This window comes from Cetorhinus maximus, chromosome 13, assembly GCF_964194155.1.
Source record: "Cetorhinus maximus chromosome 13, sCetMax3.hap1.1, whole genome shotgun sequence".
NCBI lineage: Eukaryota > Metazoa > Chordata > Chondrichthyes > Lamniformes > Cetorhinidae > Cetorhinus > Cetorhinus maximus.
The window spans coordinates 101,033,613-101,177,791 of NC_135891.1; the positions used below are offsets into that span (position 1 = coordinate 101,033,613).

A 144,179-nucleotide genomic window follows, 5' to 3' on the forward strand; every position below is an offset into this window, starting at 1 on the left:
AATTTAATCCATTACTCACTAATTCAGCTGAAATTGTGGAAAGAATATGCAGCTGCAAATTTACTGAGATACAATGCAACGTAATATATGGAGCTGATAATCTCAGTTCATGCTGATGGCTGAAACCTCACATGATGACACAGCAGACTGAGAAATTATAATCACACCAGCAACATGAACTCAGTGCAAAACACATATTTGAACATTACAATATTAAAATATGTATGGCAGTCCAGTTTATACCTAAACAGTGACTGCCCTTCAAAAGTACTCCTTTGGCTTTAAAATGCTTTGAGATGTCTGATGGTTGTGAAAAGTGCTATATAAGTGTCTTTCTTTCTTTTTGGGCTTAACACAATAATGTGAATCTTTGTATTTGATGCTTTAGACATGCTGTAGTTTGACATCCTGCAAAAAGTCATATTGCCATATGTTCTGGACCAAATTTCACTGTAGCAGGGCATCTAATAGCATCTGCTGTTAGTTAGATTTGCCCTCACACTTTCAATTTTAAATTTTTTTGCGTAGCAAGTTGCTGAATAGGCTGATAGTGGCACAGCGAAGGAAACAAAGGGCGGAATTTAATCTAGCACATTGCAGTGGCAAACATGGCGGCCAGGCCCCACTTGATCGTGGGAGAGGTTGCGCATCAGTCTCCAGGTTGCGCATCAGTCTCCTGGTGGTTCATAGGTAGGATACTGTGTAAACAATGCAACACTGGAATCCAGGTACAAGGTGGAAGGCAGGACTAGGCCAGGTTGAAGGATGGTCTTTGGGATCAATTAAGTCAGAGGCAGGAAGAGGCCCTTGCGGAAAACTTGCCCACTCATGGAAGGATATCAATTAGGCTGTTACCATGCCATCAAAAGGGTACTTAAGACTCGAAATGACAAACTTAACTTTCTGTGATGGGTTCAGTTTCTGTCTCTGCAAATACAGCAACATTCACACCATTCAATGCATAGGAATGGAGAAGCAGTGAAATACTGACTCCACAAAGCCAACAGAGGAGTGGTGCAAATCCAACAACTTTTAGATGTCCGGATTTAACTGCACATCTGCCCTGCACCTGCTGTACTATTTCTGCATGAATTACAGCGAGCACCATTAGCCTTACCATTATTTTGACATTATTATGACCCATTGTAACCTCCACTGTTCCAAAATGTGCTGCACTTAAACAGTACATTCATTGCATGAAACACTGAGGCCTTTCAATGAGCTACATAGTTGCAAGTATGTCGGACGGACATCACAGAGTGATTGCAGACGAGCTACAGTGGATGTGTGAGGATGGTGCAAGACAGACGAACGTGACATACCATACGGCAGGTCTCCTGGTAGTGGTAGCTACAAGCAGCAGCAGCAACTTTGAACATTGCAAAAGATTAATCTAGGCCTGAGGCTTGACCTGAGAGCCTTGGGCCACGAAATGGCTTCAAATACTGGCAATACATCCCTGGAAACCCAATCAGTCTATTTGTATATTTCTTATTTGATGACCAGGCCTTTACTGAATTTCCTTGGCTTGGAAGTTATAAAGCACACTAAGTGTTGTTTCCTCAATGGGCAGATAAATCCTAAATCAGAACACCAAGATCTGCCAGTATCTTGGAAAGTAACAAATTAATGGGATCACTCATTGAAATTTTGTATGTGGCCCAAGGCTCCATATTACACGATGATACATGAGGACAAACACTTGGACATCCCTATGATTTAAAAAAAGCACAGAACTTAAATCCTAAAGAACTTGTCTCAAAGAAAGGGACTCAATTGGCAGCAGCAGAAAATGATTTTATAATATCAGTCATTTATTTAACAGAACACTTGTACTCAACTGGAGTATGCAACTTTAAAGTGTAATATCTAATTATACTTTATTTTCTTACACAGAGAAAAGGGAGTAGAAATTATGATAGGCACTATTTGCATATAGATTGTTACCCATGATAAAATACAGCAGAGAAATTTGGTAAAATTACATTCAGTGTTTGTACAAAAACTGCAGAGTTCAAAATTTCTACTCATGGATCTTGCACATTCCTCATAGTTTTGTCACAGTGATAGTCTACTTCCAGACAAAATACACACTTCATTCGAACACATCTCCAATCTATATCTGATATGGATTTAATAACATTTGCGAAAGGTTATTTATTTAATGTTTACAGTAAAATCATTTATGAATGGTTTATTTCAAAACACATTGAATATAAAAATATCAAAAATACAATATATGCAAATATAGCTTCTGTGTAACAAATTCTAATGGCATTATTTAAAAAATAACATGAAGTGTTCAGATTATCGTTCTTTCTTATACACCATATAAAGGTCAATAACAAAGCATCTCCCAGTCTGCACATTGTCGATCTTGCAGGCTCAAATAGTTCTGAGCATGTTAGGAATGGAGGGGAGAAGAGATCAGAATCAATTTGATTTCAAAGACAGGTTCCATGTGCAACCGGATAGGAATTTTGTGAATTCTGAAACACATGCAATGATCTGGATTTGAGGATGGAGGGTGTTTAAGTTGGTTAAATGATTGAGACCTGTAGTGACCGAATCACGCAGAGGCACTTTGGTTCTGGCAATTAAAGGTGGGTCCCTTCCTAACTCCTGAACTTGCTCTACTCAAATGAGAGAGAGGTCATTTTCCTTGCCTGGTAACTAAGAGGTAGCACCATTGATTAAGGCTGACTGCCTGCTGGAGGCTATATGATTCTCTTTGGAACACATGAGGTTCGTGCAGGCTGTAGGACAATGAAGCCCTGGGAACATTACAAAACTATCCAGAGTATTGTTTGCTTTTGTTTTCCTCTGTTAACCTTGGGTTCAATAATAATAAAAAAGCTGATTTGGATTTAACATTAATGTGAATCCATCATTGAAGCTTCTGAATGTAGTGTTTGAGGGTTATAAATCACCGGAGACTACATGCTCGAACTTAGACTCATCATTTAATCTGTGATTCCTTCTGGAAAGGCTATCTCCTGGAACTCCAAACACATCATTTTAACCATGTAATAATTGGCAAAATAATTACCATGCTGTCTACTAGTGGTGCTGAATTGAACTTGAGGCTCAAAGTAACTGTAAATGGTCCTATTTGGGTTACTGAAACTCCTGATACAAAGGTAGGCAATGCATGTGCAAACAGCCATGCTGAACATCAATTTTTGCTGACACCACAGTGACAAAGATAGAGCCAATCTGAATAAAATATAAATTATTAACAATCAAATGATGGGAGGGACATTGGGAAGGTATGAATCCCTGACTTGTGCCAGTCTAATGCACATTTATATCTGATTATACTCGAGACGTAGCAGGAACTGAGTGCCTGATATTTGGTACGCTAGGGGGAAAGCAATCATCTAAGTGTGTAGGTGTCATATTCAACCTTTAGGCTAGGATTTTCTGAGCCCGCCCAATGCTGGGATCTTCCGTTCCAGCCAAAAGTCAATGGACTTCTGGCTGGCCCAGCGCTTCCCTGTTGGCAGGGCTGGAAAATCCCAGCCTTAGTGTTTTAGTGCAGTGCTGTCCAATCTATTTACCACTGGCCATGTGTGGGATGCAAACAGGGCTAAATGAATCCTTAATTAACAAATAAAAAATGAGTAATCGACACTACCATTAACCGTGTGATCTCAATATTCATATGCATGTGTACTTGAACATTTTTGCATGTTTTTAGGTAAAAAGCTACGAAAGCACAATGTGTGAGTGTTTACTGATCATTGTGTGTGCTTTATTTCCTTGGTTACTGATTATTGGTCACCTGGTAAAATGGAGTGCCAGTCAAATGAAAACACTGAACTGTAGTGCCATGGAAACACCAGAAACACCGAACGGAGAGGGGGATTGACATTGTGATCAGCTCGACCAGTCGGAATAACTGCTCCAGGCCTGAATAAAGCAAGACTTATCAACAACCAGTGACTCCAATGGGCAAACCATGGCAAAGGGCAAACAGCATCCAATTGCACTCTGGATGGAGAGCAGGGATATGTCCAGCACATCTCGTTGTGTGAGTCAAAATTTCTAGTAATCTCTCTCATGAAGTCCAAGTACCATTTGCAGTGGCCAGACAAAAACCTAGAAGCTGTACTAAGATGTGTGGGGTCTAGTCAATTCATGTCAGAGTTCCAAACTTTGGTGAAAGAAGAAGACGGCAGAATCCGGCACCGAATGATAATAGCTGTTTGGTGAATAAATAAAGATATGAAATGCCTGTATTGAATGTAAGGAGCTTATTAGTCCATGTGGCTTAATTGTTGTCACCATGGCAAGATGTGTAGTTAGTCAGTGATTTCTACAGGACAACACTCTGAGTAAGGAATAGGCCTGTTCCTTATATTTTATGTCTAACAGTGTTATGAATGTTGCGTTACTGGAATTTAATAGGTTATATGTGTTTTGATGCTCTAGTGAAGGTTAAACTCTAGTGAGGGTTAAATACTTAGGGAGCAATTTTAACTTAACCCGCCCATCATGATGTGGGGATGTTCAATGGAGATCAGGTTCAATGTTGGTTTTACACCCACCCAATTTTTTTCCTTATTGAAGCTGGTGAAGTGCAATATTAGGTTGGGTGTAAAAGCAAGCAGTCCACCCGACCCGGCCATTGTCCTTATTGGCGGGTTAAGTGCTGATCAGATTAAACTAACAGTTTACTTTGGGTTATTTATCCAACCTCAAGCATTTAATAAGAGTGGGTGGACATGTGTGATCACTGCTGGTGCAACAGCAAATTATGATGGCCATCTCTCTTCCTGGTGGTCTAGTGGTATAAGCTCACTTTCTTTATGTGGAAACTTGAATGGGCTTTGGCTGTCAGAAACCAAAAATAAGAAATCCAATCACGGATCCCTTAATTGCACCACAGAACAAATTTTTTAAAAATCAACAGTGCAAAGAAAATACCTTAACTAAATTTAAATAGACTGAAATAACAGAATGTATTATGCACAGGCCCTAACAAAAGGAGGAACGGCACTCTATGCATTCAAGTTGCAGGGACAAAGCTAACTCTTAACGTGGGCTGAGTACAGTCTTCAGGTGATCGGAATCCTTCAGGATCTTGGTATTTTGGATATTTACTAGAATGGTTCACGAAACAGTGTCAGAACGTTTCCAGCATCTTAGTAAATGCCTGAGCTGAAGTGTGTGATGACTTCAGAATCTTTCCTGCACCACATCGTTTTCCCCTTCGGACATACTTTTACAGGCATTGCTGTTTGTATTTGTTCCTGAAGCAGGCCTTTTCTTCCGGATACTTGCTCCTGAGGTAATGAGGTCAGCGTAGCCTTTGTCCTGCGAAAAGGCATAGGCCGAACGGCGTTGTGTTGAATCTCTGTTGAAATGGTTGGCCTTGCTGTTTGAAATTGGCTGACTTTTGTTTAGATCTTCATAAGTTGCCTGGAAATAATCAAAGAGGCTAACACTTAGTGAAAGAGTTTGCAATCCCTCTCATGTATCCATTTAGCTCATACTGCATAAATCTTAACTCATTGAAGGCCATCCCTTATCCACCGCTACAGTTGATTTACATTACAGGCAGAATCCTCTTGTGAAGCACTGACATCCTCTGTAGGGCTGCGGATAATGTCTTTAAGACACAAAGGGGTAATTTTCAGCTTCACTGCAGGGGGACTAACCTGGAGAGGTGGATCATCAGTGTTAATGTCTTCTGGTTCTGGGGCTTCATCGAGACTTACAGCTCTCCATACGACTGGTGGACTGTTGCATTGTCGCTTGGCAACTGACTGGAGTGCAGCAGTAAATGTGACACCCTGGATGTACATTCCCTTAGGAATTAGTTCCTATTTCTTTACGAATAGTATAACAGGCAGCCTGTTGCAAAACCACCAAACTGGTTTGCCAGGTTACCACCAAAGCACAGACTATGTGGAACCTTCTTCTTTGCTTTTTCTCTTCCATATAAGATCAAGCTGTGACGTTTATCTAACAATATAACCATTAGATCTCGAGGTTTGTTGCGATTCCACTGGGGGTTATCTTTGACTGGGAAACCTCACAGTGAAGTCACCGTGCAACAGCAAGATTGCAGCTCAGGGAATCTTTTTGAAAACCATGCAAAGGTCTTTTTTTTAAAAACAACAGACTTATTGCAATAGAGCACTCAGCAACGTTTGCATGTTTTCTTCATTTTTACTCTCATGGATTCCATTTCACAGGCAGCTAATGGTTCGGCGATACCGTGATGTACACTCTTTCGCGCATGGCCCGCCTGTGTAAAATGGGGGCGTGTAGCCGACTGCAGGAGGCGATTGGCTCTCCGCCCGTCCCCGCCCGCCAAAGGAAAAATTCTCCCCAAAGAGTAATAGAATAATCGATCCCCTCAAAAAGCAGTGGATCCTGGTTCAACTGAACCTTTCAAGACTGAGATCACTAGCTTTTTATCAGGCAAGGGTGTCGATGGATGTGCACTAAAGGTAGAGGCACAATTAGCCATGATCTAACTGAATGGTGGAACAGACTCGAGTGGCTGAACGGCCTATTCCTGTCCTATATTCCTATTTACTGACTTGGCAGGTAATGGCTTTGGGATTAGTTCTCCTGTTTCTTGCCTCAGATCCCAACAGGATTGCTCAGTGGGACATTTGCCCATACAACAGCTAGTGCACATCAGCAAGCAGATGAATTAAAAGTGAGCCTCATTTTAAAGCAGCTTTTGACCATTTACTGTTGCCATGGGAAACCTGGCACCTTCCTCAAGGCGAGGACTGGGTGATTCAGGAGGCAAATACTTTCACACCTACCCCCAGATCCAGGTGCCTGCCTGAGAAGGCGCTGCAATCAAGCAGCATCCTGCCCCCCTGCCCCCACCCAACAACCTTCCCCAAAGGCCTTCTTCTGCCCCACCCACAGCACCACCAGGCCCCAGTCTCTATCCCCCGAACCTAGCCCCAAATTTAACCACACCCACCCCCCAAAATCAGGTCCCAACCCTCCCACCTCTGGGGCTTCTTGATCCCTCTCCCCCCATCTGCCCCTTCAGGTCCATATTCCCCCACCCCACCCCCCACAAGGTAATCAAGCAAGGAACGGATCAGTGAGTGGCATTGCTAACGTGCTATGGAGATGTGGGTGAATCCCGAGTTATGGGTTTCCCTAGACTTTCTGACCACCTCCCCTCCCCGCTGCCTTACCCAACCTCCCTATGCGTCAGGTCAATGAAAATTTTACCCAGCTGCTTCTCTCTCCATGGATGCTGCCGAACCTGCTGAGTATTTTCAGCATTTTCTGTTTTCATTTCAGATTTCCAGCATCTGCAGTGTGTCGCTTTTGGAAAATAAAGTGATGTTTTTCATTGTTAAGTTTTGGAACTGGCTTCTGTATCTATGCTACTTCTGACCTCGACCCCACCTTCCCACCAAGGCTGCTGTCACTAAAGCTGCAAGGGGATGTATGGGACCAGTGTCTCCAATTTATACCTTCTCTTTGGAGAAGATTAGCTTCAATTGATATCTTCAGCCATTGTGAGGGAAATAATAGGAATAAAATTCGCTTATCCACATTCAAAAAATGAAAATGTTTTGTGGCATTTTGATGAAGCGTTACTGTCACTTATTTTCTTTTTAAGTATAAATAAATACCAGATGCTCTGAACAGGAACAAACTAATTCAAAGCAGTGTACTTACTCTTCCTGCACCTTTGGATCTAAAGAATTCCCAAATTAAGCGAGTTGCAATGGAAGGGATAACATTTACAGCAACCGTCAGTAGGATGGTCAGCCAGGCATAAGGCTGTCTAAAAGTGTTTAATGCTGCTCCTGTAAAATAAAAAGCAAAAACATTAAGCACTCAAAATTCTGACACTAATCATTATTGGGGCAGATATGAACAACCTTAATGGATTGTGGAACAGCACAAATTTAACGAAGTACACTGCTTGGTCGAATGCCTCCTCCTATCACTGGCACATTGTGACTGCAGTGTTTACTACCTAGAGGGTGCACTGTAGGAATTTAATCAGGGGCTCCTTCACCAGTACCTTCCAAACATGTAGCCCTCTCTCTGCCTGGAAGGCCGAGGGAAGCAGGTGCATGGGAGCATCAGCACCACCAAGTCACAAAACATCCTGATTGTTCCTTCATCATTGCTCAGTTAAAATCATGGAAACTCCCCATCTAACAGCATCGGCAGCACAGCTTCACCAGAGTGGCTCAAGAGAAAGATCCACCTTCTCAGGGCAGCTAAGGATGGGCAATAAATATCAACGTTCTCAACAGTGCCCCCATCCTGAGAATGAAAAGACAAAGGGAAGTAGGTCTGAATTTTCCTCCTGGAATCCACTATTTTCCAGGTGGTCACATAGCAGTGCTCCCAAGAAAATTTGGGATTCTTTGCCCCTGGAAATTACCCCCTAATAGTTTTCTCCCGCCGCTAATGACACCCACTCTGCTCTGTCACATGTAAATGAGATGTAGGACTGGCTGACCGGCAAGTAATGTCCACCCACTGAGTCCCAAGCCAATGAAAGGATTCGCCAGAGGAAGTTCAGCTCATTCTAAGCGGCATCATTTAGAGGTTTCCGCTGTTTTCCATCATGTCCTACGAGTGGCCCCCAGCAGCAGAAAACAACAGTTTTCTTCCCGGTTCCCTTGGTGCAGTACAGACTCCACTGGGAGCCCATTATCAGATTGTAACTGACCTTAATCCCTAAAATGGACCCAGGTCACAGCGAGGTCAGGCTACTCCCCACTGCACACCCATTTCCAATGGGAAGAGGAGATTCCAGGCCTTGGTAACGCACCAACCATCAGTGGGAAACAATTTGGTTGGAGCTCTTAAAAGCAATGTTAAAGCAGAAGTACTTATTTGATGTTAAATTATTCACTGGGCAAATTAAGGAACATGGAGGAGCATTGAGCCTATCAATCTTGCTCCTTGCAATAATCAACTGATTCTATCCTGGATTTTCCATCACCTGTGTTTTGTGTTAAAAACTTCCCGATTTTATCTCCCACCTGTGTCCCAAATTAACGCTCCAAAACTCCCCTAAAACACAGGAAACATTATGGCCCATGGAATACTTAATATCTCAGCCTCCAATCAACAGTCTTATTCCCAACTGAGTGAAATAGCGATGAGAAGATGTAACAGATACACACGTGCGCGCACACACGGGGCTTGATTTTCAATCCTCAATTCTGGATCCTGAAACAGCGCCACATCTGTGTGATTGACACAACACGATTTTGAAATGCAGACGCCCTGATTGTGCCGGAGGTGAGTTTAGCACCTGATTAGTGGCACCAGGCACTGCCAGGAGACAGGAACTGACTCCAGAGTGCAATGCTCAAAGGCAGGTGGCAGCCATTGCAGAATGGAGTAGGCAGGAGATGAGAGGGCCAGCAGCCCCGGTGCAAACAAATGGCTAAACGGTCAGTGAAAAGGTACCAGACACGCTCTGTATGAATAACCTCCCTTTTTCCCATAACTGTACTTCAGCAGAAACATCACCTGATAGCTCCAAGCATTGCTCACAACAGCTGTACACTAACATGTACCAAGCTGTTCGCTTTTCCAGACCTGCGATTTGAAAATTACCTTCTGGCCCTCCCCAACCCATTAACAAACTGTTCAAGGAATTTAAGAGGCAATCAATTGGAGAGAAGAGGGTTACTGGCTCCCTCCAGCCCCCGGCCCTGAAAACAGCAGATGCATTCTGGAGGCATAAGACTGACGTGCCATCCGGGGGTGTTATTTTCGAAGTGTGCCCGCACCCTAAACCTCACCCTCACGAGTGAATAGAAATCAAGCCCACAGAAACGCATACATGTGCCTGCAAACCAGCTAAGGTCAACTGAGACAGAAATAAAAATAGCTGGAAAAACTCAGCAGGTCTGACAGCATCTGCGGAGAGGAACACAGTTAACGTTTCGAGTCCGTATGACTCTTCAACAGATCTTAGTTCTGTTGAAGAGTCATTCGGACTCGAAACGTTAACTGTGTTCCTCTCCGCAGATGCTGTCAGACCTGCTGAGTTTTTCCAGCTATTTTTATTTTTGTTTTGGATTTCCAGCATCCGCAGTTTTTTTGCTTTTATCTAAGATCAACTGAGTATTGGCCAGGAGTCAAACCTGGAAGCTTCACTATTTGAACAGCCCAGTTTTTTCAATGAATCACTGAGGGAGCAAATCTTTTTAGAATATTCAACTGAAAAGAATATATCTGCTAAAGAATCGTGGCTCAACTGCTTCACACTGTGACGGTCGGCATCTTCTTTGAGCCCATCTTTCCAATTATACGAGCATTCATTTTTTGATTAAATATAAGTTTCAAGGTCAGGAGGACAAACAAAATACGTGATCTCCTTCACTTTTTGTAACGTTTTGCTATAGATTTAAAAAAGTTTAATAAGACGCCAGGGAACATACATTTTAAGAAAGATGCAGGCTGCAATTTGGGCTTAGAACAGAAACCTCCTTGGAGTCCGAGATACTAGAAGACATCTCAGAGCTAAGAAAATATTCACTTCAACACCCCAGAATTTGGTGAAAAACCTGCAGTAAAGGTGCAAATTTGTATTATATCGGCTAATCTTAAATTCAGTTGCAAATTAGCATTGACCAAGCCGCTAAATATAATTCATTTGTCCTCTGTTAAGTGTACGTATCAAAACAGATAAATTACTTTCTTACCTTGGAATTGGAACATATCTGGTTTCCGTTGAGTCAAGAAAGTACTTTGGGTTGCAAAGGTGATGCAAAAGTATAGTCCAAGGCTGATGATGATGGAGAAAACATTGGGAACTGTCCAGTATGAAATCTCCAACATAACCTGTTCAGAGAATAAACTATTACCTAGAATTCTTCCAGACAGATACAACTATTTAGTGATTAAGGAAGTAGGAACTGCCTCTATTTCTTAACACTTTTTAATACTTCCATTCAGACAAATTGAACATTTGAAAAAATACTACACTCTAGATGTACTACAGAATTATTTGGCACCTAAATTCAATCAAAGCAGCAGCAATTGGCTCCCGGAGATATCCTTCACCTCCAACGTGCAACAAAATAGCAAGAAAAGGAGTCTCGTAATCACTCAGAACCCCCAGAACTGGAACCAGACAGAATCGTTCGATCACCACACTTCAATAGAGACACATCCACTGCTGAAAACAGTGATTCTCAAACACTTTTGGTTGAAGGGCCCCTTTGCAAATGGATTAGTAATCACAGACCCCCATCTATGTTATAACACCATATAACACTTATAATATAGAAGTGTGGCATGTATCAAGAGTTCCATATTGCTTTTCTGAAAACTGGTATTTTCTTACAGATATCAGTGAAATGAGTGTGCCCGCTTCTCACTGCAGAGGCTGCCTCTCCTTGGTGTGATGATTGTCAATGATGCTCATAACTCACTCGATATAAAAGCCAACATTTGTTGTTTTTCAGGAAGAAGAGGATGGAATTGCAAAATGTGATCCCCCAACACACCTGTAAAAATTCCATGTATTTAGAAAGAGAGTTTGATTTAGTCAGTCTGGAGAACAATGGCCCTGCAGAGCACTGGGAGACTGACTAAAGGATGGGCTGAGGCTAGTTTGACAGCTTTGTGCATCTCCTTGGCTGACAGTGCAATGTAAGAGGCTGCAGACTCTGTTAACATTTGCCATTCACTCCGAGTGGGTCTTTAACTAATTGTCGATGTTGCCCATCCATAATGTCAACCCTGCTCAGTAAGCACTTCCACATTATTTTGCAGACCTCCCGTCAAGGGGTATGTGGACCCAAGTTTGAGAACCACTGGTTTAAAGGAACCACTCTTATCAGCTCGCTTGAACTTCACAAAGATTTATATTTTCTAATTGGATTCTTGTTGATGGTCATTAATATAGGTTCCACTGCATAGTCCTGTGATGGACAAAGATTTAACTGCGGACTTACCTCCATATTAACAGACAGCACCACAGCAGTGCCAACAATCGTTGCTAAGGACTGGTAATCTGATTCTGCTATTTCATCTTGCCCCGCAATCTCCAAGAATGCTCCATAAGGTATAAAAAATATAACTAATGAACTTAGAAAGCCATGAAATAGAGTCAGTAAGAAGATCCTGTAATTAAATAGTTCATTCCGCTGTCCAATTCTGTAGAGTTTCGGATACTTGATGCTCAGTTCGTCACTTACATCCTGTAATTCCAGAAATACAAACACAGTTAGAAGCATTGAGAAGTGTAATAACCCAAAACTTGATTGATTCGTAAATATTATAAAGGGAACAGCCAAGGTTTCTTAGTTGCCTGGAGTTATTAAGTCAAAATTGTGGCCACGGAGTTCCAACATCAATATGGATGCAAACAGTCTGATGTGGGCAGGACAGCCAAGGCAGCAGAATAAAATTGTCCACTGCACTCACTGATGTTGCATCTTAATATGTTTCAAAGGGTTTTTCACAGTGAATCACTTTTAAAATGTAATGATTATGGTTGTGTAGGCAAGCAAGTGTACTTATTTTGCTGCTGCCATCCATACCATACTCCATCCACTAAGGCAGCCAAGACCTCTTTTAAGTTACCCAGGGGCAGTTACAGTTTAAACTATAGTAGGGGCTAATTTTAACCCTGGTGGGAAATGGTTGGGTTCAGGTTGGCTGCCTGCTCCACCCCTGCCCAAGTTTACTCTCTGTTGAAGTCAGCGGGGAATAAAACTGTTCAAACTGTAAAATGGTCAGCTGGCCAAACCAGATCAGCCTCTTCCTAGGTGACATAAGTGAAAAGGTTACCCCCACGTCATGAACGTTCTTCTGTCAATTGCACAGTATATCCATCCTGCAAGGATGAATAAAAACTGGCGAATCTTTATTCCTGATTCTGAGGAAACCACATGCATGCTTACAAAACATTTTGCACTGAAATATTCACAACCAAACAGCACCACCTTTTGTCAGGAAAACATTATGTCCTGAATTTTCACAGAGTTATGGAGACTCTGTGCCTTGTACAAAATGGCACGGGGGAGCCCCGACTGCCACCATTTCTGACAGACCCTACATTTACCAGTCGGGCAAAGGGGGAAGGTGTGATTCACACATGGGGGAAACCCAAACTCAGCAGGGCCATTTGAACTCAACAGACAGGCCTCAATTTCGCTGCAGAATTCTATTTCCCACAATGTGTGACTTACAATTTTTAAGAGTAGGCCTGAATGCTTGTGAAAGGCATATAAGGTCTGTGAAATGGTCAAGCTCTCAAATTATTTAAATGCTCTGCAGTTTAAGTTTTGAAAAACAAAAGCCTGCTGAGTCTCTGAGTTGAAAAAAATTGGTGCTTGACGTTTCAGTAATTGTTTGTTGACAACGCTAATGACTATCATATTAATTTCACAGTTGGGGGTGCTATAAGTACTTGAGGGGATTTAAATGTTGAATGGGCTTTTTTCAATGAGAGTGTATTTTTATATACTGAAGTCTGTAACAGATACTTAGAACATTATTTTATTTCATCTCAGCATGACTCCTGAAGTCTGCCCAGGGTGAATGCTGGGTGAGCTGGCATGGAGGGTGTAAGGGCAATGGGTGGTGGGTCAGGGGCCATGTGTTCACATGAGTTGGCATCAAGTTGGCACAGGGGTTATAATGGGCCATGGAGGGTGTACGTGTTGACATGAGTTGGCATGGGGCTAGATGAGGCTATTGGGGTTGCGTGGAGAGGCATGGGTTGGCATGGAGGGTATGAGGGGTCATTGGGGTTGGTGGGGGCATGGGTTGGCATGGGGAATGGGTGGGGGTGTGAGGGGATCTGAGGGGTGAGGGCTAGAGGGCCGAATATTGAATAAAACAACTGGGAAAAAGTCCCAGAGAACGGAGGTGAGCCTTTTAACCAGCATGCCTAGGCACTCAGCAGCCTCTGTGTCCGCCTCCAAACCGTTTCCAGGGGCAGCATGTCTGATACCATCATGCACCTTTACACCACCGCCCCCCCCACCCCCACCCCAAATGAAGATCATACTTTCTTGAGGCAGGTGAACAAGCCAGAACACTTCCCAACTCTGCGTACCCACCTCAGAAGAGAAAACCTGGGCTTTTGAATCAGATCTTTCTGACCCATAAAAGAATGTAAGTACCCACCCTTGGAATTATTCCTTCCTAGTTTATGACTCCACTTTTTAATATTCAATGTTTGGTCCACAATTGAAACTAATTAAATGTTTTTTTTAAGTTTTTATCCCAGCTTGTATTCAATTCCTTTGTCATAATCTTAAACCAGGGCATGGCTGTGAGGGAGCCACAAGGAGACACACCACTGTCTGAATTATTAGAATCAGAGACACGCTGGTAGGTTTTTAGAGGATGCCCTGCTTCCTGTTGGGGGTTTTGCTTGGAGAGGGTGGTGGAGGAACTGACTGTGGAAATTGCTCCATTGTTGGTCGAAAACTTAAATTGTTTTTAAAATATTTTGATTTTTAAAAAAAAGATCCAAATTACATCCATTCTAGAAGCAAGTGCATGACTCTCAGAATCATAGAATAGTATAGCACAGGAGGAGGCCATTCAGCCTATCGAGTCCACCCTGGCACTTTGAAAGAGCAATCCAATTAGACCCACTCCCCTGTCCTCCCATATTCCTCCAATCTTTTCTCCTTCAAATATTTATCCAATTCCCTTTCAAAAGCTACTGTTAAACTTGCTTCCACACGATCTTCATGGAATGTGGGCCTCACTGGAAAGGCCAGCATTTATTGCCCTTGAGCTGAGTGTCTTGCTAGGCCATTTCAGAGGGCAGTCAACCACATTGCTGTGGGTCTGAAGTCACATGTAGGCCAGGCCAGGACAGCAAATTTCCTACCCCTAAGGGCATTAGTGAACCGGTTGGGTCTTCACAATGATTGGTGATAGTTTCACAGTTACTATTACTGGGACTAGCTTTCAATTCCAGATTTATTAACTGAATTCAAATCTCCCCAGCTGCTATAGTGGGATTTGAACCCATGTCCCCAGGTCACTGGATTACTAGCTCAGTGACATGACCACTACACCACCATCTACCCCAGTATATTCCAAATTGCAACCGCTCCTTGCATAAAAACACCTTTCCCTCATGTCGCCTCTGGTTATTTTACCATTCATGTTCAAATCTCTTTTTGTTGCCCGTAGCAACACTGGATACCAGGAATGTTACAAAGGCGCAAATGATGGATAACACGTCATATGGATCCTTCCTGCAATTTATGTGTAACTGTAACACATTCATCCAACTCTGGACAAGCATTTTAAATGCCTGAAGTTACTTCTAGCAGAAAATGCCCACGATGGCGGGGAGAATAGGCAGCCAGCGGCACTGTTCCCGAATAACTATCCAGCTCAATACACCAGAGTTACACCAGGAAAGCAGGAAGTCCGAATGCAAACCCTGCCACATGGGTCGCACCCAGAGATTGCCAGTCATTAGTTCAATATGGTACCACCTTGCTGGCAACCAGAATTCACCGAAAATAACTATTTTAATCACAATGCCATGGGGCAATAAATGAGCAACATAAAATAGATTTAATAAGGGGATAAAAGGCAATCATAACTGCCAAAAATCTGAATTAAAACAGAAGAAGTGCCAGAAATGAACAGCAGGTTTGCCTGCATAAGGCAGAAAATGACAGGCCTGGAGTCAGCAAAGATCTTTCAACAGCGGCAATCTTTTAGGAGCATGGATGACGGGTCCCACTTCTTCTAGAAACTGATGGACTTTCCTGTGCATTTGCACCTCTCTCTGCCTTTTAAACTATTTTTCCTGCTCCCGGCCACTAGACCTAATAATTGTTCTCCATCCACTCCCAGCTGCAGAATTACTCAACACTAGCCAACTCAACATGAAAAATCCTCCACGGCTGCAGAAGGTGAATCTTCCAAATGCACCAAATTCCAGGAAAGCCGAAAATCTCAATCAAGTTGTCCTGTAGATGGAGTCAGGCTGGATGACAATCTTAACAGCTTTTAGTTTGGGGTGTGACTGACTACACAATTCGTTAGAAATAATGTCACCTTGATAAGTTACACTCACTCTCATGATTGGGAACAGAATTAAAGAATGTGGGTGGACAATTACCAGGGCTTTTCTTTACTCATTTTTAAGGCTGGGATTAACAAAGGAATAATTTGGTTACATTATAAGGGACCATAAATACGATATAGTCACTAACAGATCAAATAAAGTATTCAGGAGGAACTTCTTTAAACAGTGGTGCGCATGCGGGTCTCACTGTGACATGGGATGACTAAAGCAGACAACATCGGTGCATTTAAGGGGAGGCATGGTGCATACATACAAGATGGGAATGAAAGAATACTGGGGGGGAGGAGGGAGTGGGCGGAGTAGCAGCATGGAAAGAGGTAATTAGAGTGAGAGGGGGGCTGCTGTGGAATCCAGACCGGATTTTCCGTAACAGCTCTCCAAATTTTCCCGCCCTGCCCACGACAATGCCCACCCGCGTCAGGGCTGGAAAATCGTGCCGTAGACACTTTGACCAGTTGGGTTGTTTCTGTGCTGAGGATTCAGTGTGATTCACTGAGGAATCGCAATTTTTCTCCCCACAGCGTTAGGACCTCACAAATGTTCTGAGCGTATTCGAGATTGCCCCGTTTATTTTCACTTTAGGTGGGCAAAAGTGTTTTGATGGCATCTTACCTGATCCAGCGCCCCCAAGAACAGAACAGGCAGCCAGCTGTACGCCACCTTGTAGAAGGTGATGCACCACTTCTCAAAAACAGACTTTGGATAAAACAAAAATTAGGCATATGAGAATGTGCATGTTGGTTAAAGAGCAAGCAGACACAAAACAAATTAAAATAAGCCATGTTTCAATGCAAATTTAAACTGATTGAAGAACAGTGGATTTGGTAGCATGTGGGCGGGTTAGGGCATATTTTCCATTTCATTTTTTAACCTTCTGTCAGAGAACTAGCACTTTTGACTATTTTTCCACTCCAATTCATACACCGGGATCACTTACGCTGCCAAAGAACATAAAGACTACGAATTTACTGTTAACAGATTTTAGAATTAGCTGAGAAAATTGAGGCACTAATCAATAGTTCATCAATGGTAGAGATGTTGTCAAAAAAAATAACACTATCTGCGTTAAACAAGGGTGGTGTGCTCAGAAAGTCTCTAACAGCCTGATATTCTTGTTGACGACACTTCCAGCATCGTAGGAGAGGCTGGAAATGCCGGGGATGCACTGACTGAGATGTGAAGATAGAAACTGGTCTCTTAGAGGCCAATCACCAGGGCTTTGGAATAGGAGGAGGAAGTTCAATCTTCCTATTCAACATCCGGGCTATTCGCATGTCTTTGAGCCCAGCAAAGTTCGTGAGGTCAGGGGTCAGAGTGTGCACAAACAGGTTTTTTTGGGATTGGAGGAATATCACCGGTGTGCCCCCATCAAAAATCCGGGAAACTGGAGAGGGAGCTGGTTGATCATGGGGGAAACTAGATCCCTCTTAGATAGCTGCGGATATGGCTCAAGCAACCCTTGGGCCCTTTCTCAATAATATATAGGGCTGAATGTTAACTCAGTTTCTACAGGCACAGTAATAGTAACAATGAGAGACACACAAAGAATGTTACGAATGCAAGGTTTTATAAGGTGATTATATTTTGAACTGACTTTAATTCAAGAATGGAGGAATGAAGAGGGTCATGTGATCTACTTCAAATTCTTCCCCCAACGAGAAGCCTGGGTGCAAAAATAAAAAATGCTGGAAAAACTCAGCAGGTCTGACAGCATCTGTGGAGAGAAAGACAGAGTTAACGTTTCGCGTCTGTATGAGCTAAAGAGAAGTAAAAATGTGGTGAAATTTATATTGTTTAGGGGGCTGGAACAGGTGAAGTTGGATAGAAGGTCAGCGATAGGTGGAGGCAAAGGAGAGATTGCGAATCTCTCCTGAAACTTTAAACATTATATATTTCACCACATTTTTACTTCTCTTTAGCTCTGAAGAAGAGTCATATGGACTCGAAACTTTAACTCCGTCTTTCTCTGCACAGATGCTGCCAGACCTGCTGAGTTTCTCCAGCAGTTTTTATTTTTGTTTCAGATTTCCAGCATCTGCAGTATTTTGCCTTTAAAATGCCTGGGTGGTTTGGTTACAGGGGGACAGGGAGCCCAGATTGAGATTTACTGGGAACAAGGTGCAAACGTTCACACCCGAAAACAAAGGGGTAGCTGGGATAAGTGTGGGTGGACTTTTAGTCTAAAAGCTTTTGGACAGGGAGATAAAGGGAGGTCCCCCAGGAAGACAAAGGGTGAAGTTGCTGTATTCAGCAGAGAAGAGGCGGCTGCGAGTCCTCGACAAGCTACCAGGCAGAACACATGTGAGAAGACAGTCTCTGGTCAAAGAGATGTATCCCTTAGCAAACTAAATACTCGGAAAGATTTGCCATGGTGCAGCCAGGAGGACAAATCACCAGAGTCGGCCTTACTCTAGCAGTCAGTTTGGAAATTCTCCAAAAACTGAGGGAAGCACCTTTTGATGATCACTTGGCATAAAGATTCGGCAAAAACAGGGAGACGTGAACCCGTTAGCAGCTGGGAGTGGCTGTGGACTATTTCTATAAAGACTGTAGTTCTGTGGCAAGTGTGTTGTAATGTATAATTGGGGCCGAATCTTCAGCTCGGCAAGCAGGGGCGGGGCCCACTCACCGAGGCATAAAACGGCAGGCGGGGACATCAGGCATGCATCCCGACCTCACCACGCGTTGTTCAGATTATCTGTTCGGCCGGTGCGCAGCCGCCCTCCGAACTGTCAAAGGCTTATTAAGGCCAGTGAACTATCAATTGAAACAATTAACTGAGCTGCCCGTCCAACTTTAAATGTTGTCGGGCAGGTGAAGAGCCCAGGCGGCCTTCGCATTTATCATGAAACCTCATCCACGGGTGAGATGAGGTTTCATGAAGGTTTTTAAAGTCTTGTAAAATTTTTAGTAAAACTAATAGACATGTCCCAGCTCATGTGACAGTTACACATGAAGGGACATGTCTTAAATTTTTTTTTTTCCCTTTATTAAATTTTTTGAACTTAAACTAATCTCTTTGTGGCAGCTCTGTGCCCTGACTCTCCCTCCTCCCCCACCCCACTCCCGCCCGCATAGGTCACGCTCAGCACTTCCGGGTGCGCATCACGCTGGACGGGCCTTAATTGGCCCGCCCACGTAAAATGGCAGTGCCCAGCCAATCACGGTTGGCGATCGATGGGCACCCGCCCAACCCCCACCGGTGGGGAGAAAATTCTCCCCGTAGAGAGAGCACGGGGTTATCAATCGTGTTAACGCATTAATAAGGGTTATCTCTTCTGTAGTTTAAAGTATTAGTTGTCTACTAAGTAATGTTTAGTCGATGTTTTTTTGTTACAGTAAAATTCTTAAAACTTGAAATTTTGTTCTGCAATTCCTTTAAGTTGGTCACTGGGAACTCAAATAACTTTTTTAAAAAGTTGTCAGTCTCTACGGGGATTGTAACAAGAGCTATTTACAGACTGAAAATTATGAAAGACCAGTGACTTTAATATCTAAATATATTATGACCCACTCTCCATGAGAATTTCAATTTGTGCCTAGTTTTGGTTTAGCCACCCTTTTCTACTATAACCTGAGTCATACACAACCCAAACACATTTCATGTATGACTTTGCTAGCAGGTAGAAAGGGATCTTAATCCCATCAATTGGGGCTGGGTCCAAAGTCAACTCCAGATGTGAGAGGAGAGGAGGTTACATAAATTTTTATGAGGGATGAATTTGTATTGTCTCTTTCAGATGCTGACAGGCCTGAAGTATGTTTTCTCCATTTATCCCACAGCTTCTTACGGTCTCTCAAGTGGCCCATTTCTGTTAAATAAGGTTTCTAAACAGTGCTGATAGTGTGGGAGAACATTAATAGGAAATGTTTACAAAAACATATATTTATATTCGCCTATATCTTAATAAAACATTCCAAAGTTCATCACTTGAGTATTATAAAGCAAAATTAGTCATCAAAACACATAAGCCACACTAGGATAGGTAGGTTTTAAGGAGCATCTTAACAGAAAAAAGAGAAGAAATGAGTCAGAGAGGTTTGGGGAGAAAATTCCAGAGGTTAGGGCCTAGGCAGCTAAAGGCATGGCCACTAACGGTGGAGTGATTAAAATTGGAGATGCTCAAGAGGCCAGGATTAGATGAGTACAGATATCTCAGAGATTTGTGGGGCTGGAGGAGATTAAAGTGATAGGAAGGGGCGAGAAAACAAGGTTGAGAATTGTAAAATCAAGGCGTTGCTTGACTGGGAAACAATGTAGGTCAGCAAGCACAGGGTGAATGGGTCTTTGTGCAAGTAAGGACAAGGGCAGCAGAGTTTTGGATGACCTCAAGTTTACATACAGTAGAATATGGGAGATCAGCCAGGAGTACATTAGAATACATAAAAGCAAAGTACTGCAGATGCTTGAAATCTGAAACAAGAACAGAAAATGCTGAAAAAACTCAGCAGGTCTAACAGCATCTGTGGAGAGAAAACGAGAGTTAACGTTTCGAGTCTGTATGACTGAGTCCGCTCTGAAGAAGAGTCATACGGACTCGAAACCTTAACTCTCTTTTTCTCTCTCCACAGATGCTGTTAGACGTTCATTAGAATAGTCAAGTCTAGAGGTAACAAAGGCATGAATGAGGGTTTCAGCAGCAGATTGCCTGACCTTGCCTCTGCCTCAGGTTACGCTATGGAGGTGAATAAAAGGGTTCTTAGTAATTGTACAGGTCTGTAGTTGGAAGCTCATCTTGGGCTCAAATATGACACTAAGGGTTGCAAATAGTCTGGTTTACTCTATTTAATTGCAGGAAACTCTTGTTCATCTAATACTGGACGTCAGATAAACAGACTGATAGTTTAGCAACAGTGGAGGAGTCAAGAGAGGGGGTGGCGAGGTAGAGTTGGGTGTTGTTGGCATATATGTGCAAGCCAATGCTGTGCTTTCTGTTAACTCCAATAATTGTCTATAGGGGAAGATGAGTCTGAAGATGGTCTTTTACCTCAAGCAAGTTTATTCTTCAGCCAGCTCAGAGTGACATACTACCAGTTCCTTTCTCCCCTGGAGTGTTACATCTGTACCCCATTAATGTTGAGCCAATGCCCATCAGCTGTTTTAACAATGCAATTGTCTTAACAATGTAATTGCCAGTCAACAAGATTGTTATTGGACCTGATAATGCAATTGCTGATACAGTGATACTTTCAGGTGATGCCGCTGGGAGGCAGCATGTAGGTGAAAAATAGAAGGGGACCAAGAATAGAACCTTGTGGTACCAGATGGTAACTGAGGTAATGGTGCAAGTTTGGGAAAAGAAGCCATTGCAAGTGATACTCTAGCTACGATTAATTAGCTAATAACCAGGCACAGTCCCACCCAGCTGGATGACTCAACAAGCTGCTGGGCGGGGTCACCATAGCCCAGGGTGGGGTCCTGCCCAACATCCAGGCTGTGCTGCTGCCCAAGAAAACGGGACACCCCAGCAAGGTTTACGCCTGAAGAGGCGACACCGGAAAAACATCAAATCCAGCTAGATGACTGTGGAGAAATGTTGGAGGAACAAGTTCATACATTCTAAATCCCTCTAAAAAAGTGAGCAGTGAGCTTAATATTAGGTGGCCTAGCAACATGTCTCCACTGGGATATCAGTATGACGACAAACATTCGGAAATTTCACTTTTATTGGGTTCCTAATGTATGAAACTTAAGTAAGTGAGAAATTCTTGAGCCTTTTATGCTAAGGAAATAGAACAACATTTTAATAGCAAAAAAAATGGAGGGGAAAATCTTCAAGTTTTTTTTTCATATTGTCAAATAGGGCTTGTTTTATATCAAACAAATTTGGTGGCTTTCAGTTCTTTGAAGTCAGACATTTCCTGGAGCAGAAAACTCTCAAACTGAGTTTTTAACGACCTACACTCTTTCTATCTCGTGTTTCCCATCAAACTGGAACTTTAGGTAAACAAAAGCAGCAATGTTAAGGTATTCTTACTTACCATACCGGAAAATCCATTAAAGAATGAAAACCAGATTTGGACAAAGGAAAATGCAAATGTCTTGTAGAGGAAGTATCTCAGGAACTTGCAGATCCTTAAGTAAGACCATCGTCCATGAACCAGAAGCAGCCGCTCAAGGTAGCGGAACTGCGCGAGTGAGTAATCGCTGGACAAAACGGCCTGCATGCCCTCCTGCCCGCTGATTCCGACTCCGATATGTGCCGCTGGGGAAACACACAATCTGTTTGTAAGGTCACTCGTTATGTACAGAGGAACGCACAGTTTGTTTAGGCCATTCCCAGATTATTGAGCGATATGGATTTTTGGCACTCCGAATGGATGGTAGGTGTCCAAACCCAATGCCATTCAAGAGGAAGGCCCAGCTGCACCTTCTCCAGGGCAAATGGGCCATAAAGTCAACATCAGCCCGACACAGTGAAGGCAGAGCTGATGCGGGACTAGATCTCGTAAACAGCACTATCTAATAGCCTATCTATTCTGCACCTTCTGTCAGGGGTGACTTGCTCCAAAGGCAGTGCAAAGCAAATTTAAGTGCTAAACGACCATTCTAAATTATGGCGACAGATATTTAATAATAAAACAAAAGAACTGAACTTACTGGGGCCTTCAGGGACTGGAGAAGAATGATCAGTGGTCATCCACAAGGTGGGTGGCAGGGGAAGATGAGAAGAAAAAGTCAGAGAGCAGAGACAGGGGTCATTTTAACTTGACGCGTCCAAACAGGAAACTGATGGGAGAGGATTGGCCAGCAATGTTCAGCTCCAGCCTATTTTACTCTCCAGTGAGGTCAAGAGTGAAGACAAATAGGTGGGGTCCGGGGGGAAATGGGTGGCAGATCCGATCCCATCAGTTTCCAGCCAAGGGGGTTGGGTTAAGATGACCCCCTGTTGTCCGGCTGCTTCAACAATCAGCTGCAGAATGTGAAATGTTCAAACACACACAGTGGGTTTTTTTTTAAAAATCAGCAAATAATTCAAGGCAACAGAAAAAGTTTGGGGAACAGAGCTGTCCTGCTAGACGTGTAGAAGTTCACAACTACCCTAAATACATAAATATCTACTTGTAAGAACTCTCCTTTTCTTTTGAGTCACCCACCCACTATAAGATCACCGCCCTGACAAACTGTTCACATTCCTGAACTCCTTAAAATCCCATAAATAAGCAGTTACTTTTCTCCCATTTAAATGAACAGAAATAATAACACCCACTAGAGTTAAAAACTGAGTCAAATCTCCTAACACCAGCAGGTCTGGCAGTATCTGTGGAGAGAGAGGAACAGAGTTCACATTTCGAGTCCAATATGACTCTTCTTCGTTCTGTTTCTCTCCCTCTGCCGACGCTGCCAGACCTGCTAGGTTTTTCCAGCACGTTCTGTTTTTATTTCAGATTTCCAGCATGTTTTTGTTTTTCTAACATCAGCGTTCACTCACTGAGCTAGTTTAGGCCCGCTACTTTACAAAACCCACTCTGCCCGCTGCCTGAGTCAAACACAAAGCCAAATTGTCACAAATGTGCCCAGGCTGACCTCTCACCCCCAGATGGGGGTGAGTACGGAGGCTGACGGGTGTAAAAATTCACACCGCCGGCCGGTGTGTCAGTTTGCTGGAACCATCCCCGCCCGGGTCTTTACTCCTGGAGGCAGGATGGGAGTCGGAAGGGCCACCCACTCGCAAGCGGCAGGGAGCCAACTGAGGTAAGTTAGCGGCCTACTAAAGAAATTGACAGGCCAACAGTCTGTGGGGCCTCCCAAGGCATCAGGGACTAAGCCAGTTGGCTGGAGGTGGCCTCCTGGTAACAGGAAAGGCGGGGAGGGGGGAATGGGGGGGTGGTGGGGCAGGCTTTGAGACCCTCCCCATCTGCCTGGCCACTGTTACAACCATCCCCTCTGCTCCCCCGCCCACCTGTGAAGGGGGTTCCTGGTGGCCTGGTTGCTGAAGGCATTCTTTAATTTAAAATTTCTAAAAGTTGCAGAGAGGGCACGTCTAGACGGAGGTCCCATTGACCCTCCAGCTTCAACAGTCCACCCACTGTATTTCATTGAGCCATCCTAAGGCCATTAATTGGCCAATTTGGAGAAAAAACTTTCCCACACAGTTTAGGGCTGTGACCCCCATTTGACCCTGGCATCAAAGGCCCAATGGCCCCACCCAAAACATAACCCTGCCATCACTGCAATCATTGCCATTTGAAAAGATTCCGACTTTACAAACTAAGTTTGACTTAAAATAAGCTCCCTCCTCTTAAGTTTAGTATAGAGGACATTGTGAATTATCCTCTGTACTGACCACCAACCGCAACCTCCCCACAGCCCCCGCTGTCATCTTCTACCTCACTAATCAGTTCTGTGACCCTTTCTCAGATAAATGCTTGAAACTTCGAACGCGTCTGGAGTTAGATTCAACCACAATCACTACGAGGTTTAGATTAATGCCAGAAACTGTTTGGATGAGGAGCCCAGAACCGCTGTTCGTTTATTTGGAAACAATAGACAATATAAAATCTTCATCATTTTAAGCTGTTTTTTATATCTTTGTGAAAGTTATGAGAATACAGTGAAACTCACTGAAACCTAGTTATTGCTCAGGTAAACAATCCCCCTACCAACACCATAAACTCTAAGTCCTCTTCCCACACCCCGGCAACATATCAAAATCTTGATTTTAAATGTGTGATTTAGACCATAAGACCATAAGAAGTAGGAGCAGAAATTAGGCCATTCGGCCCATCGTGTCTGCTCCGCCATTCAATCATGGCTGATAAGTTTCTCAACCCCATTCTCCCGCCTTCTCCCCGTAACCTTTGATCCCCTTACCAATCAAGAACCTATCTATCATGGTCTTAAATACACTCAATGACCTGGCCTCCACAGCCTTCTGTGGCAATGAATTCCATAGATTCACCACTCTCTGGCTAGAGAAGTTTCTCCTCATCTTTGTTCTAAAAGGTTTTCCCTTTAGTCTGAGGCTGTGCCCTCGGGTCCTAGTCTCTCCTACTAATGGAAACATCTTCCCCACGTCCACTCTTTCCAGGCCTTTCAGTATTCTGTAAGTTTCAGTCAGATCCCCCCTCATCCTTCTAACTCCATCGAGTATAGACCCAGAGTCCTCAAACGTTCCTCATATGTTAAGCCTTTCATTCCTGGGATCGTTCTCGTGAACATCCTCTGGACTCTCTCCAGGGCCAGCACATCCTTCCTGAGATACGGGGCCCAAAATTGCTCACAATATTCTAAATGTGGTCTGACCAGAGCCTTATAAAGCCTCAGCAGCACATCCCTACTTTTAAATTCTAGTCCTCTCGAGATAAATGCCAACATTGCATTTGCCTTCCTAACTACCGACTCAACCTGCAAGTTAACCTTAAGAGAATCCTGGACTAGGACTCCCAAGTCCCTTTGCACTCCAGATTTCTGAATTCTCTCCCCATTTAGAAAATAGTCTATGCCTCTATTCTTCCTACCAAAATGCATGACCTCACACTTCCCCACATTGTATTCCATCTGCCACTTCTTTGCCCATTCTCCTACCCTGTCCAAATCCTTCTGCAGCCTCCCCGCCTCCTCAATACTACCTGTCCCTCCACCTATCTTTGTATCATCTGCAAACTTAGCCAGAATTCCCTCAGTTCCTTCACCTAGATCATTAATGTATAAAGTGAAAAGTTGTGGTCCCAACACTGACCCCTGCGGAACTCCACTAGTCACCGGCCGCCATTCTGAGATTTGCCTGTTTATTATTAAACAGGACAAGTGGACATCCACCAGCCAACATTTACCTGCTATGACATAGGTTCACAGCATGTTTCTAACACTGCATATGTATCTGATGATGTTACCATTAATTTAAATGGCATAATGCAGGGCTGGTCCCTCTTTCAGTGCCCAGAGCTTTTAAATTACATCTTGGTATGCTTAGCTTCACTGATTTTCTTAAACGGAACCTTTCAATTACCCTGAGAAGAAAAAATGGAATGGACTGGATATTTTCCCCTGATTCCCTTAACGCGGACAGTTTCCCGAAATAGGCTCCTCTTCAGAACTGAGTGTTTAGTGTGTTGCGATGCTGAAGATGAAGAAGTAACTATTATGAAAGCCACTAGATGGCAGCACAGTTCCTGATAACAGTGTGAGGCACTGGTCAGGTCTACACGTTGTATGTTGACACCAATATTGATGTCCCTATTCTAGCTTCAGGCCTTTTTTAAGGAGAAATGAACAAGTATTTAACCATAATGGAAAAGGCAAAAGCCAGAAAATGATTAAAAGTAAAAGTGGGAGAATGAAGGGACACAAGTTCAAACTCAAAAGGAAAAATATAGCTTGATGTCGGGAAGTTCTTCACATAAAGAGCAATCAATACGTCAAATTAGATTTCAGTAATGGTGGCAAAAATCTTAGAATCACTTAAGCTAATGTCTTTGAGTTAAGGGCTATTAGATACCTGGTTTCCTGGCAGGTTTCAGGGCCAATAAGTACCCGGGTTTTGTGGTGGGCATACATCCTAGTGTGGGGTTAGCACCCAAATGGACAGGAATTCAGCAGCAGATGTAGTTGTGACACTGTCAATATGATCAATGTGCCTCCAGTTGTAAAGCTCTTAAGTGTCAAATTTGCCTTTTTATTAATACATCAGAGACAGCTGACAACCAACGTTAGTTAATCTGTTGTGGCCTAGGGTCACAGAATTTTTCTAATGCTGTGTTTGTGTCTAATAATGTTACTGTTCCTTTAAATGCTCAGTGTCCCTAGAAAATAAAGCCGCCACCATTTCTGACAGCTCTCGTCATAGAATGATAGAATATTACAGCATAAAAGGAGGCCTTTCATCCATCAAATCCATGCTATCATTCTAGTATTCTGTGCTGGTGTTTCTCTCTATACAAATATCCTCGTTGAATCACGCTCTCCTGCTTGCTCTCCATACCCTTTAGCATTCGATTTTCTCCTCCTGTCGCCTGAAATCCCATTTCTGCCTATCAGCCATGTAGCTCTTCCCACCGGATTAGTCTCCAATCACGTGGACAGGACCCAGGGATTGAGATACTGTGGGTGTTCAGCTATGGATGGCTGGATAGCTTCCCATCCACCTCAACTTGCACCTCCCCTCTCCCCTAACCCCATCCCTCCCTACCCTCACACCGACCTTGCCCATCCACAAAAATAGTCCCATAGTTATTGAGCAACAACTGAAGATAACTAGCCGCCCTGTGGCTTGGGTCTTAGCCCTGCCTCCTCTCTTTGAACTTTGAGAGTCTCTTCTTACTTTTCAGCATGTTAACATCATTTGCTCCATCCCCAATGGCCAGTGTGATGGCACTTTTGTGCTTTTTGACCAGCTGCACCACCATGGCTTTCTGCTTGGGAGTGACGCGGCAACAGATGACAGCCTTGCACTGGCAAGCCAGCTCCACAAACGCTCTCTCGTGAGCCTCCTCCTCACAGTCAACATCCTCTCTTGACTGTGGATTAATGGTGGTCCTCAACTTCCAGCAACACGGTTTCTTCCTTCTTGATTGCTTCAAGCATCTAATGAATTTATCCTAAATGTAGATTGGAAAATTGAGTTACAAATTCAGCAAGAACTGTTGAAAGGGAATTGATACTTGGAACTAAAGGCTTCACCAGTGGGAGGAGATGTTCCATCAAGGCCTCCCTGCCGTTGTATCGCAGTCCCTCATCAGCAGTCTGTTGTGAACACTGTTGAAGTAATGCGAGGATACACAATGGACATAACTTAACCAAACTTAACATTGACCAAATCTCATCAACATAGTTTGCAAGGCCAAGAGACTTTTCAAAGTAAAGTAACCTGCTAAAAGATACAGGCTGCTTTTTCACAGGTAAGCAAGAACCACTAGACTGTAATGGGAAACAACATCTTTAAGGCCATGGTAGGTCTAGCTATGAGGTGCGCCCCATCATAGAAAGAGAGCTAAGCACAACAGACAGCCACACTTCAAAGCTATGTTAAGTCTTTCAGCTAAATCATGCCGAATTAAGAAATGCATACCGGGCTGCAAAAGTTAATAAACACATAGGCCTTAGTGAAGCATTTATGTTTCAATAGTTTAATAAAAAAATGAGAACAGATGGATTGAATAACTATTATGACCAGCTCCAAAAAGAAACAAGTAATAAAATGGCAATATGAACAATGAAATGCCTGAACGTTGGTCTGAAGGCCAGGGTTGGGATGTTACAAGGAAAGCTAATCATGGGAGATGCTATCGGATGAGATAATGAAAAACTTGATTGATTATGGCCTGAGAAATTTGTGGATTATACTGGGGCAGGGCTTTTACCCCATGGTTTAAACAAAGAGTCCAACACTCCATTGGATATGTCATATTGTAGAGAACTCTTATGGGACATTAAAACCCGTCAGTGTAAAATCCTGACCACTATTGAAATAAAGATAAAAAAAGTTATTGTTGAAGAAACCTTCTCCTCAGTCTGAAGGAGGGGACTTGGGCAGGCATCTCGCCCATGAGAACTTACAAGAACTGATTATCCATTGGTGGTTGTATGTATGGTTATCTCTTGTAACATGGTGTACTGCTTGCATTGTACTGTTTTTAATTACTAACTATAGATTGTGTGCTAGTGGTGGTTTTGAAGATACAGTAAAATATTATAGATAGAACTTAATTCCTCACAAGTCACAAGTACAAATCTGAAGACTCCAGGAGTGAGGTCTTGCAGCAGCTGCAGTGTCACTCTCTTGCCAATACCTCAGGAGAGTAACTGACTTCCACAGCTTTATCCGGAGAATCTTTTCAAATAAAATTAGCCTTTCAAATAGCGCTCCAAAAATGTTACATTGACAGCAGAGTAACAGCCCACCCTGTCACTGAGGTGAACCAGTGGACACTGGCCAGTTTCTCTTTGGCAAGTATAAAATGATGCCAAGGCAGAAACTTTAAATCTCAATTTTACAAAAACAATTAGAGAGTCAAACAACGGGAAAAGTCTGACATCCATTCCAGGGCATAGTTACAAGAAAATATTAAGAAATAGAAGCAGCAGGAGGCTATATGGCCTTTTGCATTTGCTCCACCATTCAATAAGATCCTGGATGATCATTGACCTCAACTCTATTTTGCCATCCTAACCCATTATCCCTTGACTTCATTAGTAAACAAATATGTATTAATTTCAGTCTTGAATGTACTCAGCAACTGAGCATCCACAGCTCTCTAGGGTAGAGAATTCTTATGATTCACAACCCTCTGAGTGAAGAAATTTCTCCTCAGCTCAGTCCTAAATGGCTGGCCCCTTACCTTGAGACTGTGCCCCACGTTCTGGACGGTCCAGACAGTGAAGACAGTGAACCGAGTTTTGCCATGCAGGTGGAGGAATGTTTTGGAGGTGGGTGTGCCAGCGATTTCACACAGGAGCGCAGGATTCCAGTGTTTCTCCTCCTCTTCACTGGCTGCCTCTGGGAGGGTCACGTTTATTGTCCTGCCAGACCCTCTTCCGTTTTCCTGACTCAGAATTCATCCCAATGTCAGGATTGCAGTGTACCCAGGAAAATTCAGCCCAGCCTCTCAGCATGTACGCTGTCAAGCCCTCTAACAAATTTTAATGTTTCATTGAGATCACCTCTCATTCTTCTGAAGTCCGGAGAATGTAGGCCTATTCTATTCAATCTCTCATAATAGGATAACCCTCTCATCCCAGGAATCAATCTGCAAACCTAGGCAAGCTCCAGCCATTAGTTTCATTTACCAAGGTCATTATCTCACTCAGTTCAGTCTCTGTTATGTGACTGCCTAGTCTCAGCTCTAGACCTCGTTCATGTTATATAGCGCACTGTATTCTGTGATATTGTTACAGCACACACCATTAGAACAGGTAAAATGCTCTCATTTTCCTGGTCATTGGTAAGATCTGCACATGACGCAGTTGGAAAAATAATCCTTAACAGACTCCAGAAGTAAATATGTCAAAGAATCAATGAACATACCAGGAAGCTTCCTGTGATAATCAGTGCCTTGTTACTGCACGACAGCATGTCAGGCTGTTCACTGCTGTTGATGGCCCCTGAAATGTTTGCAAGGTTGTTTTCTTTGTATGTGTAGTTGCTCTTCTGTAACTTCTCTAGGGCTTTGCTGAGGTGGTGATACAACAGAAACGTGCACAATATTATTATTGGCTCGCCGATGGACAGCTCACATTTCACACAATAACACTCTAGCAGTTAAATCACACGTGTAAACCTACTGAGCATGCAGCTGGTCACTGTTAAAGCACCAAACTTAACACAGAGAGTGGGCTGCTGAACATAAACAGTGAGAAACAAAAAAGCACCTCACAAGAAGGTGGGGGAGGGAGGGCAATGGACTCTAATGCTGCCAGAGTTGTAATCTGGAAGAGAAAGGGACAGAATGGCGACAAGTCATTTTTATTAGGGTAGTTTCACACACAAGTGATAAAAGGAAGTGCTTTGACACATTTATGATGTTTAGCACATGCTCAGGGACCAACACAATAAAGTTTGCCATTACTTTTTGTAATGACGGCAGCCGCCAATTACCACAGGCCATCCAGCGTGCGTTGGAAGGCCTGGAATTAGGCTGAGCCCCGAAACAATAGGTTCCAATCTTCACCGCCATCCGGCTCAAAGGTCACCCAGAGGGGGTGTGGCTGAGACCAAGAGGATTCCCAGACTGGGAGCACCCTCAGCCCTGACCTGGTCAGTACTGTTGGGTCTGAGGCTTCATAGCAACAAGCCCCCACCCCACTATTTGCATACCTCTGCGCTAACGCCACGGGCATTTAAATTGGAGAATATCTTCCACACCCTATATATTCTGGTGGGCACATTCCAAAGCTGAAGCAATTCATCAACAGGGAACAGCATTATTCATTACTCACCTGATATCATGCCCCTCAAAAAGCACCATACGGTCTGAGAGTAATTTACAGGAATATCCAATATTAATCGCCGTTTCTGTTAAAAATAAGAAAAGACAGAAAAAAATTCAAGAAAGGTAACTCCCATTCATTCAGAGTGCTGTTCCTTAGTAATAATCACATGCTTTTCCCAATATCTTTATTCACCGATGTTCCAATGTTGATAATATATAGTTGTCCACATCACCAGTGACTGCTTCCTGCTGCAGGCTCTGTATTGAGCCTGTCAGTAACAATTTCTAGCAAGTGCTCTGGGGAATGGGATAATGGCCACCCTCATATTCTCATCCCGTGATCACAGACTCCACACAATCCCCACATCCTGGAGATAATTACTTTCATCCCGACTCCATTCTGCAATGTTGATAACCGTCTCTGCTCTCTCCTCTTCCCAAACGCCACAGTACCTCAGTGCTCCACTGATGTGGGAGCGGGCACCCTCAATGTGGGATCGTGGAGCAGTGGCTTTTGAAGGGATTCTTAGAAGTTTTGAGTGCCGTGGTAACAGCAGCTGGTCCTTAGTAAGACTGGAAGTGTTATTTTGGCATAAGCGTGTCAGAAATGACAGCTTGTGTAACTGCACTGAGATCTGACCCGCTAGGACTAGGAAAGGCTGAAGTGCCTTCAGTGTGTCATTCCATAAACTTCCCATGTCTAACAGGGGCTTCTAGACTCTGGTAGTCTCAGGGATCCAAGGACCTGTGACATATTCCACCCTTCTCACATTCTAATCCCTTTTCCCTGGCCAAGATGATTCTTCGGTACTTATTTTTACTCTTCCTGTCTAGGGAGGGTGACCAACCTGTGCCTTTCTCCTCCTTTTACTGGTCGGTCAAGCTGGGCTCTGCTATGCAGTGTGGAGGTCCAATTGTTATCAGAGTAAATATGGGGAACTAGGTCACTGCCTGTACTTTATAAGAATCGACTGTCCGAGCCTCTTGTCCGATTCATAGACCATGGCCGGGATCTTGTGGTCCCGCCAGTGGTGGGCATTGTCACAGGCAGGATGGGAAAATTTGGAAAGCCGTGACCTTAAACAGCTCTCCAAATATTCCCATCCTGCCTGCGACGATGCCCATCGGTGTCAGGGCCGGTAAATCCCGCCCCGTGACTTTCATGGATTTATAATTTCGGTGGTAGGCACGTCAGCTGTCAACCTGTAACGTAACAAGTGATTTACCTATATCACATTTTCACCTCCTTTAAACTTTTGAAACATCTACCCAGAGTCTATTAAACCCCTCTTAGTCTAAATAGTTAACATATCTTATTATTCTTACTTGTTGGTCTCCCTCACCTTCATTTTGTTCAAGCTAATAAAGGTATTAGTAGAAATGAAATGTCTACACACAAAACATTGACTTGTTTCTTGTTTCAGATTCTGTTGTGCCACCTGTAAAATTCCAGGGCCTGAGTTTTCAGGATGGCGGGGGCCCTGCCATTCGAAGGGTCAACTCCAGCAGCCCTGATGCCATATTACCCTCCAACAAGTGTCGATTGGCATAAGGTGGGGACTTGGGCCCTCCCTTGGGGGGGGGGGGAATCCCGTCTTGGGGAGCTGCCGGCCAATCTGATTGTCCAGCTGCTCTCCAGTCCCTCCAGGCCCAGCGCTGCAACGGCCAGAAGGGACACTGCAAGGAGTTGCCTGGCACAAAGTCCCAGGAACTGGAGGACAGGTTAAGTGGAAGGAGTCCCTGGGCAGGGAGGGTAGGGAAGGCCTGGGTGAGTCACGTGGGGGTGGTGATAATGGTCTCGGGGGTTAGAGGGGAGAGGAAGTTCCGGAGGCCACCAGGACTTAAGGGGAGGGTGGCCCCAGTCAGAATGGAGCTTCTGATGGAGGCACCACCACCACCGTTCCCACCCGAGATCAAACTTACTTTATTTACATGGTATCCCCCCGAGCTGTCATCCGTCCGCCAACCGAAAAATTGAGGGTGGGTGGGAAAAGGCCCTTAAGTGGCCATTTAAGGGCCTTAATTGGGGTAAGGACGAGCTTCCAATCCAAGGCCCTGCCCGCCCCACCAGAAAATCACTATCAGGCAGGGATGGGCGGGAACCTGGAGGAAATCCTGTCCATGCAATTTCATCCCCCACCCCGCCTCAAACCGCTGGGTTGGGGGGGGTGGGGGGTGGGAGAGTGTTAAATTCTGGCACAGGTGTTACTGCTCTCAAGATAAATCAAATACCCTTTAACAGCATCTCAGCCCCCGCAGAACATCCCACAATTCTGGCACCCCCCTCCCCCCGATCAATATCTAATTTATTTTTTGTCATTCTTTCACAAGATTTGAGCAGCGCTGGCAAGGCCAGTATTTGATATCCATCCTAATTCAGAGCCAACCACATTGCTGTGGGTCTGGACCAGGTAAGGATGGCAGATTTCTCTCCCTAAAGGGGCAGTAGTGAACCAGAGCAATCAATGATAGTTTCACAGTCACCATTACTGAAACTAGTTTTCAATTCCAGACTTATTAATTAATTGAATTTAACTCCCACGGGGGGATTTGAACCTATGTCACAAGAGCATTAGCTTTAATTTACTAACCCAGTTGCATTGCCGCTATGCTACCATTTGTTACACCCTCCGTTTGCTGAGGGTGGGCCACATTCAGGATAATCACAGAGCGATTCAGTCGGCCAGTGAAAAGCACGTGGACATGAATGGCAGAAAGAAAACCAGGGGGAGCTGATGAGGGATATTTAAAAATAAGTATATCAACAGATAAACAGAATCTGACAGTCCCAGCACCTTTCTTATCTCCAGTCAGTACCCAGATTTTAATATCTGCCTCCTTCAGGTTCTGAATGGTTTCAGGGACTCCGTCTTGCAATTTATCCTCAATAGCAGTGGCTCCAACAAGCTGCAATATAAACACAAATAAAGGGCTTCACTCCACTGAAGCAAAGGCCTTTTTATGGATTTGCAACTATTATATTCAAAATAAGAGAGTGTACTCTAGAGAACCATGGCCAGGATTTTACAGCCCCTCCCGCCCTGCAGGACATCACGGTCTTGCCGAACTGGATGGAGATTTAAATGACTCGCTGTATCAGCCTGGGGGAGACACTCTGTGGCGGGGCCATAGAATCCTGGACCATGACTGAATAGATAAAGCTGAAGATTCCATGGCCGTTAGATTAGAATTTCATAACATTCATCATTTTCTGGTAACATTTTCATTCTCTTTGCATTCACTTTAAAATTTGCTTTCAGATTCCGCCCCAGAGCCCCCCTTTTTACTTCTCAAACTGAGCAAGTTTACCCAGTGAGCTATTAAGATCAGGAAGGTCGCAAGTTTGAGCCTGTGCTGGGTTTAGGCTGGTCTGGGGTGGGATCCTACAATCAACCTCAGTGTCCAAAGGAGGGGAGGGGGAAAGCTATCCAGAGCTACAATTAGCTAATGTGATCTCACCCCCCACCCCCCACCCCACCTCTGCTTGAAGTGCATGTCAGGAAAATTGGGTTAAAATAGGATTTAGCTTTGACTTTGTTCCCCACCCCCCCTCACCCCCCACAGTCATAAAGCTTTCAGACACCCCTAGGGGGCAGTTTTAACCCCAAAGAACAATGGATTCGGATTGGGAGGGAGGTCAAAGTGCTAAAAACCTTCATCCTGAAAACCTTCCAACCTGTCCACTTCCAGTTTTAATGGAGGTCGGATGAAAGGCAGGCGATCAACATGCTCCCAGGATGCCAATTGGCAATTTAAATATTCAAATGAGGCTGGCAGCTTCATGTTAATCCACAAATTAACCTGCCTGCTAAAGAAAAGAGAGGATCCAGGGGGTACCTTTCCTTTTACCTGTTGGATCCAACTTACCTGCTTCACCAACTCTACCCACCCGCCATGTTGGACACCCCAAGAGCCCGCCTATCTCCAATCCCCCCTCACGAGGCTTCTGACCTCCCCTCTGACACCTCCAATCCACTCCCCTCACCATCAGTCCCCAACCCGCAATCCCTCAGGATCTCCAATCCTCACCCCCCCGTCCTTCAACCCTTCCCTCCCTCCTCTCCATTCCCCGGCAGTGACCCGATGCTAAAAGCCTTCTCTCCCCAACCCCCCAGCCAGCTCCTCAGTCTGGCTGGCACCCACCAGGAAACAGAGAAAAACTGTTCATCAAGCCCTGCGCTTAAATTCAGCACAAACTAAGGGGACCCTCCGTTATTCCCTCACCACCTACAAATAAAAGACCAGCCTCTGCTGTCTACATTCACACATGAATAACAATCACTTGGGTGAATACCCACATAACCGTACCTTATAGCTAGGAGAAAGTGCCTTTAGAGCAAGGGAGGAGATTATAAAGATAACAGGTCAAAAAAGTGCCCTTTATTTATACACTAAATGAAAAGCAGAACATGGAGGATGCTGGAAATTTGAAATTAAAACAAAAAATGGTGGAAATACTCAGCAGTACTTTGCAAGGAGATTTTCCCACCCTTCTGCTTCTAACTTTAACAGGTACAATGGGTCTGACAGACTCCACGTAACAGCAATATAAATTGGATTATTTAAACCAATTAATCTCTCACAGAGATGAATTATCAGTTAAATAAAGGGTAAGTGATTAATGTTTAATACACCTACACGTACACCTACACTACAGTTTGTCCTGTTATTCATACGTTAAATGTTAAAAAAACAGTTGTCAAATTTTCAGCTGAGGTAAACAGAGATTGTGTTTCCACTTATCAATAGGTTTCAAGTAAAGAGTATTCAAACGGATTCTGATCCTTGTTACATTCACAACACAATATTTAGCAATAAAACGATGAGGAAGGTGCCACTTATGAAAAACAATTTGATTACTGAAGAGAAGGCTGAGCCCTCACACTGTACTCAGTTTGTTTATGTAGCGTCTTTAACTTGCTAAAATGTCCCAAGGCACTTTACAGGAAACTAATCAGACAAAATTGACATCGAGCTTAAGGAGATAAGAGAACAGGAGACTAAAGCTTGGTCAAAGAGTTCGACTTTAGGGGCCATCTTATAGGAGCAGAGAAAAGGAGGAGAGGTTTAGGGAGGGAATTTCAGAGCTTAGGGCCTAGGCAGCTGAAGGCACGGCCACCAATGGTAGGCTGAAGAAAGTGGGGAATGTACAAGAGGCCAGAGTTGGAAGGGTTCTCACAGGGTTCTCAGGCTGGTGCAGGTGACAGAGTTAAGGATGGGCGAGGTTAGGGAGGGATTTGAACAGAAGGATAAAGGTGTACCAAATTTTGCCAGTGATTTGGTATTAGGACGGGAGGGGGTGTAACTCGGACAGCAGCCTGTCACTATCACTTTCCAGATTACGTACTAACACTGGCCATACAAGTTTCCATTTAACTGGTATGGCTGTACATTCTAACCACCAGGCCCTGATTTCTCTCTATGTTATTAAAGGCCTGAATGGAGAGATTATCCTGCTGATGCTTAACTGACTTGAGAGCATCATGTTGGCTGTATGTAAATAATGGTGCAGAGAGGCAGCAGGCACTCAGGCTGATGGCAATCGTCATTATTGTGTCTATAGCTTGGCAAATAACAGTTTGACTTGGAAATACCTCTTTCAGGCATATCTACTTAAAAAAAAGGCGACAGCTTACCACCAGATCTGTTTCTATTTCTTCGTACAGCTCTTCGAGCAATCTCCCACGATCCTGTAGAACAACACTGGCTTTATGGTGCCTTTGGTTCCAGTCTTTGAAGAAGCTTTCATCCACTTCTTTGTATGCCAGGCACAATGTCCGCAGTGTTTCTGCTGCAAAATACTGCAGAAAGCATATCAATTTTCACAATACAACTCTGGCAAATGGAGCTTACCTTCAAGCTAGCATTGATTTACACCACAATTTATGTGTGAAAAGATTATTAAAGATACAGTATTCCCTCTGCTGCCAGCCTCAACAATACTTCATAAGCAAGAGGTGCTCTTTTTGATATGACATTTCTAATATTTGTGCTGAGGCACTACCACATTTATAGTGAGAAATATTTGCAGTACATCAGGGAGAAAGACAATGAAAAGTTAGGCTTTTCAAGTGATTTTTAGAAATATGGAAAATATATTTTAAATCTTGCTTTAATCACTCGAAAATAATTAGTTTTAGCAATGGAAAAGTTTTAATGCTATTCCACCCCCTATTTTAAAAGCAAAGCAGCACAGACACAATGGGCTGAATGGCCTCCTTCTGTGCGGGGAAGTTTTCTGTATTTCTGTTTAAAAGCACCTGTTGGTTCTAGTTGTCACACATTCTCCCTCAGTGGAACAGCAAGGCAGGCTGAGTCTCAGTCAGTGTTGGTCAAGATTAGCAGACAGAAGGAATCGATTGGTTATGTCACTCCTTCCCCCACTCCAAGTCGGAGTATTCCAGGATTGCGGAGTGTTCCATCTATTAGACCAACAAATAACTAACCCACTCAACTGCAGCATTCAAAGTGATATCAATACCGCCTCCTCTTCACCATGGACGTCCAATCCCTCTACACCTCCATCCCCCACCAGGATGGTCTGATGGCCCTCCGCTTCTTTCTTGAACAGAGGCCCGAATAATCCCCATCCACCACTACTCTCCTCCATCTGGCTGAACCTGTTCTCACACTGAACAATTTCTCCTTAAACTCCTCTCACTTCCTCCAAATAAAAGGTGTGGCTATGGGTACCCATATGGGCCCCAGTTATACCTGTCTCTTTATGGGGTATGTGGAACATTCCTTGTTCCAGTCCTACTCCGGCCCCCTCCCACAACTCTTTCTCCGGTACATCGATGACTGCTTCGGTGCCGCTTCATGCTCTCGTCTGGGCCTGGAAAAATTTATTAATTTTGCTTCCAATTTCCACCCCTCCATCATTTTCACATGGTCCATCTCTGACACTCCCCTTCCCTTCCTTGACCTCTCTGTCTCAATTTCTGGTGATAGACTGTCCACCAATATCCATTACAAGCCTACCGACTCCCACAGCTACCTCGACTACAGCTCCTCACACCCCGCTTCCTGTAAGGATTCCATCCCATTCTCTCAGTTCCTTCGCCTCCGTCGCATCTGTTCTGATGATGCCTCTTTACAAAACAGTTTCTCTGACATGTCTTCCTTCTTCCTTAACTGAGGTTTTCCACCCACGGTGGTTGACAGGGCCCTCAACCGTGCCCGGCCCATATCCCGCGCATCCACCCTCACTCCTTCCTCTCCCTCCCAGAACCATGATAGGGTCCCCCTTGTCCTCACTTATCACCCCACCAGCCTCCGCATTCAAAGGATCATCCTCTGCCATCTCAAGCATGATGCCACCACCAAACACATCTTCCCTTCACCCCCCCGGTGGCTTTCCGCAGGGATCGTTCCCTCCGGGACACCCTGGTCCATTCCTCCATCACCCCCTACACCTCAACCCCCTCCCACGGCACCTTCCCATGCAACCACAGAAGGTGTAACACCTGCCCCTTTACTTCCCCCCTCCCCACCGTCCAAGGGCCCAAACAATCCTTTCAAGTGAAGCAGCATTTCACTGCACTTCCCTCAATTTAGTCTACTGCATTCGTTGCTCCCAATGCGGTTTCCTCTACATTGGAGAGACCAAACGCAGACTGGGTGACCACTTTGCGGAACACCTTTGGTCTGTCCACAAGCATGACCCAGACCTCCCTGTCGCTTGCCATTTCAACACTCCACCCTGCTCTCATGCCCACATGTCCGTCCTTGGCCTGCTGCAATGTTCCAGTGAAGCTCAACGCAAACTGGAGGAACAGCACCTCATCTTCCGACTAGGCACTTTACAGTCTTCTGGACTTAATATTGAATTCGACAACTTCAGATCATGAACTCTCTCCTCCATCCCCACCCCCTTTCCGATCCCCCTTTATTCATTAATTTATAATTTTTTTAGTATATTTTTCTTTTCCCACCTATTTTTAAATTTATTTTGATCTATCATTTTATCTCCACCTTTTAGCCCATTTCAATCCCTTCCCCCCACCCCACCCCCGCTAGGGCTATCTGTCACTTGCTTGTCCTGCTTTCTACCCTTAATGTCACCATTAGCACATTCCTTAGCTAATATCACCACCGTCAACACCCTTTTGTCCTTTTGTCTATGACATCTTTGGCAATCTCTTCCTATCACTGGCCCTCTATCCAGCTCTACCTCTCCCAACCCCCTCAACCAGCTTATATTTCACCACATTTCTATATTTCTTTAGTTCTGATGAAGAGTCATATGGACTCGAAATGTTAACTGTGTTCCTCTCCACAGATGCTGTCAGACCTGCTGAGTTTTTCCAGTGATTTTTGTTTTGGTTCAATATTGAGTTTTTGATTTGTTCTCGGGCCCTATGGAGAAGAGATGATACTGACCCACTGGTGTTATCAAATCACTCACATGAAGCCTTTTACAAATGTTACAATTCCTTTCAAAATAACAGGTATAAGCTAATTAAAAAATGGAATATTGAAACTTTCAAAATGGCTACAGGTGCCCTAGCTACATAAAGTCAGGTCACGCGATTAGTTCATTAGTTAACTGTTCTGTCTGGAACCAATCAATAGACAAAGTGATTTGTTACCTGCCAAAGTGACAATATTACCCAGCAGCTGATGTCATAACGCCATAATCATCAAGATGTGTTCATTCAAAACTTGCCCAGTTCTTTACATTTGACATGACTACAACTTTAATTCATGAAACTCAGCATAGAAGTGGTAAGTGGAATTAAAGTAACACACCCCAGAGAGTCTGAGATTTATTCAACAATTTTAATTCTCTGTCCTGAATTGAGTACCTATTTCAAGCTCCGAACACCGCTGTTGGTAATATGTTTTGTTTGGTTGTCGTGTTTGTGTTAATCATTGTTTCCAGCACTTTGATTAAACACCTCAGCCTGTGCTTTAGAAGTTAATTTCCATTGGAGCCAATTATTGCCTATTATACATTGCCAAGTGCAAGAAGATCCATAACTCATTACATTAACGCTGTAAACATGAGACCATAAATACCATGATTATATTGCTTGTTGGTGATTGGAGCAGTGCTGAAAATGGCTATAATCCAATCCCCGCTGTGTAGCAAAGACTATACACATAACAATGCCAACAGGATTCCTAGCTTCCGACCTGCTCTTGTAGCCACTGTATTTATATGGCTAGTCCAGTTCAGTTTCCAGTCAATGGTAACCCCCAGGATGTTGATAGTGTGAGATCCAGTGATGGTAGTGTCATTAAATGTTAAGGGGTGATGGTTAGATTCTCTCTTGTTGGAGATGGTCATTGCCTGGCATTTGTGTGGTGTGAATGTTACTTGCTACTTGTCAGCCCAAGCCTGGATATTGTCCAGGTCTCATTGCATTTGGACATGGACTGCTTCAGTATCTGAGGAGTCGTGAATGGGGCTGAACATTGTGCAATCATAGAAACATAGAAAATAGGAGCAGGAGTAGGTCATTCAGCCCTTCAAGCCTGCACTGCCATTGTATATGATCATGGCTGATCCTCTATCTCAGCTCCTTGCTCCCGCACTCTTCCTATACCCCTTTATGCCTTTAGAGTCTAGGAATCTATTCAATTCTGTGACTTGGCCTCCACAGCCTTCTGTCATCAAGAATTTCACAGGTTCGCCACCCTCTGAGTGAAGGGGTTTCTCCTCATCTCAGGCCTAAATGGCCAACCCTGTATCCTGAGACTGTGACCCCTTGTTCTAGACCTCCCAGCCAGAGGAAACATCATCCCTGCATCCAGTCTGTCCAGCCCTATCAGAATTTTATATGTTTCAATGTGATCTCCTCTCAATCTTCTAAACTCCAATGAATACAGGCCCAGTCGACCCAACCTCTCCTCATACAACAATCAGGCCATCCCAGAAATCAGTCTGTTGAACCTTTGCTGCAGTGAGGAGACCAAAACTGCACACAATGCTCCAGGTGTGGTCTCACCAAGGCCCTGTACAGCTGTAGTAAGACATCCTTGCTCCTGTACTCAAATCCTCTTGCAATGAAGGCCAACATACCATTTGCCTTCCGAACTGCTTGCTATACTTGCATGCTTGCTTTCAGTGACTTGTGTACAAGGACACCCAAGTCCCTTTGTACATCAACATTTCCCAATCTATCACCATTTAAATAATGCTCTGCCATTCTGCTAGTCCTACTGAAGTGGATAACTTTACACTTATCGATTTTATACTGCACCTGCCATGTATTTGCCCACTCACTCAACTTGTCTAAATCGCCTTGAAGCTTCTTATCATCCTCCTCCAAATATATTGTGATTAGCTGAGGCCCAAGCACTGATCTCTGCAGCACCCCACTAGTCACCACCTGGCACTCTGAAAAAGACCCATTTATTCCTACTCTCTGTTTCCTGTTTGTTAATCAATTCTCAATCCATGCCAATATATTACTCCCAATCCCATGTACTTTAATTATGCACACTGACCTCTTATGTGGGACTTTATCAAAAGCTTTCTGAAAATCCAAATACACCACATCCACTGGTTCTCCCTTATCTATTCTGCTAGTTATGCCCTCAAAAAACTCCAGCAGGTTTGTCTAGCATGATTTCCCTTTCATAAATCCATGTTGACTTTGTCTAATCCCATTAATATTTTCTACATGTCATGTTATCACATCATTTATAAAAGACTCTAGCATTTTCCCTAGCACTGATGTTAGACTAACCAGTCTGTAATTACCTATTTTTTCCCTCCCTCCTTTTTTAAATAGTGCAGTTACATTTGCCACCCTGCAATCTGCCGGGAATGTTCCAGCATCTATAGAATTTTGGAAGATGCAACCAACGCATCCGTTATTTCCATGGCCACCTCCTTTAGCTCCCTGGGTTGTAGATTATCGGGTCCTGGGGATTTATTGGCTCAGTCCCAGTAATTTCTCCAGCCGTATTTTTTCAGTAATACTAATTTCCATCAATTCCTCCTCCTCACTAGACCCCTAGTATTTCTGGGGAGTTATTTGTGTCTTCCTCTGTGAAGACAGAACTAAAGTAGCTGTTTAATTGCTCTGCCACTTCCTTGTTCTCTATTATAAATTCTCCCGTTTCAGGCTGTAAGGGTCCTACGTTTGTCTTCACTAATCTTTTGCTTTTTATATACTTATAGAAGCTTTTACAGTCTGCTTTCATGTTCCTTGCAAGTTTATTCTCATACTCTATTTTCCCCTCTTAATCAATCTCTTGGTCCTCCTTTGCTAAATTCTAAACTGCTCCCAATCCTCAGGCTTGCTACTTTCTCTAGCAACTTTATATGACTCCTCTCTGGATCTAATACCAGCCTTGATTTATTTTGTTAGCCATGGTTGGGCTGTTTTACCTGTAGTGTTTTTGCATCAGAAAGGAATCTATAACTGTTGCAATGCATGCATTCATTCCTTAAATATTAACCATTGCCTATCCATTGTCATGCCTTTTAATGAAGTTCCTCAATCTATCTTAGCCAACTCACACCTCATACCTTTGTAGTTTCCTTTGTTTAGATTTAACACCCTAGTTTCAGATTGAACTACTTCACTTTCCATCCTAATGAGGAATTCTATGATGTTATGGTCACTATTCCCTAAAGGATCCCGCACAACAAGATTATTAATTAACCCCTTCTCATTGCACAATCCCAAATCTAGGAGCGCCTGTTCCCTAGTTGGTTCCTCGATGTGCTGGTCTAAAAACACATTTCGTACACACTCCAGGAATTCATTTGCCACAGTATTATTGCTAATTTGGTTTGCCCAATTTATTTGTAGATTAAAGTCACCCATGATTACTGTAGCACCTTTGTTACATGCATCTCTAATTTCCTGTTTCATGCCACCCCCTATCTTACCACTACAGTATGGAGTCCGATAGACAATTCCCACTAATGGTTTCCACCCCTTGATGCTTCTTAGCTCCACCCAGACTGATTCTATATCTAGATTTTCTGAGCCAATATCCTTTCTCACTATTGTGCTGATTTCATCCTTAATTAACAACGCCACCCCACCACCTTTTCCTTTTTGCCCGTCCTTCCTAAATACCGAATGTCCTTGGATATTCAGTTCCCAGCCTTGGTCATCCTGCAGCCAGGTCTCTGTAATCGCAATCATATCGTACCTGTTAACACCTATTTGTGCCGTTAACTCATCTACATTATTGCAAATGCTCTGGTATCTCAGATACTGTGCCTTTAGACTAGCTTTTTAAACATTTTTATACATGTTTTTTGTACTATGGCCCTATTTGCTGCTAGCCATTATTTCCTCTGCCTTCCACTTTTGCTTTCTACTTTTCTTCTTTCATTTCTATCTTTGTTTCCCTCTCTTGTGTCTCCCCACTCAGATTCCCATCCTCCTGCCACTCTAGTTTAAACCCTCCCCACATTACTAGCAAGTACCCCTGCGAGGATATTGGTCCCGGTCCTGCTGGGGTGCAACAGTCCAGTTTGTACAGATCCCATCTTCCCCAGAATTGGTCCCAATGCCGGAGGAATCTAAATCCCTCCCTTCTCCACCATCTCTCCAGCCACGCATTCATTTCATCTATTTTCCTATTCCTGGTCTTGCTAGCATGTGGCACTGGGAGTAACCCTGAGATTACTACCTTTGAAGTCCTGCTTTCTTTGGCCTCTGCTTTCAGGGCCTCAACCCTCTTTATAATCAAAGTTGTTGCTACCGATATGGACCACAACCACTGGCTGTTCACCCTCTTCCTTCAGAATGTTCTCAGCCACTCAGTGACATCCTTGACCCTGGCACCAGGGAGGTAACATACCACCCTGGTGGCACGTCTGCGGCCGCAGAAACGTCTATCTGTTCCCCTTACGATAGAATCCCCTATCACTATTGCTCTTCCACTATTTTCCTCCTCGCCTGTGCAGCTGAGCAACTCGTGGTGCCATGGACTTGGCGCTTGCTGCATTCCCCTGAGAAACCATCTCCCTCAGCTGTATCCAAAATGGAAAAGCTGTTAGAGAGGGAGATGGACCCAGGAGACTCCTGCACCACCTGCCTAGTGCTTTTACTCTGTCTGGCAGTCACCCATTCCCTTTCTGCCTGGGCACCCTTTACCTGCGGTGTGACCACCTCACTGTTTGTGCTATCCACGAAGATCTCATCCTTGTGGACGCTCCACAGTGACTCCAGCCACAGCTCCAGCTCCGAAATGTGGATTTTGAGTAGCTGCAGCTGGAGACACTTCCTGCACTCAGGAGCTGAGTGTCCCTGGCAGAACTCAAACTGAGCGTCAGTGAGCAGGTTATTGCTAAGCAAGTACTGCTTGATAGCACTGTTGATGACCCCTTCCATTACTTTACTGATGATCAAGAGTAGACTGATGGGGTGGTAATTGGCTGGGTTAGATTTTTCCTCCTGCTTTTTGTGTACAGGACATACCTGGGCAATTTTCCAAATTTCCAGGTAAATGCTAGTGTTGTAGCTGTACTGAAACAGCTTGGCTAGGGGCACGGCAAGTTCTGGACTTCAAGTCTTCAGTACTTTTGCCAGAATATTGTCAGGGCCCATAGCCTTTGCACTTTCCAGTGCCTTCAGCTGTTTCTTGATATCACGTGGAGTGAATCGAATTGTCTGAATACTGGCATCTGTGATGCTGGGGACCTCCGGAGGAAGCCGAGATGGATCATCCACTTGGCACTTCTGGCTGGAGATTGTTGCGAATGCTTCTGCCTTATCCTTTAACTTACACGAGAGTGAGTCACAGGCCAGTGGATTGTTTTTGGAGAACTTTTCTTTCGTGTTGAAACTTTGGTAATCTTAAACTCTGAGGGATGGCACCTGGAGCAGGAAGGGGATAAATCCCGAGTATTGGGTCCAAAAATGGAAGGAGCAGCTCACAGCCGAGAGACAGAGGGGCCACTCATTAAAGTGACATCAATATCTGAGTCCCGAAGATGAGGAGCTTCGGAAGCTGCCTTTACAGAAAGGAAGAGGCTGTGGCCCAATGGGAATCATTCACCCTGTACTCCTTCATCCTCGAGCACTGGAGAGGATCAGCACGGCACAGGAACTCCATGCTGCCTTGCAACCAGTGCATGCCAACCTGTAGCTCTGACAAAGGGCTGTCTGCCCTTTAAACGTGGCGCCATCTCCTGCCACGGGGATTAGGTGATGCGGGTCTCCTGCACCGTGATCTGGCTGCAAGCCCATAGCAGCTATTTTTGTGAGCTTACTGCCACGTGATTGGATACAGGCGGCCGCATCCTTCTCCTGCCAGGTTCCCAATTATTCCTGTGCCCTCTGGCAGAGGCAGCAAAAGTAGGAATAAATCCAGCCAGGGGGGTGGTCTCAATCTTACTGGACGCTAGAGGCATTATTACTAGACAAAGGGTGGACCCTTCCACACAATGTCATTGGCAGTGGTTCAGAATGGTTTTGAAACCCTGAATGTAAAAGTTCCAAATGTTTCTTTCAATTCATTTACTCTCAAGTAGGAGGCCTGCTCACACCAAATGGCTTTTGTCCCAGAGTAGGAGCCAAAAGTCATCAACTTGCATTTCCATAGCATCTTTAACACAGTAAAATGTCCCAAAGTGCTTCACAGAAACATTATCTGGCATAATTTGACATTGAGCCACATATGGAGAAAAAGGGAAATAGAACTGATGGACTTGGTTTCAAAGACTCTGTCAAAAGGAGCAAACAATAGGACCATTGCATTTTTTTTGCAAAGGGTAATATTATCTGCTCAACGTCTGGTTGAGGTTATTTCATTTTTGCTTTATCTGCATGAAATCAGAATATTCACAAAAAACTAACCCCACTTAAGCACTGCCGACTTAAAAAGTGAACTCATGGGGATGACCTCCACAGGCAATCATTACAGTGAATCCTTTGTGGCTTTTGGGTCCGTGTTACATGGGAATGACAAACAACTGGGATAAAGAGCCTACAAAAACCGTCCTTCATCCACATCCTCACTGATGTTGTTTCGCTGGTAGGGAGCAATGCTGCTTTAAATCAGGGTGAGATGGTGCTCGAGCACTGCATCGATAAAAGCATTACTGAAGTAAACAAATACACTTTTTTAAAAAGCGTTAGGAGAGAAATTGTGAGACAATTGTATTTTCAGCAAGCAAAGTATTTCCTATTATTCACAACTCATGTGAGAGTTGGTCATTAAAGAGGCAAACCATCTGGATATTTATTTTACATTCAGTGTTATTTTGCACACGCATGCTGGTTGTGTTACAACATTTAACATTTGGGTTCTCAGATATTATACAACTTAAATCCCCAGTTTAATTAATCGGATTTTCTAAATTGTATTGGACCACCTGAGTAGTGATAACGGTCCTGATTTTAACTCTCCCTGCCTGGCGGAAATCTGGCTGAATTGCAGTTAAAATGACTGTAGTCTCCTCTCCTCTCCGATCCCACAGCTTCCTTGCTGCGTCCTGATTTTAACCTATCTTTTCAGCAGGCGTGTGGAAGACACCATAGGACGGAAAGGGAGGTCCTGTTTCAAATATTCCCCACCCCTCCTGCTGCTGAATTCCCATTCCCACCCTCTGACCAGGTGGTGGATCCGGTTGGGTTTGGACCGGGTGTAAATGTGATCTGACTGTTAAGAGACCTGCCAGGTTGCTGGACTCCCGCATTCGCTGCCTATTTCGGGGTTTGCAGGTACCATGTGTGTTCACCCCGCCCCCCCCCTCCACCCCATTCCCCCTCTGCCTTTTAAAATCGGGACCAATAATTTTTATACTAAACCAGTGGTATATTAGCGATGATATGGGAAAAGAGCTTTTTTGTAGGCACATGAACGTTTATAATTCCCCTGTAACAGAGATCCCAACGTTACTAAGGGCAGAGATCTGTGCTGAGCGGCCGGGACCGGGGCCGACCTGCCTGAGTGTAAAACGACGCGCGATGATGTCAGGCGAGCATCCCGGCGTCATCGCGCACTCGCGCAATATTTCGGTCGGTGAGCAGCGTGCAGGAGTCAGCAGCGCGCCCGCCGACAATTAACAGGCCTATTAAATAAAAACAAAAAACTGCAGATGCTGGAAATCCAAAACAAAAACAGAATTACCTAGAAAAACTCAGCAGGTCTGGCAGCATCAACGGAGAAGAAAAGAGTTGACGTTTCGAGTCCTCATGACCCTTCAGCAGAACTGAGTAAAGTTAGGAGAGGGGTGAAATATTAGCTGGTTTAAGGTGGGGCGGGGGTTGGGGGACAGAAGTTGGAGGGGGTGGTGGTTGTAGGGACAAGCAAGCAGTGATAGGAGCAGATAATCAAAAGATGTCACAGACAAAAGGAACAAAGAGGTGTTGAAGGTGGTGATATTATCTAAACGAATGTGCTAATTAAGAATGGATGGCAGGACACTCAAGGTACAGCTCTAGTGGGGGTGGGGTGGGTGGCCTATTAAGGCCTTTAAAGTAATAATTGGCTGACATTTTTCATTGCTCATCCCACTTTATGGTTGACGGGCAGGTGAAAAGACTAAGAGGCCTCTGGATTTTTTAGGGAACCTCATCCACGGGCGGGATGAGGTTTTCAACAGCAAATAAAAATTAAATAAAAATTTTAAAATTTCATTCATAACATGTCCGGCTCATGCGACAGAGTCACATGGGGGGACATGTTTTTAAAGAGTGATAAAGTTTTAGTTTTTGTGTTCTTAAACCTTCAGCTCCCAGAGGCAGCTCTGTGCCTCAGGGAGCTTTCACTGCGCACAACTTCCGCGCTCGCCCTCATCCCGCCCGTACCCCGGCAGCGCTGCAGCACGTGTTTCACGCTGACTGGCCGTTAGTTGGCCAGCCAGCGTGAAATCGGCCTCAGGGCCTGATGGCGGGCGGCAGTCAGCTTCACAACCGCACCCTGACCCGCCTGCCATGTCCGACCGAAAAGGTAACAATCCTGGCCGAAATATTCAATGCATTGCAAGAGGCCATGAGTTCACTTCAAGTTTGCAGTGCTGCTGTGGTTGTTCTCTGTGAATATTCTGATCACATGTGCACTCCTGCTTTAAGCAGTCCTGTTATCTAACAACCTCCAGAGTAAAGTGCGCGCCAGAAAATATCAAATCAATTTATCAGTTCAATGCAGGATGACAGTTCTCAACCTGCAGGATCCTCAATTCCCTGTACAGCACGTGGAGGCTGAATAGTTTTCATCAACTTAACATTTACAAGACTGAGGATCATTGAAATTATAGGGAAGAATTTTTAGCTCGGTGAGCGAGTGCACGCCCGATACAATCGGCCTGCCGACAATTAAAGTCGTTAAAGTCCTAATTGTCCCCGAATTTTCGTGGTCTGTCCAACTCTACGGTTGATGCATGGACGAATCTACCAGGCGGACTTTGCATTTTTTATTGAACCTCATCCAAGGGTGGGATGAGGTTTCCGTCATTAAATTTTTTTTAAATTAAAATGTATGGACAGAATTTTCATCCTGTATATGTTCAGGTGACTGATTAGGATGCGTGGACGTTTTTTACCGGATTTTAAAATCTTTATATAATTGTTTTGAAGTCCTCAGCTTCCTGAGGCAACTCTCTGCCTTCAGGGAGCTTTCATTCAGCGCTCGCCCACGCCCGCACTGACATCAGCGCCCACCCTCCTCCCGCTCCCACCCCAGCAGCGCTGAGCATTTCAGCGCACGCTTCACGCTGGCTGGGCCGTTAATTGGCCGGTCAGTGTGAAATCGCAGTGGGGGCTGATCGCGGGCAGAGGTCCATTTCCCCACCGCTCCCAGGCCCGCCGATTGTGCCCACACGCCAACCTAAAAACCCTGCCCATAATGTGAGAAACAGAACAATATTAAAAGAGAAACTTAAAAAAAAAAAGATAATTTCCACTTCTCCTGATCTATGAACAAATTTAAAGGACAGCTCCATTTCTGAATGAGGCTATAGAGTACACTCACAGTCCTTAAAGATTCAGATAGTCTGAATATGGGGAAAAAATTAGCAGCCTTACATCGAGGGCCATTTGAGTGCTCTCCTTGTGAGGACAGTTGGGACAAAGCCTTTCGTAGATCACTGCGTCTGCTCCTTTGGAGTACAGCTTAATCTTCCCTTCTGAATCTTCCACTGCAGAGATAAAGTGCTCAGGGTGAACTTTTGCACTTGAACTTTTACAATTTCAAAGAATTCACAACATCAGTTTTCTGAGATAAAAGACAAAATACTGCGGATGCTGGAAATCTGAAACAGGAACAGAAAATTCTGGAAAAAAACTCAGCAGGTCTGACAGCATCTGTGGAGAGAAAAAAATAAAAGAGTTAACGTTTTGAGTCCTTATGGCTCTGAAGAAGAGTTATATGGACGCGAAACGTTAACTCTGGGCAGTGTTTTCCTGTCGGCGAGTGGGGGGATGGGGGCAGGGCCCACTCGCTGAAGCATAAAATGACACGTGGTGATGTTGGGCGTCCCCGACGTCACCGAGCGTCATTCAGATTGTCAGTCTGGCAGGCACCCGGCCGATTCGGCTGCGCACCCACCAAACTGTCAAAGGCCTATTAGGGCCTGTTAAAAACTAAATTAACTCCACAGGCGGGATGAGGTTTCATGAAGTGTTTTAAAATCTAATAAAAAGTTATACATTTATTCTTTGACATGTCCTAGCTCATGTGATTGTGTTACATGAGGGGACGTGATTTAAAAGTGTTAAAAATCCTTTATTTAAAAGTTTAACATTGAAACAAATATCCCTGAGGCACCTCCATGCCTCAGGGAGATCTCTGCACTCTTTAGCGCACATGCATGTTAGAGCTCAGGGTACCTCTCAGGGAATCGCCCCCCCCCGTCCCACCCACACAGGCCGTGCACATCACGATGGGAGGGCCTTAATTGGTCCGCCCAAGTAAAATGGCGGCGCAGCCCCGATCGGGGGCGCCGATCAGGTTTGCCCCCCACCCCCACACAACCCCCTCGACACGGGGACATTCCTGGCCTCTGTTTTTTTCTCTCTCCACGGATGCTGTAAGACCTGCTGAGTTTTTTTTTCCAGCACTTTCTGTTTTTGTTTCAAGATCTCTGAGATCGGGCTCAGGGCAACAAGTAACAGAGGAAATCTCGAATTATATCACAGTGTGGGGTGCTTTCCGAACAGGCTTTTACTAAAAATTAAATGGGCACAATAAAGTCAGAGCTTGATTTTGTAGTTAAATTGTTTCTGATTTCCTGGTCCCAGCAGAGCCTGGGAGAACTCCAGGGAATGGGCAGAATAACACTACAATGCTGGCTTCATTCTCACACGAGGAAGAGCATTTTACTTCATCCGATACAGCTTTTAGAGAAAAAAACTCCATTTAAACCAAGAAATGTCCAGCTTTGGTGCCCAGTATGTACTAAATTAGAGTGTAGAGGCTGATAGGACAAAGCAACAGATGCAGTTCAGCTCCATTTTAAAGTAATACTTCCTGTTCTTATGTTTATATAAAAGTTTAATCTCATAGAACGTCATGGCTCCGTTTGGGTGGCCCAAATTTGGGAAGAGGTCCTGAGAGAGATGTTAGACCTCAGCTGTGCATAAGCAAAGCATTCAGACACCGTCCCTGGACCGGAGTAGCAGACAGTGTGCCTCTGGCTTGGGAGATGTGCGCCACCTGCCACATTGGACATTAGGTGCCAGTTTTACATGGTGTCAATTAATTTTTAGGCCAAATAGTCTGCTAGTTTATGGGACAGAAAACGTCAATGAAAGCCATTGGACTGCTGTGAAAAACCTACTGGTTCAGTAACACTTCAGGGAAGGCAACCTATCACCTTTATCGGGTCTGGCCTGTATGTCCTACAGACGTACACTGTATGGTTAATTCTCATTGCTCTCTAAAGTGGCCTAACAAGCCACTTAGTTAGAATCATGGAATCATTGAAATTTACATTGTGTCTTTGCCAGCCATAAAAGAGTTATCCAGCCTAATCCTACTTTCCAGTTCTTGGTCGGTATTCCTGTAGCTCACTGCATTTTAAGTGCATACCCAAGTGCTTTTTTAAATGCAGTGAGGGTTTCTGCTTCTACCACCCTTTCAGCCAGTTAGTTCCAGCCCCTAACCAACATTTGGGTGAAAAACTTCTTTTGAACTCCACTCTATGCCTCCTACCATTTGCTTGAAATCTATGCTCCCTGGTTATTGACCCATCTTCTGAGAGAAATAGTTCCTTCCACTCTATCATAAATTTCCACACTTGAATTAAATCACACCTCAAAGAAAACAAACCCGGCATAGATAATCTTTTCTCATTACCGAAATTTTCCAGTTCTAGGCAACATCCTCATGAATTCCCTCTGTACTCTTTCTATTGTGGTCACATCCCTAAACATGTGAGTTGCCTGGGCAGTTAGGGATGGATAATAAACCTTGCCACCCTTGCCCACATCTCAAGAACAAATTTAGAAACGCGTTCAAAATTTATCTGCCGATGTCTCCAACAGGAGGAACTAGGCTCATGTCGCAGAATAATCAGACAGTATGATCGGAAAAGCAAGCACAGTGCTGAGATGGGCGATGGGATTGGCAGAGGAATGAAAGGACGTCTCCTGCCTATCTTCGTGGCTGCACAGTGAAGAAAAGACAGGATGCAAAATCAAAAAAAGTCAAGAAATAACTTCACCTTACAGATAAAGACCTTCTATTACGCAGCAAATGGTAATGACCTGGAACTTGCTGTGCACAAGAGGCTGGTAGAAGCAGAGACGATCAATGATTTCAAAAAGAAACTGGATGGGAGCTTTAGGGAAATAAACTTACAGGATTACAGGGATAGAATAGTGGAATGGGACTGACTGGATAGCTCTACAGAGAGACGGCATGGACTCCATGGGCTGAATGGCCTCCTTCTGTGCCATGTGACTCTAGAAGTGGGAGTGTATATTATTTTTTAATTGTCTTTTGTTAGCTTACTTACAGATAATGGACATCCTCTTTCGGCAGCTGTTAAAGTCCAGTATTGCCAGCACTGTGTACGTTCTCTGCACTCCCAGCTCACTAACGGTGATGGTGTTCTGTGTACGTGACAAAAACACGTAGCCAAAATTTCTTGCCGCAGTGACCAGAGCCTCTTCATCTGGGGAAGCGGCTTGGTATGCAAGCTGACCTTGAAGGAAGGAAAATAAGAAACGTTCAACGTCCAAATATGGCCTGGAATAGAGTAGGAAATTCTGTCAAATATACTTTTGAGTTTCCACTGAACACAGCTGAACTAATGGCATACCAGGATGATACCGAGTGTTCTTGAGTCATATGACTAACTATGTCCAGTACTGATCTCTGCTCGTATTCTCATTCTTTTCTTTACAAAAAGTAAAATCAGGGAAAATTGTGATGGTGAATCCATGCCATTGTTTTCTGAATCATGCCATAGGTTACCCTGTTCTATTTGCTTGAGGGAGGAGCAACTTCAATAAATGCAAAATAAGGTTAGGCAACTGCAATAGATATGACTAATTTTAACAAACATTAGGGCCTGGATTTTCACCAGGTCGGACTGCCTCAGGAGCCCGCGGGTGGTCCCAATTCCGGGATTCCTGATCCCATTCCGGGGTTGTCTGAATTTTCGGGAATGCCTTTAAAGGGTGCGGGCTGATTCCTGTCAAAAGCCCGCATCCAGCACTCCCAACCTAGTCAGCTCCATTGCGGAGACAGGCATCTCCCACTCCTCCACAATTCTCATGCAGTCCGGCCAGTTTTTAAAGAGTTGTGGTTTACGGCTCCTCAGAGGAGTCATGAACCCTGGTCTTCATGAGGTGACCTTTTAAAGGGTAAGTTCAAAATGTCCTCTCCCTGCCCCCTATTCCAAGATATGCCCTTTCACCCATCCCATATGGCACCTCATGCCCCCTTTGCCGCCTATGGCCATTAACGCCCATTAACCCACAATACACTGTCTGGAATCAATGAAGCTATAGTGAATAGTTATGCAAAGAAAAAAAGCTTTTAAAAAAGTAATTCATTCATAACTTTATCCTATGTTGAAAAAAGTCATTTCACTACAAGCTCATAGAAATGTCAATCATTCAGGCCCTTTAAGTATCAAAAACCACAAACACTTGAAACCACTTAACTCGTGTAAACAAACATTGTGAAATTGGCAGCAGAGAACAGAGAGCCTGAGCCATCAATGAACAATGTTTTCTCTGGGGCACAGGTATTTTATCGGATGTATTGTATTGAACATGGGAAAACAACAACAAAGTGTTTGAAGGATGCTGAAGTGCAGATGGGGCCCAGTTATTTCAACAAGCTTAATGGTTGCCTGGGCTCTCAGCCAAGCCCCATTTTGTATGCTTGACTGACAGCCCAGACATCCGATACAATACTTCACATTTTACAACATTATACTACATCTGAAGATTTTTGCATACTCTCTCAACTTATCTATATCCGTCTGCAAACTCCTTATGTCTTCTCACAACAAACTTTCCTACCTTTCCTTGTGTCATTTGCAAATTTAGTCTTCCCATGTACATTCATTTCTATGCCTATATTTGCTTTACTATTTATTAAAGTGATTTTTTTTTTGTCAGCCATTGCGTTAACCTGATACAGAGGATATAAGAAACATTCCAGCAGTAGCTATAAATCAAGAGGTGGTGGGGAGAGAGGAACTTGGTGAAATTACAATCACAAGGGATGCGGTCCTGAGCAAACTGATGGAGCTGCAGCTGACAAGTCTCCAGGCCCAGATGGACTTCATCCTCGGGTCTTAAAAGAGGTGGTTAATGAGGTAGTAGATGCATTGGTGTTAATTTTCCAAATTCTCTAGCTTCTAGAAAAGTTCCATCAGACTGGAAAGTAGCAAATACAGCACCTCTATTCAAGGAGGGAGAGAGGCAGAAAACTATAGGCCAGGTAGCTTGACGTCTGTCGTGGGGAAGGTGTTAGAGTTGATCATTAAAGAGGTTATAGCTGGGCACCTAGAAAAATACAAGGTAATTGGGAAGAGTCAGCATGGTTTTATGAAAAGGAAGTCATGTTTAAACAATTTATTAGAGTTCTTTGAAGGAGTAACATGTGCAGTGGATAAAGGGGAGCCTGTAGATGTACTGTACTCGGGTTTCCAGAAGGCATTGGATAAGGTGCCACCCCAAAGGTTATTACAGAAAATAAAAGCGCATGGTATAGTGGGTAATATATTTGCCTGGATAGAGGATTGGCTGGCTGGCAGAAAACAGAGAGTATGTATAAATGGATCTTTGTCTGATTGGCAGAATTTGACTAATGGAGTCCTGCAGAGGCCTCAACTTTTTATAATTTACATAATTGATTCAGATGAGGGGAGCGAAGACTAAATTTGCAAATGATACAAGGAAAGGTAGGAAAGTTTGTTGTGAAGAAGACATAAGGAGTTTGCAGACGGATATAGATAAGTTGAGAGAGTATGCAAAAATCTTCAGATGTAGTATAATGCTGTAAAATGTGAAGATGTTCACTTTGGCAGGAAGAATAAAATAGTAGAGTATTACTTAAACTGAGAACAACTGCAGAATTCCGAGGTGTAGAGGGATCTAGGTGTTCTCTTGCATGAGTCACAAAACGTTAGTACAAAGGTACAGCAAGTAATCAAGAAGGCTAATGGAATGTTATCCTTTATTACGAGAGAATTGAACATAAAAGTAAGGATGTTATACTTTACTTATTCAGGGCATTGGTGAGACTGCATCTCAAATACTGTGTGCAGTTTTGGTCTGCTTATTTAAGAAGGGATGTAAATGTATTGGAGGTGGTTCAAAGGAGGTTTACTAGATTGATACTTGGAATGAGTGGGTTGTCTTATGAGGAAAGGTTGGACAGACTGGGCTTGTTTCCACTGGAGTTTAGAAGAGTGAGGGGTGACTTGATTGAAGTATACAAGATCCTGAATGGTCTTGACAAGGTGGACGTGGAAAGGATGTTTCCTCTTGTGGGTGAGTCCAGAACTAGGGGGCACTGTTTTAAAATTAGGGGTCACCCTTTTAGGACAGAGATGAGGAGAATTTTTTTCTCTCAGAGGGTTGTGCGACTTTGGAACTCTCTGCCTCAGAAGGTGGTGGAGGCGGGATCACTGAATATTTTTAAGGCGGAGATAGATAGATTCTTGTTAGGCAAGAGAATCAAAGGTTATTGGGGTAGATGGGAACGTAGAACTCGAAACACAAACAGATCAGCCATGGTCTTATTGAATGGCAGAGCAGGCTCAAGGGGCCGAATGGCCTACTTCTGCTCCTATTTTGTAAGTTTGTATGTTTTGGATAAATGATTTTGCCCCACTTGCGGCCACTAATACATTAAGTAGCTGCACCTTTTTAATCCTGGTGCACAGTCCTTTAGGGATTGATGAAAGGTACTATTTCCAGCCTGCCCTTGCTTGCAGGGGCCCATCTAGCCTGAGGGCTCACCTTGCAGATTAAATAAGGCACAACGTCTGCAAGCTCCACCAGGGTAGACCCCCACCTTCCAAACCCCAATTCAGGTCAGTGAAAGGTTTGCTCCATCACACCCTGTTACTTCAGCAACTGAAATAATACATACACCTGCTCACGATATCATTGGGGATAGCAACTGGGAGGAGTTTCAGAGCAGACAGTCTGTCAATGGTAGCTAGGAATCAAACTAAGATGCACAGTGATAAACTCACCAACCCTGTGTACTTCAACTCTCACACTGTTTAACCTGTGCCTGTTAGTCAGCTCTTTTGTGAAGGGATAAGTTGGTTTAACTTTCCCAAGTGGGCAGCAACTGGGGAGATGGTAGCACAGTGGTAATGTCACTGGACTAGTAAACCAAAGGCCCAGGCTAATTCTCTGGGGACAAGGGTTTGAATCTCACCATGGCAACCGGTGAAATTTGAAATGAGTTAAGATGACCTTGGAATTACAAAGCTAGGATCAGCAATGATGACTATCATTGACTGTTGTTAAAAACCCATCTCACTCACTTCAGGGAAGGAAATCTGCTGGTCTTGCCTACATGTGACTCCAGACACGCAGCAATATATATGGTTGAGTCTGAAATGGCCTAACAAGTTACTCAGTTCAAGGGCAATTAGGTATAGGCAACAAATGCTAGCTTTGCCAGTGATGCCCACATCCCCTGAAAGAATAAAAGGAAAAAAAAATGCATTTGTCTTGCACATTTAACATAGTAAAAAGTCCTAAGGCATTTCACAGGGGATTATCACACAATTGACACTCAACCACATAAAGTAATTGAGGCAGACAAGCAAAAGCTTGATCAAAGAGTTAGGTTTTAAGAATTGACTTAAAGGAGGAAAGAGAGGTAAGGAGATGGAGAGGTTTAGGGCAGGAATTCCAGAGCTTAAGCCCTAGTCAGCTGAAGGTATGGCTATCAGTGGTGGAGTCTGATTGTCTGTAATGACCATATTGAAATGATTGTAATATTCATTGATTGTATTGATGCACCTTGTGATCCATGTGTAAAAGTTGAATCTGATTGTACTTTTGTGATGGTGATTTTGAAATGGTTTGGAATGTTCTTCCAGATATTTTATGAATAAAGTATATTTTTCAAAAAAAAAAATCAGTGGTGGAGTAAAGGGAATTGGGAGTGTGTGAGGTCAGGTCACTGTGTTGTGGTTTACTGGTATTGAAACTATTTGAGGAGTATCCTTCACACTTGAATTCTGCGTGGGAGTAAATTTGCACCCCCAAAGCTAAATTTAATGAGCAGAAACTTGTGAAGTGACCTGAATTCCCAATACGTATTCCTATTGATGAGGCTGTGTTGCTGGAGGTGAAATTTCTCTCCAAGGTAAATTATCATTTTCAGTTGCGTGCTTGTCTTCACTCCTCACCCCAATGGCAATGTTTTCTTCACTTCCTCTGAAAGGCTTTCAAAACTATCTAAATGTTTTAAAGAGAAGTTCTTTCTCTGACTTTAAAAGTTTGTGTGTGGCTTTATCTTTGTTTCTCTAATCCATTTTTGCCCACATATTTTTATTTCAGTTTTCCTACGTTTTGGCTTTGTTTGAGTGTTGCTTTTTTTTTAAAAAAAGCATTTCAAATATTTGCTGTCTTTATTTGAGTACTTCCTCAGTATAGTGTCTCTGGGCAGGATTTTATGTTGGCAACAGGGGTCTCATCCACCAACTGTAGGGCTGGTGAGAGTCCCGCATCCCCTCCATTGGGGAAGGCCCAACAGTGTCAGGTGTTCTCCAGGGTTTAGGACACTGAGGGTGGAATTCTCATCTCCCCCTCCCCCCACTAAGAGCCACCAGCCAATCAACAAACAAAAGCTCTCCATTGTCGTCAGTGCCACTGGGGGAGGGGTGGCAGCCGGTGATAAAATGCCCAGAGAGACGCCTAGGATCGACGAGGGACTTAAGCCACAGGTGAGTGAGGGCAGGAAGGGGTTCTCCAGGAATGGGCTGTCAGCAGCAGGGGAGGTCGGAGGATAGGTAGGGGGTTAGGCCCCTTCCAAATGCCAGCTCCCTCAATCACACACGGAGTCCCCTTGAATGAGGGACTTCACCTGGAAGCCTGCAAGCTAATATAACAAGGTTTGCATTTCGGGCTCCCTGCCTGGCGACTTCCCCACCCGCTGCTTGTTGAACACCAACGACAGCGGGATTAATTACCCACTTAAGGGCCTCAATTAGCCTGCGGGCAGGAAGGAAAGAATTCATCTAACTTTTCCACTCGCACTTCCTGTCTACAAAATCTACAAGATCTACCTCTGGTCGTCATTTTTTGTGACATTTTTACGTCAACTTTTTCCACGATGAATTCTCGTGTCCCCCTTTATAATAACTTGTCAGTTTCACTGAGGAAGCTCCTCCCACTGTGCACTCACCCCGGTGAACCCTGGGCCATTGCTGACAGGTGGGGAGACAGGGCTCCTGACTGGGAAATCAAGAAATGAGCATTAAAACATTCCTTAACTGGTTTTTTAATTGCCTTAATAAGTTACCCAGCAGACCCAAGGAGGTTCCTAGCTTGCCTTTAATTGTGTCCCACAGAAGCAAGGGCAGGGTGATGTTGGAATCCCAAATTGATGTCGATTTCAGGGGATTTAACTCCCGCATGTATGCAAACCCACCTCCCCTTGCCTGGAGGCATTACAAATACGTCCAACCAACGTATTTGTAATGCCTGCACCCTGGCCCCTGCTTAAAGTAGTGTCCACATTTGAACTACCAGTTTGTCTACAGTTTCTAACCAAGCTCCCTTTCTGAAACTGTGGCCACCTGGGATCACAGCGATGAGGATTTGAAAGCGAATTTGTGAGGGCCGGTCGTACAAACGCACTTTCCTGATGTGGAGCCTTGCCCAACAGCAACACCTATCAGAAAACGATAGCAATGGACCAGAATTCGCTGATTACACGATCCCAGTAACTGAGGCTCCGTGCTGAGGTGTGCATCTGAATTTATCTTCCCTATTCTGTAAATTTTAAAATCTTAATGGTAACTTTCCAACAGTTTGTAAACTTTAAGTGATGGAAATGCTACATCACATGTGCTACTCACAATAAGAGATTGTGGTGGAAGGATTAATCCAGGCCGGTCTCTTGCTTAAAACTGGTTTATTTCCAAAACAACTCCTCAGTGCCAGCAGCTTCCACACAAAGTGTTCCAGCTGTACCTTTTGATTCTATTCAGTTGGGATAATTAATGCCCATCGCCTGTTTAACTAGCAATTGGTTTTAACAAAATGATTGCCATATTAACACATGAACAGAAGGCAGCTCACCACTACCTTCTCAAGGGCAACCAGGGATGGGCAATAAATGCTGGCCCAACCAGCGGAGCCCACATCTCATGAATGAATAAAAAATGAAATAATAAAAATAAAAGCATCTTTGTGTCAAAGGATTTCTTTTTCTCAATGGTAAAATTGCTATCAAAATTCACTTCACTTTATTACATTCAGAGCATTTCCACTTACACATGATTATAATCAAGGCAACCTCGCAGTCCTTGCTGGAGTACAAAGAACTAACTTACGCAAAAATTAAGAAAGCCTATTTATTATTGAAGAAATATTCTGTCTGCGTTTCAAGCCGTATTCTGCATAAACATCATTAAAAGCCAACATTTTCTAAATGAAGACAATTCAGGCTCACCATTTTTCTCCTGCACCATTACCGTGTGACAAACAGCCAGTAATTTAAAGAATTCATGGACTCCAGGGTCATCTCCTGACCGAATGAGCTCCAAAAACGAACAGTCATAAAACTTCAGCTTTCCATCAGCGAATGTGTTCCAGCTAAAGTCAACCGCCTGAAAATATTCCAGTGATTTTCTCAGTGAGGGGTAAGACGGTTTGCACAATAATTGGTGAACACGGCATTTAACACTGGTTGAAGCACAGAATTGTTGAACAGAAACTGAAATACGTTAAACGACAGTTGATATTGGGGGGCTGGTTAGCTCAGTTGGCGAGCGTGTGGTCCAGAATAATGCCAACAGCGTGGGTTTGATTCCTGTTCCGGCTGAGGTAGAGCTGAAACCTACCTCCTTCCCCTGTCTCTGAGGGTGGAAGGCAATGGCAAACCACCACTGATAAAAACTAACAAGGAAACAGCTCAGGATAAAGTATCAGTGTGGACAATAGCAAAGGACCTGTCTTTGGGCAGAGCACTCATGACATAACAATGATGATTCCACCTTCAACACTGATGAAATATCACTTCTGACCTATTCAAAACACGAGAGTGAATTAAATTTCCTATAGACACAGGAATGGGAGGAGGCCATTTAGTCCCTCGAACCTGTTCTGCCATTCAATGAGATTGTGGTTGACCTGCAGCCTAACTTGATATTCCCACCTTCACCTTATATCCCTTAATACCATTGGTTAACAAATATCTATCAATCTCAGATTTAAAATTAACATTAAGTAAAATGAAAACAAGCCATTTTCTATACTTTTTAACAAAGGTGTGTATTCCAGAAAATGCCTATTGTTAGTTCAGTATTTTTAAGCCATTTCATTGTTATTTGATTACCTGGATCTCTCTCTCTTCAGGTCCTGTGGCAAAAGAGAGCATTGGCGACCATGGACTTCTCTATGGTTATGTTTGGCAATGTACTGCAGTGGTTTATCATTGCCTTCTGTGGGATCTGGCTGACCAGGAGACACTTGTGGCCTGCATTAGACATATTGGAAGGATTTGCAGGTTGATGATCAACCTGTTTGGCCACATTATGAATGTACCTTCCTTGACCATCAAGTCCCCGGAGTGGGATTCGAACCCGGAGCTTCTAGGCTCAGAGGTAGGGAAGCTTGCTCTGCACCACAAAACATCTCACCTTGTAGCCAACACGGCTAAACATTCATAACCCTCCAGGTTACAAATCAAACTCCGCGTGATAAAACACATGAAATATACACTGTCAGTTGTAATTTGTGCTACGAGTGGTTCTTGAGGCGATGATGCTAATCTTTGGGCAGCCCAGTTAACGTTCTGTGACAAAAAGCAAACATGGAGAGGGGCCCTGTCTACCTTCCAGCAATAATTTGTAGGTCAGTAAGCAGTACTTAATAAGCGCAAGGTTTTAACTGAACCTCAAAATTCAAGGACTGCCAAAATCATCAACTGATTCCTGCCAAATAATGTTGATTAAAAAGCACTTACCTTCGCTTTATTGACATCATCAAATTGATTGCCTGAAAGTCACAAAGAATTCAACTTTTAGCTTATAAAATACAGAATATTTTTGATCAAAGATTTCTTCTACAATCCACAATGACATAATCTTCTTCTTCACTCTCTGCCAGAAGGCAGGTTTGTCCTACAGAGCCATGATCTCCACCACGGGTAGGACGAGGAGACAGGTCGTGAATTCAACCCCATTGGATTGGGGATCGAACCCCATGCTTGCTGGTACCAGTGTGGTTCACACCAGCCATCCAGCCAACTAAACCCCCGCCCCCCAAAAGAGCCCTGGTTTCTGTAGCAACCTGCACTTTTACATGCATGTTGTAATCTGGAGCTATGGATAGTGATGGCAGAGGCTCCGATTTTCTTTCCATCACATGTCTGACCAGGAATCTCTCCCATTCTTACCGCCTGTCACTGGCGTGTGTTGGAAGGATTTACCAGCTTATTCAGCCTGTTTGACCATATTATGAACACACCCTCCTTGGCCATCAAGTCTTGGAGTGGGACTTGAACCCAGAGCTTCTGGCTCGGAGGTAGGGACGTTACCCAATCTGCCAAAAGACCTCAGGATGATACTATTATGTCTAGAAAAGAAATGACATTTGGCCCTTAAACCCTTTGCCCCTATAGACCACATTCGGCCTATCCTAGTGACTGTTGCTCCAGCTACTTAATGTCTTAATGTATTGGGTGTAATTCCAGAAAATGTTCTTATAACTTCCACTATTTAGAGCTGAATGGCTTCTTTCCTTAGCTGGCAGTTGAAGATGCCTAGCTATTATTTTCCATCTAATATCTGATCACCTCAGAGTTTTCTTAATCCCAACATCTTCAATCCCATTTCCAGATGGTTATTTACCAGGTTCTTTCTTTATGTTTATGTTGTACCTAACCAGCTAATAAACACCTTGGGCTGAATTTTCTATTTGGTGGGGGGGTAGAGCGGGGACAGGCACGGACCTTATTGCCGCCCGCGATGGGGTCCATGTCACCATTTTCCGCGGGCGGGCCAGTTAAAGCCTGCCCAGCGTAATGCCCGACTCTCGAGGACTGTGGCAGTGGGCAGGTGGCGGTGGGAGTGCATTGTCCACCGGGTCCAATGGTGACCCGGCCGCCTGTTTATCAGAAGCGCTGGCAGCCTTTACAAGGCTGTTCACAATGGCAAGTGGAAGGGTCACCAGAGGGTAGGGCGAGGGGACCAGCGTGCCCCTCGTTTCTCAGATGACTGCCTCGAGGAGATGGCAGCACGGTGGGAGGTGTTGGTCCCCCAGGACGGGAGGAGGAGGCCCCCCCCCACATGACGAAACGTGCCTGGGAGGAGGTGGCGGAGGTGGTGAGCTCCCGCGATGTGGTGCGAGGCACCTGGATCCTGTGTCACAAGCACTTCAACGATTTGTTGCGTTCAGGAAGGGTGAGGACCATATCGGCAGAGGTCATGTAACCCAGCAGGTCGGCTTACCCCACCTGCTGCATACCCCTCCCTGCACCCCCACCTAAGTCTGAGTGTAGGGACTGCAGTGAATCATTGACAGTATTTGTCCTTTGCTGGGTGGACATGCAGATATTGCCCATGCCGAGCTCACCCTGAGAGGGTGATGAAGAGATGGTTTTTTTCCCTGCAGCATGTGTTACACTGAGTCCCACATGACTGGTTTGGGGGTAACCTGGAGGAGCTGCACCTGGGCGCAGGGCTGGAACTCCAGGGCATATCCTAGTCAGGGTGATGAGATGCTGGGAGGGGAGCTTCAAGGTGGCGTGGCAACGAACCATCTGCTGTCCTCTGCGCTCCACGTGCTTGTGCCTCCTGGCTATGGAAGGATAGACCATGTGGTGAGCTGTGGGGAGGATGCAGAAATGCTTCAGTGTGATTTGGACAAGCTGAGTGAGTGGGCAAATGCATGGCAGATGCAATATAATGTGGATGAATGTGAGGTTATCCACTTTGGTAGCAAAAACAGGAAGACAGATTATCTGAATGGCTATAAATTGAGAGAGGGGAATGTGCAACGAGACCTGGGTGTCCTCTTACACCAGTCGCTGAAGGTAAGCATGCAGGTGCAGTGGTGGTAAAGAAGGCAAATGGTATGTTGGCCTTCATAGCGAGAGGATTTGAGTACAGGAACAGGGATGTCTTGCTGCAATTGTACAGGGCCTTGGTGAGACCACACCTGGAATATTGTGTGCAGTTTTGGTCTCCTTATCTGAGGAAGGATGTACTTGCTATAGAGGGAGTGCAGTGAAGGTTTACCAGACTGATTCCTGGGATGGCGGGACTGACAAATGAGGGGAGATTGAGTCGATTAGGATTATATTCACTGGAGTTCAGAAGAATGAGGGGGGATCTCATAGAAACCTATAAAATTCTAACAGGACTAGACAGGGTAGATGCAGGAAGGATGTTCCCGATGGTGGGGGAGTCCAGAACCAGGGGTCACAGTCTGAGGATATGGGGTAGACCATTTAGGACTGAGATGAGGAGAAATTTCTTCACCCAGAGAGTGGTGAGCCTGTGGAATTCGCTACCACAGAAAGTAGTTGAGACCAAAACATTGCATGTTTTCAAGAAGGAGTTAGATACAGCTCCTGGGGCGAAAGGGATCAAAGTCTTTGGGGAGAAAGTGGGAGCAGGCTATTGATTTGGATGATCAGCCATGATCATAATGAATGATGGAGCAGGCTCGAAGGGCCGAATGGCCTACTCCTGCTCCTAGTTTCTATGTTCCTAATGTGATGTAGGCAGCGTGTGTCCTGGGGGGGTGGGGGGGTGTGGAACTGGCCAAGCATCCTTGCCTAAGTGTTTGGCAGCAGCGGGGTGAGGAGACACTGGAGCCCTGATATGTCCCACTCTGGTTGGGGTGGGCCGTGCGCGAACAGAGTCCATGTGCAATTTGCCCTAATCAATGCTTTTTTCTCATTTTCAGGAGAAGAATGTTCATAACGTGGCAGAGCGGGTGAGGACTGGCGGCGGCCAGGCGCAGATCGCCATTCTTAGCCACTTCGAGCAGGAGGTCCTGGATCTGCAGAGGCGCCAGGCACCCAGGTTCACTGGTGTTGGTGAGGCTGGGGTGCCACGGGCAGGTATGTTTGCCCAGCAGCGAGGTCAGCATTGTTCTCCCAACAGCCATGGCAGTGCTGAATGTTCAGTGATTGAAGTTTGCAACATGGCTTGACCATTGCGTATGGAAGGATGAGCGCATAATGATCCAGGGGACAGGGATGCACATTGTCATCGTCTCCACGTTAACTGATCCAATGTCCTTGTTCTTCCTTTCAGCATCATCGGAGCAGGGCCGGGAGGAGGAGCAGCAGAAGCCCCCTCTCACACCTGAGGGCCCTGAAGTCCCACCAGCGTCACACCATCTCTGCCGGGCAGGCACCAGCACAGATACTGGCACCTCGGTGGGAATTAGAACATCGGCTAGTGTCCCCGGGCACAGCGATGAGGGCACTTCACAGTCGCTGGAGGAGCTGGCAGAGACAGAGAGTGCCCATGGCGCCAGCAGTCGGAGGACTGCAGGGGCCCAGGCACATGCTCAGTTGGTGCCTGATGATGTGCCTCTGGAGTCGTCCATGATGCAGCAAGTGCAGGAAATGCGGCCGGGTGTGCGGGAGCGTCTGGGGGAGATACATGAGGCTATGCTTGGCTTAGTCTCCATGGTGGAGGAGTCTACATGGACTGTCGCTGAAGCAATGAGCCACGTGTCCAAGTGCCGTGCGTCCTCCATGGAGAGAGTGGTGACTCTCATGGAGAGGCTCCTCCAGGAGACCCATCAGGGCTTCCTGAGGATGCGCTCTGACCAGCAAGCCCTCACATCAGCATTGACCTCAGCTGGTCAGTGCCAGTGTGGGAGATGGTCTGGGCACCAAGTTTCCCAGCTCGGTGCTCATCTATCCACGGTGAGCAGGGAGGTCCGAAGTGACCTAACGTCGGCGCAGTAGCTGCCTGGCATCTCTGTGGGCTCCTCTCAGGGCGCTCCGGATGAGGGCAGCAGCTCCTCCGCCCCTCTGCCAGTGACCGTTGCATCCGATGAGGCTGCGATGACTGAGGAGATGCCAACTGTGGAACTGGCAGCTCCCTCCCAGGCGGGGCCAGTACAGGCTCCACGGGCCAGAGGACGCCCACCAAGGTCATTGTGGCCAACAGGACAGCAGAGTCAGCAGGCTGGCTCAGATGCCAGTCCCAGCGAGGGGGCAGCACCAAGATGTAGCACCCAGAAACATAAACAAAATGCACCTTAGGCACAGCACGGGTTTATCACTGGGGCTTTTGTGTTGGCCCGAGATGAGGTCCTTATGATTTGCTTTGTCTGGTAACACTATTGTCTTTAATTTGTAATAAGTTGCTTTGTTTGATACATTAAATCCAGAGATGTCACCATGGCTGAGGGTGTCTCTTTTCTTCTGCATGTGTACGTTTTCCGAAACTGTAATGAGTGCTGTGTGGGACACTCAGCTTTATTAACAAGGCCCTTAGTGACTGTTCCTAACCTGGCAGGTTTTGCACTTAGGTATTGAGTATGGAGCCTACAGCCCAGGCTTGTCCTGGAGGTCTATCTGTGGTGTGTTAGCTGAAGGTTCGTTGGATTAAAGCCTCCCAGGTGTCCCTGCCTCCCTGGAGTGTGCCCGGGTCAGCGTCTACCCCCTCAGCATTTCCCTGTGCGTGCTCATCCTCGGACTCACTGCTGGACTCATCGTGTACAGCCGCAGACACTGCGTCTACATCTTCATCGTCCACAGCGTCCCCGCTTTCCAGCGCAAGATTGTGGAGAGTGCAGCATGTAACCACTATCACCGAGACACGATCTGGGGGGTACTGGAGTGCCCATTGCGCCTGTGCGCTGACCCGAAGATCGCACGGGCACCAAAAAATCGGCGTCGATTGAAGACTAAAAGGCCTTAAGTGGCCCGTTAATTAATGGTGGGCACATGTCGGACATCATCACCTGCCCACCCAGCGAAATATCGCGATGGCGCGCGGTGAAGTCAGGACACTCGCCCAAACATCACCCTGCGTCATTTTACACGCGGACGTACAGGGTCCTGCCTCCACACACCAAAGGGAAAACTCAGCCCCTTGTGTTTTGCGTCAGAGTGTCTGCTTTATCAGATTAACTATTCTGTCGCACAATTTGAAGTTTGTAGAACCTTTACTGTGCATAAATTAGCTGCCAGATTGCCGACAACACCATAGCTGAACTGTGGAAATAATTCACAGGCTGTAAAGTGCTTCAGGATGTCCTGAGGATACGCGAGACATTATAAAAGTGCTCCCTCGCTCATTGGCCGTGATATGTCCCATTGCTAAATGGGAGCAGGAGTTTCTTTTCCAGGCAGTTTCTGGAAAAGGCTTGTTAATTTTGCACATACATATAGTTCTGTGAAGATTGGCAAGAGTTTGTATCCCTAATCCCTCCAAATCTGTGGCACCTTCACAAGTAAAACTAAAATGAAATTGCAAATCATCACAAATGTCTTTTGCAGTTAAAGCCCTTTGGAAAATAGTTTACCCTCTATCCTTAACCCTTTAACTGTTTCCACTGAAGAGTATACCACTGATCAGAGTTCTGAAAAACGGAACAGTTGTTTCTTATTGGTTAAATATTAACAATCTAACAATTACCATAGATCTGTCCAGCGATGCTGCATTTCTTAAAGGCCATGATGTTTTGGGTCAGAGTGCCTGTCTTATCGGAGAAAATGTACTTTATTTGACCGAGCTCTTCATTCAGGGTCGTTGTTCTTGCTTTGGCCGGACTGTCTCTCGCAGCACAGTACATTTTTATATCCCAGTTGATGAAAAAGCTCTGGGCCACGTGGAGGAATTCAAAACTAGAAAATAAAAATGCCTGTCATTACCTGATGTGTTGCTGAGAAGTTTGCTTGTAAAGGTCTGTGAACACAGTCAGAATTACAATAAGTTACATCAGCTCGGTGAAGTCACTGCACTAATTACATTAACACTAACCATTGTAAAAGGAAAGAAGCAATGGCATTTATTAACACTACTTTGCAATGTAGTGTGATTAAGAGTTGCCACGCTTTTCAGTCAAATACAAGATCCACTAAAATATTTAAAATAAGTGTCTGCCGCAGAGCAATGATTAATTATTGATTCGATGGTTCCCAGGCTACGGTGAACAAGGCAGTTCTTACAATATGTACTATTCTGTGTAGCTACTTGCTTTCCAGAGGCGATGTGTTTAGTGGTAAGGGAACAATTGCATACCATGGAAAATCTGATCATTTCAGAACTTTCTCGATCCTGCCACCTAGGTTTGCTTCCCAGCTCGCTCGCCAGAGGGCAGAGTAAACATCATCGTTCTCCTCAGCAATAGTTCCAACATCCATGGCCATTTGCTTTAAGTTAATAAAATAGCTCCCTCTCCTGGACCTCAAAATAATTAACACACGACATTACTCTCCCAGTTTGGCCTCACTCTGCAATTTGACTCATCCCAAGTCGATATTGATCAGTGCATTGACACAACTGTGGGCTTTAATTGCTGCAACATTAGCTGCTGGGAGAACAGCCTTTGACAAGAAGAAAACATGAATGTTTAGCTTGACGACAGGGAGACTCTACGTTTGGAGATGGGTGGTGTAGATACATGTCCTGTACGTATTTCAGAGCCTTAACATGCACTAATCTGCCTAACATCTCTTTCCAGGAGGGCCAGGCTTGGATTATGTTTTAAAGTGTCTGATTCCACTAATTATTCATACAGCTGCCTTCTCTTTCACAACTTATTGTTTTAAATTGCATTACTATCAAAAACTATAAATAATAGAATACACCTATTGTTTTCCAATATGTTATAACCGTTGGCTTTCCCTTGCATTCTGCATTATGAGGAAATCAGTAGAATTTTTGACCTGCAGCCCATGGAGAGTTTTCTCTTTGCATTATAAATCTTCAGGAAGAAGGTAAAGGGGAAACCATTCTGAACAGCTGCATATTTCAGAGTTTGCAAGTTTATGTGTAGCTTTACAGATGGATAACGAGTTGCTTACGTAACATAAAGTGACATTGGCAGTATCGAGTTCAGAATAATAACATATCCCCAGAAGGAAAGAAAGCCTTGATATCCTGGACTGTGGTTTCCAAACCAAATGTCGAGATACGGAATTTTATTTCCAAATTTCACACTCCAGACAGCACTTCCAACAGCAAGGCAGAATGATAAAACAGCAACAATCAAGAGGACCTGGAAAAGCATTAAATAAATTTGCAGTTCATCATTCAGTTACATTCCACTTTACAGGTATTGTTACAGTCACCTCCTGCCCCAATAGCCTGTTTTGGCAGTTTTGGACACTAAGCCCAGTGCTTACACAAGTCAAATAGTAAAAAATATATACTTTTAGATAGCACCTTCCCTACCCTCAGGACATCTTTAAGTACTTCCTGGACAATAATGTACTTTTTTAAAAAGTGTAATCAGCTTTGTATTTGAGGCAAGTTTCTAATGAACACAAATTGGAATTGCAACATGTGCACAATACAATGAAAAGGCTGTGTGTGCATGTTCTTAGTTAGTGTTTCTTCTTCCCCTCAGTGCACAATTCCTGTATATCAATTTAAGTCACATCCTTATTACACAAGTTTAATTACATTACTGGAGGGTAATGTATGAAAGGTCATTGATCTGAAACGTCAGCACTGCTTCACTCCCCACAGATGATACCAGACCTGCTGAGTGTTTCTAACATTTTCCTGCTTTTAATTTTAGTTCCTGGCAGTTGCCGAATCTAATATGGAAACTGGAGCTGCACTTTCTACGCGGCTTAGCGAGTGGGTAAGAGATAGGAAACAGAGAGTCGGGATAAAGGGAACATTCTCCGAGTGGTGGGAGGTGACGTGTGGTGGTCCCAGGGAACCATACTGGAGCCTCAGCTTCTCGCAATACCTACTAATGACTAATGAATGGAGAGTTATAAGCGCGCAGATGACACGAAGATAGGAGGCATGGAAAGTTACAAAGGGACATAACGGGCAAAGTGAGAGAGCCAGCGGCAAGTGATGGAACGTACCAGAAGCACCACACGATTCATGAGGCGCTCGATTCTGGTTTTCTTCAGGATATATCTCCCACTGTTCTTCATTATTTTTGTATCCACCCCTGAAAATTAATTGAAATATAAAACAAGTCAAAATTTGTGCCCCCGGAGTGTCAATATGCTAACATCAGCTGTAAACTTATGGGAGGGGGGGATAGTAATTTTGGCTTTGGAAGACACAGTAAGTCCTTGCTTAAAGTGGCCTTTGCATTCCTGAAAACCATGACTTTAAGTGAAGCAACTTTAAGTGAATCATAGGTTCCCATAGGAATCAATGTTAAAGCCAGAGTTAAGTTCCTTTGGACATTTCTTGCCCAGATAAAATGACGCATATGTTGAAATACTGTACCATACATGTACAGCACTGTGCATTCCATTCAAAATAAAATACATCACTAAATACAAAAGAAATCAATGTGTCAGCTGTGGCTCAGTTCATAGCACCCTCGCCTTTGAATCAGAGGGTTGTGGGTTCATGTCCCACTCCCGGAAAACCAAGAACTGTGATTGTACTCAAAGAGTTGCAATCTGTGACTGTTGATAACTCGAAAGAGTATAAAACAATACACTCACCAGACTCCATCTAGTGACAGAAGTTGGTCGGTGCAGTTATCAGCTGAACTATCGGCACTGACCAACTTCTGCCACTAGATGGAGGCAATGACTTCACTGGGAGTTCAGCACTGGCGAAGCCAGGAGCGGAGAATGGCAGCAGCCAACTGAGCAGCCAGGGGAAGAAGAACAGGCACTGGGGCCTCAGGCAAGAATAGAGGGCAGAGGGTGAGACCCCCGGGGGTGGGGGGGAAAGGGCGAGAGGCGATGTGGGGGGTGGGGTGTGAGGCGAGGGCTGGGAGCAAGGGTGGCAGCAGGGGGGGGCAAGAGGCACTCAGGGAGAGAGCGGAAGCGCTGGGGAAAGGGAGCAGGCAGGAGAAGGGGAATGGGAAGGGGAGCAGGCAGGGGAAGGGGAATGGGAAGGGGAGCAGGCAGGGGAAGGGGAGCAGGCAGGGGAAGGGGAATGGGAAGGGGAGCAGGCAGGGGAAGGGGAATGGGAGCAGGCAGGGGAAGGGGAATGGGAAGGGGAGCAGGCAGGGGAAGGGGAATGGGAGCAGGCAGGGGAAGGGGAATGGGAGCAGGCAGGGGAAGGGGAATGGGAAGGGGAGCAGGCAGGGGAAGGGGAATGGGAAGGGGAGCAGGCAGGGGAAGGGGAGCAGGCAGGGGAAGGGGAGCAGGCAGGGGAAGGGGAACAGGCAGGGGAAGGGAAGGGGAGCAGGCAGGGGAAGGGGAACAGGCAGGGGAAGGGAAGGGGAGCAGGCAGGGGAAGGGGAGCAGGCAGGGGAAGGGGAACAGGCAGGGGAAGGGGAACAGGCAGGGGAAGGGAAGGGGAGCAGGCAGGGGCAGGGGGAAGGGGGAAGGGAAGGGGAGCAGGCAGGGGCAGGGGGAAGGGGAAGGGGAGCAGGCAGGGGAAGGGGAGCAGGCAGGGGAAGGGGAAGAGGAGCAGGCAGGGGAAAGGGAAGGGGAAGGGGAACAGGCAGGGGAAGGGAAGGGGAGCAGGCAGGGGAAGGGAAGGGGCAGGGGGAAGGGGCAGGGGAAGGGGGAAGTCTGGCAAACACTGAACAAAACTGACACTAATTTATTAACAATGTTGAAGCGAAACAATGTTAAAGGAGGCGACATTAAGCGGGGACTTACTGTCGTGTAAAGCAGCCACTTGCTTAACCTCTCTCCAGGTTTTCATCTGTATTGATCTTAATGGTAATAATAATCTGAAGAGATGTAAAATGGGCTGTGCTGCACTATGTCCCTCCCAACCCAGTCAGAATGACCGCACTCGTTCACTCAGTCTGTCCCATCCCAGCACAGGGCCACACACCAGTTCCCCATCCCTCTTCCTGCTCACACACACGCTCAGCTAATCCAATCTCCCGGGAGAAGCAGTAGCCTTGGGGCTGGGTCCTCCGCTCTCGGGATTCTCCGCTCCCGGGATTCTCCACTCCCGCCCACAGCGGGCCTGGTGGTGAGGGCGAAGTTGGTTTTGTGTCGTAAAAGCAGGCCGGCCGCAATCGGCCGACTTCAATGCCGGTCGGTGTTTCCCACTGCATCATGTCCTGAACGGGATTCGAATACATTTGAATTTCCCGAGTGATCGTTATGTGTGCAGCTTGCCGGAGTCACGCCCCCAACACTGGATCAAAAGGCCACACTCACACCAAATTAGACCGGCCTGATTGACAGGGGAGTAGGGGTGACGTGCGCCTGGCGTGTTGCACTTCACTCGTGGCTTTGAGGCACGTTCGTCTACCTGACATCGCGCAGGCACTTGCTGCTCCTCCAACTCCGCGCCCGGCTTGACAGGCAGGACCACAGCCAATTCACGGGGGTGGTTTGAGAGCTGTGTTGCCAGGCCAGCCTGAAGGTGGGGGTGGGGTGAAATGTGCTGGAGGTCAAAGGCTTCCCGGGGGTGGGGAGAAGCCTAACGCTGGTGAGCAAGGGGCAGCAGGGCCCCCTCCAGACCCTGAGGATGAGATTCACAGAACCGCTGAGGGCAGGCGGCTCTCCAGACCGAGGGTGTACAGAAGAGGCGTGTCATTCCTGCAGGTGGGCGAGAGACAGTGCCATCGATGCCTCCGCATGCACACGGATCTGGTGGTTCACATCGACCACGCTCTCCAGGAGTGGACACCGTGGGTCCTGCGAGCACATCCTTTGCCAGTGGCTCTGAAAGTCACTGCGCTTAACTTCTAGGCAAGTGGCTATTTCCAGGGCTCCACTGGAGATCTCTGTGGGATCACACAAGCTTCCACACACAAGTGCATGCAGGAGGTAACAGACGCCCTCATCGCCAAGGCCCATAATTACGGGCACTTCACTAGAGATCAAGCTGCCCAGGATGGCAAAGCACTGGACTTTGCAGCTATTTCTGGATACCCACAGGTGTAGGATGCCATAGGCTGCACTCGTGTGGCTGTACGAGCTCCCTGGAAAGAGCCCATGCAATACATCAACAGGAAAGGGTTCCACTCACTCAGTGTACAGCTGGTCTGCAAAACATGTGCAGGTTTGCGCTAGATATCCAGGATGTTGCCATGACTCCTACATCTTGAGTCAGTTGCAGATCCCAGGCATCTTCGAGGGCACAGACCACATCCAGCAGAGTCTGAAACATCACAATGCACTCACTGTATCGCTGTCTGAAGGATCAGGTGACACAGGCTCCACACTTGGTGGGAAGCCGCCAGTCTCACTGTCACCACAGGCACGGGTCCCAGTCCTCTCCTGCAAACTCCACAGCCTGCTCCTCATAGCGAGTGAGGACCTTGATATCCAGCATCCGTCACCAACACTGGTACAGGATCGCTCCCTCTATAATCGAATCCCTTTATTATCACCAATCACATTCTCTCAAAGCCTAACCTTTCCAATGCCAGGCCTCAGCTGTCTAAATCTGTCCTGGTAACTAAGGGCAGGGGTTTTAACTCAGGGTGGGGTTTGGGCAAGTGGGAGCCTGGGCAGGAGGTAAAATCTCCCCAGCTCAGCAGCGTGTGGCTCGGGGGAGGTGAACTCCTGGGCCTCGTGCATATCGACTCAGTCAGGCTCCCACCTAAAACTAACCAGGAAGAGGCACCTGGTCAGAAGGTTGGAGCCACAGTCCCAGGACATACCCAGGATTAGGAGCTTGCCATGGGAGGGAGGGCCCCGAGGTTAAACTCCTGCTCATTCTGTCATAAAATCACAGGGAACACACCCACGCCTCTGTCAGCCGACCTGCAGCCATTCAGTTACCACCCCAGCGTCATCGCGCACACGCGCAATACTTCAGTCAGTGGATGTGTGTGGGAGTCAGCAGAATGCCCACTGACAATTAACAGGCCTATTGAGGCCATTAAAGTTGTAACTAAATGAAAATTTTCACAACCTTAGGGTTGGAGGGTAGCTGAAAAGGCCGGGCGGCCTTTGGATTGTTTGCAAAACCTCATCCACGGGCGGGATGAGGCTTCAATCAGTGATTTTAAAAAATTTTTTTAAATGTTCAAACTAATCTGTAACCTGATCATGTGACAGGTGAGGGGACATGTTACTAACGTTTTTAAATTCCTTATTTTTTATCTTCAAAAAGCTCCAGCTCCCTGAGGCAGCTCTGTACCCCAGGGAGCTCTGTCCCTCAGGGGGCTCTGTACCCCAGGGGGCTCTGTGTCTCAGGGGGCTCTGTACCCCAGGGGGCTCTGTACCCCAGGGAGCTCTGTACCCCAGGGAGCTCTGTACCCCAGGAGGCTCTGTACCCCAGGGAGCTCTGTACCCCAGGGAGCTCTGTACCCCAGGAGGCTCTGTACCCCAGGGAGCTCTGTGTCTCAGGGGGCTCTGTACCCCAGGGGGCTCTGTACCCCAGGGAGCTCTGTGTCTCAGGGGGCTCTGTACCCCAGGGAGCTCTGTACCCCAGGGAGCTCTGTGTCTCAGGGGGCTCTGTACCCCAGGGGGCTCTGTGTCTCAGGGGGCTCTGTACCCCAGGGGGCTCTGTACCCCTGGGAGCTCTGTGTCTCAGGGGGCTCTGTACCCCAGGGGGCTCTGTACCCCAGGGAGCTCTGTGCCTCAGAGGGCTCTGTGTCTCAGGGAGCTCTGTGTCTCAGGGGGCTCTGTGTCTCAGGGAGCTCTGTGTCTCAGGGGGCTCTGTACCCCAGGGGGCTCTGTACCCCTGGGAGCTCTGTGTCTCAGGGGGCTCTGTACCCCAGGGGGCTCTGTACCCCTGGGAGCTCTGTGTCTCAGGGGGCTCTGTACCCCAGGGGGCTCTGTACCCCTGGGAGCTCTGTGTCTCAGGGGGCTCTGTACCCCAGGGGGCTCTGTACCCCAGGGAGCTCTGTGCCTCAGAGGGCTCTGTGTCTCAGGGAGCTCTGTGTCTCAGGGGGCTCTGTACACCAGGGGGCTCTGTACCCCAGGGAGCTCTGTACCCCAGAGAGCTCTGTACCCCACAGGGCTCTGTACCCCTGGGAGCTCTGTGTCTCAGGCGACTCTGTGCCTCAGGCGACTCTGTGCCTCAGGCGACTCTGTGTCTCAGAGGGCTCTGTGCCTCAGGCGACTCTGTGCCTCAGGCGACTCTGTGTCTCAGAGGGCTCTGTGCCTCAGAGGGCTCTGTGTCTCAGAGGGCTCTGTGCCTCAGAGGGCTCTGTGTCTCAGAGGGCTCTGTGCCTCAGAGGGCTCTGTGCCTCAGCCTGCTCTGTGCCTCAGGCGACTCTGTACCTCAGGGGGCTCTGTGTCTCAGGGGGCTCTGTGCCTCAGGGAGTTTTTACTGCACACACTCGCACACATTCGCGAAGTTCCACACTCGCCCTCTCCCACCCCTCCCAGCCCCCACACACAGTGCGCGATTCACGCTGGCCACTAATTGGCCAGCCAGTATGAAATAGTGGTCGTGGCCCAGCCCAATCGCAGGCGGCGATTCGATTCACGGCCGCTCCCACTCACCCCAATAACCCGCCCACCGACCGGAAAACCCTGGTCACTGTGTCCGACTTGAAGCCCTATATTCTGACTGCAACACATCATTATGCCTTGTTCCACTTACCTGCAAATATAACCACCCCATAGCACTTCTCCGTATTTCGTATTCTACAACCTCGGAGTAACATCTGCTCATTGTCAAGTGAGAATTCCTGTCCTTTCCAAAATAGTGTGCCTGTAAACGAGTGCAGGTCACAGTTTGGCTTTTCACAGATTACTGTACCTGTGGAGACAAGGTGCATTTATTTAAAGGCTGGCGGTAATGAAGCACCTCGCTTTAAGAAAGCAGGCCCGGCCGGTTGAGGATCCACGGACACGGGAGTAAGGTCTACCCAGGCGGAGCTTCCCCCAAAATCTTGAAATTTAGTGTGAGATTGAATTTAAATTATTTAGCTATTTAAATGTGGGTTTAGCTTCCTTCACCCTCAAAATCGTAACTCATAAAATTGGGCAAATGGAGACTCAGGTGCATAAGGGCAGGCACCTGATGTTCATCGGCACAACGTTGCTCCCAAGGCCCCACATACTGGTTTAGAGAAGCCTTAGAATAATAGGATTTCAAAATAGATAGGCCCCCATGACAAGCAACTATAGTCCAAGATCTTACAGGTTAACAGAGATTTTAATTTCAAATTTCACCCATTTATTTAAACATTAGGGAACTTTGGGTTTACAGATATAATACAGTACGTTCCTTGTCATTCCCAAATCAACATCAGTTTATCCTCTGCAACACAAGGCAATACTCATGGTTAAACAGGAGATTATAAATTGAGAATTTATGGAACGAGGAAAGACCCTCGAAGTCCGTCAATCCTGTTCTGCTGCAGACCGTGTTCTATTGAAAACTTTCCAAACCAGTTAAACTCGGGCGATGGTTCTGCAGCCGTGGTTAACACTCACCATTAAACTGTGCCAGTTGGTCCATGGTGTTCACCTCATTGTGTGTGGCACTCAGTGCTTGTCTGTATTTAAGGTTGGTTTCACTGAAAGCAAAATTGTTTCCTGTTATAAAGCTGTTTAATTGATCAGTCAATATTTCAGTGAATGCTGTCAGGCTGCACAAACTGGTGAAAACCTAGTGCCACTGATAGGCCTTGTCATTGGAGATCAACAGATATTCCAGGCACTATGATATTTTTGTTCAAAGAGTTAACATAAAAGTAGATGGAGAGATGGCACAGTTATTCACTATAGCAGAATATGAATTCGCAGGACTACACTACAGCCCGGTACACACAGGTTAGACTCCGTCTGCACCAACAGTTTCCAGTGTTGGTAACACCACTGGAGACAATACCAAGCAAAAACCGGTAACCTTCCAGTGGGACTGTCTTCCCTTAAAAGGCAGTGGAAGCAGAGCCTTTGAATATTTTTAAGAGAGAGCTCGATCGATTTGATTAACAAGGGGGCAAAAGGTTATCGGGGGTAGGCAGAAATGTGGGGTTGAGGTTACATTCAGATCAGCCTTGATCTTATTGAATGGAGGAGCAGGCTCGAGGGGCCGAATGGCCTACTCCTGCTCCACAAGACCATAAGACATGCCAGCAGAAGTAGGCCATTCGGCCCATCGAGTCTGCTCTGCCATTCAGTGAGATCATGGCTGATCTGATAATCCTCAATCCACTTTCCTGCCTTTTCCCCATAACCCTTGATTCCCTTACTGATTAAAAATCTGTCTATCTCAGCCTTGAATATACTTAATGAACCAGCCTCTACAGCCCTCTGTGGTAAAGAATTCCACAGATTCACTACCCTCTGAGAGAAGAAATTCTTCCTCATCTCTGTTTTAAATAGGCAACTCCTTACTGTGAGATTATGCCCTCTGGTCCTAGGCTCTTCCACAAGGGAAACAACCTCTCAGCATCTACCCTGTCAAGCCCCCTAAGAATCTTATATGTTTCAATAAGGTCACCTCTCATTCTTCTAAACTCCAATGAGTACAGGCCCAACCTACTCAACCTCTTCTCATAAGAATATCCTTCCATATCTGGAATCAACCTAGTGAACCTTCTCTGGACTGCCTCCAATGGCATTATATCTTCCCTTAGATAAGGGGGCTAAAACTGTTCACAGTATTCTAGATGTGGTCTAACTAGCGCCTTGTATAGTTTTAGCGAGACTTCCCTATTTTTATACTCCATTCCCTTTGAAATAAAGGCCAACATTCCATTTGCCTTCCCTATTACCTGCTGAACTTGTATGTTAGCTTTTTGGGATTCATGCACGAGGACCCCCAAATCCCTCTGTGCTGCAGCTTTCTGCAGTCTTTCTCCATTTAAATAATATTCAGCTCTTCTATTCTTCCTGCCAAAGTGCAGAACCTCACATTTCCCATTCCATCTGCCAAGTTTTTGCCCACTCAATTAACCTGTCTATATCCCTCTGTAGACTCTGTGTCATCCTCACCACTTGCCTTCCCACCTATTTTTGCGTCATCTGCAAACTGGGTGATACTACATTCATTTCCCTCATCTAAGTCATTAATAAATATTGTAAATAATTGTGGCCCCAGCACTGATCCCTGTGGCACTCCACTAGTTACAGGTTGCCATCCTGAAAATACCCCCCTTATCCCAACTCTCTGTCTTCTATTAGTTAGCCAACCCTCTATGCATGCTAATATACTACTCTATGTTCCTAATTCCTATGTTAGTATGAAAGGCTGGGTATGGAATGGGAGAGTCTGGAGAAAAGAACAGGCAGAAGGCAGTCTAACAGTTATCTTTGGTTGCACAGTGCAGGGCATGTCATTATTTATCACTTAAGAGCTTCCTATGACCGGGTCACATATTGGGAACTCAGACGCAGAGGTGAGTGTGTTCCATTTATAACCATTGTAATTTTCTCTCAATTTATATGGGTTGTAAACTAGACATGCTGACCTTTGCACTTGAATTCCTGATATCTGTTCCTTTCACAAGAAGCTCTGCACTGAAATGATCAAATCTCCAAAGTTAACCCTAAATGCACCGTACAGGGAATATCTTGTACACATCTATGCAAATGGCCAAAATAGTCTGTATCCATCTAGGCAATGGGTATCATTGCTGAGAACTGGAACATTTCAGCAAAGAAATTGCTCCTCAAATCATGAATTGAAGAGTGTTAAAAGAAAATAGCACAATTAGGTAACAGCTTTTATAATAAGAAGGTAATAGAATTGTGGAAAAAATTACCAGAGTTTGAACAGAAAATAATGGCGGACAGGTCTGGAGGAAGTGGGATATTGAGCTAATTGTCCCAAAGTACAATAAAGAAACTTGTGGCTGGTTGGGAAAGATAGGCGAGCTGGACCAATGCTCTTCTACTGCCCAGAATATTATTAGTCGCCGTGACTTAAGTAAGTAAATTGTGTTCCTGGGACAAGCGTGTACTATTCATATTGAGCAGGTTTCTCAGCAGCTCGAATTGGAGACTCTTAAGCATGGTGATGCATGGGTTTCTGAATGTGTCAGACACACCACTGACCAGAGACAAATGTAGCTAAGAAATTGAAACCAACTTAACGTCATTAATGATTTAGCTGTGCACTGGGAATGTTCCCTGTAGCAATATCGCTGTCAGGATAGGAAGCAGAGTTCCATAATTCCTGAACGCAACAAATGCAGGACAATTACATGTAAATAACAATCAGCAAATGTAGACACCTTACCCATCGATCTCAGCTGTTTCAACATAACACAGGCTATTTGGCTCCGAACTAGACAGCAAGAAGAGGTCAGCCTAGGAGAACCGCAAAAATGAATACTGTTTGAGATACTTAATCACTATAGCTGTGGAGAATTAATAATGGATATCTTTGAAAGATAACTCACCGGAACAAAGTCATCCTTCTTCAGACAAACCACATCACCTACTTGGAGTTCTTTCCATTTTGCAATCGTGAAGCTATAAAAGGAATAGGAAGGGTCATGAGGACTTGAAATGTCAACTCTTTTCTTCTCCGCCGATGCTGCCAGACCTGCTGAGTTTTTCCAGGTAATTCTGTTTTTGTTTTGGATTTCCAGCATCTGCAGTAGTTTTTTGTTTTTATATAGGTAAATCATTTCCATTTATATCATGCCTTTCATGACTTTAGGGCATCTCAAATATCTTCATAACCAAGGAAATACTTCTGAATTTGTCACTATTGCAATATAGGTAGTCTTGGCAGCCAAATTTCTTGCAGCAAGGTCCCTCAAACAGCAATCAGATACAGGCCCAGACAATCTGTTTTTAGTGATGCTGCTGGATACATTAATATTGACCTGGACACCTGGAGAACTTGTCTGCTTTTCTTCAAATAGTGCCGTGGAATCTTTTACATTCACCCGGGAGGGCAAGCTGGAGTTGGGTTTAATACCTCATCTGAGAGCATCTCTAACAGCGCAATACACCCTCAGTTACCACACTGAAGTATCAGACCAGATTATGTGCTCCATTCTCAGGAGAGGGACTGGAACCTCGAACCTCCTGACTCAGAGGTGAGAGTGCTAACACTTAGTCAAGGCTGACACCACATAAAACGCAATGGTGTGCTAAATGCTTGCTCTTGATACTCACTATATTGTGTCAGGGAATGATGGGCGTGCTGTTTGGCAGCTTACCTTTTCCCAGCAAGAACATCACATGGTCTGTTGTTGATCTCCCGGTCACTCTTGTGACGTGCCTAACAAACACAGAGCCAAAAAATTGAGCAACTCTACTTCAGCCTGCCAATGACATCTGTCTTTATACTGTAAATCATTACAAATTTAATAAATTGTCAATAATAAGTCAAAACAAAAAGTTTTATTTGTCTGTTAAAAGAATATATACACATATGCCAAGTTAACAATATTATTTGTGTTGATTAAATAAATAGCACATCTAATTGAAACACTGGAAGGTCCCAGTGCATTCCTAATGTGCTTCAGTAAGTGTAGGTCCATCATGTCAATGTCATTATAAGCAACATGTTATCTGTGACAAGTTAATGTGTATCACACAATGCAGCATGGACGATTGCATGTGTAAAGGAAATAAGCAATGATGAAAGGCTCAAGTTCTACAATCGATAAAGGAGAAAGCTGAGGAGGGATCTGAATGAAATTTTATATGGCATGACTAAAATAAACTCAGAATATTATTTCAAAATAAATCAAAGGAGGACCAGAGGGGATCTCAAAGTGAATTGGGGTGGGGGGTGTGGAATTAATACCACCCACCCTCGAGCTGGACATAGCTGATCGTGGAAAAAGGAGCCAATCTGCCAGCAAAAGCCTCTGCTTTTATCCAGCCACACTTCCTTCCTGTTGATATAGTTCATTGACACGATGGCCCAACTGACGTCCTTCTGTGCTTTAAATCCTATGTTCTATAGGATGAGTATTCCAAATATATTCTTTCTCTAGCAGGTTGGTTCCAAGAATATGGTATGACCAAAATAATTTACATTTTTCAGCATTACCCTCCTCCGTTTTGAAAACATTACCAAACCAGTGGCAAGACAGTAACATAGTGGTAATGGACTAGAAGTCCAGAGCTAAACCCAGCTAATGTTCTGGGGCTATGCGTCCAAATCCCAACTTCCCAACCATAGCAGCTAATAGAATTTAAATTCAGTTAATAAATCTGGCATATAAAGCTAGCCTCAGTAATGGTGACCATGAAACTATCCTTGATTGTCATAAAAACCCACCTTGTTCACCAATGCCCTGGAGGGGCACTGTTTCTGTAGTCTAGTGGTTATCATGTTTACCTCCTGAAAGCTCCTTGGTTTGAAACCTGATAGAGACACTGTTAAAACTAATGCCCTTGAGGGAAGGAAATCTGCCATCTTTGCCTGGTCTGGCCTACATGTGACTCCAGACCCACACCAATGCAGGTCTCTTAACTGAAATGGCCCAGTAAGCTACTTAGTTCAAGGGCAATTAGGGTTAGGCAACAAATGCTGGCCTTGCCAGCAATGTGCACAACCCATGAAAAAAACAAAAAGTCTGTTTAAATGTGATGCCTACTTTTCCAGAATTATGTTTGCCCATTATAGAAATCTACTTTTTAAAATTATACATGTTATATGCAGAATGCTAATCATAAGCCATAGCCTCTGTAAGAGATAGTTATAAGGCTATCCAATGATATGTAAAATTGTATATAAAACCATCTAGTATCAGAAATGGAATAAATGTAACTGAACACCAAATACTCAAAGAACAAGCGGACATTTTGAGTAAAGCTTGAGGTATATTGCAATCTCTAAAGAGTATCACTGAATAGGTTGCAAAATCTTTGTTAATCAGACAAATCTTTCATTTCAGACATTGCCAAAGTTCTAAATTGTCTGGCGTGGGCTTATCTGGACAGCACAAGAACATAAGAAATGGGAGCAGGAGAAGACCATACAACCCATCGAGCCTGCTCCACTATTCAACATGATCATGGCTGACCTTGGTCTGCAGTTCCACTATCCCACCCACTTCCTATATCCCTTGATTCACTGGGAGACCAAAAATCCATCTCTCTTAGCCGTGAATATATCCAATGATGGTGCATCTGGAGTAGAGAGTTCTGAAGAAACACAGCCTTTTGAAGGAAGAAATTTTTCCTCACCTCAGTACTAAATGATCAGACCCTTATCCTGAAATGTGCCCCCTTGTTCTAGATTCCCCGGCCAAAGGCAACGAAGTCTCAGTCTAGGGAATCTAGGGAATTTTGAGAAATCATAGCTAGCACATCCACTATCTCTGCAGCTATCTCTTTTGGAACCCTAGGACCAGGTCCTGGGGATTTGTCAGATTTTAGTCCTTTGAGTTCTCCACTTTTTCTCTGCTGAAATTAATTACCTTAGTTTCCTTAGTCTTATTAGCCCCTAGGTTACTCTCTATTTCTGGTATGTAACTTGTGGCTTCTACTGTGAAGACATAAAATACTTCTTCAGCCATTTCTACGCTGTCAAGCCCCTTCCTAACTTGAACATTTTAATGAGATCACCTCGCATTCTTCTAAAGAATATAGACTCAATTTACTCAGCCTATCATCATAGGACAACCCCTTCATCCCAGGGACTAATCTAGTGAACTTTTGCTGTACTGACTCCAATGCAAGTATATCCTTCCTTAAATATGGAGGCCGAAAGCTCACATGTATTCTAGGTGTGGTCTCACCAAAACTCCGTACAATTGTAGCAAGATTTCTTTATTCTTGTTCACCAATCCCCTTGCAATTAAGGCCAGAATGCCAGTCGCTTTCCTAATTGCTTGCTGTAATTAGCTGGATGCTAACTTCTCGTGTTCCTTGTACAAGTACACCCAACTCCCTCTGAACATCAACATTTACAAGTTTCACACCTTTGAAAAAATATTCTGATTTTCTATTCTTATAATCAAAGTGAATAATGACACAATTCCCCACATTATACACCATCTGCCACCTTGTTGACCACGCACTTAACTTGTCTATATTTCTTTGCAGCCTCTTTGTGTCCTCCTCACAGCTTGCATCCCCATCTAGCTTTGTATCAGCAAACTTAGATACATTACTCTTTGTGTCTTCATCCAAGTCATTAATATAGATCGTAAATAGCCGAGGGCCCAGTACTGATCCTTGCAGCACTCAACTAGTCACAGCCTGCCAGCTGGAAAATGACTCATTTGTCCCTATTCTCTGCTACCTGTCCATTAGCCAAATTCTATCTATGCTAATATATCACTCCATGAGCCCTTATGTTGTGTGTATTAACCTCTTGTGTGGCACCTTATGAATGCCTTTTGGAAATCCAAGTATACTACATCTACGATTTTTCCTTTGTCTACCCTACTAGCTACATCCTCAAAAAAACTCTAATAAATTTGTCAAACAGGATTTCCCTTTTGAAAAACCATGTTGACTTGTTCAAATCATGTCATGCTTTCCTAAGTACATTGTTAGGACTTCCTTAATAATAGATTCCAGCACTTTCCCCATGGCTGATGTCAGGCTAACTGGCTGGTGGTTCCCTGTTTTCTCTCTCCTTTCTTGAATAGCGGTATTGTATTTGCTAACTTCTAAACCGCAAGGATTGTTCCAGAATCTAGGGAATTTTGAGAAATCATAGCCAGCACATCCACTATCTCTGCAGCTATCTCTTTTGGAACCCTAGGATGTAAGCCATCAGGTCCTAGGGATTTGTCAGATTTTAGTCCCTTCAGTTCTCCACTTTTTCTCTGCTGAAATTAATTACCTTAGTTTCCTCAGACTTCATAGCCCCTAAGTTACTCTCTATTTCTGGTATGTAACTTGTGGCTTCTAATGTGAAGACAGACAAAATATTTCTTCAATGTCTCTGCTTTTTCCTCATTCCTCATGATAACTTCTCCTGTCTCTGCTTCTAGGGGGCCAACTGTTACTTTAATTCCTCTCTTCCTAGTTATACAATTGGAAAAGCTCTTACAATCTGTTTTTATGTTCCTGGCTTGTTTACTCTCCTATTCTATTTTTTCCTTTATGTCATCTTTTTGGTGGCCCTCTGCTGGTTTCTAAAACATTCCCAATCCTCAGACTTACCACTGTTGTCTGTGACATTATAAGCAGGAACAGGAGTACTCTCCCAAGCACTACAGGGAATATTTAGGACTCCTCTGTCTCAGGATACCAGGTGGAGGGCAGTAGTCAGTTGGGCTAACACTTCCATTGGCTAAACACAGGCACAGAGCTCTGAGGAAGGGTCAGAGTTCAACCTTTGCAGCAAAGAAAGGACATGGGACAGTCAGATAAACCTTGTAAGGACGTCAACCACAAGGAATGAGAATACTCTCCCTGATATTAGTGCAGGTTCATTTCAGTGTAATTACTAATAAGAAAAGTCAGCAGCCCTCTAATGAGGACAGTGTGGTACACCATATTATTGTCTATGTTACGCAGAATTCACTGCAAATTCTGCTCATTCGCATTTTATTTGGAAAATAAATCAGCCTGTCGGTTTATAATTGCCTGTCCAGAAGAGCCAACAGTCCACTTTTAAAGGATGAGAGAAATGCACATCGAGGCATGGGCATGTTTAAGATAGCTAATTCACATAACAAGGGGTTTCATTGTTACAATGCCAGTATGTGGATTAACAGAAAATAAAGTACAGTCTCTTGTGTGGAATTGGAGTCATTATAGGACTTTGGCAGACCCTATTGTAAATGCTGTGGCGCATCTGTAAGAGGACGCTGAAGTCGTGAAGCTAACGAATGTTCACCTTTCACCATATTTGTTTCCATTTTAAACAGAAGTCTCTAGCACTGAGATCTGCTTTTGCAAGTGGAAGTTCAGGGATCAAAGCAAAATCAGTCTGGATGGGCCCTTCTGACAGCTATTGGTGAAATAACTGAATGCAGTGAAACGGAGGACCAAATATTTTCAGTGCAACATATGGAGAAGCAGGAGGTAGAGAAAAGACTGGGTTCAGAGACAGAAGTGCAAAGGGGCTAAGGATGGGCTGTTTTCATGTAGATGTTTTTAAACAGAAATAGTAGTAACAAAATCCTAACAATTATCAGAAAATAGTCCCAGAGGGCAGAAATTAATCCAGGTGACAGGGATCTTGCCGCTGGTTAGAGAGCTGGCGAGAACCCCAGGTTGCCTCCCTTGGGGAAAGCCTGCCGTGTTAAGTAAGTGACCAGCAGCAGGCCTCCCCAAGAATCAAGGACCAAAGGGGGCGGAAATCCCACCCCGTGGGAGCTGCCGGCCAATCGGAGCCCAGCAGCTCCTCATTGTCGCCAGCACCACTGGGGGAGCATTGGAGGAAGACATTAAATTCCACCCAAGCAATAACAGCTGGGGAATGCTGAAGATTCAATTTCTTGACCAAGATCGTGGGTTTATAACTTATCATCTTTAACACAAACCTAATAATAAATCGGAACTTAATACTTGGCACTATTTATGGTGCAGGATTTCTTATAATAGATGAGTGACAACTGTAACATTTAGTAATTTCATCTATGTTCCTGTCCAAGGATAATACAGCCTAGGCTGGGGAAGCTTACCTCTGAGCCAAGATTGGGATTTGAAAAAATATCCCTTGATAAAACCCAGAATTTGGTTATTGAAGCTATTGGTCCTCCTATTAACCATATGGTTGCATATTGGGTTAAAACCTTGGCTAAGGGTTTTGCCACCCGCCCTAATATCTCCTTTGGCTCTGTGTTAATTATTGTCTGATAACACTCCTACGAAGGCCTTTGAGACATTTTACTACATTCAAGGTACAATATAATTGTTGTTAGCTGATAACAGATGGAGAAGTACTCACAATGTCATCAATGATATCCTTAACTGCTGTTATTCCCAGAACAAAAGTGAGTGGAATCAGCGTTGTATACCAAGGCAAAGTAGCAATAGCAGGGATAGCCTAAACATTAGAAAGAACATACAAATGAGAAGGAAGGTATTTTCAAATCTGGCAACAGATTCCTGATAAACCTTTTGGTTTGTGTCCCAATTTCTCTCTCATCCAACAGGGTTTATATGGAGCAGCACTGAAATCAGAACCAAAAATTCTCAGACTTTCGGGATAACTCAAATTAATTTTCATTGCCACACATTTCATTCTGTACAGGATATACAGCAGAAAGTATTGGTTTCTCCAGCCTATTCCATAGGGGAAGATTACAACTCCCCTCTGATAGGGCAAGTGATACAAGATCCAACTTACCTTCTTGCCGAGGGAGGAGGCCGGGAACTCCAAGTCCCGGCGGGCATCGAGGGTTTCGCACATGCACGGATTGGGAGCGGGCGACACGTGCGCAATCCAGCATTTTGTAGTTCTTTAGGTCGTGCTTGGGCCCAGTGTGCCTGCGTAAAAAAGAAACGGCGCAAAAACTCTGATCATGTGACCAGGGAACAGGGCAACGTAACCAAGAGTCCCAAACAACGGACAGGGAGAGGGGACAGCGAGAGGTGCCAAGGAAGAGTCGCAGACAGGGGAGAGGGAGAGGCCCCAGTTAAGAAGAAAAGAGAGAGGAGCAGTGAAAGAGGCTCCAAGCAGAAAAAAGGGCCAGGGTTGGCAGACTTTAAATAATGCAGACTTGGGAGACGTCCTGAAGGTCCAAGAAGGCAGCAGAAGGTTGATGACTCTGTGCTGTGGGCCATCGGGGTAAAGTCACCTCTTGGAGCAGTAGTATTCTGCTTGGCCCGGCCGATGAGTTGAAGTTGTGCTTGTGAGTGGATGTTGAGCGCAGACGCAGGAATCCAGAGCAACAGAGTCTCAGGGGATGAGACTGAAACCCTGAGAGGTGGACCGTCATTCAGGCCGCCTGAGTAGGAGCAACATTTGGAGATAATTGGTGGCTTTCTTCTCTTAGCAAGTGTCTTGAATCTCAAACTTTGTCTACTCTAAATAAAAAGTTATTGGTCCCTAACCGAATCATTTGAGGGTGTGGTCCAGGGTCATAACACAAGTCATGATTACCTTAGCAAATTACAATACACTAGTTATTCTATTGAGAACATCCGCTTGTGCCCCACCCCCCACCACTACCCTGAACTGACCATTGTTTATTGCCTTAAAAAATTACAAGTGGCCAAACTGTACAGGGGTGCGGAGGGGCATATCGCTCATGCTTGCATTAGAAAAGTTGGTTGCGAGCTGACTTTTTAAAAAAGACTGCCCCACAGAGAGTGGGACTTCTGCCACTCAGTAGAAGGAAGTCCCACCCTCAAGAGCTGCTGGCCAATCTGATTGGCCAGTAGCTCTTGCAGTACAGCTCCAGAAATCAATAGTGGGTACTGCTGGAACTGCAGGAAGTCCCCCTGAAGAAGACAGTGTACTTTAAGGGGTTAACTAGAACAGTGTGATATGCTAATAAGATAGTACATGTTATTACAGTAAGTGATGCAATGTCTTATGATCTTGCTGTCTCTTACAGACTTCATGGCAAGTTGGAATCACTCCAAGATGTTTCTCAATAATGTGAATGTTTTCCTTACCTCAGCAGACTCTGTAAATATTCTGTGTGAGCAGAACAAGAACACGAATATTACAGACAGCATGGAGCTTGGAAATAGGTATGTCGGGCTTCTTTGGGCAGGGAGAGATCAGGCACCCTAGGGAGGGGTGTGTGGGGCGGAGAGGTTTTGGAGGCCAGTGAGGGGTAAGGTGGGGTAAATTCCTAGGAGGGCTGCCCCAGATGTGCACAGAGCGTCCTACCCAAAAGATGTACCAGCAAACCCCCGACTTCCTTCCTGCCCTTTCACCAACTTTGGTGAAATAAAATGGTCTTCCCACTCTCGCCTGCCTTCCACTGCCCAGCATATTAGGGCAGTGGAGGTGGATTGATGTCCTTAATTGGCCACTTATGGGCTTCAATAGGCCTCAACAGTGGGCAGGCTAGTGGACACCTTACCCATCCCACCCACCCCCTGTATTATGGGAACCGGGTTGGACGTGGGTGGGAACATGGTGGGCTACCCACCCATCATATCCTGTGTGCCTCCGCCCATTGAAAGCATGCCCGATGGGTGAGCTGTAAACTCCAGTCCAAGAGTCCTGCAGTGTCTTGGTGGGTATAGGTTCTACCTGATGTAAGGAGGTCTCAGTTTCAATCTGCTAGATTAGCTGATTTAAGTCAGGGCAGCAGTTGAAGAGGTTGAGGTCCCTCACTTGTAATAGCAGAAGAAAGAAACTGGCCAGCTTTGCCACTCTTGGTTGCCATGCAGTAGCCCCTGTTAGATGCTGCATGTGTTGGCAAGATCATGTCAAATATTATGCTCTTCATTGTCAATTAGCCTACGATAAAGGGAAATTTTGCAATTACCAGGAAGTAAGGAACACAGTGATTCATGCTCAATGATGTTGGCACCCCATTCTCCAATCCATACTTCTGTCAAGTGAGACTTCTCGCTGAGGGTGGTCTCACAACATTTACCCTATACTGCCTAGAAACATACATAGAAACATCGAAAATTCATGGGCATTGCGGCCCATCGTGTGTCAGCTGACCCCTCGGGGTTGCAGGGAGGAGAAGGCGGGTGGGAGGATGACTGCCGTGTATGGATCTATATTCAAGTACGAGTCAGTGGCCAGGGGTGTCCTCGGAAGATTCTTGAGCAAAAGATCAGCAGAGGATCCAGATACAGATGCCAAGGAGAGTTTTGGCTGATCTCCCACCATCGTTACAGCAGGAGATCAGGAGAAGCCCAAAGAAAAATTCCATGTGGGTCTCTTCAGAAAAAGAGCGAAGGGGAGGAAAACGTGGAATTGATCACCTGCAATATAATTTAATAAAAGTAAATGTGGAAAACTAGTCTCAAGCTACTGAAAGCACCTTTCAGTATGATCAATATAAAATATCAAGGTCTTGACCACAAATTATCAAGGCTGAGACTCTGGTGCAGTACTGAAGAGTGCCGTACTGTCTTCCCAATGAGACATTAAACCAAGGTCCCGTCTCCTATCGCAGGTGAAGATAAAAGATCCCAGGGCACTATTCTGAAGAAGGGCAGGAGAGTTATCCCTGGTGTCCTGGCCAATATTTATCACTCAATCAGCATCACAGAAACAGGCTGTCTGGTCATTTTCACATTGCCATGAGTGAGAATTTGCTGTGTGCAAACTTGCTGGTCTGTTTTCTACATTGACTACATTTCAAAAGTATTCCATTGGCTGCAGAGCACTTTGGGATGTCCTGTGGTTGTGAGAGGCGCTATGTAAATGAAAGTTTTTGTTAAGAAGTGCCATTTTGGATTATCTGTTCGTGTCCTTGGGTGGGGCTTATCTCTTGAATTCTGAGTCACTCTAACAGTCAGTTAAAAACATTCAATCAGCGATTTGAAAAGAAAAGCAACTGTGTGGGGAAGAAAATAGATCTGTATCACATTTTTCTAATTTATTTGTGAAGTGTAGGTGTCACTGACTGGGCCAGCATTTATTGCCCATCCCTAATTGCCAGTGTGAAGGTGGTGATGAGCTGCCTTCTTGAACCGCTGCAGTCCATGTGGTGTAGTTACACCCACAGTGCTGTTAGGGAGGGAGTGCCAGCATTTTGACCCAGCGCCAGTGAAAGAACAGCGATATATTTCCAGGACGTGGTGAGACTTGCAAATGAATTTCCAGGCGGTGGTATTTCCATGCATCTGCTTCCCTTGTCCTTCTAAGAGGACACGGGTTTGGAAGGTGCCATTGAAGACATTTTGGCAAGTTGCTGCACTGCATCTTGTAGATGGTGCTCACTAGAGGCTCAGTGTGTCAGTGGTGGAGAGAGTGAACATTTAAGCTGGTGAATGGGGTGCAGGTCAAACAGGCTGCTTTGTCGTGGATGGTATCGAACTTCTTGAGTGTGGTTGGAGCTGTACCTACCCAGATGAGCGGAGAGTATTGCATCACATTCCTGACTTTTCCTTGTGGATGGCGGACAGGCTTTGGGGAGTTGAGGTTAGTTGCTACAGAATTCCCAGCCTCTGACCTGCTCTCGTACGCGAATATCGGGTGAATTTCCTTGTTGTTTCTGGTGTTTTAGCTGTGCCGAGGCAGTATAGGAATGAGCATTGGGTCAAATTCATTTCAAATCCATGTGTGCCTTTAAAACACTGCTCCCACGTTTACTTGGCCTTCCTGAGCTTCCCTGCAATCTGTCTGTCAAGTCCCCACAGCCTTATTTACACATGCTGCTGCATGTTTCCTGAGTTTTGAATTGCTAATGGCTTCTAGTGGATTAAACTGAGATTGATGAAGTGCAGCCAATGCCAGGACCAGCTGGTCAAAGCAGAAGTGAGGAGTTTCTGGTACAACAGAGTCTGGAGATTTTGAATGCCGATTCCTGCATCTGGGAAGCGCTTTTTTTAGGGCAATTTTCTTTAGTTGCCATTCTGACCCCAGGCACTTGCTTCCACCTGCTCCACACGGAGTTAAGCCACTGGCAGATATTTGGATGCTCACCTCCTCCATGCAGCCAGGGCTCCTCAGCAGCAGGGGTGGCATCCCCCAGTGGACATGTCGAGAATGAAGCACCAGAAGACAGAGCAAAGGAGACAAGGGCAGCATTGACCACTGCGCGAGGCTTGTCGTCTGTGGGTCACTGTCCGTCTTTGACATCGCAGCCATATCTGCACCTCCACTTACAATTAAAGGGGCCTTTCCCCCCGAGCTGCTACCCATCTCACAACATCACCTCAACCCATTTTGGCTTTACCTGCCCGTGGCAGTAATTACCAACTGAATCATCATTTCAGCACTGAGTGCAGCCTTTCCCATATGACCCTCTCCTCAATGAATCAAGCATTAATGCACAGTTACTTTAATACAGTAGTTCACAGAATCTCCACCCCCCCCCCGCCCCGCATTTTTTCCTAATGCCATGCTTCCCCTGCTGCCCACCTTTGCCTTTTCATCTCTTAATGTGTTGCTCCTGGGACTAGGATTGTGACAGCTGGCTGGTTCCTCATGCAGTACAGAAAGGTCGTGGGGCTGAAGGGCTCAGGCTGAATGGTTTTTAAAGGCTGCACATGAGTTTCCATTCAGTTCAGTTCCTTACACTATTTTACATGGGTGTTCCTGCACCAATGGGAATTCAAATGAGCGAACCCAGGAAACCCTGGGTGTAATCCCTTCTGTGGGCCACCAGGAGGTACAAGTTTCTCTCTTAAAGGTGCTACAGCATCATAATTCATTTCAAGGAAATTGAGAGCCATAGATTCTCTCGATCTAACTGTGCACCCTAATAAATTTTACTTGACTTGTCTATTGTACATTATTTCTTCATAGATGGCATGGAGGCCGGAACTTTGCGGAGACAGCAGAAATCCCATTGTAGGGGCAGAAAGCAGGGGGCAACCCTGCTTCAGAGGATGATGGGATCTGGGACCACATTTTGCCAGTGGCAGCCAATCAAGTGGCAACCTATTGCGGATGGCCCACAAGAGCTGATGGCCCAGAGTGGTCACTGCTGGGGTTGCACCTGGGCAATGAGGGCGCATTGATGGTCGTGTACCTTCGAAGACAGATAAATGGTATCTGGGGATGTCGGGACCAGTCAGGCAGGACCTGGTAAAGGGGGATGGGGGTGTTGCTGAAGACCGGTAGCGTTGTTGCTGTGGGGTAGGGGGGCGGTCATTGCTGTCAGGGAACTCCTCCTTGAGCTAAAAAATGTCCAAAAAGGAGACAGACACCCCCAATCCCACCTCTTCCCCTGCCCATCCCAACCCTCCCCAGAGGGTTGCCAGGAAGCCACCAGGTTTCAGGGGACAGTCTTCTTACCCAGTGGGCAGGCCCCAGCCAGTGGTAAAGAGGCTAAATTGGGTTCCGTGCACGTGAGCTGTCTGCTACCTTTCCCATCGATAGCTAAATGGCATGGTGGTGGGAAGACATCAGACATACTGCCTGACGTCTTCCTGTGCCATTTTGCCAGCCCTCTCGCCTCCCCAAAGCACTGGTAAGATCCAGGCAATAGAATATCCATCCTATTCCACATGAACAAAACTTTAGAATTGGCTTTTGGCCCTGACCCTCATAAGCAATGATCTCTACCCACCTAAGGATTTACTCAGTGTTTAATTGGTCCCCATTCTTAACCTGTGATTGAATTTGGGTTACAGAACTATATTCCAGAAAAGAGGCTTCACAAAAGGATTACAATTCCTTTATTGTTCCAACCAATTTCTTCTTGAAATGTTGCCAAAATACAACCTATAGAAAGGATCAAGTCAAACGGCTCTTACCTGCAGAACACAAATAAGCAAGTAGTAGAAATTGGCAATTCGCTGGAATTGTTCAAACAGATTGCGAGGTAGAAATGTAATAATGTTGTATTTAGAAGTTTTAATTTCATTGCCCTGGAAATAAACATATTATAAAATGACAACTGCAAAATGGGTGTAACAAAAATATGCATTTTCATAATATATACAGAGACTGATTTGACCCTTTGTTGAAGGAAGTCCTCAGTTTGGCTGCCATTTTTGATTTGATATTGAGGAACTTTATTGTTAGTCAGGCAAAGTAACTCTCCAGCAGTGATTTTATAGCTTTCTAGGAATCTGCCTTATCTCTGTTTAACCTTTGTTTCTTTCCTGTTTTTGAGAATTACAACCCACTGGCAATTACTGTGAGAAAATAAAGTATGAAAAAAATACCTTAAGATATCGGGTCTATGATAACTGATAACTCTCTCTGTCTCCCTGGGTGGAATTTAATGTCCCCTCCAATGGCTAGTTTGGCAGTTGGTGGCATTTAATCAGGCAGAACGGTGCCCCCTTCCCGTCTGCTAACGGCCCTTAAGTGGGCATTAATGCAGTGGCGGGCGGGGGACTCGCCATGCAAGGAGCACGACAAGCAAACCTGTGTGCGACTACTTGCGGGCTCCCCGGGGTGGGGGAGGGAGGTTCCCTCATTCAAAGGCACTCAGTGCCTGATCGAGGGATCCAGCATCGGGAGGGATGGGGTCCCACTGAGAACCACCCCCTTGCCCTTACTGCCCATCCCTCTACCTGTGACCCCCCCCAACCCTGCAACACTCATCCCGCCACCACTCACCAGTGGACTGGGATCCAGCGATGATACTCGGCCTCCAGTAGGCGTAGCGCTAGCAGCAGCCACTGCCTCACTAATGGTGCTTCTGTTCAATTTAATTGCCAACCTTTGGCCAGCAGCTCTCGGTGGGCGGGGACTTCAGGCCCCTGTATCCTTGATGCCGGGTAAGGCACGCCACAGTCCAACTAAATGCATGATTGGAACTTAATACTGTGAGCCTTCCCAAAAAAAGGTGTTGCGGGGCTCTCGCCGGCTCTCCAGCTGATGGGCAACACCACCGTCACCTCCATTATATACCACCCCTGTTCTTTTATGAATACTCTATGGCCTCCTCTTGGCAAGGTTGTTGGTGGAGGCATTTAATCAGGTGGGTGGGCGGCGAATGGGAACCCTGGTGGCTTCCCACCTCCACCCTGCTTAAGTCCATGGCGACAAGGTCCCTAGGCAGCCTGCATGCCTTGCCGCCAACTGGGGCCCTTAATGGACTATTAATGCCCACTTAAGTGCCTCATCCCGCCACCGCTGGTATTAACCTAGGTAGTCACACACAAGATTGCTTGTCGCGCTCTTTGCATGGTGAGTGAGTGGGCAAGGAACTTTCCCTGTGGGGATCACACCAAGCAAACAGGCAGAGGGGGTCCCTCATTCAAAGGCACTCAGAACCTGATCAAGGAAACCGGCATCGGGAAGGAGGTGGGCCCTCTGACAGCCAGCCCCCTGCCCTCGCTGCCAACCCACCTCCCCGTGAACTCCACCCCACCACATCACTGACCTGTGGCCTGGGATCCAGTGACGATCCTAGGCCTCGAGTGGGTGTTGTACCGGCAACAGCCACTGCCCTCCCATTGACGCTTCCATTCAATTCATCTGCCGGCCTTAGATTGGCCGGTAGCTCTCAGCAAGTAGGACCTCTGCCCCTGGGGTCCTTGATCTTGATGGGTCTCCCCTAAAAAGAGACGATGCGAGGCTCTCACAATGGAAGTCTCGCCACCCCCGTCACCTCCAGTCAACAGCACCTTATGTTTGTCCCAGTTGAGTCAGGCACCCCTTTGTAGCCTGGAGATGGTATGAAATGTTTGAGTTGGAAAGTTCTCCACAACCATAACCTATGTTGCCCTCTGCACTGACCCAGCAGCTTTATTCAAATGAGGTTCCAGCAATTTATCACTCTCTTATCCTGCAACTTTACCAGTGCACTGGATATTTAAGCCCTTATTGTATCTGATAACAGTAATCTGATAAGTAAAACCAGGAATTATAAGTTTAAGCTCCTCCAATTCTTCATTGGGTTAACGTACTCTGTGACATGTGCTAGGTCATAAGCAAGAAGGATCCTAGGTTCAATCCCTACGCTGTTCTAAATTAGCCAATCACCATCAGGCGGTTAGTATGCTACAGTGGCGGACGGTGAAGAACAACAAAAGTAAGAAGGAGCGAAGAAGAAGCAAAGGCATTTCCCAGAGAAGCGGCAAGAGGCGTCTCCCATCTGACATGGATGACAAGGGCAGCAGCTCTTCGGACGATGAAGTGCCAGGGCGGCACCGACAGAAGAGGCGGCAAAGCTCCAGGGCGTTGGAGGACGAGACACCCGAGCTCCAGAAAATTGGAGACAACAAGGAGACCAGCGCACCCCAACTTTGCCTGCAACCTGAGGAGGCCAGTGCACCACAGCCCCTGGAATCTGGGAGCAGTGAGGCAATCATCGCACCCCAGCTCCAGGAAGCCGGGAACAGCAACACCCCAGAGGGGGTGAGTTTTGGAGAAGCTTCTCCAGCAAAGGTCATCTCAAAACCCGCTCTCTACGTGAACCTCCAGATGCCACCTGAGCAGAACACTGCCAAGGAGATCTACCTCAGCCCATCCAAAGTGAAGGAATTTGAGCTCACTACGGGTATGAAGGAGCAGACTAAAGGTCTGGGACTCTCAGAGACAGTGGGTTTGGTAGGAGAATAAATGCTTTAAAATGGGTTTAAAGATTGTATCCATAAATGTGCGTAGCATTAAATCTACTACGCGATGTGTTGCGACCTTGGACTACCTAGCCAAGGTCAAAGCTGACCTGTTGTTTCTGCAGGAGTGTGCGATACCGCACCTCAGCTCCTACAGGCAATGGTCACGATGGTGGTCCCATGGGCCATCGATCTGGTCGGGCGGAAACGACTCTCGTTCCTCCGGCCTGGGTATTCTGCTGCGGGGAGGCAACTTCACCGTCTCCGAGGTTAAGGAGGTGGTGGGCGGGCGACTCCTCGTAGCAGACGTAATGTACAAGAACGCTCCACTCCGGTTAATTAACGTGTATGGCCCGGCACAAGGGGCTGAGCGGCTGGAGGTTTTTCAGCAGCTCCCACTGCTGCTGGCGACCTCCAGGCCGGTCATTCTGGGCGGTGACTTCAACTGCATCATCGACGCGGCTGGACGATCCAGCAGGGCCGGCAGCAGATTGGACGCTACGTCCAGATCCCTGATGGAAACAGTTAAGGATGCCAAGCTGCACGACGTCTTCAGCAACCCTGCAGACGGAGCGCAGCGTAGATACACCTGGTCGCGGCCAGACGGGTCCATTCATTCCAGGATAGACTTCCTGTTTGTGTCCCGTGCATTCACAGTCAGATCCACCGAGGTCAAGCCGGTGTTCTTCTCTGACCACTGCCTCCTACTGGCGGACTGCCACTTGGAGAAGGACCTGAGGGTGGGCAGGGGGGCATGGAAGCTAAATGTGCAACTGCTGACCCCAGAGAACATTGAGGAGCTCAAGAGGGATTACAAAGGTTGGAGAACCGTGAAACCCCTCTTTGAGTCCCTGACACACTGGTGGGAAGAGATCAAGGGAAGCATCAAGAGGTTTTTCATCCTCAAAGGCACCCAAAAAGCTAGAAAGGAACAGAGGGAAATGTCCCGACTCCAGCAAAACATGCAGAATCTGCTGCGGCTGCAGTCGATGGGGGTCGATGTCAAGGAGGAGCTCCAAGAGGTGAAGAGCCAGCAAGCCTCGCACTTTGCCTCGGAGGCCTCCAAGATCATCTTCCGTTCCAGAGTCCGCTCCGTGGAGCAGGATGAGACGTGCTCACGTTTCTTCTTCCAAAAGGTACACAGAGAGAGCTCTGTGATCAGCAGCCTGAAGGAAGAAGACGGCTCAGTAAAGTCATCACGGTCTGACATTTTGAGGATCAGCAAATCCTTTTATGCCGGATTGTATGACGTGAAGCCCACGGACAGCACGGCCTCCCAGTCCTTCCTGTCCTCTATCACGGAGGTCTTAGACGACAGTACGCGGGAGAGCCTGGACAAACCACTAACTCCTGATGAACTGACTAAGGCCCTTGAGTCCTTCGAGAAGAGTAAAACTCCCGGGAGCGACGGCTTGCCGGCGGAGTTGTACTCGGCTCTGTGGGACTTGATCGGCCCAGACCTGCTAGGAGTGTACGAGAGTATGCTCCTGGCCGGCAGCATGTCAGAATCCATGAGGAAAGGCATCATCACCCTCATCTACAAGCACAAGGGGGAAAGGGAGGAAATTAGAAATTGGCGACCCATTTCACTGTTGAATGTGGACTATAAGATTCTGTCCAAGGTCATCGCCAATCGGGTCAAATCCGCTCTGGAATTGGTGATTCACCCTGACCAGACCTGCTCTGTGCCAGGCAGGAAGATCTCTGACAGCCTCGCGCTGCTCAGGGATACGATTGCCTATGTACAGGACAGGGGTGTGGATACCTGCCTCATCAGCTTGGATCAGGAGAAGGCCTTTGACAGAATATCGCACACCTACATGGGGGATGTGCTCTCCAAAATGGGGTTTGGGGAGGGAATTCGAAATTGGATCCAACTGCTCTACACTAACATCAGTAGCGCAGTCTCAATCAATGGGTGGGAAACAGATAGCTTTCCGATTAAATCTGGAGTCAGGCAGGGCTGTCCTCTCTCGCCTGCTCTTTTCGTGTGTTGCATAGAACCCTTTGCCGAGTCCATCAGGAAGGATCCGGGCATAAGAGGAGTGACGATCCCAGGCAGTGGAGGCACTCAGGTAAAAGCCTCCCTGTACATGGACGACGTCGCCGTCTTCTGCTCGGATCCGCTGTCGGTGCGCAGACTGATGCACATCTGCGACCAGTTCGAACTGGCCTCGGGAGCCAAGGTAAATCGTGGGAAGAGCGAGGCCATGTTCTTTGGGAACTGGGCTGACCGATCCTTTGTCCCCTTCACTGTCAGGGCTGACGGCCTGAAGGTGCTGGGGATATGGTTCGGAGGGACCAGGGCATGCGTTAGAAACTGGAAGGAGCGAGTGGCTATGGTGAAAAGGAAACTGGGCATGTGGGAGCGACGCTCCCTCTCCATTGCGGGTAAGAACCTGGTCATCAGGTGTGAGGCACTCTCGCTGTTGCTGTACGTGGCGCAGGTCTGGCCCATTCCAGACTCCTGCGCGATGGCGATCACTCGAGCCATCTTCCGCTTTATCTGGAGGTCGAAAATGGATCGTGTCCGCAGGGACACGATGTACAAGCCTCTAGATAAAGGGGGAAAAAACGTACCCAACATCGCCCTCATACTGATGGCCACCTTTGTGTGTGGCTGCATCAAGCGGTGCGTAGACCCTCAGTACGCAAACACCAAGTGTCACTACGTGCTGAGGTTCTACCTGTCCCCGGTGTTGCGAAGGATGGGTCTGGCCACGCTGCCGCGGAACGCTCCAAGTAGTTGGACCGTGCCGTACCATCTGTCCCTGGTGGAAAAATTTATGCAGAAAAACACCTTTGACCACAAGTCCATCAGGCAGTGGTCAGCACGTAACGTCCTAGAGGCCCTGAGGGAAAAGGAGAGGGTGGACCCTGTGGGATGGTTCCCCGAGCAGACTGTCAAAGTCATTTGGCAGAATGCCTCATCGCCAGAACTTTCCAACAAGCACCAAGACGTAGCTTGGCTGGTGGTGAGAAAGGCCCTCCCCGTCAGATCCTTCCTACACGCCAGGAGGCTCACCCCCTCTGCACGTTGCCCTCGAGGTGGCTGTGGTGGGGAAGAGACCGTTGTTCACCTCCTTGTGGATTGTGCCTTTGCAAAGAAAGTCTGGAGAGAGATGCAGTGGTTGCTGTCGAGGTTCATCCCGAGCAGTTCTGTGACACAGGACTCTGTGCTCTACGGGCTGTTCCCAGGGACACACACCGAGACAAAAATCAACTGCAGCTGGAGGATCATCAACTCGGTGAAAGACGCGCTTTGGTCTGCCCGAAACTTGTTGGTCTTCCAGCGCAAAGAGTTGTCCCCGACCGATTGTTGCGGACTGGCACAGTCCAAAGTCCAGGACTACGTGCTGAGGGACGCACTAAAGCTTGGGGCAGCTGCCGCAAAGGTGCAATGGGGAAGGGTCGCTGTCTAAGACCTTTCTGCCACAGCGCACCGAGAGACTGGGAACTGTTTAGAGCCCCTCGGGCTGTACAGCTCAAAATGAAAGGCTGTAAATGATTGTAATATTGTTTGTACTGATGCACCTGGTGATACATTTTGTAAAAGTTTAACCGGGATTGTACCCTTGTAATGGTGTTTTTGAAATGGTTTGGAATGTGATTGAAGATATTTTATGAATAAAGTATATTTTTACAAAAAAAAAAAAATCTGTTCTTATCAGTTTCACCTCCTTGTGGATTGTGCCTTTGCAAAGAAAGTCTGGAGAGAGATGCAGTGGTTGCTGTCGAGGTTCATCCCGAGCAGTTCTGTGACACAGGACTCTGTGCTCTACGGGCTGTTCCCAGGGACACACACCGAGACAAAAATCAACTGCAGCTGGAGGATCATCAACTCGGTGAAAGACGCGCTTTGGTCTGCCCGAAACTTGTTGGTCTTCCAGCACAAAGAGTTGTCCCCGACCGATTGTTGCGGACTGGCACAATCCAAAGTCCAGGACTACGTGCTGAGGGACGCACTAAAGCTTGGGGCAGCTGCCGCAAAGGCGCAATGGGGAAGGGTCGCTGTCTAAGACCTTTCTGCCACAGCGCACCGAGAGACTGGGAACTGTTTAGAGCCCCTCGGGCTGTACAGCTCAAAATGAAAGGCTGTAAATGATTGTAATATTGTTTGTACTGATGCACCTGGTGATACATTTTGTAAAAGTTTAACCTGGATTGTACCCTTGTAATGGTGTTTTTGAAATGGTTTGGAATGTGATTGAAGATATTTTATGAATAAAGTATATTTTTACAAAAAAAAAGTATGCTACAGTTGTCCTTGAGATTAGGGAGAGTAGAAGAAAAATAAATATCCAGAACAATCCCTCTTGTGCTCAGCAGGGGTACCTCAGGCTTGTATGGCCTCTGACACACAAGATTCTAGCTCACACACGGAGAGTGACTGTACCAGAGAAACTACTGGTGACTGTGGAACTGTAGCCCAGGTGAGCGAGTGAGGTGGTGGAATACAGCTTTTGTGCTCTGTACTTTACACAGTCACGTTGCACTGACTCCGATTAATCAACAATTGATCAATGTGCAGCCATAATGGGCAGGTAATTTGGAGGTAATCCGTGTAAGTAATTTTTAATAACAATGTAAATAAAGCCCTAGATGAATTACTCTGGTGGTCTGCTTGCATTATGTCATTCTGCACTCTACAATTCTACATCTAGAAACAAGATCTGGGAAAAGATGGAGTTACTGAGGGTAATTGCCCAGGTTAGTGATAACTTCATGCTGGAAATGTGAACCAGGTAAATTATCCCATTGTTTCTGTTTACCCATACACTAGATCCACCAATAATGTATTAAAACTGAACTGAAAGCTCTAATCTTTGAAACAACTGATTGCATTCAGTTCTAACTATAAAGCCATTAGATTTATACAGCATCTCAGACAAGGTTTCATGCAATCTGATGCTGTTTTATACACTTATGTACTTGGTGCTGCTTTAACAGGTCTACAGTTCTGCTTTCAGGATAAAGGAGGCGGTGCATAGATAAAACTCTCCATGATTTGAACTATAGAAGCAGCAAAACATACAGACAGGCGAGTGAAGGCTCTGGTCTACAATTAACCATGTGGGTCACCCAGACGTCTCAAGTCCCTTAGCAACTGTTACAGGTCAAACACAGAAAAATACTTCTGGAGTCGTTACATTTGTCTTCGCATCTGCATAAATACAGTTACATTCAATTTTAAATACTTGGAAATGTAATTATTGAGAACATAGATCAGGAGTTTCCTTGGAAATGCCCCCATAACATTGCTGGAAGTGGAGCTGAAACCCCGAATACACTATTTAACCAGGAGCAACTCCGAGAGAATTCCTGGCCATAAGATGAGGTTATGTGTTGGGCTCAGCACCAATGGCTTACTATCATGAAATATTGAACGTGAGTTAGTCAGTATGGGCCATTCCCCATAAAAATTAAGAAAGAGACTTACAGCATATTTCCTTTTCTTAAAACAAAGGAAGAAAGGTTCCTTGATTTGAGCATGGTATCTCCTGTTGTTAGCTTTGACTTCCCAGGTATTGTCTGGAAAGTAGAAAATTGACATGCATTCAGTTTGTGATTTATCTACTGATTTCTCCCACTACCTGCTGCTTTTCCTAAATTCTTTTCTCTTTATACTTGATTTTCTTTTCTGCGCTGAGGAGAGACACAGTTTAATTTCTAGAAATCTTCTATTGGCCAGTAATTGCAACGCTTATAAACTGCTTTATTCTGCTCATTAGAGGATCCCACTGCTCTCCCCACTGCTCACTCCTGACCCCCACTGCTGTCCCCTGCTCACTCCTGACCCCCACTGCTCTCCCCCCTGCTCACTCCTGACCCCCACTGCTCTCCCCCCTGCTCACTCCTGACCCCCACTGCTGTCCCCTGCTCACTCCTGACCCCCACTGTTCTCATCAATATCAGTTCTCACTGCTCCCCCACCCCATCCCCTTCCCTCTCAATAACAGTACCCACTATTCTGCCATTCTTGGTACCACCAAATGAAACACAAATGGGCAAAACAAAATAAAATTAACCACTGAAATGGAAACAAATGAAAACAGAGTGAATGAAGGTCAGTAACAAGGTATAAAGAGAATTTGTGTCAATTATTACAGCAATCACAATATCCATAGAAGTCCGGAATTTCACTTTTCTTACTGTGACTAGCACCATGAATGACCAATTGGTTCCAAGAGTGAAAACTGAATCCACACTCCGCCTGTTGTATGGGTCTACAACACCACAGGTACAGCATCATTCAGAGTCTTGTTCAAGGAACACACAGTATGTGGAGTAAGGTATATAGGCTACTATTTCAAAACTGATGTAAATAGTTTAAAATTAAGATGTAATAGGATATTATCTATAATACACTATTCCAAAGAAGAATCATATTCGACTCAAGACATTAACTCTGTTTCTCTCTCCACTGATGCTGCCAGACATGCTGAGATTCTCCAGCACTTTGTTTTTATTATTTATTATCTATAAAACGGTCAGCAACACCCTGCTGGTCCCTGAGGATGTATTTTTAAATAAACAGGCCAGCTATAATACTCTCCTTCGGTACAAAGAGACTACAGATGTGCATTAAGACACAGCACATAGCAGACACGTTGGATTGAAACCACTGCAACCGAATCATGGTAGGTCACCACAGCAAGGAAATCTTGGTCTGCTTCTTTTATAGTTAATTCTTCAGTGTTAGCAAAGAACTAGCCAACCCATTCATTTCTTTCTACGTTAAGCACTTAAATTTTCCTCCATTTACTTGGGCAGGCAGCAATGCGGAGCCAGCAGTATAACTCTGCACTGCTCAAAACTGGGAGTGATCTAAAATTCATACCACACTCAATGTTAAAGTACAACACGCCTCAGTGAAATACACACTGCCTGTAAAGTATTAGATGGCAGCGGCTTTGCGTGCTTTCTATACTACTGAGAGTATTCTAACCAAACACGTTAGATTAAGTGTCCAGTAAATTAGTGTAATGCCGTGCCAGCTACAGTATGTTGAGAACTAAAATCAAACAACCAGAATAAGAGTCTTATTCTAAAATGATGCTGTAATTCACACCACTTTCAAACGAGTACAAAAGATGCAGAAGATGAATGGTATGACCTATAACTGCACAACAATTCAACCACGTGTATGTACAGTGAAAAGAACCAGGAAACCAACTTAGAACAGTTCAAGTGATTGCATGAAACAAGCCACAGTTCAAACCAAGGGATTCATCCTGAACTTTTATATCCTGAGCCAATTCACAGAGCGCTATGGAAACAAGTACCATGCAATGACTTCTTAGCTCTGCAATGTCCTGTTATTATTACTGATACTTTCAAAATTGATGCTGTTCATGCTTGAGAACAAATGTTGCATTAAATCTGCAAGAAAGCAATGATACAGTGCCTCCACTATGTGACCAGCCATAGGGGCTGGGGTGTTCCGGCCCCGACACTGGCAGACATCATCTCGGGCAGGATGGGAAAATTTGGAGAGCTGTGACTTTTAACGACTCTCCAAATTTTCCCGTCCTGCCCACGAAGATGCCTGCCAGTGTCGGGGCCGGAAAGTTCCGCCCACAGACTCTGAAAAATATCTCCCTGGTATTTTCCTGTGGGGTTTCTCACATCGTGTAAGCTGTTATAAGCCTCCACCAGCACCGTTCTGTGACAGACTGCTGGGAGGGGCGCAGCTGCATCCACAGTCATTAGTCATGTCCTTCCCCTTGTTTCTTGGAGAAGAACAGCCAGCTTCTGCTTGGCGCTTGGCCAGCCTATAACCAAGAATTTGCTAGGGGTGTGAACTGCTTATATGCAATCTGCACCCCCAACACTCCATGGTACAGGTGCACCATGTTAAGCATTCGCTTTATCGAGAGAGTCTGAAAAGCTGTGCTAAACTTAGGCTTTTTTAATGTCACAGAGCTTGCAGTACGACTGAGGGTTGCTGCTGTTGCATTTAAAATAGTAGAATGAGTCAATCCAGCATGCTATGAATAGCATTTTGAATCCTTGTAATCACATTACTTTTATATGGCACCTCCACTGCAGCTAATTAAGTACTTTTCTTTTTGAAGTCTGGCCACTGTTATAAAGTAGCAATATTGTAGCAAATTTGCACACAGCAAGGTCCCGCAAATGCCAATGTGATAATAACCTGATGATCTGTATTTAGGTGATAGTTAAGGGATACATTTTGGCCAGGACACTAGGGAGAACTCTCCTGATCTTCTTCAAAATGGTGTCATTGGACTTTTTTGAGGCCATCAGAGATGGCAGATAGGGCCATGACTTAAAGTCTAATCTGAAAGACAACACTGCACTACACCGGAATGTCAGCCTAGATTTTGTGCTGAAATCCTTTGAATCCACAACCTTTTGACTCAGAGTCAAGAGTGTTTTCACTGAGCCATGGATACAGCCCTATATGGAAGAGCTAGTTGAAGTAATTCCATATTTGTTGGTATTCATGACATCACAAGTATGTTCTTTTCCCAGTGTCTTCAGGTCATAGAATCATAGAATAGTTACAGCACAGAAGGAGGCCCTTCAGCCTGTCATGTCTGTGCTGGCCCTCCAAAGGAGCAATTCGTCTAGTGTCACTCCCCTGCCTTTTCCTTTTCAGCTAATGATCCAATTCCTTTTTGAAAGCCTCAATTGACCCTGACACCACCACACTTTCAGTTTGTGCATTTCAGATCCTTACCACTCGTTGCATGAATTTGTTCCTCATGCTGCCATTCCTTCTTTTGCCAATGACTTTAAATCTGTGCCCTCTGGTTCTCAATTTTCCCACCAATGGAAGGTTTCTCCCTATCTGCTCTGTCAAGATCCCTCGTGATTTTGATTTCTCTTCTCCAATGAAAACTGTCCCAACTTCTCCAATCTTTCTACATAACTAATGTTCCTAATCCCTGGAACCATTCTCGATAATCTTTTCTGCACCCCCTATAATGTCTTCATATCCTTCCTAAAATTTGGTGCCCAGAACTGGATGTAAGACTCCAGTTGAGGTTGAACTAGTGTTTTATACAGATTTAACATAACTTCCTTGCTTGTGTACTCTATGCCCCTATTGTTAAAGCCCAGGATGCCGAATGCTTTATTAACTTCTCTCTCAGCCTGTCCTTCCACCTTCAATGACTTATGCGCACATACACCCAAGTCCTTCTGCTCCTGCACCCCTTTTAGAATTGTACCCTGTATTTTATACTGTCTCTCTGCATTCCTCCTACCAAAATGAATAATTTCACACTTCTCTGCATTAAATTTCATATGCCACTTGTCCGCTTATCCTACCAACCTGTCTTTGTCCGTTTGAAGTTCTTTACTATCCTCCTCATGACTCCACAATACTTCTAAGTTTTTTATCATCTGCAAATTTATAAAATTGTGCCCTGTAGACCAAGGTCTAGGACATTAATATATACCAGGAAGAGCAGGGCTTCCCAGGGATCTCCACTCTAAACCTTCCTCTAGTTCACCATTACTCATTGTTTCCTGTTACTCAGCCAATTTTGTATCCATGTTGCTCCTGTCCCTCTTATTCCGTGAGGTTTAACTTTGCTCAAAAATTTGTTGTGCGGCTCTGTGTCAAATGTCTTTTGGGAGTTCTTATTTACCACATCAACAGCATTACCCTCATCAATCCTCTCTGTCACCTCATCAAAAACCTTAAGCAAGTTAGTTAAATATGATTTGCCCTTAACAAATTACCCATGTCTGGCCAAGTGACTGAGGTTAAACTGACCGGCCTGTAATTACTGGGCTTAGTTTTACACTCTTTTTTGAACAAAGGTGTAACGCTTGAAATTCTCCAGTCGTCTGGCACCACCCCTGAGTCTAAGGAAGGCTAGAAAATTATGGCCAGTCCTTCCGCAATTTCCACTCCGATTTTCTTCAGTATTTTCATACAGTCCCGGCGCCTTATCAGTAAGACAGCCTATTTAATACCACCACCTTATCAATTTTAAACGCTTCAAGCGTGTGAAATACTTCCTCTTTCACCGTGACTTGGGTAGCATCTTCTTCCTTGGTAAAGACAGATGCAAAGTATTCATTCAATGTCTCAGCCTCGTAAATCGCCTTTATGGTCCCTATTTGGCCCCACTCTGCCTCTTACCGCCCTTTTACTACTTATATCCCTATAGGAGACTTTTAGATTCCCCTCTATGCTTGCTGTCAGTCTCTTCTCATGCTCTCTCTTTGTTTCTCTTATTTGTTTCTTCAATTCCCCTCTGAACATTCTATCTTTAGCCTGCTTCTCAGTTGTATCCATCTGACATATGTCATAAACACACTTTTTCTGCTTCATCTTAATCTCATCTTTTTTGTCAGCCAGGGAGCACCAAATCTCTGTCATGAGTGCAGGCAGTGCCAACTCCTCTTAGACCTGTGCCAATCCTGTCAGAGCCATCTCCACTCCCTACTGTTTTACACAGTTGTGAATGCACTGAGCTTTTAATTTAAGCCACCTCAATAAACTGACATCAGAGGTGTATTAAATGGGCTTAGTGATTGTCAACCCATATCCCAATACTCTGGACTCCAGTACTAGATGGAAGTACACAGGACAATCAATTCCAACTATAGTGCTGAGTGTATAACATAAATAACCATCTTACCTTTTGTTAGCTGGCATGTCTCAAAATTATTTGAATTTGGAGATTCAGAAGTGTTCATTATGGAAACGGCTGTCGAAAAATAAAAATGGTTACTTAATAAACTCAAGCTCTCAATTGAACAGGTGAATCAAATCACAGCTTATATCATTAATAAAAATTTAAATGATACAGGACCAAATTGCAGAAAGAAATTCTTCATACCTGCAACCCTCAGCAGGGTTAATCACAGGGTCACCTCAGCCACCTACACTGTAAAGAGATCATGTGAAAATTAACACGCGGAATGTTGTTTTGATAACAGAAACATTGTTTGCTGGTTTAATTTTACAATTCTGATGTCTCAGTGCGCTTCCTCTTCAATCTGTGAGGCAGATCCATGAGAAATTGTGACCCTAACAAGAGTTTCCATTTGGGAACTGTCTCTATGGAAGCTTATACCCAATATATTTAAAAAATGGAAGCAGTTAAGGCTGTCATTTTACATTGCCACAAACATCAATCATTTTAACTTCCTTCAGATATCTTAATTTATTAGTAATAACACAGTAGTGGGAACAGTAAAAAGAAGATGTAACTGATTAAAGAACCTGACCTTGGTCCAAGTCCTGAATCCAGTTTCATGTACTTTTGCCAGCCTTATGCTGCTTAATAATCACTTCAGCTACATTCACATGACAGCTCCAAAAGTACATTAAAAAGGAGTTTAATATTATTTGTTACAAACTTTTAGACTGTACACAGGTCTTAATCTACCCTCTGTAATCTCCTCCAGCCCTATGTCTCAGTTTAGACTCGTGTCTAGTTTCTTAATGCTAAACCTTTTCCCTGCCCTGTAACTCACACATAGGAGACTGGACCCATAATGTAGACACACAGCAGTGAAGGCAGAAATGCTGTGAAAAGCTTAGAATTTTTTAAGCAATGTAAAACACTCAACCTTTGCTCCCACAATTCAAAATGCCATTCAAATGCCTTGAGTGAGTTACAGCTTTTCAACTATTGGCTCTGCATAATTGTACAAATTAACAGGCCATTACAACACTGACTTCAGTGGAGTATGGAGAATACAGCCATTCGTGCTAATGTAATTCCATGATCAAACTTAAATTTTACATTTTAACCCTCCCCAAAGTTTGTACCAGTTACATAGAATTACATAGGGCTGTATCTTCTGGTCTGTGAGCGGGGGTGGGGCCCACTCGCCGACACCTAAAATGACGCGGGGTGACATCGGGTGTATGCCCTGATGTCACGGCGCATCATTCAGACTTGCAGTTCGGTGGGCGCGCACCCAAGTCGGCTGCACAACCTGTCAACGGCCTATTAAGGCCATTAACAAAGTAGTTGATGTCATTAATGGACCTGCCCGGCGGGCAGGCCGGGAGCCCTGGCGGGCTTCTGATAAAGCACAAAACCTCATCCACGGGCGGGATGAGGTTTCATGAGGATCTAAAAATCTCACAATATTCTAAAATAAAAGTTATGGACATGTCCCAACTCATGTGACAGTGTCACATGAGGGGACATGGCAGGTAAATTTTTTTCTCAGCTTTATTTGAAGTTTAAAATGTGAGACAATCTCCTTGAGGCAGCATCTTGCCTCAGGGAGATCTGTGCGCTCTTCCACACGCATGCGCAAAAGAGCGGACTCCCGGTTGAGGGAAACCACCACCCCCCGCCCCCCGCCCACAAAGGGAGCACATAGCGCTTCCTGGCGGACGTCACACTGGGGGGGCCTTAATTGGCCCACCCACATAAAATGGCGGCGTGCCCCTGACCAGGGGCGCTGATCGGAAGCCCGCCCGCTCGCGCCTGCTCCCGCACTTCCCCCCCCAACAGGGGGAAAATGTTGCCCATAGAGTATACAGCACAGAAATAGGCCATTTGGTTCAACAAGGTCACACTAGCATTTATGCTCCACTCAAGGCTCCACTCAAGGCTCCTCACATCTAACTTGATCAGCAAAACCCCTCAATTCCTCACTGTCTCATATGCTTATCTAGCCTCCTCTTAAATGCCTCTATACTATTCAAACACAGTGACTGGGTGACAAAATTTGCAATATTAATGGATTGGCATTTTCAAATCAAAAGATTCAAAGAATAAGACTGCCACTACTTAATTTTGGAAGAGATATTTCTGTCACTACCTTCAAGAGGCAATTTTGTGCCCATCGAGCATACAACTGAACTAAAGCAGCTTCTGTAACCAAATGAAAAGGTTGGACATCTTGCTGTAATTCAATTAGAATCAAAGAATTTTACAGCATTAATGAATATTAATTCATTTCCCATTAAAAACTATCACTGATTCTAATTCCGCAGCTGTTTCTGATAGGGCATTCCCTGACCCCAGAGCAAAACTTGTCACAAAAGTTTTCTCCTAACCTCTCCCTTCCCTCTTATGGTGATGATCCTCAACTCATACATCTGCAGTGACCAAGCTCCCAACCACTACTCCACTGCCAACTTACCTGAGATGGATACAAGCAAGGAATAGAGAAGAAAGGAGGGCAGTAGGAATTTAAAATAAAGGGAGGGCATTGGATTGGCTGAACATGTCTAAAAGGGAAATGATTGTTTCGTGTCTTATTCATTCGAAATACACTCCACAGCGAACACATTGTATCAATAAAACAGAGAGTAAAATAACTGAGAACCACAGTAGCACTTCATGTTCTTCTGCACATTCCATTAAAACCCGAACTGAACTGCTCAACACAACTTTTGCAAAACCATGATTATACACGGAGCCAAACTAAGCGGAAAAGAATCAAGAAATATGGGCTATCTGATAACACAAGCTAACCTTGGGTTTTGGTTAAATCATAAATCTCAATTAGCAAACTGTATTCATCAAAAATGTCGGATGTGCTACAACCTTAGGGACACACCTACACCATGTTATATTCAATGAAATATACATCAAAATAGTTTGAGTTAGAACATTCATTCATTTGTTACCTCCAGCTCTAATCTTCTCTTTACGGTCTTGGCAATTCTCCCCTAAACAAGCCCCAAGTTCTCCAACTTGGTGGGGGAAACCCCTCTACAAGGTAGCCTTTTGGCTGTACCCACGCCCAGGCTGGAAAGGAGGGTCTCTAGGCCAGCCTAGAGCATTAGGACCCTGGCCTGCCACTGAGTGCCCACCTCCAGGCAGCTGAACTGCTCCACGTCATGGCGGGAAACTGGAGGGGCTGACCGAAAAACCCAAGTCGGCCTCCTGTTTCAGTGCGCTTAACCAGGGCCTAATAAATGAATTGGTTGACTGCCTCAAGGAGGTGGGTGGCCTCGCCAGCAGCAAACCCATCCCGGCATTGGGAAACAGGTCAGGAAACCGGTATGCTGGCCAGAGGCAGTATTGTCGGGCCCTGTCCACCTCCGTTCCTGACCTCCATGGGGCCCAAAATTCTGGCCCTGGTATGTGTGTACTAACCAAAATTTCAGGAAAATCAGCAAACACATTGTTAAACACACACCTGAGTGTCAGGCTTTAAAATGTGACAATTAATTTCACCACTAACTGCCTTCCAAAACTCTCCAAATTTTACAAGTCTTTCACTTTGAGGTAAAATATGAGAAAATACCTTCTCCAACACTTATTGTCATTTTGGAAGGATAAATGTTTTGAAAATATCTTGGTTACGGGAAGCCTTCCCGAGAGTTTCTCTAACATATGAATTACTAGAAGGACGCTGATACGAGATACCAGGGTGCCATTGTGTTAACTAGGCTGAGAAATCTCATTGGTACAGCAACAGGATAAATAACAAGACAAAACATGGTACGCAATAATGACACTGAGTAACTGTGATGATAATGGTATGCTCTGCAAACGTTACGGGGTAGAAATTGGTATGCATTGTGCTAGTCCTTCAGGTGAAAAATGGGTGCAAAGCCTACAATTTGACAGTGGAATGGCCTGCCGCAGAACTGCTCTGTCCATTGCACTGTCATCTTTGTGAGGCACACTTATTATGCATCCCAGGTGGTCACCTAAGACAGTGAGGCCCTTCAATATGTGAATTTGAGGCCTAACATCAGGTTAAGGCCTTTTTTGTTAAATTGGTGACTTTTTTTTCAGCAGTCCTAGCAATCGCCTACGAAAGCTAAGCTTTAGAATTTTTTTTAAAAACACCTTCCTATGAAGCCAGAAGAAGCAGGCTTATTCCCCTGATTCCACGGGAGTTATAACTGGCCACTCCACTGTAGCCTGCTCTGATCATTTCCCCCTCCCCACACCGATATTTTAATTTATGGCTCCTGTAAACTTTGTAACTTGTAAAACAAGATGTTTTGATTTTGAAATATTTATGAATCGGGGAATTAATATTGGGGAGAAATTCAACCGAGTTTAGCCTGTTTATTGGTGAGAAAGTGAGGATGAATCGGAGGGATGAATTTTAGGTTGCAACCCTTCATGTGTTACCTCCCTCAGAAGTGTAACCTCTGCCACTTTGGAAACCACGGACTAACATATGTGAAGGGTATCCAGTTAAAAGAGGTGTTAGGTGCTTTGAGTGTGCAAATCAGAGTTCTAACAGAATAAATGAAGAAAGGATTGGTATAGATGTAGCTCCTTTCACATTCTCCCTGTATCTCAAAGCTATTAACAACAAATGAAGTACTTTTGAAGTGTAGTCACTGTTATAATGCAGGCAAATGCTGCCACCAATTTTGAACGCAGCGAGGTTCCACAAATGGCAATGAGATGAGGCCAGATCATTCGTTTAGATGATGTTGGTTGAGGGATAAATTTTGGTCAGGGCATTGGGAACACCCTTCTGCTCTTCTTTGAATACTGCCATGGGATTTTTTACATCCACCCAATAGGGCCTTGGGTTAACATCTCATCTGCTAGTACTTTGGACTTAAGTGTTTAATCCCGACAGCGAGAGAGTTAGTGTGCACTGTATCTGTCAAACAGAAACTCTACCCGAATAGCTTCTCAGTAGCGTGGTTTAAAACCGTTCATTATGGTGCTGGGTGCTTTGCAGTGTAAGCACCTGGCTGACCAAGAAAAGGAATGTAGGAAATTAAAAACTGGCTGGGGGTGTGTTCAGTGTAGTTATGGAGAAATTAAGAAGCAAACATCATAACATAGATCATGATATGTACTACAGCAATGAGAGTTTGTTCAGGATTTTCAGATGTTCAAAGTCTAGTAGTGCATTGCTTCATCACTGATCTTTCACAAACCGATCTGTTCTGTTTTAAATTACTTTCACTCATATCTTCCAAATTGTAGAAGTGTATATGCTATTTACAGGGCAATATGGCCAAAACAAATGAAAACGCAGGGCACCTGCAATTCATTCATAAGGGTAATAAACACAGAACACAACAGTAGTGAATAAGAAACTTGGCTTCATCTTTTAAATGTTCTCTACTGTTGGAGTCTCTCACCATGCTATTCAAGGCCTCTCCCTCTGCTCTTGGTTTTCCTCTGGCTTGACATATCCTCTTCGTGTGCTGGCAGAAGGAACGTTGTACCAGGTCTCCCTCTGCTGTTGTGGCACACTATCATTTAATTGGCCAGCCAAGCACTTGGGATCGGTTGAAGAAGGAATAGCATGTGTGGGCGAGAGCTGTCCTTAAGGACATAACTGAAGCTGATTAATTGGCCTGGAAAATCATGCTAGTACAAGTCACAGTTGAAAATGATGACATATTACGGGATTTACTATGAGGAAACCCTTTGTCTAATATTGTGTATTAAGACATCTTCTAACATGTTCTGTAAATCATCAATGCTAACTGCACAAAAAGTTAGTGAAAAACAAATGGCAGGCAAGTAGAGGGTGATTACATATTTATAGTATATTAAAATTCCTACATCTGCATGTATGTCCTGGTTACAGAACTTACTTCCTGTTGTCACACTTTTAGCCTATTTTTATTATAAATTCTGACCTCCACATTTATAGTGCGACGTACCTATTATCATGCTGTAATATTTTTTACTATGTTAAAGGCACTATATGTGCACCATCTGTAGAGAAATTCCTATACACATGTACAAATTACAATACAGAAACAGGGCATTCAGCCCAGATAGTCTGTATTTGTGCTTATTTTTCAATTTAACATTAATCATAATCCTACATGCCCACAATGTTCTTAGTTAATTTTATTCCCTTTTCTTTCAACAAGGTTACATTTATATCTTGCCTTGAATGTAATAAAGCATCAGGCACTTCACAGGGGCATTATAAACAAAATCTTACAACGCAGAAGTGAGGTGGAGAGGTGTAGGGAGGGAATTCCAGAGTTTGGGGGCCAAGGTAACTGAAGGCATGGCCACCAATGATGGAAGAATACTCAAGAGATCAGAAGCAGGTAAGTGTCAAAATGTCGGAGGGTGTGGGGCTGGAGAAGATCACAGAGATTCAGAGGGGCAAGGCCATGGAGGGATGAGAATTTTAAAATCAAGATGTTGTTTGACCGGGAGCCAATGTAGGTCAGTGAGCACCGCGGTGATAGGGAATGAGACTCGGTGTGAGTTGGGCAGCAGAGTTTTGGATGACCTCAAGTTTACGGAGGGTACAATGTGAGAGGCCAGCCAGGAGTGCATTGGAATAGTCAAGTCTCGAGATAACAGAAGCAAAAATGAGGGTTTTAGCAGCAAATGAGCTGAGATAGGGTGAAGTCAGGCAATGTTATGGAGGTAGAAATACGCAGTCTGAGTGATGGCATGTGTAGCACATCTCAGGGTCAATTATGACACCAAGATTGAATAGACAGGTCACTTTCAAACATGTATATAACCTATTCTTAAATGTTTGTCTCTGCTTCTATCACGAACTTTACGCCTTTATTCCAAAGCCTCATAACCACCTATAAAAAAAGTTTCTCCTGATGTCTATCCTATCTCTTTTACATTTAATCTTTTCCACCCTTGTTCTAGATCTGTTAATCATTAGCAACAACCTGTTTCTATCCCACTCTGCTCAATTTCTTCATGACTTTAAACATTTGCACCAAATCACACTGCAAGCTTTGCCATTCTAAAGGAAAGAGACTCAATATTTCCAGTCTCTATTTGTATTTGTAGTTTCTCCTTCCAGGCAGCACATAGTGAATCTTCACTGTACCCTCACTATTGCCTGAACATCATTCCAAATTTGTAGAGCCCAAATCTGCAGAAATTATTCCAACTGTGGTCTTATTAAAGTTTGACATAGATTCACTATTATTTCAATTTTTATATTCTATGGGCAGAATTTTACATTCGGTGTGCGGACGTGCACCTGACATGCCGGAACGTTAAATGACGTGCGATGACATTGGGCGTGCGTCCTGACGTCACCGCGAAGTCGCACGATATTTTGTTCAGCAGGCACGCGCCAGAGTCGGCTGTGCGCCCGCCAATAATTGATCGGCCTATTAAGGCCATTAACCAGGTAATTAACCTGAATTTTACACTGCCCGTCCAACCTTACACGAGCGGGATGAGGTTTCCTGAAGCTATTACAAATTAATAAAAAGTTTCATTTGAATTTAAGAACATGTCCCATATCATGTGACGCAGTCACATGAGGGAGCATGTTTAATTGAATTTTCCTGCTCTTTATTAATTTTTTCGTAAAGCGCTTCAACCTCCCTGAGGCAGCTCCGTGCCTCAAGGAGACCGCAGCGCTCTTTCGCGCCCATGCGCAAACTGCGCGCTGCAGCCCGGCTCTTCCTCCTTCCCCCACCCGCACTTCACTCTTTGTGAAGGTTTTTTCTCCATCAACCATCCACCTATTCCAATCGGTGTGAACGTGATCCTTGAATGGCTTGTTGAGGCACAGATCCAATGGTTGAACCCCTGATATTAGATGTCCTGGTATAACTGCAATGTGAGTGTTATTTCTTCACAGGCGCCTCTTGAACTCATCGGTTGCGTAGGATCTGAACACATCCCACATTAATAAACTGTATTCTTTGCATAGGCTACTGGGACGCCTATTACACACATAATCGTCCACAGCTTCACTCCATCCTCATCCATCCAACCATGTCACGGATGCACAAAAACTCCTGCAGGGAACTTGATTTCCAGCATGGTTTTATGTTTGAAAATTTCCATAGGTTTTAATTTCATTCCATCGGGCAGGCAGGCTAGTATCACTGTGAATCCTGTCTTCTCAAGTCCTGCGGTTTTCACCAGAATGATTTTGAACCTTTCCACTCCACAGTTTGGCTGTGGGGGATATTGAAATTCATGAGCATTTCATCTGTATTGTCGATGTGACATAATGGGTACTTGTGCATTTGCCGATGTCTGATGATGAATCGTTGGAAACTGGCAATTTTGTCATCAAGCACTTTTGATATCTCTGAACAATCTAGGTCTTCTGCCACACTTGACATTTCCTTCCATAAAGCGTATCACAGTCATGTCATCTGTCCCTAATATTTATCAGGAGGGTGGACTTTACTTTTAAAAGGCAGCCTGAGATATGACATTTTCATAAATGGAGTCCAGAGAGTTGGTCAACTTATTTTGTGGTTTCTATACACATACAACTACTTTATGTCTGAACATGTCTCTGGAAAGTCATTAAAATGTCCTCTCCATGTCAATTGAAGAGCCATAAAATAATAATGGCTGTTAGACTTTCTGGCGCCATGAAGATGGGACTTCAAATAAAGGCATTCAGAAGACTGCTCATGACTGGAATGCTGATGACATATCATTCATTCGCTACTGCATGTCAATGGCAACTGCCATCAGCCCATTGTGTGGAATACATTGATACTATTATCAGCTGACAGAAACTGGCTGGAGATAGCCAATGTCTTATTAATTCTCAAGGGCAGCTCAGTGGGTCAGCCTGGAATACAAAGACTGGAGGGAAACCATCTCTCATCCAGCACAAGGGTGGACCCTGCTTCAAAAGTCACCTTAGGCAGAGATTTGGGGCTACTTCATTTTACATGCAAGATGCTAATTCTTTATTACAGGAGTTCAACCAACTCCAACTGGAAAGCCAGAAGCTTGCCATTGTTTGGGGTGAACCAGTGTGAATTCATCACATCACAAGAAAGCCCGTTTTGTGTCCGTTCTTTAAAAGTCACGGCACTCAAGGGGTTAAAACACTCCTTCTCTAAAATACATCTTGTCGCGGTCAACCGCGAGGTGAGAAAAGGGAAAAATTCTCCACATCTCCCCCTTGCCTTAACAAGCATTCCATAAAGCGGCTACACCAACTAGCTGTTGCTCTGAAATCTTTGCTGGACTCAGGGTTTGATTTGGCCCACTTAAGTCTATATATGCGCATTGCATTTCTGATGATGATGTAACCATTCTGATGAATTTCGAGGACCCTTTCTGATACATGCTTCTCAAGATCAGGCCAGCGCCTGGTCCTCGTTCCCATGGCACATTTGGGTCTTGGCCATCTTCTTCAGGACGATTCCTTCTTCTTCCATTCTCACACCAGCTTCTCACGAATACCGAATTTCCCCGCTGCAACAGTTATTTGACGAGTTAGAAAACGCTGTGAGTTTTAGCTTGAAACCAGCTTTGGACTTCATTCTTATTGCCGGAGGACCCATTTCTGTTCGTTGTTCGTCATGCACAGTCTGCCAATGTGTGGGCTTGTCTTAAACTCTTGCACACTTTCTTGGTGACATAGCCCGAATCACCTGTTTGATACCAACTGGATAAAGTGAGCAAAACATACATTTCTGAGATGAAAAATTGAGGCAACTCCGAATGCAAGTATAGACTTTCTTAGCAGAAAATGAGGGTTGAATTATATGCCAAGCATAGGCCTAAACATGATTTTTGGCGCCGACAAAGTGGGGTTGTCTTATACACCAGGTCGACTTATAGGACGCTATCTATGTATACGTAACACGCACAGTAATAAAAACAGAAAGTGAAATACTCAGCAGCCTGAAGCACCGGTGGAGAGAGAAACACAGTTAACATTTCTGGTCAAGGAGCAGTGTTCCATTAACTTTTTCTAACTTATCCGTCTGAATGCTGCTTTTAATGCCTTATGAATTTGAACTCCCAAATCGTGCTGCTCTTCCACGTAATTCAGCTTTCCATGTAAAGTATACTTAGAACGTTTTTTATCCAGCATATGCACTATCTTAAATTTACTGACAACTAATTCCATCTTAGGGGCGTAATGTATGACTTTAAAGAGTGAACAACATTACATCCATGCATCCTGGCTCAATCATCCATTTAACCCTACTTCACCAGAAGATTTTATCTTCAAGGTAAATATTCACCTTCGCCACACAGACTGTGTATAACCCATTGATTTTCACTCCATCAACATCAATGGGATGAAAATCAGGCAGGATGTATAATGACTGAGACATTCGCTCTGTCATTTCATTGCCCACATGGTGAAGATGAAAAAATTACTGCTGTGTGCAATGTAACAAGAAATTAATTAGGGTGCTTTGGTAATCATAATCATTGAAGGACAGGGTCAACCAGGCAGGTTTAAATAATCATGATTACCATCCTATTTCAAGGTTAAGAAGGTGAAAACTTACACAGCTTGTTAAAAGCAATTTAGGCAGTTCTGTTTATCAAGATCATTGATAATGGATGTACCCATGACCCTGGCAGGATAGGCACTCGGAACAAATTGCTTTATTCAAGTGTATTAGAAACAACATTCAATATACACTCTGCAGCTGTTCTTATGATGCTCGTTTTTACTATTAAATGTGACTCAACATTATTTTTCTTTAATTTATTTTCCACTGCAGTGTTACCCATGCACATACATTGTTTAAACATCAAACACAGTACATAACTCCACGGTGTGTGTCTCATAACAAATCCATTTACATGCAGTCAGCTTTTCTGTGACCACTTGGTATCTCGTAGGTTTTTCCATTAACAGGATGAGCATTCATTAATAAAAGTGTTCCGTTTATGTACCATCTTAACTAAATTTACTGTCACAATAAAAGAGGGATAATTGGAATGCCATCTGCTAAGAAATCATGTTGTCTCAGAGTTTACTTTAAAAAGGAGATTGAGCTAAAACTGATTAGTGATGGTTGGGTAAGACAATCCATAAACACTAAAACGCTTACATCTGTCTCTGAAATCTTGCTCCCTGTTACCATGTTTTGTCCCACTTTTATATTCCACTTTCTTTATAAACTAAATTTCCTATGCATGTCCATGCATCCTTATTGGGCATCACCATTCCCATTGGCTCCTGTGGCCTCCTAGCACTATATGAGCTGCAGATGCCCCCCGGCCCTACCTATACCTGCGGCATCACTAATGCATTCAGAGTGGAAGTAACTTTATCCTGACTAACCTGGGGCAGTACCACGGAAGATCAGCTAATAAATTCCTATGTCTACATTGATCGGTGATATAGAAATGTGTCATTTTGTAAGTACACTCGCCCGCCATTGAATGTATTGCAGGATCTCAGCTTTACCTCTCCCAGTTTCTCAGCCTACACTGCAGAGAGATTCTCTAGCCAGTTCCATTTCTCTGCTGCTTAACCACAAATAATAACATAAAATTTAAAGTGTTATATTAAAATAAAGACACAATTACTTAAAAATTAAGACTGAGTTGTAACTGCACACCCTGGTCTACTTAGAGTCTTACCCTGTTTCATCTGATTCTTCTATGCAATTACACAGGAAATGGACTAGCAGCATTGCATTCCTTGGATGAACATTTCTTTAAAAGGTTGTGTGTTAAAATTATTCAATATATTAAATTAAATTGTGTTTGGTTGAAACTAAAATATCCTCAGAGATCAATTTAACAAAACTCAAAGGCACCTTGGCACCCTTAGCCTCCTGAAGGCAGACACCTCCTGGGACAGGGTTCCACTTGTCCTGGCTTGCCTAAAACCTTTATCAAGTGGGCAACTTTCATGTGTAAGCTCGGATAGCAAGAGCTAGCAACAAATTGGACTAAGGAAGGGACAGCGCCGTCAAGCCTAATCCCTTTCTTGGCAAGTGGGCCTAAAGTCTGGATGTGATGTCACAACTGAGCATGATCTGGCCTTCATCTAGCTTCCATACATTTATTTGGACTATGGGAGGTTGTGTCACAAGTAAGGCAGAACCTAACCACAGAGCATCTATCACAAAGCTATACTATTTTTCATAATATTATTGTAGGCTTATGGGTGTGAGTGTGGATGGTTCTGACTGTGTGACTGATTTAATTGAATTATAGTCAGATAAACTGCAAGGTTGAAATTATCAAAAGAAGTTAAGTGTAAAAAGGCATTTGAAATGCTGATGAGTAAACACGGATGAGGGTAGGGCATGAAGGAAATTTGCTTATTAAGATAAATAGAAAGAAGTTTGCATTTCAAAGGGATGGTAGGATGTTTACAACTAACAAGATAAATAGGGCAAGGTTATTATGTCTATTTTTCCCAAAAGGAATTAGGCCATATTGACAACATGAAAGATTTTTATATACGAAAAGTAAATTTCCAAAGACCTGTAGAACAATGGAATTCACAGACCAAAGAGAGAGTAAACATATATAAAGAAGAATGGAAGATTATGTAGGTGGTGTGGCCGTGTAAGATCGAAAGGTGCACCGTGTGAAGCAGTCTTTGGGGAAAAGTCTCCATCCACTTTAGCGGAAGCCTGCTATGTCCAGGAACTAGGGCTGTGTTACAAGCCTTTGGAATTCCACTGTCAAGTGGTTGGTGTGGTAACCTTGCTGGGTTGATTTTATAATTTCAAATCTGTTTTGGACTGTTGCCTTAAAGGGGGCGTGTAGTTGGGAGTCTGTTTAATTAAGAATTTTGGGAACTGTTAAGACTAAATAACCATGTTGCTGTAATCTTGTGTGTGTTTATTATTTTATTTTTTTCCTTTTGTTAATAAATGTTTTAACGTAATTTTAAAATCTCTGAAGGTGTTAGTGGGCTCAATTCTTCTAAATTCAGTGCATAAGCCTTCTCGTAATAAATACAAATTGCAAAACTGTTGTGATAGCGTGGCCAAGTTTCCCTTGTGGATTTGGTCCGCCTGGCACACATCACCTGCCATGTCATAACACATCTATGTACCTGCAGGTGTCAGGGCTCAATACCTGGTGCATTTTTCTACCTTCCTTAGCTTAGGTGCACTGAGCTCAATTGTCACAATCCAAGGGTCACCAGATAACTCTGCACAGAAATTGGTACTTTAAGGATCTGCACCAAGCACAATGGACAGCATATTAATTTACTGAGCCATTCAGGGAGGTGGTTTAATCATTCTAATGAATGAAAAGAATAAGTGAATACACAGATATCATAGATAGTGCTTTTATTTTCTTTTTTCTCGCACCTTTCTCCATAAATCTTTCCCTGAAGGCTGGTTGCTGATGTATATATGCACAGATGCCAATCATTCCACTGCTACTGCATTCAAGCAGCCAATAATCAGGTGTGAGCTTTTACAGTGAGTACTGACAAACTATTCCAAGTTTGCTACTTAGCAACCAGGAGTGAAAATCCTGGATGATTTTTGCCCTCACTAACACAGGATTGCTGAAGTCAATTATGTTTATTCCTGTTGAGATCAGCTAACAACATGAATTAGGGAGCAAAGTTGGCATCTTGTTGGTCTGTTTGGCTCAGCTAGTTGCTGAACCATGGAGAAGCTTTGTAAAATACTTTTGCATTTTAAGAAGGGAGGATTGTCAAAACAATGCAAAAAAAGTAATTGCAATTATTCTCATGATTAAAATTTTTAATCTCAGTTCATCTTGGCTTTAACTGCATAGCTAATTAGTACAATTACTGCATCCATCTCTTGAAGCTTTTTTCATTATTGATGCCTCATTTAATTCTTTGGACAAGGTGGGGTAAATCAGTATTCATATCATATATTCAGTCAATTATGTTTTTTTGGGGAATGGGATCCTAATTCACCTGATGCTCCTGGCTCCTACAAGACTATCCTGTACAGTGTTTTTATCAAAACAGTCCTTAGAAATCTGGATCAATTGCTTGGTCTGGCGTAGGTGCAGAAGTAGGCCATTCGGCCCATCGAATCTGCACTGCCATTCAATGAGATCATGGCTGATCTGACAATCCTCAACTCCACTTTCCTGCCTTTTCCACATAACCCTTGATTCCCTTACTGATTAAAAGTCTGCCCATCTCAGTCTTGAATATACTTAGCGACCCAGCCTCTACAGCCCTCTGTAGTAAAGAATTCCACAGATCCATTGCCCTCTGAGAGAAGAAATTCCTCCTCATCTCTGTCTTAAATGGGCGTCTCCTTACTCTGGGATAATACCCTCTGGTCATATACTCTCTGACAAGGGGAAACAACCTCTCAGCTTCTACCCTGTCAAGCCTCCTAAGAATCTTATATGTTTCAATAAGGTCACCTCTCATTCTTCTAAACTCCAATGAGTACAGGCCCAACCTACTCAACCTCTCCTCATTAGAAAATCCCTCCATACCCGGGATCAACCTAGTGAACCTTCTCTGGACTCCCTCCAATGCCAGTATATCGGTCCTTAGATAAAGGGACCAAAATTGTTCACGGTATTCTAGGTGTAGCCTAGCTAGTGCCTTGTATATTGTGGAGGAGGTTCCATGCCTTGAAAACAACTATGAGTTCAAAGCTACAGTGATGCAAAAGGTCACAAGTTAACATGACATTGCTATATGGATGTGAAATGCCCAGTTCTAATAATGAATCTGAAACTACCAGATGATCCGGTCTATTTATGGACACTATTTTCCTGAACAGATAAGAAATTGACTAGTTAAGGCTCACTCTGTACAATGAATAAATTTCATTTGAAAATATTACTGTCCAGTTGAAAAGCTGACTTGAACTGGAAGAAGAACCAGAAAATATCACCCACACACACTTGTCACCCAGGTTAGAGTGCTTGGTCTTCTATTGGTGGCTAGTGTGCACTATCATCCTCCTGCTCTTCTGTGATTTTGTGCTTTATACACTCATGTCAATGCTGAGGCCTCTGTTTGTAGCAATTTTGTGCAACATGCAGTAGACTGCTTCCATTATTCTGACTTTCTTGTTATAAACCCCCTGTCCAACAGTTATGTATCTGGAACATCACTTCAACAACACAAGTGTCTACTCAGTCAGGACTCTTTAGTCACCAATGTGCCTCATTCAACCTGAGTTCTGATGTCTATGGGGATTTTGCAGAAATGTCACTCAGTATGATCGCAACAAATAAGTCATGTCTATAAAGAGCCACAGCTCTATCTTCTCTCTCCGTCAAAGATATATAGGAAGCTTGTTTACCATGGAATAATAATATGGTGTGTGTTTCTTAGAAGTATGCCATTATTTTGCACGGTTCTCTGATAAGGTTTGTATATCATTTGCATATTGTAAAATTCATAGCCTTTCTTACTGAGATAATTGTTGATGGGTGCACAAGTTGCTGCATAGATACAGTCAATGAGCTGTGAGGATAACAGAATTGCTGGAAACTCCTACTGCTTCTCCTGCTGCCTCAGTGGCACTGAATACTTCATGAATTGGAATAGCCAGTGTTTTTTAATATATTCAAAAATGGCTGATGCAGCTTTTCTGCATGACTGAAAAATGCTCTCTATAATTCACTTCTGGTAATATTTTGCAAGTATATCCAAAAACTGCCCTTCCTTCCTATTTGGTTATGGAGTTCAGGACACAGTTTTTTCTATATCCCTCCTATCGAGCAAAAAATTTGCATGAATCTTAATCAGGATCTTGGTAAAGACTTTTACAGTGATTAACACACATTTATTTACCTTTTCTTTTCCTGATCTTTTTTACATCCATTTTAGACTGTAAGCAAAAATTAGAGTGTGCCGATAATGCAAGACACATTTAACATTGCTTTTTTTCAGCAGTTTAGCCCATCCTGCCTATGTCAATTATCATTAACGCCAAAACAAAATATTTCACCTTCTCTGTTAAGATCAATTTTGGTGTTATCACTGCAATACCAAAAATAATCAGAAAAGATCATTGACTTAGCACACAACCAACCATGGAATTATAAATTTTTACATCACAGAAGAAGGCTATTCAGCCCATCATGCCAGTGCCAACTTTTTGAAAGAGCGATCCATTTGGTCCTACTTTCCATGCTTTTTCTCCACAGCCACACATTCTTTTTTTCTTCCAATACCCTTTTGAAAGTTCTTATTGAATCTGCTTCCACTACCCTTTCTGTTAGTGCACTTCAGATGATAACAACTCGCTGCATGTAAAGAATTCTCCCCATCTGCACCCCCCCCAGATCTTTTCCAATTATCTTTAATCTGCGTCCTCCTATTATCATCTCTCCTGCCAATGGAAACAGTTCCTTCCTATCAACCATATCAAAACCAAAACGGAACAAAAATAATCAACAAATTCAGAAGTGGCAAAAGGAAAGTTGAGAAGAAGAAAACAAGAATAAGGAGAGAAAACATAGATTAATTCTACCTCTATTTCCTTCTTCCTCGCCTCACCTGTGAATCTCTGCCTTTATCTTTCCTTAGTGCCACAGTGAGTCAGTCACTTTAAATACTAATAATCCTTGGCCATAAGCCCATTATGAACAGTGCCACGTGATCAGACTGTTTTGGAAAAAATGATCGCCAGCTCATTGAAAATCACAAATAAACCGATAAAATGAACAAGGATTAAAAAAAAAGAATAAATTATTGATGAAAGTTATTGCAGAAACCTTGACCTTCAGGCCAAAGGGGTAAATGTCATGGATTACGTTCCCTGACATACACGCTTAAATTTTAATACCACTTTGATCATTTGCACTGATAACTTCAAAGAATTTGTCAAAGGTTTCAATTTCTCAACATGATTAAGCCATAAAAAGGCTTTTAAATTCAGTGCCACATTCAGAATGAAGTGTAAGTGTTGTTGGTGCTGCCATGGAAAAATAAAGTGACACGGTTTGAAATAAATTTCAATGAAGCAACCTATAACCCACAAAATAACACATTTAACTGTCAACATCTGTGAAGAAATGTATAATAGATCCTGCCACTATGTCCAACCTTGCCAAGCCAATCTCAGGCCCTGAGACATGTTGAATAGCATCAATATTGTCGTGTCAGCCGTGTCAACATAACTCAAATAAAACCAAAAAAATTACACTCTTGCCATATCATAAAACCAGCAGACATCAGAGTTGATAGACGTAAATACACACCAGCCTAGTTGTAGTAAGATTCTTTCAATCTAAACTGCCATAGTTTAATTTTTCAAAAGTTCTACTCTATTCCTATGGGGCCACATAAGATCCATTTCTATACTGTTAAGTGTGAGGAAATGTACTGAAAAGATGGACTTTTAGCAAAAAAAAATCAGAAAATGCAAAGAACAATTTTTATTGTGGTATTACTTTGCTTTTTACCTTGTTAATGAATGTGATTGTTGTTTCTCAGCCTTGTATAACCTTTATAGTTCCAGAGAACTGCTGTATCCCATTACACGTGAACAATGACTATTCTGTAATGCATTGAGAGACAGAATGGGTTTAGTGTTCAATATTCTGTTTCAATGTCGGTCAGTCAATTTTCTGTTCGCTCTTTTGGTAACTTTTTGGTAACTGATTGGGCAATTTTTTTTTAAAAAAAACCATGAACTGCATGTCATTGTGAGTTGCCAGAATACAGATTAATTAACGCTTTCTGATCGCAATGAACTTTGTAGATATAGCTACTGCGACTACCTACAAACACGCTCGTTAACCCTTTGATGAGCGGGATGTTGAAACTAGCTGCAGTGAAGTTCTATTGGGTGTGTGGTGCTCACTGACATCTTATCACTGACACCTACAAAGCCCTGTCTGAACAAAGCTTGAAGTCGGAGCTTATCAACTTACAATTTCGCGTGGTACAGCTGAAATATAAATAAAACAGACTTACCTGACAACCGGTTGCGTTCCTAGGCATTTGCTTTGCATCAAGTTCCCCCAGTGAAAATCGCTGGGCACCATGTGGCTCGAACGATTTAGCCTTTGATGCAATTTTTATATAATAAGCATGATAGTGGGGATAGATTCTAAACACGATGAAGTTTAATTGATAAATCAAACATTACTTCACCCCTGTCCACAGCCTGTAAGTCTGAAGCCAGGGGCAAGTCGAAATGTGAGTGCTCCGCTGAGTACTAAAGTATAATTCTTTTTCAGCGATTATTTAATATAGTTTGCAGAGAGGAAATTGCATCACTTCACGCTCTCCGCATCATCTCGTCTGGGAGGAACGGCAAGCAGGGATTGCGATCGTGTGTTTTTTTTGGACGTCTTGAGGTTGTGAAGGGCGCTGTATCAATGCAAGTTTTTCTCCTTCACACAAGACCTTCTGGTACGGTGGAGTTGGACAAAACTGAAGCCTGGCTTGATCCCCGTCTGAGTCGCTTTGTTTTGTGCCTAAGTCAGTTTACATCAGAGGGGATCTTCCAGAATTGGGAAAGGGTGGAAATGCTTCTTTCTATCTGAGCCAACGCATCCTGGATCTGCAGAATATCGCAAGCATTTCAATCTGTAATGGCCTTGAACAGGCTGGGAAGCGATTAGGCGCTATATAAATACAAGGGTGGCTTATTTTAAATACAGGCAGATTTTAACAGCTGATATCATGACCAATGTTATGACCTGGATGCTTATATCAATATTTAGGAGTTATGGCCAGAAATTCCCGCTGACGATATTAATGTTTCATGTTCCCACGATTCCCTCGCTCTACTATTTTGAGGGTGTTAGCCTAAAATGTCACTTGAATGAATTAAGCCCCTAATATAGACAACCTTAATTTATAACTTTGTGTTTGTAAAATATTATGAAATTACAAAATTCCAAGCTGGATTCTACCGTTAAGAAAGACTGCTCAATGAGGGGCAATGAGGGGGTGTGCAATAAATGCTGGTCTTGTCAAGGATATCATCAAAGAATAAAGGGTGAGGTGCCTGGGGCGTTGTACCATTGTAACATTCACAAAGCCCCTGGGTGCTTGAAGAAGATGAGACCCGACTCCTGACAGACAATTTCACTCAGAGATCGTGGCCTGAATTTTACCTTCGGTGTACGTAGACAGGGCAGGCCCGACACACCGGAAGGTAAAATGACGCGCAATAACATCGGCCGTGCGTCCCCACGTCACCGCTCGCCATCGCGATATTTCGCTAGGCGGGCGCGCGATGAAAACGGAGGCGCGCCCGCCATTAATTAACGGGACAGTTAAGGCCCTTGAGGCACCGATTGTCTGTGATTTTGCGCAGCCCGTGCGATTTTCAGGGCGTCGCACGGGCGCAACGGGCAGGCAGGTAGGAGACATTTTCAGAAACCTCATCCACGGGCGGGATAAGAGGGGTGAGTGGGCTCGCTCGCTAATGTGAGTTGTTAGTACTTTAGCTTATAAGTTGCTGCTGCTTACTTGTGTGAACAGGACAACTTCATTTCACTTCAGAGCTGCTTTGACAGAAATAACAGGCTTCAGTTCAGGACTCCGGAGGAGTCATAACACTTGAGGCCTTCCAGGTATCAGACAGACTTCCCTCCCCCTGGGAATGGGGATTGTGCTCTCCGCTGGAGGCACCTCCTCTGAGGAGGAAGAGAGGGGCAGAAGGGGGAGGAGGCCAGGAGTCCCTATGCAGCTTCCGGGGGAGGGACCTGTGGGAGGAGCGGCACAGGCACAAGGGGCGCAGGGCCAATAGGAAGTCCAAAGCGGAAGGGGCCGCAGAAGATGCTTCTATCCTGCTACCAGGGGTTTACAGGCGGTGATGCAGCTACCTCAATATGTCTGAAGTGCAATGCTGAAGGAGGCTCCGCCTCTCAAGGGAGACAGTGACCTCCATCTGTCAGATGATCAGCCCTGAGATCAGCTCTGACTGTGTGGGTGGACACCCCATGCCAGTGGCGCTGAAGGTCACAGTGACCCTCAACTTCTATACCTGTGGCTCTTTCCAAGGGTCAATGGGTGATCTTTGTGGAGTCGCCCAATCAGCTGTCAAACTGGAGACAGACGCTCTGTCCAGGCGTGCATTGACTTTCATTCACTACCGCACAGATGAGGCCAGCCAGGCTGAGCAAGCCAGAGGCTTTGCAGTGATTGCTGGCTTCCCCCGTGTCCAGGGTGCTATAGACTGCACACATGTGGCCATCAAGGTGCCAGCAGGTGAGCCCGGTGTCTTCATCAACAGGAAGGGCTTCCACTCCATGAACGTGCAGATAGTGTGTGATCGCAGGATGCAGATTCTACAAGTCTGTGCAAGGTACCCAGGCAGCTCCCATGACGCCTACATCCTCAGACACTCCCAGGTGCCGGGGCTCTTCAGTGCTCCAGCCCGGCTGGATGGATGGCTGCTGGGTGACAAGGGCTATCCCCTCAGAAGGTGGCTCATAACGCCTCTCCGCCACCCAAGAACAGAGGCCGAGCAGCGGTACAATAGGGGCCACGCCTCCACAAGGACTGTGGTAGAGAGAACAATCGGTCTTTTCAAGATGCGCTTCCGATGCCTGGATCGTTCAGGGGGTGCACTCCAGAACCCCCCAGATCGTATGTCACTGATAGTGTTTACATGCTGCGCTCTCCACAATCTGGTGCTGGAAAGGGGCGATGCAGTGGAGGAAGAAGACATTGATGCAGATGCTCTCGCATCAGATGATGAGTCCAGTAGTGAGTCCGAGGATAAGCACGGTCAGGAGAACACCAAGGGGATAGACGCTGACCCAGGCAACCTCCAGGGAGGCAGGGACACCCGGGAGGCTTTGATTCAATGCTCCTTCAGCTAGCCTACCAAAGATGAACCTCCAACATGTGCCAGGGCTGCAGGCTCTGTACTCGATACCTGACAGGAACATTTGCTTGTTGAGCAACATGCACTATGTGCCATTTCAATAAAGCTCAATGACAAACAAGTCACTCATAACATCATGGGTTACCCTTCACCTGCAGAACTGATGAAGCACCCAGAGGCTTGTTGAACAGAAACACATTTAATGCTGTGGTGCCTGGTATACATAAATCAAATTAAATTGAAAGGCATTATCCATCACACCAAATAATATTTACCATAAAACTGGGGGGAAAAAATATCACCAGTGATAAGCCCGTGTTGTGCTTAAGGTGCTTTAAGTTTTCGTTTGCGGGTGCTACATCTAGGTGTTCCCCCCTCGCTGGCACCGGCATTGGAGACAGCCTGCTGACTCTGCTGCCCTGTTGGCCTTGATGACCTTGGCAGTCATCCTCTGGCCCGTGGAGCCTGTGCTGGCCCCACCTGGGAGGGAATGCCAGTGCCACACCTGGCATCTCCCCAGTCATCGCAGTCTCATCAGATGCCACAGTCACTGGCAGAGGGGCGGAGGAGCTGCTGCCATCATCCAGCGAGCCCTGAGTGGAGCCCACAGAGACGACAAGCAGCTTGTGCGCCAACTTCAGGTCGCTTTAGACCTCCCTGCTCACCATTGATGGACGGGCACCTAGCTGGGTTACTGGGTGCCCAATCCATCTCCCACATTGACAGTGACCACCTGAGGTCATTGCCGGTGTGAGGGCTTGCAGGTCTGAGCGCATCCCCAGAAATCCCTGATTGAGCTCCTGGAGCAGCCTCTCCATGAGAGTCATCACTCTCTCCATGGAAGAGGCAGTGCGCTCGGCCATGAGGGTCATTGCATTGCTCATGCTCCGCATGGACTCCTCCACAATGGACACCATGGCACACATATCCTTATGTATCTCCGCCAGATCCTCCCGCACACTCTGCTGGACTTCCAGCATCTGCCGCCGCAGGGACAACTCCAGAGGCCCATCATCAGCCACGATTGAGCATGTCCCTCAGCCATCCTCCGACCGCTGGTGCCCTGAACACTCTCTGCCTCCGCCTGCACCTCAAGCGAGTGTGAAATGCCCTCACTGCTGTGCACCAAGATACTATCCGCTGATCTAATGCCCACTGAGGTGCTGGTATCTGCGCTGGTGCCTGCCTGACTGAGAGGGTGTGACGCTGGTGTGTTTAGATCCTCTGTGTCCTGTGGAGTTAGTGGTGGGCCTTCAGGCTCCTGACCCCGATGGTCTCCTGGTGAGCCTGAAAGGAAGAACAAGGACATGTCATTAGTTGAAGTCATTACACTGTTACTGTGCCTGCCTGGCACCCGGATCATGGTGCCTTCGTCTTTCCATTATCAGTGGGGATTCCGTGTTCAAGGCTCACGTCAATATAGAGACAGCAGTGGAATTGTTGCTATTAGAGACATTCTGACCTCAGTGCACTGCACTCTTACCTCCCTGTGACACCCCAACCTCACCGCGGCCGGTTGACCTGGGCGCATGGCGCCTCTCCAGCTCCAGGGCCTCCTGCTCATATCGAGTTAGGATTAGAAGGTGGGGCAGTCCTCTGCCAGTCCGCAGCCTCTCTGCATTGTTATGGGCTGTCTTCTCCTGAAGGGAGAGAGGAGCATTGATTAGTCCACCCTGTACCTGCAGCCCCATTGCAGCCTGGCCAACCCCACCTGAGGAACACCTCGCAGGGCTCAGCTGCTCTGTGACCCTGGAGCTGCAACACACTCATTCCAAGCAGCCAGGGCTCACCCTCTTGCCCAGATGCTGCCTCATTGACATTTGCCACTCACACTCTAAGAACTCTGAAGTCTCGGAGGCAGTGGTGGGGGAAGGGGGGTTTGGTAGGGAGGGGGGGGCGTTCCTACCTGCTGTGCTGTGTGACCTATGCCAACTCAGTACTCACCCTTCCCGATCGCAGGAGGTTATTTAGCTGCTTGTGGCACTGCACCCGTGTGCGCCTCACCACATCATGGGAGCTCAGCCTGGATGCCACCTCCTCCCAGGCATGTTTGGTAAGGTTGGGGGGGCGGGGGGGGCCTCCTCCTCCTGCCCCTGGGGACAAGGATCTCTCTCCGAGCTGCCCCCTCCTCCAGGAGGGTAGCGAGACACTCGTCAGAAAAACGAGGGGCCGACTGCCCCACTGAGCTGCCCTCCTGCCTGCCCTGTTCAGCACTTAGCTCCATGATGAGGTGTGTCTGCTTGGCTGGCAGCCTTTGCACAGCCGCCATTGGACCCGGCGGACATTGAGCTCCCGCCCACCCCTTCCCCCTGTTGCCGCTGCCACATCTTACACTGGGTGGGCTTTAATTGGCCCGCCTGCGTAAAATGGAGGTGACACCCCTGCCCGCTCCCACTGAGCCCACACGCCAACTGTAAAATCCTGGCCTGTGTCTCCCTTTCTACATCCTTGGTGCAGGCTTTGTTTTTTGTTGGAACCTTTCAAAAACAGCCCAACAGCACTAACATTGTAACTTTAACACAGTGAAACATTCTGAGGTGCTTCATAATGAAGAATGGACACCAAATAGGAACAGGAAAAAGAGGTGACTGACTACAAAGCCAGAGAGATAGGTTTAGCTACAAGCAGTCCTGGTTCACCAATTAATTTCTATCAGACAGGTCGTTGAACAGCACAGCAACAAGAGGAAAATAAAGACTTGCATTTATATAGAAACTTTCAGGGCCTCAGGATGCCTCAATGCGCTTTACAGCCAATGAAGTACTTTTTGAAGTGTTGCAATGTAGGGAAATGGAGGAGCCAATTTATCACAGTTCCAAGCAGCAATAAGTGACCTGACCTGTTTTATTGATGTTGGTTGAGGGATAATTATTGACCAGGTCAATAAGAGAACTCCCCTTTTCATCAAAAAGTGCCATAGGATCTTTTATGTCCGCCTGAGGAGGAAGATGGGGACCTCGATTTAACTTTTATCTAAAAGACACCACCTACACTGGTGAAGCACTCCCTCTGCTCAAATCTCTAGAGTGGGCCTTGGATCTGAAGTGTCCTTTCAACCTGTTCCAACAGAAATCAGCTATCGGCCAGATGGCAGAATTTTATTTATTGAAGTAATGTTTATGCTGTTACACTACATGTGCTGTTAGAGTGCATATGGTTTTACAGTGTGTGGTGTTAGTGTGTGTGGGGGGAGGAGTGGTGTGGGGGTGGTGGGTCACAGTGTGTGTGGTGTTACTGTGCATGTAATATTACAGTGCTTGTGATGTTACAGTACTGTAATAAACTTGGAGTGCAGGGCAAATTTCTTGTTAGAAACAGTAAACTTTATTTCCAGGGCTCCTGATCAAGCTACATGCTTGTTCCAAGACCAAGGCTAGAAAATATCCTGCCCCTAAGATTAACCACACTTAGGGCTGATTCGTCTGTACAGTCACATGATCCCCATAACAGCATGAAAGGTTTAACTTACAATTACTACATCCCTCCCACTTTAATTTTGTTTTACCACTCTTATTTACAAAAATATTTTAACCTACATCATATACAAATATATACAGCTCGTGCAATTATGGATTTAGCCTTTGAGGTGGTTTTCTGATTTGGGTAGAGTGCCCAACTCTACAATTTGAGATTCTTCGATTGGATTGACTTGCCCAGGAACTGCAGCATCAGGGGCATCTTTAGACAATGGCAGTTCAGAATTAGTTACTTCAACAGAGACATCAGATATGTCTATTCTTTGTCAATCTGGAATCTCAGGGATCAAAGGTTCAACTTTGATTTCAGGTTGATTAATTAGTTGTTGGAGTGTGTCTCAACCTCTGAGATAATCCACGTGTTCCCTAACAACTGATTCCACTTCTACCTGATAAGATAAAGGTCCTATTTCACTGACGATTGTACCAGGGACCCATCTTGGCCCAGTTGCAAAATTTCATACAAAAATTGTCTCTTTACTGTGACCATCATGATTCACTTTCTGATTACTCTGGTTCTTCTCCACTTTCTCCTCTAAGTTAGGGAATACTATACTCGATCTTGTACAAAGTTGGCACTTCATTAGCAATTCAGAAGGTGTTGAACCTCTGGTTGCGTGAGGAGTCGTGCGATAGCTGAACAGAAATCTGGACACATGTTTCTAACGTTCCCTGGGATAATTTCTTCATGCCTGTTTTAAAGGTTTGTACTGCTCTTTCTGCTAACCCACTAGATGAGGGATGGTACGGTGCTGTTCCGACATGTTTAATCCCATTTAGGTTCACATCTCTTTGGAATTCGGTGCCAGTGAAAGCAGTACCATTATCTGACACGATGGATAGAATCTTCGACTCGGCGAGCGGGGCCCGCTCACCAAGGCATAAAATGACGCGGGGTGACGTCGGGCGTGAATCCCGACATTACCGCGGCCGCCAAACTGTCAAAGGCCTATTAAGGTCTTTTAACAATCAATTAAATCATTGACCTGAGCTGCTGTTAGTGTGTGGTGGGGGTGGGAGTGGTGGGTCACAATGTAGGTGGTGTTACTGTGCATGTAATATTACAGTGTTTGTGATGTTACAGTACTGTAATAAACTTGGAGTGCAGGACACGTTTCTTGCCCAGGCGGCCTTCGCATTTTTCATGGAGCCTCATCCACGGGTGGGATGAGGTTTCATGAACATTTTTGAAGTGTTGGAAAATTTTTTATTAACATTAATGGACATGACCCAGCTCATGTGACAGTTTCACATGAGGGGACATGTCCTTAAATTTTTTTTCTCCCTTTATTCAATGTTTTATACGTGAAACTAATCTCCCTGAGGCACCTCTGTGCCTCAGGGAGATTTCTGGCTCTTTCACGTGAAAGAGCGCAGGCCCCTGCTCAGCCTACTCCCCCCGCCTGCACAGAGAGCGCTCAGTGCTCCCAGGCACGCGTCACACTGGGCGGGCCTTAATTAGTCCGCCCACGTAAAATGGCGGCGCCCAGCCAATCGGGGGCACTGATCAGCTGCACCCATGCCTGCCCCCGCACAATCTCCCAACGGGAAGAAAATTCTCCCCAATAACTTTTGGTAAGCCATGTACACTAAAACATTGGCACAGCTATTCAATAGTTGCACACGATGTAGGTGATCTCACTACATGTACATCCATCCACTTTGATTCTGCGTCGATGATCACAAGAAATGTGGTACCTAGAAATTAACCTACATAGTCTATATGTAGTCTAACCCAGGGTCAACGAGGACACTCCCACGGATGCAATGGAGCTGAAACAGGCAACTTCTGTTGTTGCTGACACTAGAGACTGTGTTTAACCATTTTTTCTATATCACTCTCTATACCTGGCCACCAGACGTAACTTCATATGAGCACCTTTATTTTCAAAATACCAGGATACGCACTATGAAGCTCTGTTTTCTTCCTTGCAAAGGGATGACAACTCTTGCTCCTCATAACAAGATACCATCTTGACAACTCAGTTCAGATTTACGGGCATAGAATGGTTTTAATTCTTCAGAGATTTGTGCATTTGAACATCCTTGCAATACCTGTTCATGGACTCTTGATCAAACTGGATTCTGGTTTGTCCAATTCTTTATCTGTCTCGCGCAGACTGGTGAGCAGTCCAGGAAATTCAATGCAAGTGCTACCGCTTGAGGTACTGGAGCATGTGTAATGCTGTCTGGTGAAGGAAGACGACTGAGGGCATCTGCATTTGTTATATGCACGCCCGGATGGTGCATAAAAGTGTACTTGTATGCTGACAAAATTAAAGCCCATCTTTGAATTCTAGTAGAGGCTATCAGTGGGATTGCCTTATCTTCACTAAACAAACCCAACAGTGGTTTGTGATCTGACACTATGGTGAAGTGTCAACCGTGCATATACTGTGCTTATCTATCGTATTTAGAACATCTTTACTCCAAATACGATAGATAAGTCCTCTTTTTCAACTCATGAGTAACCTTTCTTGGCTGCAGAAAGGGTTCTGGAGACATATCCTATTGGTCTTTCAGGTCCACCTCCATCTTGTGTGATAATACCGCTCCCACTCCGTAGGAGATGCATCACAAGTGAGTATTAATTCCTTTGACGGGTCATAGTGTACTAGCAGACACGATGGGTGTAAAAGTTTCTTGACTTTTATGAAGGCTTCCTCTTGCTGTGCCTTCCAGAACCATCTGTGGTCCTTCTTTAATAATAAGTGTAAAGGGGCTAATACTGTGGATAGATTTGGCAAGAATCAACTGTAATAATTTATTATGTCCAAAAATGACTTGATAGGAGACTTGGTAGGAGGGGGTGCTTCCTTGATTACCCTGACTTTCTCCTCTGATGGATGCAACCCTTGGGCATCCACTCGATGACCCAAATACGTGACTTTAGTTGTTTGGAAAGTGCACTTCTCTTTTTTCAAATGTGTGCCAGCCTCCAAAAATCTCTTCAGAACCTCTTCTAGGTTTTCCAAATCTTCTGCTTCCATTGATCCCGTGATCAGGACATCATCCAGGTACATGATAACTTGGGGAAGTCCTTGTAGTAGCCTTTCCATGGTACTTTGCAAAACTGCACAGGCAGATGATGCACCAAAGGGTAGGTGAGTGTGTATATTGGTAAAAACCCTTCTGCATGTTTATGGTGACATAACCTCTTGATGTGTTGTCCAGCTCTAGTTGTTGGTATGATTGGCTGATGTCCAGTTTAGTGTCGGATCTTCCTCCTGCAAATTTAGCATACAGATTGTCGATCCTTTGGATTGTGTATTTGTCTAATTTTGCAGCCTAGTTCACAGTTAATTTATAATCCCCACAGATGTGAATGGTTTGATCTGGTTTCATCACAGGGACTATGGGTGCTGCCTATTCTGAAAATGGGACAAGTTGGATTATTCCTAACTTCTCCAAACAGCACAATTCTGCATCTACCTGCTCCTTTAGGGCATAAGGCACAGGTCTTGCCTTTAAAAACTGGGGTGTTGCTCCAGAACCCACATATATTTTAGCTTGTAGGCTTTTTATTTTCCCCAACTCATCTCGGAATACTCTGTCATACTTTTTTAACAACTCAGGAATTCCTCCTGTTCTGACTTGAAAATTTTTTTACCAGTTGAGTTTAATTTCTTTCAACCAACCACACCTCAGAAGGCTAGGACCTTCACCTGTTACAATAATCACTGGCCGCTGGGCTGTCTGTTGCCTGTAGGATACAGGTACAGAGGTGATGCCTTTCACCTGTATTGCCTCTCCAGTGTACGTTTTTAGCTGAGCTGTGGTTTGCTCCAAAGTCAAAGGCTGGGCACCTTCTCTGAGGAATTTAAAGATGTGTTCTCGCACCACTGTGGTCGATGCTCCTGTGTCAGCCTTGATGAGCAGAGGCTTTCCGTTTACTTGAAGGGTAACAGTGATTGGTTAAGTTTTCCTGGCCTTCAGATTGTGTAGGGAATAGATATCAGTATCAGCAGCTTTTGGCTCTTCTATATTGTGCACTTCATTCAACTTGACCTGCTGTCTGAAAGGCTGTCTTAATCTTGCCCTGCATTGTTTTACAACATTCCCTTCTTTGTGACAGTAGCAGCATTCTGCCTCTTTAAATCTGCAGGTTTTGGATACAGGATTACCCCGACATCGGTAACCCTTTAATTTCGGAGTTACTGATGAGCTGCTTCCAGTATTTCTTTTTATTTTTCTACTGGTAGGGGCTGTGTCCCATTTCGCGGGTAGCCTCCCTGGTCTTCACGCCACGCCCGGCAGCAGGTTCCTGCCCTAACTGCAGAACGGTGCCATGTTGCACACTCTGCAAACCCCTCTTGTGAATCCCTCTCGGCACCCTCCATTGCTAACACTGTCTCCATGGTGCGCTCCAGGCCTATATCAACTTCTGCAAGTAAACAGTGCTGAATGGCATCGTCATGTATGCCACAAACCAAACGATCTCGCAACATGTCATCACCAAAGTCAGTGCTCCATTAGCTGTTTTAACTTCGCCATGTACGTTGCAAACAAATCACGGGGGGCCCTTACTCGAGAGTTAAACTTGAATCTTTGCATGATCACTGATGGCTTAGGCTGAAAATGTGCCCTCACGAGATCTACTAGCTCGGTGAAGGATCTGGAATTTGGCACGTTCAGAGCTGTCAGACTACAGATTAGGTTATACGTTTGCTCCCGCAAACACTTACTTAGGAGAATTGCCTTCTGTTTCTCCTCCGCCGTTATTTCATTCGCCACAAAGTAGAAACCTAGGCGCTCTATGTACTGACTTCAGTCCTCGATGGATGAATCGTATGGGTCAATTCTGCCGAAGAGGCATTGCTGGTGAATATACTTTTGTTCTTCTTCCCTTAAAAATCAAAATACTCACAGCCAAGAGACAAGGTGCAGCGTTGGAGCTACTTAACCTCATCACCAATAATAAGCTTGGGGTGCAGGGCAAGTTTCCTGTTAAAAACAGTAAGCTTTATCAGCAGAGCTCCTGATGAAGCTACATGTTTGTCCCAAGACCAAGGCTAGAAAAAGCTCCAACCCTTAGATTACCCATGCTTAGGGCTGATTCATCTGTACAGTCACATGATCCCCATAACAGTATGAAAGGTTGAACTTACAATTGCTACAAGTACATTCCGCTCCCTCACCACTTACCTCACTGTCAGTGACCATTCCCACAGGTCATGGTTGCAGCCTCAGCATCTAAAGTTTTGCTTCTGTCTGCCGTCCAGTCAGCGATTTCTATCAGGTTCAGGTGGGAGCTGGGTCCAGGAGTGGAAATGGGCCTGGGGGTTAAAATCTCTCCAGGGCCCACCAGGCAAGTGTATTCTTCATCCAGATCATATGCAGTAAGAAACCCATCCTGCAACAAAATCAGGGCCACAGTATGTTTCAGACGTATATTATTAGATTGGGTTCCTATTGATATACCACTTTGCTTTTGGGGATTCTGAGATCACCTCATTCCCTTAATGCATCACTACCTTAACACATTCCTCTCCCTTGCATTGTGTCGAACAAAGAATGGCACAGTCATTGTTTTTTCATGTTTACCATTTTACATACAAAGCAACTGGATAATGCAAGGGCTATGGACCCTGATAACATTCAAGCTGTAGTACCGAAGACTTGTGCTCCAGAACAAACCATGTCTCCAGCCAAGCTGTTCCAGTACAGCTAGAACACATCTTCCTGACAAGGTGGAAATTGCCTAGGTATGTCTTGTTCACTAGGACAAGTCAAGTCAAATCCGGCTAATTATCATCCCTTCGGTCCAATCATCAGCAAAGTGTTGGATGGTGTCATCAACAAATGGCATTTACCAATACCCTGTTCAATGTCTTCTGTCAGGACCACTTGGTTCCAGACGTCTTTACAGCCTTGCTCCAAGCATGGACAAACAATCTGAATTCCAGAAGTGAGGTGAGAGCAACTGCCCTTGACATCAAGGCAGCATTTGGTCAAGTGTGGCATCAAGGAGTTCTGGTAAAATCAATGTCAATGTGAATCGGGGGAAAGCCCTCCACTGGTTGGAGTCATACCTCATAGAAAAGAAGATGGTTGTGGTTGTTGGAGACCAAGCACCTCACCCCCAGGGCATCACAAGAGTTCCTCATGGCGACGCCCTAGGAGCAACAATCGTCAATCATAAAGTCAGCAGTGGGGATGTTCGCTGATGGTTACATAATGTTCAGTTCCATTCGCAACTCCTCAAATAATAAGCAGTCTGTGTCCACATGCAGCAAGACCTGGACTACTTCCAGGCTTGGCATGATAAGTGGCAGGTAACAATCATGCCTCACAAGTGCCATGCAATGACCATAAAAGAAAGAAAGATTTGTCTTCATATCGTCTTTTTCATGACCACAGAATTTCCCAAAGCACTTTATAGCCAATGAAATACTTTTGAAGTTCCGTTATGGTTGTAATGTCGGAAACATGGTAGCCAGTTTGAGCTAAGCAAACTAACAGCGATGTAATGATGATTAATCCATTTTTGTGGTGTTGACTGAGGAATAAGTATTGGCCGGAACATTGAGGATAACCTCCCTGCTGTCCTTAGAAATAATATCAAGGAATCTTTTACGTCCACCTGTGCAGGCAGATGGGGTCTTGTTTCAACACCTCATCCAAAGGATGACACCTCTGACTGTGCAGCACTCATTCAGTACTGCACTGGAGCATCAGTTCTGCGTTCAAGTAATCTCTATTGAGAGAGAGTCTAACCACCAATCCTTGACATTCAGGACCATTAATATTGCCAAATTCCCCACATCAACATCCTAGGGTCACCATTGACCAGAAGCTTAGATAGACCAGCCACATAAATACTGTGGCTACAAGAGTAGGTCAGGAGCAGAGTATTCTACAGCAAGTGACTCATCTTCTGACTGCCTAAAGTCTTACCACCATTTACTAGATATAAGTTAGGAGGTGATGGAATACTGTTCAATTGCTTGGTTAAGTGCAGCTCTAACACTCAGGAAGCTCAATACCATTAGGACAAAGCAGCCTGCTTAACTGACACCCCATCCACCACCTTAAACATTCGCTCCCCCCAACATTGGCATACCATGGCTGCCAAGTGTACCTTCTACCAGGTGCATTGCAGCTACTCACGGAGGCTTCTTTGGTAGCACCTCCTAAATCCAGGGCCCCTAGCACCTAGAAAGACAAGATGGCAGACGCATGTGCATACGACCACCTGCAAGGTCCCCCTCCAAGTCACGCACCATCCTGACTAATCCTTCATTGTCACTGGCTCAAAATCCTGGAACTCACTCGCTAACAATACTTTGGGAGTACCTACATCTCATGGGCTGCAGCTATTCAAGAGGACAGCTCACCACCACCATCTCAAGGACAATTAGGGATGGGTAATAAATGATAGTGTCGCCAGCAATGCTCACATCCCATGAATGAATCAAAAAAATAAATAAACATACAAAAAGGGAATAGAGTGAAAAAAGATATAAAAAGTGAAGCAATTGAATTAGTTGCAGGTGCCTATTTGTGAATAATTAACACATTCAACATAAGCAGCCATACATACCTTAGATTTAACCGTTACATATTATCCAGACAAAATATTTACAAAAGAGCGATGAATAGGCCCAGGCACATTATCAAACCATATTATTTATTCATTAGGCTTTGTTTGTTCTTTCTGCAGTAAAATAACAGAGTGTAGCTAGGGCAACGGGAGCAGTAATGATGATTCTCACAAGATGGACATTGCGATACTTGCCAACAGTTTGCAGTGTTTGTCCTATGTGCCAGCATATGCAGACTCTGAGCCATCCCAGAGCCAAATTTGTGAGCAAGCAACTTACTTAAGAAGGTATTTTTTAACCTTGCTTTTAAACAACAGCATGAAATGGCTAGGAGTTAACTATGATTACTGTCCAGGAGGGGCTACCACCAGCAGGAGAAGGCACAAGTATAGCTTGCTGTTGGCATTCTCCTCAGTCTTTGGCACTGATACAACCAATAGTTTTGCATGGCTCCTCACATGTCATGACATCTCTTTAGCTTTGAGTATAGGTTATAAAATTAAAGTGTAATTCATTTGCATGATTTTAGAAAAGAATAAGCAATTATTTTAGTCCAGTTAAGTCAAAATGTATAGATGTGTAGAGGAGGGTAGTGTAGTTGATGTAGTTTATATGGACTTCAGCAAAGCCTTTGACAAGGTCCCACATGGGAGACTTATAAAGAAGGCAAATGCACATAGGATACAAGGTAGTTTGATAAGGCGGATTCAAAATGGGCTTAGTTGTAGGAGGCAGAGGGTGATGACAGAAGGATGCTTTAGTGACTGGAAGCCAGTGTCCAGTGGCGTACCACAAGTGCTCGGTCCCCTACTTTTGTCATTTATATAAACGACATAGATGACTATGTGGGGGGTAGGGTTAGTAAGTTTGCAGATGACACAAAGATTGGCCAGGCAGTTAACAGTGAGGTTGAGTGTCTTGAGCTACAGGAAAATATAGACGGGATGGTCAATTGGGCAGATAAGTGGCAGATGGAATTTAACCCTGAAAAGTGTGAGGTGATACACTTTGGAAGGAGTAATTTGACAAGGAAGTATTCAGTGAACGGCATGGCACCAGGAAGTTCTGAGGAACAAAGGGACCTTGGTGTGTGTGTCCATAGATCTCTGAAGGCAGAGGGGCATGTTAGTGGGGTAGTGAAAAATGCATATGGGACACTTGCCTTTATCAATCGAGGCATAGATTACAAAAGTAGGGAGGTCATGTTGGAGTTGTATAGAACCTTGGTGAGGCCACAGCAGAAGTACTGTGTGCAGTTCTGGTCGCCACATTATAGGAAGGATGTGATTGCACTGGAGGGGGTGCAGAGGAGATTCACCAGGATGTTGCCTGGAATGAAACATTTAAGTTATAAAGAGAGGTTGGATAGACTTGGGTTGTTTTCATTGGAGCAGAGAAGACTGAGGGGTGACTTGATCGGGGTGTACAAGATTATGAGGGGCATGGACAGGGTGGATAGGGAGCAGCTGTTCCCCTTAGGTGAAGGGTCAGTCACAAGGGGATGTAAGTTCAATGTGAGGGGCAGGAGGTTTAGGGGAGATGTGAGGAAAAACTTTTTTACCCAGAGGGTGGTGACGGTCTGGAATGCACTGCCTGGGAGGGTGGTGGAGGCGGGTTGCCTCACATCCTTTAAAAAGTACCTGGATGGGCACTTGGCACATCATAACATTCAAGGCTATGGGGGATTTCAATATGCAGGTAGACTGGGAAAATCAGGTTGGTAGTGGATCCCAAGAAAAGGAATTTGTGGAATGTCTACGAGATGGCTTTTTGGAGCAGCTTGTGGTGGAGCCCATTAGGGAACAGGCAATTCTAGATTTAGTCATGTGTAATGAGGCAGATTTGATAAGGGAACTTAAGGTGAAGGAACCCTTAGGAGGAAGTGACCATAATATGATAGAATTTACCCTGCAATTTGAGAGGAAAAAGCTGGAATCAGATGTAACGGTATTACAGTTGAATAAAGGCAACTACAGAGGCATGAGGGAGGAGTTGGCCAGAATTGACTGGGAGATGAGCCTAGCAGGAAAGACAGTGGAACAGCAATGGCAGGAGTTTCTGGGAGTAATTTGGGAGACACAGCAAAAATTCATCCCTAGGAAGAAGAAGCATACTAAAGGGAGGATGAGGCAACCATGGCTGACAAGGGAAGTCAGGGACAGCATAAAAGCTAAAGAGAAAGCATACAATGCAGCGAAGAGCAGTGGGAAACCAGGGGATTGGGAAGCCTACAAAGACCAACAGAGGACAACTAAAAAAGAAATAAGGAGGGAGAAGATTAAATATGAGGGTAAACTAGCCAGTAATATAAAAGAAGATTGCAAGAGTTTTTTTAGATATATAAAGAGTAAGAGAGAGGCAAAAGTGGACATTGGGCCGCTGGAAAATGATGCTGGAGAAGTAGTAGTGGGGAACAAAGAAATGGCGGAGGAACTGAATAGGTACTTTGCGTCAGTCTTCACAGTGGAAGATACGAGTGACATCCCCAAAGTTCAAGAGAGTCGGGGGGCAGAGGTGAGTATGGTGGCCATTACCAAGGAGAAGGTGCTAGGAAAACTGAAAGGTCTGAAGGTGGATAAATCACCTGGACCAGATGGATTACACCCCAGAGTTCTGAAGGAATTAGCTGAAGAGATAGTGGAGGTGTTAGTGGTGATCTTTCAGGAATCACTGGAGTCAGGGAGGGTCCCAGAGGACTGGAAAATTGCTAATGTAACCCCCCTGTTTACGAAGGGAGTGAGGCAAAAGACAGGAAATTACAGGCCGATTAGCCTGACGTTGGTCGTTGGTAAGATTTTAGAGTCCATTATTAAGGATGAGATTTCAGAATACTTGGAAGTGCATGGTAAAATCGGGCAAAGTCAGCATGGTTTCATCAAGGGGAGGTCATGCCTAACAAATCTGTTAGAATTCTTTGAGGAGGTAATGAGTAGGTTAGACAAAGGAGAGCCAATGGATGTTATCTACTTTGACTTCCAGAAGGCCTTTAACAAGATACCGCCAAGGAGTCTGCTCAGTAAGATAAGAGCCCATGGTGTTAGAGGCAAGGTACTAGCATGGATAGAAGATTGGCTGTCTGGCAGGAGGCAGAGAGTGGGGATAAGGGGGTCCTTCTCAGGATGGCGGCCGGTGACTAGTGGAGTTCCGCAGGGGTCAGTGTTGGGACCCCACAACTTTTCACTTTATACATTAATGATCTAGATGAAGGAACTGAGGGCATCCTGGCTAAGTTTGCAGATGATACAAAGATAGGTGGAGGGACAGGTAGTATTGAGGAGGTGGGGAGGCTGCAGAAGGATTTGGACAGGTTAGGAGAATGGGCAAAGAAGTGGCAGATGGAATACAACGTGGGGAAGTGTGAGGTCATGCACTTTGGTAGGAAGAATAGAGGCATGGACTATTTTCTAAATGGGGAGAGAATTCAGAAATCTGGAGTGCAAAGGGACTTGGGAGTCCTAGTCCAGGATTCTCTTAAGGTTAACTTGCAGGTTGAGTCGGTAGTTAGGAAGGCAAATGCAATGTTGGCATTTATTTCGAGAGGACTAGAATATAAAAGCAGGGATGTGCTGCTGAGGCTTTATAAGGCTCTGGTCAGACCACATTTAGAATATTGTGAGCAATTTTGGGTCCCGTATCTCAGGAAGGATGTGCTGGCCCTGGAGAGGGTCCAGAGGAGGTTCAAGAGAATAATCCCAGGAATGAAAGGCTTAACATATGAGGAATGTTTGAGGACTCTGGGTCTATACTCGATGGAGTTTAGAAGGATAAGGGGGGATCTGATTGAAACTTACAGAATACTGAAAGGCCTGGAAAGAATGGATGAGGGGAAGATGTTTCCATTAGTAGGAGAGACTACGACCCGAGGCCACAGCCTCAGAGTAAAGGGAAGACCTTTTAGAACAGAGATGAGGAGAAACTTCTTTAGCCAGAGAGTGGAGAATCTATGGAATTCATTGCCACAGAAGGCTGTGGAGGCCAGGTCATTGAATGTATTTAAGACCGAGATAGATAGGTTCTTGATTGGTAAGGGGATCAAAGGTTACAGGGAGAAGGCGGGAGAATGGGGTTGAGAAACTTATCAGCCATGATTGAATGGCGGAGCAGACTCGATAGGCCGATTGGCCTAATTTCTGCTCCTATGTCTTATGGTCCTATGGTCTTATAGGCCAAGTGCTGGTAAATGGGGTTAGGTAGGTAGGTCAGGTGTTTCTCACGTGTCGGTGCAGACTCGATGGGCTGAAGGGACTCTTCTGCACTGTGTGATTCTGTGATTCCATGATTCTATAGTTAAAATAGCAAAGTGAATAACTACTGGGCACCCTGGATTAATGAAAAACTATGATAAAAGACAAGAACAGAGGAAATAAGTGATATTTATTCAAACGGTCCATTTTCAGATAATGTTTTAATCTAGAATCAAGGCAGAGGCAAACAACTCTTCAGAATATCTGATGTATTGGTGCCAGTAGCAGAATTATCATAAGTACATAATCATTTCCCTCATATATTATGAAATACACAACTAGACATTCAATTCATTTCTATTTGTACATAGCTGCATTTCACATTACATGACAAGCAGGTACAATGCTTTCTCACATTAACTTGTCCCTCTTTGTACGCATTAACGTGTATTCTGGTTTAAATCCAGACATATGAACAGGAGAAGGCTATTTAACCCCTCAAGCCTTTTCCACAATTTAGTGTGGACATGGCTGATTGGTATCATTTTAGTTAACCTATGTTGTACTCACTCAAAGGCCAATATATCCTTCCTCAGGTGTGATGCTCAGAACTGAACACGGTACTAACTAGAGCTGAGTATAGCTGTCGCCCAAGTTTTGTATTAAGTCCTCCAGATATAAAGGCCTGAGGGTTTGTTTTTTCTTTCTGCAGTTAAAAAACAGGGTGTAGCTGGGGCAACAGTAACAATAATGATGATTCTCTCAACATCGACTTTGTGATAGTTGCCAACAGTTTTTGTCCTGTGAGCCAGTATGCAGACTCTGAACCATCCCAGAGCCAGGTCTGTGGGCAAGCAACCCTATTTAAGATTAACCTTTTTGATTGTCATGACATTTAATGACCTATGAACATGAACCCCCTAAAAATCTCTTTAAACCTCTACTATTTCTAGGTTTTCACCCTTACATCCAAAGTGGATGATCTTACCTTACACTTGCCTATATTGAAATCAACTTATCATAGCTTTATGCTCGTCTATCAATATACCTTTGTAATTTTATGCTTCCATCTAAACTGCTAACAATGCAGCCTATGTATCATTGGCAAATACGGATATGAGGCCCTCTACCCATCATCTAAATTGTAAATGAATACAGTGCACAGCTGAGGCCTCAAATAAATTGCTGTGAGATCCCAGCAGTCACATTCTGCCAATTAGAGTGTCTGCCTGTTATCCCTACTCTCTGACCCCTGCCACACAGCCAAGATCCTCACCAGGCCAATAATTTGTCCTCAATTCCATGGGTTTCAACTTTAGCTCACATTTTTATATGAAGGACATTATCATATTCCTCTGGAAGCTATAAGTAGCATCGGTAGACATTCCGCTGTCCACTATTTTAATCTCCTCAAAAAATTTAAACAGGTTTGTCAGGCATGACCTATCCTTTATAAATCCATGCTGGCTTTTTCCTGCCTGCTGAATTTTTTCAAAGTGCTCAGTCACTCCAACCTTATTTATAGACTCGAGTAGATTCCCGACAACTGATGCTTCGCTAACTGATCTAGAATTCCCGGCTTTTGCTTCCTCACCTTCCTGATATTGCAAAGGGACATGTGCAATTTTGCAATCTAAAGAAATGGTTGCTGAATTGAGAGAACTTTGGAAGATCACAGCTAGACCATCTGCAATATTTTCACCTACTTCCTTTAAAACCCAAGGATGAAAGCTATCTAGTTCCGGGGATTTCTCACTCCTTAATGCTATTATTTTCTTCATTACTGCTAATGTGGCTTATATTAATTTTGGTGAGGCCGCAGCCCTGATTCCTTGGGATGTCTATCCTCTTCCTCTATTATAAATATTGACGCAAATAAATTATTTAAGACGTCTGCCATCTCCTTAATTTTATCTATAGTATTAGCATTGTCAATTTTTAAGGGGCCTATATTGTTAAGTACCCTCTTTTTCCTAATATAATCAGAAAGGTTTTGTGTGTTGATTTTGATACTCCTTGCAGGTTTCTTTATATACTCCCTTTTTGTAGCTTTTACTAGCTGTCTACATTTTGCATTCTTGAATGGTTTTTCTTTTATGCCACACCCCTTTAGTTGCCATGGGTTTTTCTTTTTATGCTAAGTAGATCATTTGTCCCTTATGCTTATATGCTGGTTCTATGTCATGTTATTTTTTTTGTTGAATACCTCCCACTGATCTTCTATTATTTTACACATGAACAGATTTCCCCTGCTTCCTCCCGTTGAGGTTGACCTTACTTAAACCCAGGATTTTAGCTTCTGTGTTTCTCCCCTTCAAACACAACATTGAACTCAATCACTTTTTGATGACTGTGCGATAAATATTTGCACACCTGTTAGACTGTCAACTAAGTCTGACTTGTTGCTCATTATTAAAGCTAACATGGCTTGTTGGTATTGTTGGTTTTAGAGTACCCTGTTGCTAAAAACTATCCTGAACACATTCAAGAAATTTGTTACCTTTCTGACATGAGCTTCAGTGCGTACCCTAATCTATATGGAAGTTAAAATCCCCCATTACTACCTCTTTGCTTTTGCTACATGCTTGGCTAATCTCTGCATTGATACATTACTGCTGCTACCGGTGGTGGGGGGAGGGATATGGTGGCACCAAGCACAACTCCCCTACAGTCTTAAATCCTTTCCTATTTCTTAACTGTATTCATAAAGTATCCACTTGGGGATCAACAAACTGTTGCAAAACCTTCAGCAGAAAATCGTGGTTACAAATAGGAGTGTAGGCTTATCTTGGAATAACTAACACAACTTTGGGCTCATTAGTTTTCTTTATTTCCTCCAACTTACATTAAATATTAATGGCTGCTTGACTACTACCCTCTTGTCTCTAATTAGTTTTACTTAATTTGTGCACAAAGCAGTGTGTATGCTATCTGTTCAGGCTCGCAATTGATCATTCTTTTTATCTGATATGTTTTTTAGGAACAGGAAAAGGCCATTTTTGATAGCTCTCTGCTTCACCTACACACTCCCCATCCCCAACCCCATGTCTCTCAATCCTTTCTCCCTCGAAATATTTGAATCTATTCCAAGTACTTCAAAGGATATAAAACGCTTTTAGATATCTGGTGGTTGTGAAAAGTGCTTTATAAATGCAAATCTCTCTTATTTTTCTAAACATTTCAATGCTTTTCCCTGGGAACTAATTTTACAAATCTATCAACCATTACATATAAAAGGATACAACATCACAATGTTGAGTAAAAACCTGAACTATGGGCTGAATTCTCTGGCTGGCGTTTGGGTGGTGGGGCCCATACATTAGCGCTTAAAATGTCGCACACTGGCATCGTGCAAGTGTCCCGAAGTCAGCGCGCGGCTTCGCGATATTTAGGTCGGCGGGTGCGCTATGCAGCGCGACACACGCCATGCAGAGCGACACACGCCCGCCATTAATTAAAGGCCTTGTTAAGGCCATTAAGTCACCAATTGACAAAGATTTTGAGGGGTCTGAGCGAACTTCGGCTCGGCGCACGGGCCCAACGGGCAGGCGGGTAAGTGATTTTTTAACAAACCTCATTCACTGGCGGGATGAGGTTTGATTTCAGATTTTAAAAAGCTTAATAAAGTTTTTGTGTACTTTATTAACATGTCCCATCTCGTGTGACATTTTCACATGAGGGGGACATGTTAATGATTTTTTAATTGTTCTATTTTTAATCTTTCACAGCCTTTCAGCGATCTCCCTGAGGCACCACTTAGCCTCAGGGAGATGTGCGCTCTTTCGCGCACATGCGTGAAAGAGCGCACTCTCGCAGTTGGGGAATCCCCCTCCGCCCGCGCAGGAAGCGCTTCGGGTGTCACGCTGGGTGGGCCTTAATTGGCCCGCCCACGTAAAATGGAGGCAGGGCCCATTTCGGCGGCGGCGATCGGCTGACCACCCGCCCGTCAAGGGTAAAATTCAGCCCATAATTTGAATATTTCTTGTGTCTGACATTTATTTGTTTTCTTTGGTCTTTATCTGCACATTTTCCTGGATTAACTTTGGCATAAACATTTTTGTCTATATTAGGTATGAAAATTCAGCAACAAATACAAATTTTTTCATTTATTTGCTGAAATTCTGATTATACTAAAAACCTACAGTTATGTTGCTGGATGTGAATTCC

General features: G+C 44.8%; 1 protein-coding gene across 2 annotated transcripts; it reads right to left on the reverse strand.

Annotated features, from left to right (window-relative positions):
- Positions 1-1,806: 1,806 nt before the first annotated feature.
- LOC144688881 (phospholipid-transporting ATPase IC-like) lies at positions 1,807-104,325 on the reverse strand. Of its 2 annotated transcripts, none has more exons than XM_078555889.1 (28): positions 104,278-104,325; positions 104,077-104,145; positions 98,892-98,983; positions 90,692-90,805; positions 84,291-84,389; positions 78,640-78,701; positions 77,869-77,941; positions 77,706-77,776; positions 74,954-75,036; positions 74,115-74,273; positions 68,534-68,622; positions 67,514-67,707; positions 66,123-66,331; positions 60,476-60,507; positions 58,961-59,117; positions 51,807-51,995; positions 48,874-48,986; positions 36,562-36,726; positions 33,721-33,832; positions 30,933-31,008; positions 30,022-30,166; positions 27,319-27,595; positions 22,037-22,260; positions 16,667-16,750; positions 11,934-12,179; positions 10,677-10,815; positions 7,672-7,802; positions 1,807-5,424 (listed from the first exon to the last, which is right to left on the reverse strand). In XM_078555889.1, exons 2-28 carry the CDS (start codon positions 104,132-104,134, stop codon positions 5,182-5,184), a joined length of 3,636 nt encoding a protein of 1,211 aa, XP_078412015.1. In that variant the 5' UTR covers positions 104,135-104,145; positions 104,278-104,325; the 3' UTR covers positions 1,807-5,181. The 2 variants fall into 2 exon arrangements, with proteins under 2 accessions (XP_078412015.1, XP_078412016.1); XM_078555890.1 differs by lacking the exon at positions 1,807-5,424 and adding an exon at positions 6,020-6,086.
- Between the last annotated feature and the right edge of the window lie 39,854 nt (positions 104,326-144,179).

Bases quoted from the DNA above. Each gene is read 5' to 3' on its own strand.
- LOC144688881 (XM_078555889.1), bottom strand. From the start codon at position 104,134: ATGAACACTTCTGAATCTCCAAATTCAAATAATTTTGAGACATGCCAG. The intron at 67,708-68,533 runs GTACGTTCCATC...ATGCTTTTCCAG, and splicing joins TGAATCGTGTGGTGCTTCTG to GTCCTCTTGATTGTTGCTGT. The intron at 16,751-22,036 runs GTAAGTAAGAAT...TTTTATCCAAAG, and splicing joins TTAATGGATTTTCCGGTATG to TCTGTTTTTGAGAAGTGGTG.